We start from the raw sequence: 144,179 nt of genomic DNA on the forward strand, positions 1-144,179 counted from the left end.
CCAACACAACCTAAATCATCGTTTTCAGACACAACACACCAACGAAAGACTCAGAAATCTGGTTATGAAAAGTCGGAAATAGCAAATTACATATCCCAAATCATAGGTTTCAGACAACACTCACCTATGAACGGCTAAGAAACCTAGCTCAGAAAAGTCAAAAATAGCAAACTAGTCATCCCAAACTATAGCTTTCAGACAACAAACTCCTATGAAAGGCTAAGAAATCAAGCTCAGAAAAGTCAAAATTAGCAATCCACACCTCCCAAATCATAGGTTTCAGACAACACACACCTATGAAAGACTAAGAAATCCAGCTCAGAAAAGTCAAAAATAGCAAACGACATATCCCAAATCATCGGTTTCAGTCAACATACACCAACGAAAGACTAAGAAACCTAGCTCAGAAAAGTCAAAAATAGCAAACTACACATCCCAAACTATTGGTTTCAGACAACATTAACCTAGAATATACTATGAAACCTTAGCTCAGAAAAGCCTGAAGTAGCAAACTACACATCCCAAATCATAGGTTTCAGACAACACACATCAACGAAAGACGGGTGCCCGGGGGGGGGGGCACCGGGAGGGCCGTTGGGGGTCCGGAGGGACCGTTAGGGCCCGGGGGGCCTTTGGGGCACAGGGAGGGCCTTTGGGGGGCCGGAGGGACATTTGGGGGCGGGGGGATGGCCTTGGGGGGTCGGTTGGTCCTTTGGGAGCTCGATGGGCCTTTGGGGGGCCCGGGGGGGCCCTGGGGGGGCCGGGGGGGGCCTTTGGGGGCGCCGGTGGCCCTTTGGGAGCTGGGGGGGCGTTTGTGGCACAGGGAGGGCCTTTGGGTGCCTGGAGGACATTTGGGGACCGGTGGAGGGCCTTTGGGACCCGTTGGTCCTTTGGGAGCTCGATGGGCCTTTGGGGGGGGGCCCGGGGATGTCGTTTGAGGGTCTGAGGAAGGCGTTTGGGGGGCTGGGGCTCTATGGGACCTTTGGGAGACCATTGGGGCCGGTGTAGGGCCTTTGGGACCCCGTTGGTCCTTTGGGAGCTCGATGGTCCTTTGGGGGGCCCGGGGATGGCCTTTGGGGGTCTGGGTGGGCCTTTGGGGGCGCCGGTGGCTCTTTGGGAGCCCGGGGGACCATTGAGGACCGGGGGAGGGCCTCTGTGGTCCGGGGGCCCTTTGGGGGTCCGGGGGCCCTTTGAGGACCAGAGGAGGGCCTTTGAGGGTCTGAGAAGGGCGTTTGGGGGGCTGGGGCTCTTTGGGAGCTTGGGGGACCTTTGAGTACCGGGGGGCTTCCTTCGGGGTTGGGGTGGGGGATTGGAACCCTTTGGGGTTGGGGTAGGGGACCTCACAACACTGTTCAAATGGAACTTGTGTATTATAACGACCACAGAGTTTCACCCTCAAATTCTCTTCTAAAACCTTTCTTAAAATCTTCTTTCAAATGGCTCAAACTGTTTTGCCAAAATAATCCCATAAAATGGATAAAACGGTTTTACCCAAATAATCCATAAACATAATTTCAGCGTGTTCCTTTTGTTTGGCATCTCTATGCTAACGCATTTCAAATTTCTAGGAAACCCTTTCCTACGTTAATCTCTTCATCTCATAAATTTTCCTAGCTAAACTATTAGGGTTTCGTTAGAATATCAATTTATCTCTCCGACTTAAAGCTCCGTGAAGCCGTATTTAAAAATAGAATTTCTATCTCTTTAGACTCCCGCATAATTCCAAGATAACATGTGATGTCAACTATAATTCCTGACACTAAAGATCAATGAAGCTCTATTTAAAAATAGAATATTAATTTTTCTCTCTGTACTAAAGAATGTTTATCCCTCAGACCTAAGATTAAAGAAGCCTTAATGTTTCTTAATTCTCCCCTTCGTGAATCAATAATTTCCCCTAGCGATTATGTAAATCAAGTTCACAGGTGCTATTTCTCAGTTTAAGCTAACCAAACAACAATGAAGCCATGTTTGTTTCTTAATTCCCCCTTCCTCAGACCTAAGATTAAAGAAGCCTTAATGTTTCCTAATTCTCCCCTTCGTGAATCAATAATTTCCCCTAGCGATTATGTAAATCAAGTTCACAGGTGCTATGCTTGTGAATCAATAATTCCCCCATCGTTTATGTAAATCACCCCTCATGACATTCGCACGTGACCAAACAACAACAACAACAGATCGATTGACCTTGACACACCCACCTTAGACTCGATCGATAATCCTTGAATAAATTATGTACCGTCATCCCCATGCTCGTGAATCAATAAGACCCCCATCGATTATGTAAATCATCCCTCATGTCATTCGCACGTGGCCAAACAACAACAGATAGATTGACCTTGACACACCCACATTAGACTCGATCGATAATTCTTGAATAAATTATGTCCCGTCAGCATTAAACTAAATTGTAGATGGCAGCAGGGGTGGGTGACACGAGTAGCACCTCCCCCTCTACTGTGGTGCATAATTTTTCAACATTGGCGGATTTTTTTTAGGACATATAACCTTTTCTGTATCCCTTATATATTTAGTTTCTTCCTTGTTTAGTGACTCCATTTTAATTATCTTTTCTACTACCCCCGCCCTTTTGAGGATATTTTTGAGTAGGTCATTGACTTTACCCAATAGTCATGGATTCATTGGGTAATTAAGGAAAACAAAAAAAAAAACTTTTTCAACTGAAAGTAAGGATTAACACTAAAACTTAAAACGAACAGAAACTATTACGTATATGAGGGGCGTATTTCCTCGTCCTCAGTACCTCGCTCTTTGTGCTAAAGTTGGACTTTTTGTTCCAATTATTTAAGAAAGACTCCTGATACACAAGGATCGTTTAATTAGAATAATAAGTTTTTTTTTAATTAAAAAAATACTTTAGCGTAAATATCGAGGTACTGAGTAGGAGGTAATCCCCTCACATACTCAATAATTTCTGTTCTTTTTAAGTTTTAACGTTGCTCCTTACTTTCAGATGAAAAAACTTCTTTTTTTCATTAATTTTTATGGTTTTTTAATTAATCTCTGGAAATCAAGCTCCACCTCCTTGGAAAATTCCCTTCCCCCAGGAAATATACTCAATCAACAGATCATCCTACGTAAGCACCCCCGCCAGAAAAACCCCCCTCGAAAATATTCCTTATATTTCCCAATAGCCAATACTATATGAAAGCAATGGGCAAAGTTCACAAGTTGCAGCCCTTCCCCCGGGGGCTGGGGGGGGGTCAAGTCACCTCAAAGACATAGTTATTAAATTTTTTGACCATGCTGAAAAAATGGCTATCTCAAAATTTTGATCGAACAGTTTTGGATAAAATAGAGGGGTTGGAGCTGCCCTAGCTGCCCTTTAATATTTTTGGTAACTTGAAAAGAACACTAGAACTTTTGATTTCCAATCAAATAAGCCCTCTCTCGATTTTCTAGGGTTATTGGTTCGATACGATCACCCCATGGGAAAATAAACAAATAAACACACATACATGATCTTGCTTCTGGCAAAAAATTCAAAATTCCACATTTTTGTTTATAGGAAATTAAAACTTCTACTCTAGGGTTATCTGATATGCTGAATCTCATGGTGTGATTTTCGTAAGGTCACTTGATTTTGTAGGGGTCTTTCCCCGTTTTTCAAAAATTAGGCAAATTTTCTCAGGCTCGTAACTTTGTATGGGTAGCATTAAACTTGATGAATTTTATATATTTTTAATAAGCATCAAGATTCGATTCCTTTAATGTATCTATTATTATCAAGACTCTTTTTCTTACAGATTCGGTTACTATTGAGCCGCATCGCTCCTTGCTTACTGTCCGTTACCAAGAATTGTTTGATGATTGTCATTGAGTTTAGCGAAAAGTTAAATGAGTGTGAAGCATTACCATATCTCAAAATGCATATTCATCCTATGAAGATATTTAATCCTTCAATAATAGTTAAGAATAGAGCAAAAAAATTATAAATTAAAGTTGGCTCTCGCTGCACATGTTGTAGCCAATATACTCCTTTGCTACAAAAAATATGATGTTGACTTACAACAATTGCTACCAATAGTTTCCGCTAACATATGATTAACATCATAACCTTGGATGTGACACAAAATTTAACATTACAACATCTGAATAGAAAAAGGAAAACAATATAACCAACGTTAAAACCAGAATTTATTCTTTTAATGCATAAAATTGCAAGTTTAATTGTCTTGTCTCAAGTTTTGAATGTAACGCTTAGAGTCCACCAACATTTTTCTGCAGCTATGTTTGCTTTGTTCAAGTATTTTGCTTAGATTAAAGTTCTTTGTTAGGGATTGGAAACATGTTTAGCATGTTCCCAATCTCGAACAAAAGAAATATATTAGTTTATTCTGAATTCCACAAAACAGCATCTTTGGGAGATTCCACAAAAAAGAAACGGATTGTATGAAAAATACAAAAATCAAAATTTTCAGCACACCATCTCATTACATTGATTGATATAAAAATATGTAAGAAGATGTTTGTAAATTATAAATAAAACGCGGATAAGCAATTCTTATTGAAAATGTTACTAACAATTTTGAACTAGGACGTGGATACTGTGTCTTGGCAGAAACATTGTTCGAGAATTCACAGTCTCGAACAATAGATTATGCTACTTTATTTTGAATTCCACAAAACAACATCTCTGGGAAATTCCACAAAAACAAAGAAACAGACAGATTATACGAAAAAAATACAAGAATCAAAATATAAATGGATACAAGATGTTTTTAAATTATAACTCAAAAGGCGGATAAACAATTCTTAGCGAAAATGTTACTAACAGTATTGAATTAGGACGGAGAAACTAGTTGTTAGCATGGTCAAAACTCAAACAATAAACTATATTTAATTGTTTTTTATATATTTCTTTGTGCCTCAAACTATAAACTATATATATAATTTATTTGGGATAGTTGGCTATTCTGATAGGGTGGGATGAGGAATTCTGAAACAGGAGTAACAGTTAAATTATACGAAAAATAAAATAGACAGAACTTTCCCAACTCCATCTTACCACATATAGCTAATATAGCATACGTAAAAGTTTAAAAATATAATTTATTTCAGTTGATTCCTGATTTTTTATTAAGGCTTTATTGATAACTTATAACCTCATTTCAGGCTATGATATTGTAGATTCGTAATAACCCAAAATTCTGCTTGTCATTTGAACAAAATTTCAATAAATGTCAATTATGAATCCAAAATAGTCAAACAGTTCGTGGTAACGAACTGTAAGTAAGGAGCAACTCGGCTCAATGGTAACCGAAATTCTAAAAATCGGAATTTTGGTACCAATAGATACATCAAAAGAATCAGATTTTAATTTTGATTTCAAATATATAAGTTTGGTCAAGTTTAATCTTACCCATCAAAAGTTACGTGGCTGAGAAAATTTGGCTGATTTTTGAAAAAAGGGAGAAAGACCCCCTTTAAAGTGTTATAGAACCTGAATGAAATTCACACCATCATATTCAGCCTATCAGAGAACTCTACTGTAGAGGTTTCAAGCTCCTATCTACAAAAATGTGGAATTTTGCATTTTTTGCCAGAAGAGAGATCACGGGTGCGTGTTAATTTGTTTGTTTGTTTGTTTTTTTTTTGTTTTTTTTTTCCAGGGGTAATTGTATTGACCCAGTGGTCCTAGAATATCGTAAGAGGGCTCATTGGAACGGAAATTAAAAGTTCTAGTGCCCTTTTTAAGTGACCAAAAAAAATGGAGGGCAACTAGGCCCCCTCCCACGCTCATTTTTTTCTCAAAGTCATCCAATTAAAATTTTGAGATAGCAATTTTGTTTAGCATAGTTGAAAATCTGATAAATATGTCTTTTACGATGACTTAATCCCCCACAGTTCCCAGGGAAAGGGCTGCAAGTTATGAACTTTGCCCATTGCTTGCATATTGTATTGGTTATTGGGAAGTATACATACATTTTCAGGAAGAATTTTTTTTGGTGAGGGGGGGGGGAGGGGGGCTTTAGGAGGGGGTTACTTGGAATAATCTTTCCGTAGAGGATGTTTCTTTGGGGTAAGGGACATTTCTATGAAGGGGGCGCCGGATTCCCAAGCATTATTTAAAAAACGATCAGAAATTATATAAGAAAAACAAGTTTTTTCAACTGAAAGTAAGAAGCAACATTAGAACTTAAAACGAACAGAAATTATTACGTATATGAGGGGGTTCTCTCCCAAGTCAATACCTCGCTCTTTACGCTACAGTTTTTTTAGTGCTTTCAAAAAAGTTATCTATTCTAATTAAACGGCCTTTGTGATTCAGGGGTGTGTGAATTAAATTTTTTTTTAACTTTTAGCGTAAAGAGCGTGTTATTGACTAAGGGGAGAACCCCATCATATACTTAATAACATAAACGTAATAAAAAAAACAATAAAAAAAACAAGCGATACGGCTCAATAGTAAGCGAAACTTTTAAAAACGGAACTTTGATGTCAATAAATGTATCAAAAGAATTGGTTTTGTAATGCTGATTCTAAATATATAAATTTTGTTAAGTTTAGTATAACTCGTCAAAGGCTACGAGCTTGAAATAAATTACCTGATTTTTTTAATAGGAGGAGAACATCCCCCAAGATTGAATAATTTTTAATGAAAATCACATTGTCAGATTAAGTGTATCAGACAGACGTATAAAATATCTTTCAAGCTCATATCAGAAAAAATGTACAACTTTGTATTTTTTTTCCAGAAGAAAAATATACGACTATAGAAGTTCGTTACGTAAGTTAATTTGTAAATTACGTCAGAACCAAATTTAGAGACAGCCATTTAGCAAAAGAAAAGTAAAATTTTTATGCAAATTTTGTTTACTTATTCAATGACGGCGAGCTAAAATAAAAGCTGCATTAACTAAAAAACAATCAGAAATTAAATAAAAAAAACAAGTTTTTTAAACTGAAAGTAAGGAGCGACATTAAAACTTAAAACAAACAGAAATTATTCCGTATATGAAAGGGGCTGTCCCCTCCTCAACGTCTCGCTCTTTAAGCTAAAGTTTGTATCTGTCTCAAATCTTTATTTTTTAAAACAATAAAAAAATTTATCGTAAAGAGTGAGGTGTTGAGGAGGGGACAGTCCCTTTCATTTACGGAATAATTTCTGTTCGTTTTAAGTTTTCATGTCGCTCCTTACTTTCAGTTTAAAAAACTTGTTTTTTTTTATTTAATAAATATAAAATTCAATGTACCATGAAATCGATTGAGATCGCAAGATGACTTATATATCCAATTCCTATCAGTTTATCTTTTATGTATGTCCTATATTACCTTGAACATAACCAGGATTGCCAAAAGAATATTTAAAAGGAGCTTAAAGTTTAAAATATAAACGTATATTAAACTGAGTGCCCTCTGTAATTAAGTTTGTTTGCAGTGATTCAAAATCTTTGTATCTAATGATTTATACATCAACTAAAGTTATGCTTGAAGATATTTCAATTTAATCTAATTTACGATAAAAATAAGCTTGACATGAAGTTTGCCTAACATTGAATTAGCCAAAAATCCTATGCAGGTGGAAACCCTGAACATGACAATGAAAATGTTAAACAAATAATTTCATTTTAAATTTTCAGAAGTATACACTATATTTTCACCTGAAGATACTGCTTTTGACCAGGCAACGATCGATTCTCTGCTTGCTGATGCAGATCTTCTTACCAGATTTCTAAACTATCACATGACTTCTGGGAATGTCACTCTCGCCTTGTTTGAAAATGATGCAACATTGACAACACTGGAAGGCACAACTGTACGCACTAATATCTATGAATCAGTAAGTTCATTTGCGTTGTACAAATCAAAAGTACTAATCATAAATAACTTAAAAATAAAGGGGTCCTGTGAATATTGGTGTAAATTCCGAAATAATCTTTGAGGGGCAAACTTATATATAAGGATAAGGAGATACATAATATAACAATTACATAATTATAATACTAAGGATAATTATATAGGAACTTTGCTATGGTTAAAACTGTTGGGGAGGAAAAATGAAAATCTGAGGTGAAACTGGGCCAAGATACGTTAGATAAAGATTTGGCGTAAGGAAATCCCCCCTCCCCCGTCCTGTAGTAATTTATGCCTTTGCCTGTAAGGCCTACATGATCAATTGAAATTTTTAAACAATAATACTTAAAAAAAAGTGACGACTATCAATTATTTTTGTCAATCGAAGGGGGGGGGGCAATTGGCCCTTAGATTTTGTATTCATCTCCCCTCCTCTTTATATGAAATACATTCTATATATATTTTCATTCAAAATAATCGATAAGCAACACAATTGCTTCCCCACTCCTAGAACTTGACTGTATATTTGATCCCTCTCCTTACCCCTACAATTTTGTGAATTGAAGCCATTCCAGGCAAATGGTCACACATAATCAATTAAATTTCATGAGATGTATAATATTTTTTTTTCAATTATCTAGCATTTTCATGATGTGTAATATACTGAAAGAAGTAATTACGAAACATTTTTATCCTCAAGTCTTTAACCACTTTTAGATTCTAAACCAATTGTCAGGATATTTCACCCTCTAAGTTTAAAGGGAGTTTAGTGAATAAACAAACAAAATAATTTACAATAAAAGAAATTAAAATATAAGTTCAAAGAAAGGAAAACGAGCAAGCAGTCGAATATTATAAATTAGGCTTCATGAAAGAAAAATATTTTATTTTATTATCCAAGTGCTATAAGGATGTTTAACACGCATAAAAATAACTTGAACTTGAAAATGTAGATAATTCTAGGTGCCCTCCCTTGCATAATTGATGTGTTGACTGTGCTATTTAGTGGAAACTAAATAACAACAACATTTTTCATTAGCTTTTTCATTACTATAATTAAATACAAACTAAGGCTTGTATTTATGGACACCATATTTTAAACAGAGAAATTTCCATTTCAGGTTAACCTTTACACTTCTGGTGTCCAATATGGTGTCATAGATTTGGTTGAATTTACTGATATGTAGTGGTAAAACTTTGGCCCTGTCTTTGATTTTTGCTGAACTGGTGAATTTTGACTTCCCATTTTTTAATTTATTGCTGAATTGCGGCTTACAATTTCTGATGTGCTATTTGTGGTTTTCATCGCACTATTTGTTGCTAATTAAATTTCTTGATATGCGTAAAAAATTAGAAATGGAAAATAAGTAAAATCGTAAGCGTTACAATAGGTTTTTATTTGTTTTAAGAAGCTGAATTACAGAAGCTTAATTCTAAATGATTTATTCTAATTAATCTAAACCTTACCCAAGATCAAAGTCTACTCGACGGACAACGGTAGGCAACTGGGTTAAAAATCTTAAGACAGTTTAACCGTATCATCGTATCATTATCGTCACCATATTTGTGCAGGGATAAATTGAACAGTACCTTAATTGCTCTCAATTTCTTGTATCTGAGTTATATCGATTTATTTTATGTCTGCAGAGTAATTGCGCTTAATTTTTATGCTACTCTATTGACTTTTTTCTAACTTTCCTGCAGGCCTATACTGTCAATGGGGCAGCTGTTACAATGCCAGATGAATGGGCAGATAATGGTATGGTACAAGTTATCAACAAAGTTCTCTACCCTATTCCAGTTGGAGTAATTCCGACTGTACTTGCTGCTGATTCAGAAGGTCGATTTACAACTCTTTCAATGTGTATCGAATTGTCTGGTCTTTCAGGAGTCCTAACTGGTAAGATTTTGCTATTTTTAAAATATGTTTACACTAATACTACTACTACTACTACTACTAACAACAACTCATCGCACCACCAAGTCCCCTGAGGCCGACACAGCCACGCAAGGTCCTTCTTCAGCACAATCTGTTCAACGCTTTCCTCTTTACACCCTACCAGGAAGTTTCCATTTCCCTTAAATCCTTCTTTATGACATCCTCCCACCCCAACCAAGGACGACCTACTTTCTCTTTAGCCCTAGGTGGTTGGTCGAAAAGGACGATCTTTGACAACCTGTCATTCTTCATCCGAAAAACATGCCCTAGTCATCTCAACCCAACTCTCATCATAACCCTAGAAATCGGGATTGAACCAAACGTAACCTATTGTTTGAAATATGGTCAGCAAGTATGGCACCCAAAAGAATCCGTAGATAATTTCTCTGGAAAACATCTACCAAATTTTTATCTGTTCCTCGGAGTGCCCAAGGTTCAGAACCATATTGACCACTCTTATTACTGTAGCTTCCAGTATTCTGATCTTGGCTTGCAGACTTAACTTCCTATTTTCCGAAACTTTATATAACTGTGAAAAAAAACCTGGGCCTTGGCTATTCTACTTTTAACATCTTCACTGTCCCCACCGTCTTTACAAATAATTAATTAAAAAAAAAATTTTTCGACAAAATGAGTTTTTCAACGAAAAGTAAAGAAGTCCATTAAAAAAAAATGAGCAAAAATAAAATCAAATAATCTACCAAGCTCGAAACTATCACAAATCAGCATTGATAAATAAATGAAACCCACAACGAAAAGAAATTACAATAAATAACCGAGTCAAACTCAAAACGAGCAGAAATTAACATAAGTTGGGTGCAAAACCCCTATGCCTTCCCAAGGCCAGAACAAATTTTGTACTTTACTGAAAAAACATAAGTGTTTACTTTTTTAACTTTAATAAATCAAATAATTTTAACATTTTGATTACAAATATCAGTATATGTGTATTAAACTGACAATGCACATTCATTTGTATTTTTTCTGTAAAGTTCAAATTTTGTTCTGGCCTTGGGAAGGCATAGGGGTTTTGCGCCCAAATTATGTTAATTTCTGCTCGTTTTGACTCGGTTATTTATTGTAATTTCTGTTCGTTTTGGGTTTCATTTATTTATCGATGCTGATTTGTGGTAGTTTCGAGCTTGGTAGATCATTTGATTTTATTTTTGCTCATTTTTGTTTGATGGAGTTCTTTACATTTCTTTGAAAAAATTATTTTGTGGAAAAAGTTTTCTTAATTCATTTCTATTTGTTTTATATTGACACAGTCTTTTCAAGGGAAAAAATAACACTTTAAATATTTTCGTTTTTTAAGAATTTGTAGTTTGGCCTTCTATTTGTATGCCGGAGGAAAATTTTCAGCAATTTTTAATAATATGAACCCTTTTAAAAATCTGGACACAAATAGTACTGTTTAATTTAGTGTCATACCTCCTCTAGTTGACCTGAAATGGAAAACTTGATACCATTCCAAAAAAAAATCTGTTTAGTTTCTTTGATAGCTTGGATACACTTGCACTATTTTGATTTGGTTAAATTTTAAGAGCAGAAGTAGCCTCGAAAGCTGGAACATAATACCCTCAGTCGTTCTTGGGATACTGCTTAGATGTCTTACTGGAATTTAGCATTATCAAAATGCATTTTGATTTAATCTTAAGGCAACATTTCGTTTTTAAACATAATGTGCCAATGGGAGGGTGGGAGTGGAAGGGGGATTAGTTGCCCTCCAATCACTTTCGACTATTAAAAAGGGCATCAACCCTTTCTATTTTCAATCGAATGATCCCCTTTCGAAGTTCCCACGACAACTCCTTCGATACGAAGTGCCCTGGTCTAAACAACAACAACAACAAAAATATTACTAATCACTTTCGACTGTTAAAAAGGGCACTAGCCTTTGATTTTTCAATCGAACTAGCCTTTTTTGAAGTTTCTACGACAACGCCTACTATAAAAACATTATATGCCCTCTGGGCATAACTTAAAACCCTTGCCCTGAGAGCTGTGGGGGAGTTTCCTACTCAAAAACATATTTTCTATCTGGAAATCAACTAGCCTACGCTAAACAAAATGGCTATCTGAAAATTTTGATGGGATGTGTTTGGGTGAATGATGGACGTGGGGGGGGGGGCTCGTTGACCTCCAATATCATACGATGATTAAAAAGGGTAGGAGCCCTTTGAATTTACAATCGAATGAGGCTTTTTTTAAGTTTCTACGACAACCCTTTCAATAAAAACCTTATATGCCCCCAGGGCATAACTTAAAACTCTTGCCCCGAGGGTTGTGGGGGAGTATCCTACTCAAAAATATATTTTCTATCTGGATATCAACTACGCTGACCGAAATGGCTATCTCAAGATTGTGATTGGATGTGTTGGGGGAATGATGGGCGTGGGGGGGCTAGTTGCCCTCCAATCACTTTTGACTATTAAATAGGGTACTATCCCTTTGGATTTCCAGTCGAATGAGCCTGTTTTGAAGTTTCTACGACAACACCTTCTATAAAAACCTTATATGCCCCCAGGGCATAACTTAAAACCCTTGCCCTGAGAGTTGTGGGGGATTATCCTCCTCAAAAATATATTTTATATCTAGAAATCAACTACGCTGAACAAAATGGCTATCTCAAAATTTTGAGTGGATGTGTTTGGGGAAATGATGGGCGTGGGGGGGGCTAGTAGCCCTCCAATCACTTTCGACTATTAAAAGGGTACTAGCCCGTTGAATTTCCAACTGAATGAGCCCTTTTGAAGTTTCTACGACAGCGCTTTCAATAAAAACTTTATATGCCCCCAGGGCATAACTTAGAACCCTTGCCCTGATGGTCGTGGGGGAGTGTCCTCCTCAAAAACATATTTTATATCTGAAAATCAAGTACGCTGAACAAAATGGCTATCTCAAGAGTTTGATTGAATGTGTTTGGGGGAATGATGGGCTTGGGGGGGGGGGAGGGGGCTAGTTGCCCTCCAATCACTTTCGACTATTAAAAAAGGCACTAACTCTTTGAATTTCCAATCGAATGAGCCTGTTTTGAAGTTTCTATGACAACACCTTCTATAAAAACCTTATATGCCTCCAGGGCATAACTTAAAACCCTTGCTCTGAGGGTTGTGGGGGAGTGTCCTCCTCGAAAACATATTTTCTATCTGGAAATCAACTCCGCTGATCAAACTGGCTGTCTCAAAATTTTGATTGGAGGTGTTTGGGGAACTGATGGGCGTGGGGGGGGGCTAGGTGCCCTCCAATCACTTTCTACGATTAAAAAGCGTACTAGCCCTTTGAATTTCCAATCGAATGAGCCTTTTTTTAAATTGCTACGACACCACTTTCTATAAAAACCAGATATACCCCCAGGGCGGAACTTAAAACCTTTGCCCTATGGTTTGTGGGGGAGTTTCCTCCTCAAAAACATATTCTCTATCTGGAAATCAACTACGCTGAATAAAATGGGTATCTCAAAATTTTGATTGGATATATTTGGGGGAATGATGGGCGTAAGGGGTGGGGCTAGATGCCCTCCAATCACTTTCGACTATTAAAAAGGGTACTAGCCCTTTGAATTTCCAATCGAATGAGCCTGTTTTGAAGTTTCTACGACAACACCTTCTATAAAAACCTTATATGCCCCCAGGGCATAACTTAAAACCCCTGCCCTGAGGGTTGTGGCGGAGTGCCCTCCTCAAAAACATATTTTCTATTCGGAAATCAACTACGCTGAACAAAATGGCTATCTCAAAATTTTGATTGGATGTGTTTAGGGGAATGATGGGCATGGGGGGGGCTAGTTGCCCTCCAATCATTTTCGAATATTAAATAGGGCACTAGCCACTCCAATTTCCAATCGAATGAGCCCTTTTCGAAGTTTCTTCGACAACTCCTTGGATACGAAGTGCCTGGGTATAAATAACCAAAAAACAACACATTGTGCCCACATCGTTCTTTACTTAGGCAGCGCTAGCACGCCTAAGTAATTTTTTTGTAATCTAACTAATCAAACTAATCTTTTTGTTTTTCGTACATAAGAACCTCAGTTTAAGCAGAGATACTGAGACGTTTAAAAAACCCTGTTTAGGAGAACTTAAGAAAAAGAGTTTCAACTGATATTCGTTTTTTTTTAATCTCGTTCTCGCCCTTCAGCCACTCCAAAGCTCTAACCCTATCCAAGGCATTTGCCAAATATTTTTCTAGCCATTTGGTTTCTTCTTTCATGGACAAAAATGTTTTAGGGGACACTTTATATAATCAGGGAAAGTTCTCCCTTCTAACCACAGTGCCTTTTTGTCTCTTCATTTGATGTTCCTGAACGAGAATGGTTAACATTGGAGATACATTAGAGACAGCGGTGGTCAAATACTTTCAAAATTAGGCTTTTAAGTGTCATCTTTCATAAACATTTTGTCATAACGCTGATTTTTAGTCAACGTAAGAAAGTAAGAAAGACCACCCAAGCATTTTAAATACGTGAATGTACTTCTCTCTTCAACCCTCCGTCATTCGGTATTTAGACCCTAAACATTTAACCTCCTACATACGACCTTACCAGCTCTCCTTCAATAGCGACCGGATCTTATTTTCTAAGGGCAAACACCGGGTCTTGTGACTTACCTACATAAACTGCATCGGAAATTTTGAAGCTTGAAATGCTTTTTCGTCAAATATTGTAAGTCAGCTGCCTTAGGAAATCCAGGCCTACAGCCTCTTTTGGGATCTCCATATTTCACAGCATTAAGATTTAATGAATTGTAACCAGGAGAGTGTGATCTTTCCTGGTAGTTTTTATTTCTCTCCATAGTTACCTTGTATTTTCCATCCTGGTAAATCTAGGATAGACTTGAACTTGGAAATTAAAATCCATAAAAAAAATGTAATTTTTTTCCCGTTGAAGGTGGCCCATTGACCCTCTTTGCTCCAACTAATGCAGCATTTGATGCTCTGCCAGAAGGTGTGCTTGATGCTCTTCTTTCACAACCTGAAGGAGCATTAAAAAAAGTTCTTCTTGGCCACCTGGCTCCTACTTCTATTTTTGCCACTGGGGTGACAAGTGGGGAAGTTCCATCTGCCTCAGATGATAACCTAGTTCTCAACGTTGGACCTGGTGAGTCTTGAGCTTTTATATAATTTGTGAAGTGTCTTGTCATAACTGGAAAACGACTTAAATAAGGATTCTTAATTTTTGAACATGATGTTTTTGGAATTTTGGTCATAATGTTGTGGATGACAACATTTTGGGCATTTTTTTCCAAACACTTCCGTGAGCTAATCACATTATACCTTATTTCTGGAGGTAGAATTAACAGTTACTTTTAAATCGTGTTGGTTTTATAACTTTCTGTGCGCTACTTTAAGCCAGTAAACATAATTAAAAGCTAAATTCTACCTATTTAGTGGGAAAATTTAAATCCGTTAAATAAAAATGAGAAGTTCTGAGTCACAAAGTAGCTCATTTCTTTTTGTTTAAATTTACAATTAGAAACTCTTATTGACACTGGAAATATATTACCTCTTTGTCGTTAAAAATCTTCTGCACATCATACTTACTAATTTTCATCATTATTTTAAAGCAGGACTAGGTAGGCCTACTTACATTGTTCTTACATTGATTTGAATAAACTATTGGACAAGCCCTTGCAAATGAAAGTTCGTTGAAGTGACAGAAGGGAACTGGCTTGTTCCCCCCCCCCTCCCACCCCATAGACTATAATTGGTACTACTACTTTGCTAATCAGGCTTACCATGGGAACCAAGTTTTTTAGACTACCCAGGATCATCCGAAAACACTGGTTTAAAAGATTGAAAGCCAAACTTGCCTATGATGACAAAATCAAAGAAGTAAATCCTGAAAATAACTTTTTTTGGAAGATGGAAGAAAAAGAAGCAGAACAACAATCAAACGAACATATACTATGCACTTTTTACATAAGGGTGGGGTGGAGTGTTTAGTTGATTTTTGGGCAAGAGGGGGGGGGCGGCAAGAAGGGTAGTTACATAGAAGGTCTTTCAAAATCTCTTTGCTTTGTCGGCCCTACTGTATTTTGCAAAATTGTCAATTAGTTTCAGTTTTTTTCCTATTTGTACGAATTTACGACTTGCCCCAGAAAATACCAGGAAATTAAATCAATTTTAATCGTTGTATTTTTGGTAGAATTCATGTTTTTCCTTTTTCTTCGTTCATTCAGCATATTGAAAGTATCTTCTAAAATATCAGCAGCAAATAAATGATCACATAAAAAAAAAAATTTAAACCTTGATATTTTCTTTATATATCCCGTAGGATTTTGATTATCCTCCACTTAAATAGCCTTAAATCCCTGATCTATCACTTAGAATAGACCAAGATATACAACAAAATGTGTTTAGAATTGATAAAAAGAAAGAATTTACAGCATTGAACTTTAATGGTTTAAACTTATTCAGCTTTACATATTTTAAATTAGGATCAAAATTCGATTCTATTGATGCATCTATTATTATCAAAATTTCTGCTTTTTAGAGTTTAACCCTGCTATTCCTTACTTAGAGTTTGTTACCACAAAATGTTTGATAAGGTCTATTAGGTTGCTGTGAAAGAAAATGGGAAGTGGGTATAACAGGAACAGGTTTTTTTTTTCGGGATCTACATATTTTAGAGCAATTGAGCCTTGTACATTTGTAATGGAACTGAGAAATTAAAAATAAAGAAGGACTAGGATTATATATTAAGCTTGTTTTTTATTAACAGCATGAACTAACTGTGGTATGGCTCTACCACAACAGGATTATCATTGACTATGTATTATAAGATATATTTCATTTAGCTTCTTTTTTTATATTTTTGCGACAAAAAAGCCTTTTGAGTACAAATGCATAAGCCTATTTTTAAGGGAAGGAGGAAATTTCAGGTGGGCCAAATTTGAAAGAAACGTACCACCAGGTGAATTATGTGAAAAACCAGCAACTAAACGTACAATCTCTCTGAGATTTTGCCGCACAGGTTCTTCAAAACGATTCAAATGATGGTGCCAATACAAAATAGCTTTAAAATAAAGCTTAAGCATGTTAAAAATCTAAATTAGTTACACCCTATATACCATAATATGAACCTACTCAATTGCTCTAAAATATGTAGATCCCGAAAAAAAAAACCTGTTCCTGTTATACCCACTTCCCATTTTCTTTCACAGCAACCTAATAGACCTTATCAAACATTTTGTGGTAACAAACTCTAAGTAAGGAATAGCAGGGTTAAACTCTAAAAAGCAGAAATTTTGATAATAATAGATGCATCAATAGAATCGAATTTTGATCCTAATTTAAAATATGTAAAGCTGAATAAGTTTAAACCATTAAAGTTCAATGCTGTAAATTCTTTCTTTTTATCAATTCTAAACACATTTTGTTGTATATCTTGGTCTATTCTAAGTGATAGATCAGGGATTTAAGGCTATTTAAGTGGAGGACAAACAAAATCCTACGGGATATATAAATAAAATATCAAGGTTTAAATTTTTTTTTTTATGTGATCATTTATTTGCTGCTGATATTTTAGAAGATACTTTCAATATGCTGAATGAACGAAGAAAAAGGAAAAACATGAATTCTACCAAAAATACAACGATTAAAATTGATTTAATTTCCTGGTATTTTCTGGGGCAAGTCGTAAATTCGTACAAATAGGAAAAAAACTGAAATTAATTGACAATTTTGCAAAATACAGTAGGGCCGACAAAGCAAAGAGATTTTGAAAGACCTTATATGTAACTACCCTTCTTGCCACCCCCCCCCTCTTGCCCAAAAATCAACTAAACACTCCACCCCACCCTTATGTAAAAAGTGCATAGTATATGTTCGTTTGATTGTTGTTCTGCTTCTTTTTCTTCCATCTTCCAAAAAAGTTATTTTCAGGATTTACTTCTTTGATTTTGTCATCATAGGCAAGTTTGGCTTTCAATCTTTTAAACCAGTGTTTTCGGATGATCCTGGGTAGTCTAAAAAACTTGGTTCCCATGGTAAGCCTGATTAGCAAAGTAGTAGTACCAATTGTAGTCTATGGGGTGGGAGGGGGGGGGGGGGAACAAGCCATTTCCCTTCTGTCACTTCAACGAACTTTCATTTGCAAGGGCTTGTCCAATAGTTTATTCAAATCAATGTAAGAACAATGTAAGTAGGCCTACCTAGTCCTGCTTTAAAATAATGATGAAAATTAGTAAGTATGATGTGCAGAAGATTTTTAACGACAAAGAGGTAATATATTTCCAGTGTCAATAAGAGTTTCTAATTGTAAATTTAAACAAAAAGAAATGAGCTACTTTGTGACTCAGAACTTCTCATTTTTATTTAACGGATTTAAATTTTCCCACTAATTAGGTAGAATTTAGCTTTTAATTATGTTTACTGGCTTAAAGTAGCGCACAGAAAGTTATAAAACCAACACGATTTAAAAGTAACTGTTAATTCTACCTCCAGAAATAAGGTATAATGTGATTAGCTCACGGAAGTGTTTGGAAAAAAATGCCCAAAATGTTGTCATCCACAACATTATGACCAAAATTCCAAAAACATCATGTTCAAAAATTAAGAATCCTTATTTAAGTCGTTTTCCAGTTATGACAAGACACTTCACAAATTATATAAAAGCTCAAAACTCACCAGGTCCAACGTTGAGAACTAGGTTATCATCTGAGGCAGATGGAACTTCCCCACTTGTCACCCCAGTGGCAAAAATAGAAGTAGGAGCCAGGTGGCCAAGAAGAACTTTTTTTAATGCTCCTTCAGGTTGTGAAAGAAGAGCATCAAGCACACCTTCTGGCAGAGCATCAAATGCTGCATTAGTTGGAGCAAAGAGGGTCAATGGGCCACCTTCAACGGGAAAAAAATTACATTTTTTTTATCGATTTTAATTTCCAAGTTCAAGTCTATCCTAGATTTACCAGGATGGAAAATACAAGGTAACTATGGAGAGAAATAAAAACTACCAGGAAAGATCACACTCTCCTGGTTACAATTCATTAAATCTTAATGCTGTGAAATATGGAGATCCCAAAAGAGGCTGTAGGCCTGGATTTCCTAAGGCAGCTGACTTACAATATTTGACGAAAAAGCATTTCAAGCTTCAAAATTTCCGATGCAGTTTATGTAGGTAAGTCACAAGACCCGGTGTTTGCCCTTAGAAAATAAGATCCGGTCGCTATTGAAGGAGAGCTGGTAAGGTCGTATGTAGGAGGTTAAATGTTTAGGGTCTAAATACCGAATGACGGAGGGTTGAAGAGAGAAGTACATTCACGTATTTAAAATGCTTGGGTGGTCTTTCTTACTTTCTTACGTTGACTAGAAATCAGCGTTATGACAAAATGTTTATGAAAGATGACACTTAAAAGCCTAATTTTGAAAGTATTTGACCACCGCTGTCTCTAATGTATCTCCAATGTTAACCATTCTCGTTCAGGAACATCAAATGAAGAGACAAAAAGGCACTGTGGTTAGAAGGGAGAACTTTCCCTGATTATATAAAGTGTCCCCTAAAACATTTTTGTCCATGAAAGAAGAAACCAAATGGCTAGAAAAATATTTGGCAAATGCCTTGGATAGGGTTAGAGCTTTGGAGTGGCTGAAGGGCGAGAACGAGATTAAAAAAAACGAATATCAGTTGAAACTCTTTTTCTTAAGTTCTCCTAAACAGGGTTTTTTAAACGTCTCAGTATCTCTGCTTAAACTGAGGTTCTTATGTACGAAAAACAAAAAGATTAGTTTGATTAGTTAGATTACAAAAAAATTACTTAGGCGTGCTAGCGCTGCCTAAGTAAAGAACGATGTGGGCACAATGTGTTGTTTTTTGGTTATTTATACCCAGGCACTTCGTATCGAAGGAGTTGTCGAAGAAACTTCGAAAAGGGCTCATTCGATTGGAAATTGGAGTGGCTAGTGCCCTTTTTAATAGTCAAAAGTGATTGGAGGGCAACTAGCCCGCCCCCCATGCCCATCATTCCCCCAAACACATCCAATCAAAATTTTGAGATAGCCATTTTGTTCAGCGTAGTTGATTTCCGAATAGAAAATATGTTTTTGAGGAGGGCACTCCGCCACAACCCTCAGGGCAGGGGTTTTAAGTTATGCCCTGGGGGCTCATAAGGTTTTTATAGAAGGCGTTGTCGTAGAAACTTCAAAACAGGCTCATTCGATTGGAAATTCAAAGGTCTAGTACCCTTTTTAATAGTCGAAAGTGATTGGAGGGCAACTAGCCCCCCCCCCTTACGCCCATCATTCCCCCAAATACATCCAATCAAAATTTTGAGATACCTATTTTGTTCAGCGTAGTTGATTTCCAGATAGAAAATATGTTCTTGAGGAGGACACTCCCCCATAACCCTCAGGGCAAGGGTTTTGAGTTATGCCCTGGGGGCATATAAGGTTTTTATAGAAGGTGTTGTTGTAGAAACTTCAAAAACGGCTTATTCGATTGGAAATTCAAAGGGCGAGTTCCCTTTTTAATAGTCGAATGTGATTGGATGTCAACTAGCCCCCCCCCCACACGCCCGTCAGTCTTCCAAATACATACAATAAAAATTTTGAGATAGCCTTTCTGTTCAACATATTTTATTTCAAGATAGAAAACATGTTTTTGAGGGGACACTCCCCCACAACCCTCAGAGCAAGGGTTTTAAGTTATGCCCTGGGGGCATATAGGGTTTTTATAGAAGGCGTTGTCGTAGAAAATTCGAACAAGGCTCGTTTCATTGAAAATTCAAAGGCTTAGTGCCCTTATTAATAATCAAAAGTGATTCGAGGGCAACTAGCCCCCTCCCCCCCCACGCCCATCCTTCCCCCAAACACATCCAATCAAACTCTTGAGATAGCCATTTTGTTCAGCGTACTTGATTTTCAGATATAAAATATGTTTTTGAGGAGGACACTCCCCCACGACCATCAGGGCAAGGGTTCTAAGTTATGCCCTGGGGGCATATAAAGTTTTTATTGAAAGCGCTGTCGTAGAAACTTCAAAAGGGCTCATTCAGTTGGAAATTCAACGGGCTAGTACCCTTTTAATAGTCGAAAGTGATTGGAGGGCTACTAGCCCCCCCCCCCACCCCCATCATTCCCCCCAACACATCCAATCAAAATTTTGAGGTAGCCATTTTGTTCAGCGTAGTTGATTTCCAGATAGAAAATATATTGTTGAGGAGGATACTCCCCCACAACCCTCAGGGCAAGGGTTTTAAGTTATGCCCTGGGGGCATATAAGGTTTTTATAGAAGGTGCTGTCATAGAAACTTCAAAACAGGCTCATTCGATTGGAAATTCAAAGGGCTTGTATCATTTTTAATAGTCAAAAGTGATTGGAGGGCAACTAGCCCCCCCCACGCCCATCAGTCCCCCAACACATCCAATCACAATCTTAAGATAGACATTTCGGTCAGCATACTTGATTTCCAGATAGAAAATATATTTTTGAGTAGGACACTCACCCACAACCCTCGGGGCAAGAGTTTTAAGTTATGCCCTGGGGGCATATACGGTTTTTATAGAAAGCGTTGTCGTAGAAACTTCAAAACAGGCTCATTCGATTGGAAATTCAAAGGGCTAGTACCCTTTTTGATAGTCGAAAGTAATTGGAGGAAAACTAGCCCCCACCCCACGTCCATCATTTTCCCAAACACATCCAATCAAAATTTTTAGATAGCCATTTTGTTTAGCGTAAGCTAGTGGATTTCCAGATAGAAAATATGTTTTTGAGAAGGACACTCCCCCACAGCTCTCAGGGCAAGGGTTTTAAGTTATGTCCTGGGCGCATATAAGGTTTTTATAGTAGGCGTTGTCGTAGAAACTTCAAAAAAGGCTAGTTCGATTGAAAAATCAAAGGCTAGTGCCCTTTTTAACAGTCGAAAGTGATTAGTAATATTTTTGTTGTTGTTGTTGTTTAGACCAGGGCACTTCGTATCGAAGGAGTTGTCGTGGGAACTTTGAAAGGGGCTCATTCGATTGAAAATAGAAAGGGTTGATGCCCTTTTTAATAGTCGAAAGTGATTGGAGGGCAACGAATCCCCCTTCCACTCCCACCCTCCCATTGGCCCATTATGTTTAAAAACGAAATGTTGCCTTAAGATTAAATCAAAATGCATTTTGATAATGCTAAATTCCAGTAAGACATCTAAGCAGTATCCCAAGAACGACTGAGGGTATTATGTTCTAACTTTCGAGGCTACTTCTGCTCTTAAAATTTAACCAAATCAAAATAGCGTAAGTGTATCCAATCTATCAAACAAAGTAAACAGGTTTTTTTTGGAGTGGTACCAAGTTTTCTATTTCAGGTCAACTTGAGGAGGTTTGAAAATTAATCAAACAGTACTATTTGTGTCGAGACTTTTAAAATGGTGAATGTTGTTAAAAATTGCTGAAAATTTTATCCAGCATAAAAATAGCAGGCCAAACTATAAAGTCTTAAAAAACGAAAAGATTTAAAGTGCTATTTTCTTTTTTCCTGAAAAGACTATGTCAATATAAAACGAATAGAAATTAATTAAGAAAACTTTTTCCACAAAATAATTTTTTCAAAGAAATGTAAAGAACTCCATCAAACAAAAATGAGCAAAAATAAAATCAAATGATCTACCAAGCTCGAAACTACCACAAATCAGCATCGATAAATAAATGAAACCCAAAACGAACAGAAATTACAATAAATAACCGAGTCAAAACGAGCAGAAATTAACATAAGTTGGGCGCAAAACCCCTATGCCTTCCCAAGGCCAGAACAAAAATTGAACTTTACAGAAAAAATACAAATGAATGTGCATTGTCAGTTTAATACACATATACTGATATTTGTAATCAAAATGTTAAAATTATTTTATTTATTAAAGTTAAAAAAGTAAACACTTATGTTTTTTCAGAAAAGTACAAAATTTGTTCTGGCCTTGGGAAGGCATAGGGGTTTTGCACCCAACTTATGTTAATTTCTGCTCGTTTTGAGTTTGACTCGGTTATTTATTTTAATTTCTGTTCGTTTTGGGTTTCATTTATTTATCAATGCTGATTTGTGATAGTTTCGAGCTTGGTAGATTATTTGATTTTATTTTTGCTCATTTTTTTTTAATGGACTTCTTTACTTTTCGTTGAAAAACTCATTTTGTCGAAAAAGTTTTTTTTTAATTAATTATTTGTAAAGACGGTGGGGACAGTGAAGATGTTAAAAGTAGAATAGCCAAGGCCCAGGTTTTTTTTCACAGTTATATAAAGTTTCGGAAAATAGGAAGTTAAGTCTGCAAGCCAAGATCAGAATACTGGAAGCTACAGTAATAAGAGTGGTCAATATGGTTCTGAACCTTGGGCACTCCGAGGAACAGATAAAAATTTGGTAGATGTTTTCCAGAGAAATTATCTACGGATTCTTTTGGGTGCCATACTTGCTGACCATATTTCAAACAATAGGTTACGTTTGGTTCAATCCCGATTTCTAGGGTTATGATGAGAGTTGGGTTGAGATGACTAGGGCATGTTTTTCGGATGAAGAATGACAGGTTGTCAAAGATCGTCCTTTTCGACCAACCACCTAGGGCTAAAGAGAAAGTAGGTCGTCCTTGGTTGGGGTGGGAGGATGTCGTAAAGAAGGATTTAAGGGAAATGGAAACTTCCTGGGAGGGTGTAAAGAGGAAAGCGTTGAACAGATTGTGCTGAAGAAGGACCTTGCGTGGCTGTGTCGGCCTCAGGGGACTTGGTGGTGCGATGAGTTGTTGTTAGTAGTAGTAGTAGTAGTAGTATTAGTGTAAACATATTTTAAAAATAGCAAAATCTTACCAGTTAGGACTCCTGAAAGACCAGACAATTCGATACACATTGAAAGAGTTGTAAATCGACCTTCTGAATCAGCAGCAAGTACAGTCGGAATTACTCCAACTGGAATAGGGTAGAGAACTTTGTTGATAACTTGTACCATACCATTATCTGCCCATTCATCTGGCATTGTAACGGCTGCCCCATTGACAGTATAGGCCTGCAGGAAAGTTAGAAAAAAGTCAATAGAGTAGCATAAAAATTAAGCGCAATTACTCTGCAGACATAAAATAAATCGATATAACTCAGATACAAGAAATTGAGAGCAATTAAGGTACTGTTCAATTTATCCCTGCGCAAATATGGTGACGATAATGATACGATGATACGGTTAAACTGTCTTAAGATTTTTAACCCAGTTGCCTACCGTTGTCCGTCGAGTAGACTTTGATCTTGGGTAAGGTTTAGATTAATTAGAATAAATCATTTAGAATTAAGCTTCTGTAATTCAGCTTCTTAAAACAAATAAAAACCTATTGTAACACTTACGATTTTACTTATTTTCCATTTCTAATTTTTTACGCATATCAAGAAATTTAATTAGCAACAAATAGTGCGATGAAAACCACAAATAGCACATCAGAAATTGTAAGCCGCAATTCAGCAATAAATTAAAAAATGGGAAGTCAAAATTCACCAGTTCAGCAAAAATCAAAGACAGGGTCAAAGTTTTACCACTACATATCAGTAAATTCAACCAAATCTATGACACCATATTGGACACTAGAAGTGTAAAGGTTAACCTGAAATGGAAATTTCTCTGTTTAAAATATGGTGTCCATAAATACAAGCCTTAGTTTGTATTTAATTATAGTAATGAAAAAGCTAATGAAAAATGTTGTTGTTATTTAGTTTCCACTAAATAGCACAGTCAACACATCAATTATGCAAGGGAGGGCACCTAGAATTATCTACATTTTCAAGTTCAAGTTATTTTTATGCGTGTTAAACATCCTTATAGCACTTGGATAATAAAATAAAATATTTTTCTTTCATGAAGCCTAATTTATAATATTCGACTGCTTGCTCGTTTTCCTTTCTTTGAACTTATATTTTAATTTCTTTTATTGTAAATTATTTTGTTTGTTTATTCACTAAACTCCCTTTAAACTTAGAGGGTGAAATATCCTGACAATTGGTTTAGAATCTAAAAGTGGTTAAAGACTTGAGGATAAAAATGTTTCGTAATTACTTCTTTCAGTATATTACACATCATGAAAATGCTAGATAATTGAAAAAAAAATATTATACATCTCATGAAATTTAATTGATTATGTGTGACCATTTGCCTGGAATGGCTTCAATTCACAAAATTGTAGGGGTAAGGAGAGGGATCAAATATACAGTCAAGTTCTAGGAGTGGGGAAGCAATTGTGTTGCTTATCGATTATTTTGAATTAAAATATATAGAGAATGTATTTCATATAAAGAGGAGGGGATATTAATAAAAAATCTAAGGGCCAATTGCCCCCCCCCTTCGATTGACAAAAATAATTGATAGTCGTCACTTTTTTTTAAGTATTATTGTTTAAAAATTGCAATTGATCATGTAGGCCTTACAGGCAAAGGCATAAATTACTACAGGACGGGGGAGGGGGGATTTCCTTACGCCAAATCTTTATCTAACGTATCTTGGCCCAGTTTCACCTCAGATTTTCATTTTTCCTCCCCAACAGTTTTAACCATAGCAAAGTTCCTATATAATTATCCTTAGTATTATAATTATGTAATTGTTATATTATGTATCTCCTTATCCTTATATATAAGTTTGCCCCTCAAAGATTATTTCGGAATTTACACCAATATTCACAGGACCCCTTTATTTTTAAGTTATTTATGATTAGTACTTTTGATTTGTACAACGCAAATGAACTTACTGATTCATAGATATTAGTGCGTACAGTTGTGCCTTCCAGTGTTGTCAATGTTGCATCATTTTCAAACAAGGCGAGAGTGACATTCCCAGAAGTCATGTGATAGTTTAGAAATCTGGTAAGAAGATCTGCATCAGCAAGCAGAGAATCGATCGTTGCCTGGTCAAAAGCAGTATCTTCAGGTGAAAATATAGTGTATACTTCTGAAAATTTAAAATGAAATTATTTGTTTAACATTTTCATTGTCATGTTCAGGGTTTCCACCTGGATAGGATTTTTGGCTAATTCAATGTTAGGCAAACTTCATGTCAAGCTTATTTTTATCGTAAATTAGATTAAATTGAAATATCTTCAAGCATAACTTTAGTTGATGTATAAATCATTAGATACAAAGATTTTGAATCACTGCAAACAAACTTAATTACAGAGGGCACTCAGTTTAATATACGTTTATATTTTAAACTTTAAGCTCCTTTTAAATATTCTTTGGCAATCCTGGTTATGTTCAAGGTAATATAGGACATACATAAAAGATAAACTGATAGGAATTGGATATATAAGTCATCTTGCGATCTCAATCGATTTCATGGTACATTGAATTTTATATTTATTAAATAAAAAAAAACAAGTTTTTTAAACTGAAAGTAAGGAGCGACATTAAAACTTAAAACGAACAGAAATCATTCCGTATATGAAAGGGGCTGTCCCCTCCTCAACGCCTCGCTCTTTACGCTAAAGTTTTTTATTGTTTTAAGAAATAAAGTTGTGAGACAGAGTCAAACTTTAGCGTAAAGAGCGAGGCGTTGAGGAGGGGAAAGCCCCTTTCACATACGGAATAATTTCTGTTTGTCTTAAGTTTTAATGTTGCTCCTTACTTTCAGTTTAAAAAACTTGTTTTTTTTATTTACTTTCTGATTGTTTTTTAGTTAATGCAGCTTTTATTTTGGCTCACCGTCATTGAATAAGTAAACAAAATTTGCATAAAAATTTTACTTTTCTTTTGCTAAATGGCTGTCTCTAAATTTGGTTCTGACGTAATTTACAAATTAACTTACGTAACGAACTTCTATAGTCGTATAATTTTCTTCTGGAAAAAAATACTAAGTTGCAGATTTTTTCAGTTATGAGCTTGAAACATATGTTATAGGTTTTTCTGATACACCTAATCTGACAGTGATTTTCATTAACAATCTTTCACTCTTGGGGGAAGTTTTCTCCCTATTTAAAAAACCAGGTCATTTTTCTCAAGCTTGTAGCCTTTGATGAGTAATACTAAACTTAACAAAATTTATATATTTAGAATCAGCATTACAAAACCAATTCTTTTGATACATTTATTGACATCAAAGTTCCGTTTTTAAAAGTTTCGCTTACTATTGAGCCGTTTCGCTTGTTTTTTTTATTGTTTTTTTTATTACGTTTATGTTATTACGTATATGATGGGGTTCTCCCCTTATTCAATACCACGCTCCTTACGTTAAAAGTTAAAAAAAAATTTAATTAACACACCCCTGAATCACAAAGGCCGTTTAATTAGAATAGATAACTTTTTTGAAAGCACTAAAAAAACTGTAGCGTAAAGAGCGAGGTATTGACTTGGGAGAGAAACCCCTCATATACGTAATAATTTCTGTTCATTTTAAGTTCTAATGTTGCTTCTTACTTTCAGTTGAAAAAACTTGTTTTTTTTAATTTAATTTCTGATCGTTTTTTAAATAATGCTTGGGAATCCGGCGCCCCCTTCATAGAAATGTCCCTTACCCCAAAGAAACATCCTCTACGGAAAGATTATTCCAAGTAACCCCCTCCTAAAGCCCCCCTCCCCCCCCCCTCACCAAAAAAAATTCTTCCTGAAAATGTATGTATACTTCCCAATAACCAATACAATATGCAAGCAATGGGCAAAGTTCATAAATTGCAGCCCTTCCCCTGGGAACTGTGGGGGATTAAGTCATTGTAAAAGACATATTTATCAGATTTTCGACTATGCTAAACAAAATGGCTATCTAAAAATTTTAATTGGGTGACTTTGAAAAAAAAATGAGCGTGGGAGGGGGCCTAGTTGCCCTCCATTTTTTTTGGTCACTTAAAAAGGGCACTAGAACTTTTAATTTCCGTTCAAATGAGCCCTCTTACGATATTCTAGGACCACTGGGTCAATACGATTACCCCTGGGAAAAAAGAACCAACAAAAAACAAACAAACAAACAAATAAACACGCATCCGTGATCTTTCTTCTGGCAAAAAATGCAAAATTCCAAATTTTTGTAGATAGAAGCTTGAAACCTCTACAGTAGGGTTTTCTCTGATACGCTGAATATGATGGTGTGAATTTCACTAAGGTTCTATAACTTTTAGGGGGTCTTTCCCCCCTTTTTCAAAAATCAGCCAAATTTTCTCAGGCGCGTAACTTTTGATGGGTAAAATTAAACTTGATGAAACTTATATATTTGAAATCAAAATTAAAATCCGATTCTTTTGAGGTATCTATTGGTACCAAAATTCAGGTTTTTAGAATTTCGGTTACCATTGAGCCGGGTCGCTCCTTACTTACAGTTCGTTACCACGAACTGTTTGACTATTTTGGATTCATAATTGACATTTATTGAAATTTTGTTCAAATGACAAGCAGAATTTTGGGTTATTACGAATCTACAATATCATAGCCTGAAATGAGGTTATAAGTTATCAATAAAGCCTTAATAAAAAATCAGGAATCAACTGAAATAAATTATATTTTTAAACTTTTACGTATGCTATATTAGCTATATGTGGTAAGATGGAGTTGGTAAAGTTCTGTCTATTTTATTTTTCGTATAATTTAACTGTTATTCTGTTTCAGAATTCCTCATCCCACCCTATCAGAATAGCCAACTATCCCAAATAAATTATATATATAGTTTATAGTTTGAGGCACAAAGAAATATATAAAAAACAATTAAATATAGTTTATTGTTTGAGTTTTGACCATGCTAACAACTAGTTTCTCCGTCCTAATTCAATACTGTTAGTAACATTTTCGCTAAGAATTGTTTATCCGCCTTTTGAGTTATAATTTAAAAACATCTTGTATCCATTTATATTTTGATTCTTGTATTTTTTTCGTATAATCTGTCTGTTTCTTTGTTTTTGTGGAATTTCCCAGAGATGTTGTTTTGTGGAATTCAAAATAAAGTAGCATAATCTATTGTTCGAGACTGTGAATTCTCGAACAATGTTTCTGCCAAGACACAGTATCCACGTCCTAGTTCAAAATTGTTAGTAACATTTTCAATAAGAATTGCTTATCCGCGTTTTATTTATAATTTACAAACATCTTCTTACATATTTTTATATCAATCAATGTAATGAGATGGTGTGCTGAAAATTTTGATTTTTGTATTTTTCATATAATCCGTTTCTTTTTTGTGGAATCTCCCAAAGATGCTGTTTTGTGGAATTCAGAATAAACTAATATATTTCTTTTGTTCGAGATTGGGAACATGCTAAACATGTTTCCAATCCCTAACAAAGAACTTTAATCTAAGCAAAATACTTGAACAAAACAAACATAGCTGCAGAAAAATGTTGGTGGACTCTAAGCGTTACATTCAAAACTTGAGACAAGACAATTAAACTTGCAATTTTATGCATTAAAAGAATAAATTCTGGTTTTAACGTTGGTTATATTGTTTTCCTTTTTCTATTCAGATGTTGTAATGTTAAATTTTGTGTCACATCCAAGGTTATGATGTTAATCATATGTTAGCGGAAACTATTGGTAGCAATTGTTGTAAGTCAACATCATATTTTTTGTAGCAAAGGAGTATATTGGCTACAACATGTGCAGCGAGAGCCAACTTTAATTTATAATTTTTTTGCTCTATTCTTAACTATTATTGAAGGATTAAATATCTTCATAGGATGAATATGCATTTTGAGATATGGTAATGCTTCACACTCATTTAACTTTTCGCTAAACTCAATGACAATCATCAAACAATTCTTGGTAACGGACAGTAAGCAAGGAGCGATGCGGCTCAATAGTAACCGAAACGGTAAGAAACAGAGTCTTGATAATAATAGATATATCAAAAGAATCGAATTTTGATGCTTGTTCAATATATATATAATTCATGAAATTTAATGTTACCCCTACAAAGTTACGAGCCTGAGAAAATTTGCCTCATTTTTGAAAAACGGGGAAAGACCCCTACAAAATCAAGTGACCTTACGAAAATCACACCATGAGATTCAGCATATCAGATAACCCTAGAGTAGAAGTTTTAATTTCCTATAAACAAAAATGTGGAATTTTGAATTTTTTGCCAGAAGCAAGATCATGAATGTGTGTTTATTTGTTTATTTTCCCATGGGGTGATCGTATCGAACCAATAACCCTTGAAAATCGAGAGAGGGCTTATTTGATTGGAAATCAAAAGTTCTAGTGTTCTTTTCAAGTTACCAAAAATATTAAAGGGCAGCTAGGGCAGCTCCAACCCCTCTATTTTATCCAAAACTGTTCGATCAAAATTTTGAGATAGCCATTTTTTCAGCATGGTCAAAAAATTTAATAACTATGTCTTTGAGGTGACTTGACCCCCCCCAGCCCCCGGGGGAAGGGCTGCAACTTGTGAACTTTGCCCATTGCTTTCATATAGTATTGGCTATTGGGAAATATAAGGAATATTTTCGAGGGGGGTTTTTCTGGCGGGGGTGCTTACGTAGGATGATCTGTTGATTGAGTATTGTTCCTGGGGGAAGGGAATTTTCCAAGGAGGTGGAGCTTGATTTCCAGAGATTAATTAAAAAACCATAAAAATTAATGAAAAAAAGAAGTTTTTTCATCTGAAAGTAAGGAGCAACGTTAAAACTTAAAAAGAACAGAAATTATTGAGTATGTGAGGGGATTACCTCCTACTCAGTACCTCGATATTTACGCTAAAGTATTTTTTGAATTAAAAAAAACTTATTATTCTAATTAAACGATCCTTGTGTATCAGGAGTCTTTCTTAAATAATTGGAACAAAAAGTCCAACTTTAGCACAAAGAGCGAGGTACTGAGGACGAGGAAATACGCCCCTCATATACGTAATAGTTTCTGTTCGTTTTAAGTTTTAATGTTAATCTTTACTTTCAGTTGAAAAAGTTTTTTTTTTTGTTTTCCTTAATTACCCAATGAATCCATGACTATTGGGTAAAGTCAATGACCTACTCAAAAATATCCTCAAAAGGGTGGGGGTAGTAGAAAAGATAATTAAAATGGAGTCACTAAACAAGGGAGAAACTAAATATATAAGGGATACAGAAAAGGTTATATGTCCTAAAAAAAATCCGCCAATGTTGAAAAATTATGCACCACCCAATTAAGCTATGCCATCTTTTGAAAATACCGGTATGTTTTATAAGTAGGACAGATAATCCTAGGATTTTAGTCTCATGCTAGTCTCATGAAGTAACTGGTGATTCCATATATACTGTAAAGGTAGGGAGTTGAATCCTTAATTAAATATTGGTACTATCTGGTGTTTTGGAGTGCAAATAACGATAAATAATTAGTCGTAATTAGTGTCCGTCTTATGGCACAGCTGCTCATTTTACAGTTGTCAATAATAATGTTGCATTATGAAGTAACTGGTGGTACCATGTATATTATTAATAATAATAGTATTTTGTTTTTTCTCTCTTTAGATACATTAAAAACGCACTATAGGAGTACAAACAGAGAAAGAAAAGAAACAGAAATAGTTAACAAATACAGTACCAACATGTCTAACGAGAAAAAAAAAGACAAACAAGTGGAAACTTAAATCAAATGCGGGAACTTAAATCTACACTAAAATACTGGACCTAACGGTCAACCCATCCATATATCATAAAGGTTAAACAGAAAGTCTAATAAATTCCTACATCGGTCATCAAATGAAAAATAAATCGCCTGCCTCACAGAATAAATCCTATGGCTTATAAAACATACATAAAAAAACAACGAGATAAGACATAAGAGGTTTATTTTTTGTTATTGATCACTAGTAATGTCACGTTGACGTTGACAACTCGGCAATCTTGGGGCATACTTCTCCTTACTATATACATACATACATACACATACAGACACACATATACATACATACATACATATACATATAATTATACATATACATACACATACATACATAAATATATACCCACACATACACACAAAAACATACACATTTGTTACGCTTTTTCGCTACATTAAAACAATAATGCACTAGAGGAGTAATAAAGAGAAAAGAACAAAACGCAAAAAATCATCAGCTATACAACAAAGCGACAACCACCACTGACGTGAAAAACAACCAAAACATAAAAGACTGCTCGGACCGGGGACTAAATTTCTATTCTACCCTATATAAAAGATGCTTAAGCGGAAAATCTGATATTTTCTTGTAACGGTTTTCAAATCGAGCCGATAATTCTTCCATCCTCTCAGATATATCAAAGACATGGTATTTCTTACAAATGTATGAGTTACGGAACCATAGAGAAATACCAATAAAGAATTTAGCAAACCGGTAAAATTGAACCCTAATTTGTTTTTTTTTTTGTGTTGACGAAAAAAGTTTCCAAAATGGAGTTAGAAAAAACACGTGCGGTGCAAACATAGAGTTGTAGAGCTTTCCTAATGTATATTGTCAAATTGCCCTTAAATTGCGGTGCAAACCATATGTTTTGCGAAGGTTCTTTTTCAACTCATTAATAACCAGAGTGCGTGTCGCTCTTATCGATGACCCAAAATGAGCACCTAAATACTTGACTGAATCAGACTTAGGAAGAGTGATCGAGCCTTCTTTAGGGGACTCTGAATGTGTCTTTTCATTCTGGTTACTCTCGTAAGCTTAGTGTTCGATGATTCAATAGCAAAGCCAATTTTAGACAATCTAGGCTGAAGAGCCTCAAAAGCCCTTTCCAGTGATGGAAGGTTATCAGCATGAATAAGTATGTCATATGCATACAACAGGTGCCTAATATCGATCTAATCATCAATAATATAGGGTGGGATGTTTCTCGTTGGAGTTTTAAGTGCATTGTTGAATATTAATGGACTCAAAACTGACCCCTGCTTTACCCCACGCTTTACAGGAATGGGACATGTCAAACCGTCATTAGAACGGGCCCGGACTATTGAATTCTGGTACCAATTCCAAAGGCACGCGCAAATAAAGCCGCTAGTTCCTTTATTCAACTGAGCAACTAAAGATTGTGAACGCAAAATTGAATCAAAAGCCTTAGCTATATCAACCGCGCATACATATAGACTCTTCTTCATCATCTTGTGACGTTCCATTATAGACAAGAACACAGAATGGGCATTTTGGACTCCTAAACCTGGCCTGAAACCAAATTGATGATCCGCAAAATCGCATTTTTCACGCAGAAATGGGCGAATTATTTTTTCAAGTAACTTGCTAAGCACAGAGCATATGGTTATAGGTCTATATGAATTGCATAGCGAGGGGCCCTTATTCTTTTTAGACATACGTGTAACTAGCCATTCACATAAAGTCATAGGGACATACAGTTGGGACAAAATTATTTGAAATAACAGAGCTAAGTGTTCGAACAGCACATGTGTGCCCTATTTCAAATGCTCTACTTGCAGACCATCCAAACCAGGGGCTTTGATTATTTGAAGAAGACGAATGTGAGTTAATAGCATAGAAGGTGTAATAATGATGTAATTTTTTGGGGATTCAGCTTTGACAATTGTTTCTGCAATATTCTATTGAAATCTGTGTCAATTTGTTGATGGTCGCAAGCATATATTGATGAGAAATGAGTTTGCCATTCAGTGTTGGTAATTTGATTTGTCAGGGTTGAAGTGGAACTTGTAAGTTTAGTAACCTCTTTCCACAAAATCTTTGGATTATCCTGTATTGACTGTGATAAATTTTCAAATTGGCATTTTTTTCCAATTTTTCACAACATTCTGAAAATTCTGCTTCGTCCATTTAACTAAACCGAAAACTATACCTGAACGACGTCTATCGCAATCCTTCCATATTCCATACCAAAAACGATAACAGAGTTTAGCTTCCTTTTACTTAGGAAAATCAAACCATCCCATTTTACGCGTGTTATTTTTTACTGATTCAATAGGGACGGCAGCACATGCAATAACCAATAGAAAATGTGATACTTCTGCAAGGTAAAAAAATCAACATCAAGGGGGTCCCTGAGACGCGAAGAACAAAGAAAGTGATATGGTATCTTAATTTTACGGAACATAGAATTTAAATTTTCATGATACAACTCTATATCTATTTTATCCCTCGACCTCTTTGTGAACCATTTTCTCCCCCATGATCCGCCACTTAAAGACGCTGGAAGAGAGCAGGACAGTTCTAGATGTGAATGGCCACTATTTAAAAAATCTTGTGATAGATGTACATTAAGGCTCGCCGATTCTTGAAGATGTGTTATAATAAAATCCAAATCTGAGGTACTACCGGAATTGTGCAGATACGTGTAAGTCTAATCTTTATGTAAAATGTGTAGGTGAGATGGAAAAGAGGTTTTTAACATCTGAGAAAGGGAAGCATTATCATTCTTTAAATCTGTGTTAAAGTCTCCGCAAAGCAGAATTCTTTTTCCTGATGCCCTAATTTTATGCGTGAATTTTGATAATCTGGCACATGCTAACGCGAATTTATGATTTGAAGTAGTATTGCGATAATTAGTTTGCATATATACACACAATACAGTTACACTTCCTAAATCAACAGCAATAGATGAATCATTAGCATCAATAAATTTACTCTGAAAGTTATTAAGTGTAGCAACTTCGAGACCAGCTGAGGGTCAGCCCAGCAATGTTTTAGCAGGACGAATAAAAAATCATGGTCATCTGACAGCTCAAGCCGCATAGCATTATCCGAATTTAGTAGGTGTTCGACGATGCACACTATATCAAACAGACCAACAGTGAAAGCTAATACATCTAGCTTTTCTCAGTCACCATTAATGTTATGGAACAGAAGCTTAACACTAGTTGGGTCATTACTTTTCATTGTCTCTTACCGGATGGAACTTGGTTTTATGACTGGGGACCCGGATTATCACTACGAGCTCAATGCCTCTTAGTCTTGGGCCAGATAAAACTGCTTTCGACGTGATTACTGGAACAGTTTGCGCATTTCACGGTAGTTGCTATAAATGCTCTCTCACGAGTGCTATTGTGACCACTTTCGCCACATCTACTCCACTTTGATTCGTTTGCACAATCGCGAGCTATAGGGCCATAGCTTTGGCACTTAAAACACTGTTTGGGCCTAGTCAAGGGCTTCAAAACACGAAACAAGCAATATTCAATTTTGATGCCGAGTCTTAGGGCGTGTTCAAGATCCGCTATGCTACTAAAGGTGAGCTGCGCCAAAGAATATTAACCAAAGTACCTGGCATTTTTTACACTAGTGACCAAACCGGATATATTAGACGCGTCAAAATCCTAGTTGATTCAAATTTTTCCTAAATGCTAATTTTTATCACTTTCGAATGAATGTTTAGGCCTGGGGGAATAACTGCTGGTACACTTAGGGCAGTGGCTTCATCGGACATATGTAAGATAAGACAATTACGCTTCAGCTGAACATGCTTTACCTTCTCGGCACAGTTGATTCTCTGTATAAATTCACGCTGCTGTGCCGGGCTTCTTGATTTTAGCTCTTCAGGTAAGTTTGTAAGCACCACCGGGACTGTGGTAGGCATAATTGGGGGAGCGGAAGGCCACTGAATTGGGACAGGAGGGATAGTGCATGAGGTTTCTTGCTTTTCCCCAAGAAAGTTCAGCATTCTTACAGTATTGTTCAGACGAGATGCTATAATAGTATTTGGCTCGTTAGGTATTAACGGCATATCCGATGGATCAAAAATGACAAATTTAGGCAAGGTTTCATTGGCTCTCATTCGGTTATCAAGCAAATCAAAAATATCATTGAAAAAGGCAATTGCTGGGTGGGTTCCTTTACGTTTCTCTGCGATATATGTCCGAAAAACAATTTTGTAAAATTCCATCGTTTCCCTGAGGAAATTTTTACTAAAAAACTTTGATGCATGCTTCATAATCGTATCTTTATCAAGTTTGTTCATTAACTGTCTTTGAACAAAATTCAATAAGGGTGATATAAAAATATTATCCTCCATCACTATCCGGCTAAAGCGAGTTTGCAATCATAATCCAAAATTCAGTTCAAGGTCAATAATATTGTTTCTGACAGGCAAAACAATGAGTAAGTCAATAATTATATGTAGGGATTATACGTCACTATAATCCCTATTGCGAAATTTTTTGTTTCTTCAGCTAAAACTTACTGAATTAATAATGTTCATGTAATATCCAATTTTGATGTTGGCAGTTTGAAACTCTAAGTCTGGTAGGAAATGAAAATACAAAGAATTTGGTAAATACTAAATTAAGAAGATTGTTTATTTTTAGATTAGGTGTCTAGACTGCTTGAAATTTAGAAGAAAAGAAGAAGGTAAATATAAAAATAAATCAGTTTTGCCGCTACTGTGTTGCCAACATTCCTTGTTAGCTCATAAAATTTATTGTTAGCTAACAAACAATTGTTACCAACACATGACGTAAATATATAATTTATGTTTTACTTGCTGTCTTATGATTTATCATTAGTCAAAGAGATTTATCAATATAAACGAACTCATGGCTGCTATTTCGTTGACTCAGTAGCTACTCAATGAATTACTCAAAAAATATCTTAGAAAAAGGAGAGGATAACCATCCAAAATATCTAGAGTTGTTGTTTCGGCCTATCTATCCCACGTAAGCTCTTTAGACCAGGCAACCGACCTTTGTATACATGACCAATTCCCATTCTCGATACATTCATTCTTCCTAAATACAAGTTTGTCTTATTAAATGGAGATTTAATCATCAAAGCAGCTTATAAAATCAACATGAGGTAAAGAGCAACCCACGTCAAAAGAAATCAAAACCCTAAAAAGGCAAATACTGAAAGCACTTTGGACATCAAAGGAATCTATTTTTAAGTAGATTCTATATGTGTCGATTCCATTAAGCTTAAACATATATACCGAAAGTTTTATTTGGGAAAAATCTGCATAATAGAAGCTGCCCTCTAAAAAAAAAAGTAAGAGCTTGATGAATATTGTACTATCCTAAAATGTCTTAAATATTCTAATTCAAAATGTTAAGACATCTCCAGGTATGATTGTATCGAACTAGTATTACATAGAATTGGAAGAAGTAATATTCCAATTAAAATCGAGGGATCCCAAGAGTCTCTATTAAGAAAGATAACATCATGATTAGTATCTCTCATACCTCTACTTTTAAAATTAATCCGTCAACGTCCCGATGATAGGACAGTTATGAACTACTGAAAAATCTGGCATTATTTACCGGTAGGCTATTTAGAAGGAATTCCCAATTGAATTTATGAAAATATACTTTTTAAATTGTACCTTCTCCAGTTAAGAGGCCAGTAAATCCAGCCTGAATCATCAAATCGGCCATTGTAAAGCACCCAATATCTTCAAGTTCCTGTAGAAGATTGCCATGTCTTCCTTGACCGTTGGCTCTTTGCCTCTAAAAAAGGGAGATCTTCAATGGCAGAGATCTTCAAAAAAAATCTCATTCTTTCAATGACCTTTGAAAGAATGAGAATTATTCAAGGGTCAGGAGGAATGGATTTTTTTTTTCAAGAGAGTAGTAGATATGCCACATCTTTCACGGGTTTATTTATCTCCTAGACAGATGTTAAGAAGTTTTAAGCATAGTTTTGATTTGGTCACGATTCATTCAAGATTTATGATCTTCAAGAGCTTGCGGAAGGAAACGTAATACTATGCACCAACCAAAATGAAATAATTGCATCCTGCCATATAGGCTGCGGTATAGGCTGATGCCCAAGATGGATTTCTACCATACCGTTTACCACATTTTTTTTTTTTTTCAATGGCACTAAACCTTTTTATTTATTAAACATACATGGACTATATGCCAGGAAACATTGTTCGATGGGTCATTTAATGCAGTACACAAGTCATATCAACGAGTAACTGTTCGTTGATTTTTATTTCGTACTGGATGGAGTAAGCTTTTATTTGATGTGTTGAGAGACAAATTCAGTGACGAAATATTTAAAACAAAATCCAGAATAAAAGAAAAGGGTTTAGATAATATCGAAAACTTATTAAATTGATGCTGTTATGAGTTTTGTACGTGTCGTACTTTGTTGTGGTATAGTGGTAAAGAGAGTATTTAAAGTGGTAAGGAGAGTGAAAACGAAATTTGATTGTTGGAACTGATTAACTGGAAACTAATAGCTACACATACATCTTAAATCATTAGTAAAAATAGAAAATTTAATTTCTAATGAAAATCTGTGCATATTTTCTATAGTTTCATTTCTAAAATATACAGATATGTAGTTTTTGGTAGCAGTGGGTACAAAATTATACGAGTTATGCAAATATAGAAGAATTATACGAATATAGAAGAAAAATTCTCTAGAAATGAGCTATAAACATATCGCACCGAACAGCTTAAGAAGGGTAACATGCTTGCAGATTTATAAAGAAACCTTTATCTCTAAAAGTAAGTATTTTCATGTACTTGTTTCTTAATTACATTGATTTACTTTTCACTATTGTACATTGCAGTTATATCTTTGAAGTAAATAAATAGCATAGTATTTCAAATTCATAACCTACAACTGAATGAATAAATTTAATAAATAATGGTTATATATTGTACCTTTGACCCAATTGAATTTTAAAAAACAAGTTTTTTCAACTGAAAGTATGGACTTAAAACGAACAGAAATTATTACGTATATTAGAGGGGTTGCCTCGTCCTTAACACCTCGCTCTTAACACTAAAGTTTCTTAGCACTTAAAAAAAAACTATTTATTGTTCTTATTAAACGAACCTTGTGTTTCAGCAGTCGCTCGGAAAGATTTGGAGAATTGAAACCTTAGCGTAAAGAGCGAGGTGTTAAGGAGGAGACAACCCCCCTAATATACGTAATAATTTCTGTTTGTCTTAATATTTAATGTTGCTCCTTACTTTCAGTTGAAAAAACTTGTTTTTTAAATTAAATTTCTGATCTTTAAAAAAAACACCAAGATGTCTGGCTCCACTCCTACGGAAAAATCCCCCTCCCCATGGAATTATCCTCTGGACAATTCAATCCCGGTGATATCGTACCCCGGACAATTACCCTTAACAACTCTACAAGTAATATTGAATCGGTAAAGAAAAAGCAAGACATATAAAGCAATTTTGTATAGGAATTATGGCAAATACCCCAAGTGTAAATTTTCCCCTGAAAATTTCACCCCCTGGAAACTTCCCTCTCCATGAAATTTTTCCCCTGTGCCCCAGCAGAAAATTCGTCCTCCCCTACCCGCCCTAAATATGTATTCATAGCTCCCAATAGCAAATACTATACGTAAACAATGGACAAATGTTATAATTCAAAGACCTATCCCCCCGGGGCTGTGCGGGGGGGGGGGGGCATATGATCTCCAAAGACATAGTTATTGGGCCTTTCAACTATGCCAAACAAAATAGGTATCTCAAAATTTTGGTCGGATGATTTTATAAAAAAGTCGCGTGGGAGGGGGCCTAGTTGCCCTCCAATTTTTTAGTCACTTAAATAAGGCACTAGAACTTTCTATTTTCTTTAGAATCAGCCCTCTCCCAATGTTCTAGGCCCACTGGGTTGAAACGATCACCCCTGGGAAAAAAAAAAAAAAAAAAACGCAACAGTGATCTTTCTTCTGGCAAAAATTCCACATTTTTGTAGATAGGAGCTTGAAACCTCTACAGTAGGGTTCTTAGATACACTGAATCTGATGGTATAATTTTCATTAAAATTGTAAGAATTTTAGGGGGACTTTTTCCTTTTTTGCAAAAATTAGATAAATTTCCTCAGGCTCGTAGCTTTTGACGGGTAAAACTAAACTTAATAAGACTTATATGTTTGGAATTAGCATAATAAGCCAATTTTCTTTATATATCTATTGGTATTAAAATTCCCCTTTTTAGAGATTCGGTTACTATTGAGCCGGGTCGCTCCTTACATCAAACAGTTCGTTACCACGAACTGTTTGATAAATATTGTACCTTTCACCGGTCAATGGTAGAGCATATTATTATGTGATGAAAAATCATTAGTAAGTAAAAAAAACTGGTCGATTATTTAGAATCATATACATGATTTATATTCACTTAGACCTAAATGAGAAACGTGCATGTTTTTTTTTGCCCTTCTTCGAATTTTTCTTATCCTAGGCTATTAATCTATCAGCAAGTCTGTTTGCAATGTTTCTTTTTGAAGGTGAATTTTTCACCAACAATTTTCATATTAGTTATAAATTTATGAAAAAAGTATAAATTAATGGTGATAATTTTATAACAATTTGCTGAAACAGGATTAATGGTTCAATTTGCAGTAATTTTTTATTGGATTTCAAAAACACGCTTTTATTACTGTTTTAAGTCTTCTAAATAATTTTGGATTGGCTTGTTTTAGGCTTAGAATGCATCCCTCTCTCTCATTTTCTTTGTCTGAGCAGTCTAGATGATCTTGAAACAAATCAGTAAGGATATTTAGCTCAGACGTAAAAAAATCTTTGAAAAAAAATGCCAGAAGGGGTAAGTTAAAATCTCTTGAACCGAAAGAGTTTAGTTATTTTAATACCAATCTATTACTTTTACTCACTGAAATGTCTTTGCATGATAATTTAGACTATTTATTTCAGGGAATATGCCGAGGAGTGAAACAGAGAAAACATGACCTTCCGTCAACAAGAAAGGTATGGCGAGAGTAGAAGTGACCCTATAACTCCCGTACGTACACCAAATATGGGCATAGAGTCATTAGGGAGAACACGTGGTTAATGGGGTCAATGACCTAAATTTCTAAGGTCGATGTTGTTGTTGTTGTAAGTGCACGCTCGAGGCGAATGTCAAACACCTGTGCTGTCGACCTCAATTCACCTATCGTGAATCAATAATTCCCCTTAGAAACAACAAATTAATTTCCCCTTTCTTGACAGATCAATCAACCTATGACATCATCTGTCAGACTTTAAAAATTTTCGCATAGAAACGATTCTCCAGGAATAGATCCAAGTCATTAATGTCTTTGCCTCGGAAACAACTCTTTTGGTCGAACTCCAAAGGATATTAATAGCCAAAGGCCATGGAAATAATTCTCCAAGAAACAGCTTAGCGATGAATTGTTTTAGCGCGGGAATCAGGTTTCTTATTAATTTGAAATGTATTAGCGCAGAGATGCCAAAAACAAAAGGAACACGCTGAATTACGTTTAGGGATTATTTGGGCGAAAGTGTTTTAGACAGGTTATGGAACTATTTCGGCGAAACAGTTAGAGACATTTTAAAAGATGATTTTTGAAGAGATTTTAGAAGAGAATTTAATGGTGAAACTCTGTGGTCGTTATAATACACAAGTTTCATTTGAACAGTGTTGTGAGGTCCTCTAACCCAACCCCAAAGGGTTCCAATCCTTCTACCCCAACCCCGAAGGAAGCCCCCGGTCCTCAAAGGCCCCCAAGCTCCCAAAGGGCCACCGGCGCCCCCAAAGGCCCACCCAGACCCCCAAAGGCCATCCCCGGGCCCTCCAAAGGCCCATGGAGCTCCCAAAGGACCACCGGCGCCCCCCAAAGGCCGACCCCAGACCCCCAAAGGCCCTCCCCGGGCCCCCCAAAGGCCCATCGAGCTCTCAAAAGACCAACGGGGTCCCAAAGGCCCTCCACCGGTCCCCAAATGTCCCCCAGGCTCCCAACTGCCCCCCCCGGATCCCCAAACGCCCTCCCAGGGCCCCAAAGGCCCACCCCAGACCCCCCAAGGCCCTCCCCGGGCCCCCCAAAGGCCCATCGAGCTCCCAAAAGACCAACGGGGTCCCAAAGGCCCTCCACCGGTCCCCAAACGTCCCCCAGGCTCCCAACCGCCCCCCCCGCCCCCCAACCGCCCACCCTGTGCCCCAAAAGCCCACCCCGTGCCCCAAACGCCCCCCCCTGGCCCCCCAAGGTCCCCCGGACCAGAGACGCGCTGCCGGGATGCACCGTGGGCCAGGAAAGCGCCGCAGGATGTGCCGCAGGGATGCGCCGCGGGTCAGGAAAGCGCCGCAGGGGATGCACCACAGGGAGGCACCGCAGGAAAGCGCCGCAGGATGTGCCGCAGAGATGCGCCGCAAAAAAAAAGTAAACTAAAAAGTAAAAATTTCAAAATGTTATCCCCCAAACGCCCTCCTCAGACCCCCAAAGGCCCTCCCCTGGTCCTCAAAGGTCCCCCCGGCTCCCAAAGGGCCAACTAGCCCCAAAGGGGCCCCCGGGCCCCCAAAGGGCCACCCCCGGTCCCCAAGGGTCCCCCGGGCCCCCAAAGGCCCTCCCCCGGTCCCCAAGGGTCCACTGGGCTCCCAAAAGACCACCCAATCCTCAAGGGCCCCCGGATCCCCAAACACCCTCCCTGGGCCCCAAAGGCACTCCCCCGGTCCCCATACATGCACACAAAAACTTACACACACACAAAAACTTACACACACACACAAAAAATCACACACACACACAAAAAATTACACACACGCACAAAAACTTACATACACACGCCAAAACTTACACACACACACACAAAAAATTAAACACACACACACACAAAAAAAAAAAAACACGCACAGAAAAACTAACATGCACAAAAAAACTTACAAGCACAAAAAAACTTACACATACACACACACAAAACTTAGACACACACACACACACGAAAACTCACACACACACGCCAACACTTACACACACACACACAAAAAATAACAAATGAACACAAAAAAAACACACACACACACGAACAAAAAATAAAACACACACACACACACACACAAAAAAAAAACAACCACACCAAAAAAAAAATACACACACACCACAAAAAAAACACACACACAAAAAAAAACACACACACACACACACACACACACAAAAATAAACACACACACACACAAAAAACTTACACACACAAAAACTTACACACACACACAAACTTACACACACACACAAAAAACTTACATCCACACACAAAATCTTAGACACAAAAACTTAACCAAACACAAACAAAAACTTAGACCAACACTCAAAAACTTACACTCACACAAAAACTTACATGCAAACAAAAAATTACACACACGAAAAAAATAAAACACACTCAAAAAAACTTACACACACACACAAAAACTTACACACACACACACATGAAAACTTACACACACACGCCAAAACTTACACACACACGCCAAAACTTACACACACACATACACACACAAAAACTTACACATGCACACGAAAACTTACATGCACACAAGACTTACATGCACACAAAAACTTACACACACACACACACACAAAACTTACACACACACACACACACAAACTTACACATGACACACACACACAAAAACTTACACACACACACACAAAAACTTACACACACACACACACACACTCACAAAACTTACACACACACACACACACAAAACTTACACACACACGCCAAAACTTACACACACAAAAACTTACACACACACACACGAAAACTTACACACACACGCCAAAACTTACACACACACACACACACAACTTACACACACACACACACAAAAACTTACACATGCACACGAAAACTTACATGCACACAAAAACTTACATTCACACAAAAACTTACACACACAAACACACACAAAAATCAAACAAACACACACACACACGAACACACAAACTCACACGAAAAAAATAACACACAAACAAAAAAAAACACACACACACACACACACACACACACACACACAAAAACTTACACATGAACACAAAAAAAACAAACACACACACACACAAAAAATAAAACACACACACACACACAAAACTTACACACACACACACAATAAAAAAAACAAACACACGAAAAAAATTACACACACAAAAACTTACACACACACACACACAAACTTAAACACAAAAGCAAACAAAACTTACACACACAAAAACTTACACACACACACACACACACACACACAAAAACAAACACAAAAAAAAAAAAAAAAAAACCAAACGAACTAGATAAGACACACAAAAAATTACACACACACACACAAAAAATTACACACACACGCAAAAACTTACATGCACACAAAAACTTACATGCACACAAAAATTTACACACACACACAAACATACACACACACACAAAAACTTACACACACACACACAAAAATTACATACACACACACACTAAAACTAACACACACACGCCAAAACTTACACACACACGCAAAAACTTACACACACACACACACACACACACAAACTTACACATGCACAAGAAAACTAACATGCACACAAAAACTAAGACACACACACACTAAAACTAACACACACACACGTCAAAACTAACAGACACAAGATCTTAGACACAACAAAACTTACACAAACACACACACACACACTTACACACCCACGCAAAAACTTACACACACACACACAAAAAATTATACAAACAAACACAAAAACTTACACACACACACACACACAAACTTACACCCACACGCAACAACTTACACACACACACAAAAACTTACACACACACACGAAAACAAACGCACACACAAAAACTAACACACACACACAAACACAAAACTTACACACACACACACACGAAAAATCACACACACACGCAAAAACTTACACACAAACAAAAACTAACACACACACACACACAAAAACTTACACATGAACACAAAAACTTACAAAATCCCACAAAAAAAATGACAAACACCCACACTCACAAAACTTACACACACACACACGAAAAAATACACACACACACCCAAACATACACACACAAAAACAAACACACACACACACGAAAACTTACACACACACGCCAAAACTTACACACACACACACACAAACATACACACACACACACACAAAAACTTACACATGCAAACGAAAACTTACATGCACACAAAAACTTACATGCACACTAAAACTTACACACACACACACACACACACACACACACAAAACTTACACAAACACACACGAAAACTTACACACACACGCCAAAACTTACACACACAAAAACTTACACACACACACAAGCACACACACACAAACCTACACACACACACAAAAAAAAAACTTACACACACACAAAACTTACACACACACACAAACACACACACACACACAAACTCACACACACACACAAAAACTTACACACACACACGCAAAAGCTTACGCACACACACAAAAACTTACACACACACACAAAACTTACACACACACACAAAAACTTACATGCACACACAAAACTTACATGCACACAAAAACTTACACACACACACAAAACTTACACACACGCACACAAAACTTACACACACACACAAAAACTTACACACACACACACACGAAAACTTACACACACACGCACAAAACTTACACACACACACAACACACACACACACACACAAAACTTACACACACACACACGAAAACTTACACACACACACTTCAAAACTTACACACAAAAAAGCTTACACACACAAAAACTTAAACACAAACACACAAAAACTTACACACACACACAAAAACTTACATGCACACAAAAACTTACACACACACACAAAACTTACACACACACACAAAACTTACACGCACACACAAAACTTACACACACACACGAAAACTTACACACACACACAAAACTTACACACACACAAAAACTTACACACACACACACACAAAACTTACACACACACGAAAACTTACACACACACAAAAACTACACACATGCACACAAAAACTTACACACGCACACAAAAACTTACACACACAAAACTTACACACACACGAAAACTTACACACACACACACACACAACACTACACACACACACAAAACTTACACACACACGAAAACTTACACACACACGCACACACAACTTACACACACACAAAAACTTACACACACACACACACACAAACACACACACACACACACACAAAACTTACACACACACACACGCACAAAACTTACACACACACACACAAAACTTACACACACACACACACGTACACACAAAACTTACACATGCACACACGAAAACTTACACACACACACAAAACTTACACACACACACAAACTTACACACACACACACACAAAAACTTACACACACACACAAAAACTTACACACACACACACACACACAAAAACTTACACACACACACAAAAACTTACACACACACACACAAAAACTTACACACACACACACACACACAAACTTACACACACACACAAAAACTTACACGCACACACAAAAACTTACATGCACACAAAAACTTACACACACACACAAAACTTACACACACACACACACAAAAAATAAAACAGACTCACCCACAAATACACACACACACACACAAACACTAAAACAAACACACAAACTTACACACACACACACACACAAACACAAAAACATACACATGCACACGAAAACTAACATGCACACAAAACTTACATGCACACAAAAACTTACACACACACACAAAAACATACACACACACACTAAAACTAACACACACACACCCGAAAACTTACAAACACACACGAAAACAAACACACACACACACAAAAACTTAAACAAACACATGAAAACTTACACACACACACTAAAACTTACATACAAACTCAAAAACTTACACACACACAAAAACTAACACACACACACACACACAAAAACTTACACATGCACACGAAAAATAACATGAACACAAAAACTTACATGCACACAAAAACTTACACACACACACACACACACACACACAAAACTAACACACACAAACACAAAAACTAACACAGAAAAAAACAACCCAAAAAAGAAACACCCAAAAACACTTACACACACACAAACACACAAAAAGTTACACATGCACACCAAAACTTACATGCACACAAAAAATTACATGCACACAAAAACTTACACACACACACACACACACACACAAACACAAAACTCACACACACACACACACACGAAAACTTACATACACACGCCAAAACTTACACACACACAAAAACTTACACACACACACACACACACACACACAAAAAAAAAACTTACACATGAACACAACAAAAACTCACACAGACACTCACAAAAATTTACAAACACACACACACACACAAAAAAAGGACATACACGCTCTAAATCTCAAACAAAATCGAAAAAAATAAAAAACAAAAAAAATTACACACACACAAACACACACACAAAAAAAAAAAAAAATAAACAAAAAAAATACACACACACACAACAACACTAAAAAATACACAAAAACACACAAACGAACACACACAAAAAAAATCCTATACAAAAACAAACTTAAACTAAAACAAACAAAATACCAAACACAATCAAAAACATAAAAGCAAACAAAAACGAACATTAACACAAAAACTTACACACACACACAAAAACTTACACACACGCACAAAAACTTACATACACACAAAAACTTACACACACACAAAAACTTACACACACACACACACACACAACAAAAACTTACACATGCACACGAAAACTTACATTCACACAAAAACTTACACACACACACACACACTAAAACTTACACACACACACGTCAAAACTTACACACACAAAATCTTAGACACACAAACACTTACACACACACACACACAAAAAAACTTACACACACACGCAAAAACTAACACCCACACACAAAAACTAAGAAGAACAAAAAAACTTACAATAAATCATAAACTTACACACACACAAAAACTTACACACACACACAAAAAATTACACACACACACAAAAACTAACACACACACACGAAAACTTACGCCACACACACACACACACACACAAACATACACACAAAACTTACACATGCACACGAAAACTTACATGCACATAAAAACATACATGCACACAAAAACTTACACACACGCACAAAATCTTACACGCACACACAAAACTTACACACACACACACTAAAACTTACACAAACGCGCTAAAACTTACACACACACACACAAAAACTTACACACACACACACAAAAACTTACACACACACACACAAAAACTTACACACACACGCACACACACAAAAACTTACACACACACACACACACAAAAACTTACACACACACACACACACACACATGCACACAAAAACTTACATGCACACAAAAACTTACACACACACACACACACACATACAACTCACACACACACACACACACACGAAAACTTACACACACACGCCAAAACTTACACACACACACAAAAACTTACACACACACAAACTAACACAATGATTAGAAAACTTAAATTCACACAGAAAATTACATTCACACAAAAACTTACACACACATACACACAAAAAAAACACACACACAAAATCACACGAAACAATAAACATTCCCGCAAAAAAATACACACACACAAACAAATACACACACACACACACACACACACACAAAAAAAACTAACAAAAAAACAAAACAAAAACACACACACACACGCACAAACACTTACAAACACACACACACACACACAAAAATTACACACACACACACACGAAATATTACACACACACTCCAAAACTTACAAACAAACAAAATTACACACACACACACACACACACACACAAAAACTTACACACACACACACAAAAAACTCACACAGACACACACAAAAAAAAAAACTTACAAACAAACACAAAAAATTACACACACACACAAACGCTTAGACACACAAAAACTGACACACAAACACAAAAACTTACACACACATCCAAAAACTTACATGCACACAAAAACTTACATGCACACAAAAACTGACACACACACAAAACTTACACACACGCACAAAAACTTACACACACACACACAAAAACTCACACACACACAAACACTTACACACACACACACACACAAACACGCACACACACACACTAACACATTCACATTAAAACTAAAATGCACAAAAAAAATAAATCACACAAACAAACAATAAAACTATCACAAAAACAAGAAATTAATAACAAACAAAAAATAAAAGACACAAAAAAAATTACACACACACACAAAAAAACATACAAAACCAATAAAAAAAGAAACATCCCTAAAAAACTTACATTCAAAAAAAAACTTACACACACAAACACTTACACACACTCACACAAACTTACACACACACACAAAAACTTACACACACACACACGAAAATTTACGCACACACACAAAAACTTACACACACACACGCCAAAACTTACACACACACAAAAACTTACACACTTACCATATCACAGTTACATTGTCTTAATTTTTCAAATTTCATTTTGAATTTCTGTCGTGAAATGCAAGAGTTGGAATATTTCCAACCAACGTATATTCTACGTACGCGCGCGTACTTAGGCTAACCGAGCATAACCTAACTTAACCTAACCTAATCTAACCTAACCTCACCTAATCATACACCTAACTTTTTGCCTGTCTCTCACCTAACCTAAGCTAACCTAAGTGAAGCGTACGTGGGCTAACCTAACCTAACTTAACCTTACCTAACTTAATGTAGACTAACCTAAACATACTCTACGGTAACGGTTAGGATAACATCACATCCTCTCACTATTTATTCTAACCTAACCTAACTTAAACAGTGAATTTCCATCATTCAGACTGGTAAGCTTAGACCCCAATATTGAGCTAGTGGATTTCCACCGTTCAGGCTGGTAGACTAAGACCCCAATTCTGAGCTAGTGAATTTCCACCGTTCAGGCTGGTGGACTGGGACCCCAATACTGAGCTATTGGATTTCCACCATTCGATTTGGTGGACTAAGACCCCCATTTTCCAACTCTTGCATTTCATGACAGAAATTCAAAATGAACTTCGAAAAATCAAGAGAATTTAACTGTGAGAAGGCAAAGCACAACAAGTCACTACTGAAATATTCCAACTCTTGCATTTCACGACAGAAATTCAAAATAAAATTTGAAAAATTAAGACAATGTAACTGTGATATTGATAAGTGTGTAAGTTTGTGTGTGTCTGTAAGTTTTGGCGTGTGTAGTGTGTAAGTTTTCGTGTGTGTGTGTGTAAGTTTTTGTGTGTGTGTGTAATTTTTTGTGAGTGTGTGTAAGTTTTTGTGTGTGTAATTTTTTGAGTGAATGTAAGTTTTTGTGTGAATGTAAGTTTTTTAGTGTGTGTGTAAGTTTTTGTGTGTGTGTGTGTAAGTTTTTGTGTGTCTTAGATTTTGTGTGCTTTAGTTTTTACGTGTGTGTGTGTAAGTTTTAGCGTGTGTGAGTGTGTGTGTCAGTTTTTGTGTGATTGTCAGTTTTAGTGAGAATGTGTTAGTGTGTGTGTGTGTGTGTGTGTGTGTGTGTGTGTGTGTGTGTAAGTTTTGTGTGTGTGTGTGTAAGTTTTTGTGCGTGTGTGTTAGTTTTTGTGTGTGTGTAAGTTTTTGTGTGCATGTTAGTTTTTGTGTGCATGTAAGTTTTTGCATGTGGGTGTAAGTTTTTGTGTGTGTGTGTGTAAGTTTTTGTGTGTCTAAGACTTTGTGTATGTGTGTAAGTTTTTGTGTGTGTTTGTTAGTTTGTGTGTGTTTTTGTGTGTGTGTGTGTTTTTTGTGTGTGTGTGTGTGTTAGTTTTTGTGTGTGTGTGTGTGTGTAAGTTTGTGTGTGTGTGTAAGTTTTGGTGTGTGTGTGTGAGTTTCGTGTGTGTGTGTGTGTGTGTGTGTGTGTGTGTGTGTAAGTTTTTGTGCGTGTGTGTGTGAGTTTTGTTGTGTTCATGTGTAAGTTTTTGTGTGTGTGTGTGTGTGTGTGTGTGTGTGTTTGTGTGTGTGTAAGTTTTTGTGTGTGTGTGTGTTTTGGTGTGTGTGTGTGTGTGTGTTGTGTGTGTGTGTGTGTTTTTTTGTGTGTGCTTTTAATCTTTTGTGTGCATGTTTGTTTTCGTGTGGTTGTTTAAGTTTTTGTGTGTGTGTGTGTGTGTGTGTGTAAGTTTTTGTGTGTGTGTAAGTTTTTGCGTGTGTGTGTAATTTTTGTTGTGTGTGTGTGATTGTTTGTGTGTGTGTGTGTATGTGTGTGTGTGTGTGCGTGTAAGTTTTTGTGTGCATGTATGTTTTCGTGTGCATGTGTGTGTGTGTGTGTGTAAGTTTTGTGTGTGTGTGTGTGTGTTTTAGTTTTTGTGTGTGTGTATGTTTTGGCGTGTGTGTGTAAGTTTTCGTGTGTGTGTGTGTAAGTTTTTGTGTGTGTGTGTGTGTGTAAGTTTTTATGTGTGTGTGTGTAAGTTTTGGAGTGTGTGTGTAAGTTTTCGTGTGAGTGTGTGTAAGTTTTTGTGTGTGCGTGTAAGATTTTGTGCGTGTGTGTAAGTTTTTGTGTGCATGTAAGTTCTTATGTGCATGTAAGTTTTCGTGTGTATGTGTTAGTTTTTTTTTTGTTTGTGTTTGTTTTTGTTTGTGTGTGTTATTTTTAGTGTTTGTGTGTAATTTTTTTTGTGTGGGTGTTATATTTTGTGAGTGTGTGTAAGTTTTAGTGTGTGTGTAAGTTTATGAGTACATGTAAGTTTTTGTGTGCATGTAAGTTTTTGTGTGTGGGTGTAAGTTTTTGCGTGTGGGTGTAAGTTTTTGTGTGTGTAAGTTTTTGTGTGTCTAATTTTTTGTGTTTGTCAGTTTTTTCGTGTGTGAGTGTAAGATTTCGTGTGTGTGTGTGTGTGTAATTTTTTCTTTTAATGTCATATGTAGTGTGCATGTTTAAGTTTTTTTGTTTGTGTGTGTGTGTGTAATTTTTTTTGTGTGTGTAAGTTTTTGTGTGTGTGTGTAATTTTTTGTGGGTGTGTGTAAGTTTTTGTGTGTGTGTGTAAGTTTTTGTGTGCATGTAAGTTTTTGTGTGCATGTAAGTTTTTGCGTGTGGGTGTAAGTTTTTGTGTGTGTAAGTTTTTGTGTGTCTAAGCTTTTGTGTGTGGGTGTAAGTTTTTTGTGTGTGTGTAAGTGTGTGTGTGTTTGTGTGTTTGTTTAAGTTTTTTTTGTGTGTGTGTGTAAGTTTGTGTGTGTGTGTGTGTGTGTGTGTGTGTAAGTTTGTGTGTGTGTAATTTTTTTCGATTGTGTGTGAGTTTTGTGTGTGTGTGTGTGTTTGATAGTTTTTGTGCGTGTGTGTGTGAGTTTTTTTTTTGTTGATTTTTTTGTTTTTGTGTGTGTGTGTGTGTGTGTGTGTGTAAGTTTTTGTGTGTGTATAAGTTTTGGAGTGTGTGTGTAAGTTTTCGTGTGTGTGTGTGTGTGAGTTTGTGTGTGTGTGTGTATGTGTGTGTGTATAAGTTTTTGTATGCATGTAAGTTTTTGTGTGCATGTAAGTTTTCGTGTGCATGTGTAAGTTTTTGTGTGTGTGTGTGTGTAAGTTTTTGTGTGTGTGTAATTTATTTGGTGTGTGTGTCTGATTTATTGTTTGTGTGTGTGTGTTAGTTTGTGTTTGTGTTTGTCTGTGTGTGTGTGTGTGTTTGTGTGTGCTTGTAAGTTTTTGTGTGCTTGTAAGTTTTCGTGTGCTTTTGTAAGTTTTTGTGTGTGTGTGTGTGTGTAAGTTTGTGTGTGTGTGTAAGTTTTGGCGTGTGTGTGTGTAAGTTTTCGTGTGTGTGTGTAAGTTTTAATGTGTGTGTGTAAGTTTGTGTGTGTGTGTGTGTAAGTTTTGGTGTGTGTGTGTTAGTTTTCGTGTGTGTGTGTGTAAGTTTCTGTGTGTGCGTGTAAGATTTTGTGCGTGTGTGTAAGTTTTTGTGTGCATGTAAGTTTTTATGTGCATGTAAGTTTTCGTGTGTGTGTGTAAGTTTTTTTGTGTGTGTAAGTTTTTGTGCGTGTGTGTAAGTTTTAGTGTGTGTGTAAGTTTTTGTGTGCTTGTTAGTTTTTGTGTGCTTGTTAGTTTTTGCGCGTGTGTGTTTGTTTGTGTGTTTGTTTAAGTTTTGGCGTGTGTGTGTAAGTTTTAGAGTTAATGTGTATGTTTTCGTGTGTGTGTGTGTGTATTTTTTTTTGTGTGAGTGTAATTGTTTGCGCGTGATTTTAATTGTTTGTGTGAATGTAAGTTTTTATGTGATTTTAAGTGTTAGTGTTCTTTTGTTAGTTTTTGTTTGTGTGTGTGTGTGTAAGTGTTGGTGTGTGTGTAATTGTTTGCGTTTGTGTGTGCAATTTTTCGTGTGTGGGCGTTTGTTTTAGTGTGTGTGTGTTTGTTATTGTGTGTGTGTGTTGGTTAGTTTTTTTGCGTGTTTTTAAGTTTTGTGTGTTCGGATGTTTTCGTGTGTGTGTGTAAGTTTTTTTGTGTGTGTATGTCAGTTTTTGAGTTTGTGTGTTAGTTTTTGTGTGTGTGTGTGTAAGTTTTTGTGTGTGTGTGTAAGTTTTTTTGTGTGTGTGTGTAAGTTTTTGCGTGTGGGTGTAAGTTTTTGTGTGCGTGTGTGTGTAAGTTTTTGTGTGTCTAAGCTTTTGTGTGTGTAAGTTTTGACGTGTGTGTGTGTAAGTTTTCGTGTGTGTGTGTATAAGTTTTTGTGTGCATGTAAGTTTCTTGTGCATGTGTAAGTTTTTGTGTGTGTGTGTGTGTGTGTGTGTTAGTTTTTGTGTGTGTGTGTTAGTTTTTGAGTGTGTTTGTAAGTTTTGGTGTTTGTGTGTGTAAGTTTTTGTGTGTGTGTGTAAGTTTTTGTGCGTGTGTTTAAGTTTTAGTGTGTGTGTAAGTTTTTGTGTGCATGTAAGTTTTTGTGTGCATGTAAGTTTTTGCGTGTGGGTGTAAGTTTTTGTGTGTGTGTGTGTGTGTGTGTGTGTAAGTTTTTGTGTGTCTTAGATATTGCGTGTGGTTATTAGTTTTTTGTGTGTGTGTGTGTGTGTTTGTGTGTGTGTGTGTGTGTGTTAGTTTTTGTGTGTGTTAGTTTTTTGTGTGTGTGTGTGTGTGTTATTTTTTGTGAGTGTGTGTGTGTGTAAGTTTTTTTGTGTGTAATTTTTTGCGTGTGTGTTTTATTTTTAGTGTGTGTGTGTGTAAGTTTTTGTGTGTGTGTGTGTGTGCGTGTAAGTTTTTGTGCGTGTGTGTGTGTGTTTTTTTGTGTTCATGTGTAAGTTTTTGTGTGTGTGTGTGTGTAAGTTTTTGTGTGTGTGTAAGTTTTGGCGTGTGTGTGTGAGTTTTTCGTGTGTGTGTGTGTGTGTGTGTGAGTTTTGTGCGTGTGTGTGTGTAAGTTTTTGTGTGCATGTAAGTTTTTGTGTGCATATAAGTTTTCGTGTGCATGTGTAAGTTTTTGTGTGTGTGTGTGTGTGTGTGTGTGTGTGTGTAAGTTTTGGCGTGTGTGTGTATGTTTTCGTGTGTGTGTGTGTAAGTTTTTGTGTGTGTAAGTTTTGGCGTGTGTGTGTAAGTTTTCGTGTGTGCGTGTGTGGAAGTTTTGTGTGTGTGTGTGTGTGTGTGTGTGTAAGTTTTTGTGCGTGTGTGTGTGAGTTTTTTGTGTTCATGTGTAAGTTTTTGTGTGTGTGTGTGTGTGTGTGTAAGTTTTTGTGTGTGTGTTAGTTTTGGCGTGTGTGTGTTAGTTTTCGTGTGTTTGTGTGTGTAAGTTTTGTGTTTTTTTTTGTGTTTTTTTAATTTTTTTTTAGCTTGTTATTTTTTTTGTGCTTGTTATTTTTCGTGTGCAAGTGTATGTTTTTGTTTGTGTGTTTGTGTGTAAGTTTGTGTGTGTGTGTGTGTAAGTTTTGGCGTGTTTGTGTAAGTTTTCATGTGTGTGTGTGTGTTTGTTTTTGTGTGTGTGTGTAAGTTTTTGTGCGTGTGTGTAAGTTTTTGTGTGTGTGTAATTTTTTGTGTGCATGTTAGTTTTTGTGTGCATGTAAGTTTTTGCGTGTGGGTCTAAGTTTTTGTGTGTGTGTGTGTGTAAGTTTTTGTGTCTAAGCATGTGTGGATGTAAGTTTTTTGTGTGTGTGTGTGAGTTTGTGTGTGTGTGTGTGTGTGTGTAAGTTTTTGTGTGTGTAAGTTTTGTATGTGTGTGTGTGTGTAAGTTTGTGTGTGTGTGTGTGTGTGTGTGTAAGTTTTTGTGTGTGTAAGTTTTTGCTTGTGTGTGTAAGTTTTAGTGTGTGTGTTTGTATGTTTTTTGAGTGTTTGTTTGTGTGAGTTTTTGTGAGTGTGTGTGTGAGTTTTTTTTGTGTTCATGTGTAAGTTTTTGTGTGTTTGTTTGTGTGTAAGTTTTTGTGTGTGTAAGTTTTTTGTGTGTGTGTGTGTGTATGTTTGTGTGTGTGTGTGTGTGTAAGTTTTTGTGTGTGTAAGTTTTGGCGTGTGTGTGTGAGTTTTCGTGTGTGTGTGTGTGTCTAAGTTTTGTGTGTGTGTGTGTGTGTAATTTTTTTTGTTAATTTTATTTTTATTTTGCTTGTTATAGTTTTTTTTTGTGTGTGTTGTTGTTTAAGTTTTTGTGTGTGTGTGTGTATTTTTTTGCGTGTGTGTTTTAGTCTTAGTGTGTGTGTGTTATTTTTCGTGTGTGTGTGTAAGGTTTTGTATGTGTGTGTAAGTTTTTGTGTGTGTGTAAGTTTTTGTGTGCATGTATGGGGACCGGGGGAGTGCCTTTGGGGCCCAGGGAGGGTGTTTGGGGATCCAGGGGCCCTTGAGGATTGGGTGGTCTTTTGGGAGCCCAGTGGACATTTGGGGACCGGGGGAGGGCCTTTGGGGGCCCGGGGACCCTTGGGGACCGGGGGAGGACCTTTGGGGGTCCGGGGGACCCTTGGGGGCCGGTTGGCCCTTTGGGAGCCCAGGGGACCTTTGAGGACCAGGGGAGGGCCTTTGGGGGTCTGAGGAGGGCGTTTGGGGGATAACATTTCGAAATTTTTACTTTTTAGTTTACTTTTTTTGCGGCGCATCCCTGTGCCGCATCCTGCGGTGCTTTCCTGCGGTGCCTCCCTGCGGCGCATCCCCTTCGGCGCTTTCCTGACCCGCGCCGCATCCCTGCGGCACATCCTGCGGCGCTTTCCTGGCCCACGGCGCATCCCGGCGGCGCTTCTCTGGTCCGGGGGACCTTTGAGGGCTGGGGGAGGGCCTTTTGGGCACAGGGAGGGCCTTTGGGGCACAGGGAGGGCCTTTGGGGGTCCGGGGGGCGGTTGGGAGCCTGGGGGACATTTGGGGACCGGTGGGGGTCCTTTGGGACCCCGTTGGTCTTTTGGGAGCTCGATGGACCTTTGGGGGGCCCGGGGAGGGCCTTTGGGGGTCTGGGGTGGGCCTTTGGGGCCCAGGGAGGGCGTTTGGGGATCCGGGGGGGGCAGTTGGGAGCCTGGGGGACATTTGGGGACCGGTGGAGGGCCTTAGGGACCCCGTTGGTCTTTTGGGAGCTCGATGGGCCTTTGGGGGGCCCGGGGAGGGCCTTTGGGGGTCTGGGGTGGGCCTTTGGGGGGCGCCGGTGGCCCTTTGGGAGCTCGATGGGCCTTTAGGGGGGCCTGGGGATGGCCTTTGGGGGTCTGGGTGGGCCTTTTGGGGCGACGGTGGCCCTTTGGGAGCTTGGGGGGCCTTTGAGGACCGGGGGCTTCCTTCGGGGTTGGGGTAGGAGGATTGGAACCCTTTGGGGTTGGGTTAGAGGACCTCACAACACTGTTCAAATGAAACTTGTGTATTATAACGACCACAGAGTTTCACCATTAAATTCTCTTCTAAAATCTCTTCAAAAATCATCTTTTAAAATGTCTCTAACTGTTTCGCCGAAATAGTTACATAACCTGTCTAAAACAGTTTCGCCCAAATAATCCCTAAACGTAATTCAGCGTGTTCCTTTTGTTTTTGGCATCTCTGCGCTAATGCATTTCAAATAAATAAGAAACCTGATTCCCGCGCTAAAACAATTCATCGCTAAGCTGTTTCTTGGAGAATTGTTTCCATGGCCTTTGGCTATTAATATCCTTTGGAGTTCGACCAAAAGAGTTATTTCCGAGGCAAAGACATTAATGACTTGGATCTATTCCTGAAGAATCGTTTCTATGCGAAAATTTTTAAAGTCTGACAGATGATGTCATTGGTTGATTGATCTGTCAAGAAAGGGGAAATTAATTTGTTGTTTCTAAGGGGAATTATTGATTCACGATAGGTGAATTGAGGTCGACAGCACAGGTGTTTGACATTCGCCTCGAGCGTGCACTTACAACAACAACAACATCGACCTTGGAAATTTAGGTCATTGACCCCATTAACCACGTGTTCTCCCTAATGACTCTATGCCCATATATGGTGTACGTACGGGAGCTTTAGGGTCACTTCTACTGGCGAGAGCTTTCCAACAAATTTTGGAGGAAAAATTAGCATTGGTTAAGCTGCGAGACATTTCAACTTGAAAAAGCCCACAATAATATTTTATTTCAAAACACTTTAAACAGCTGGTGAGAAAAAATTTACTTATTGACAAAACTTTAATGTAAAATAGGTTTTCAGTCATGAAGAAGAAAGGTTACTTTTGAATTATGTCAAAGCAGCCATGATTCAGCATGAGTAGTGGGGCCTTACTACTTTCAAAGTCAGCCCCATCAAAATTTCAACGACAGCCCTATCCCTTTTCCATTGAGTTTCAAAGGCAGTCCTCGGACGTCACGCGACCCACCAGTTTCTAGCTGGAAGGAGTTCAATGTCCTTGGCAAGAGTTCAAAGGTTAAGTGTTTATTCTATGACACACCCCTGGCAAGATTCCAACCGCATATCCTATTTCTAGGTGAAATTCCCAGGTGTTTCATTTACTTGGAATGTGGTCCGTATAGTACACAAGCTTTAACGATAAGCACCTATCCCCTCACCTATGTTTCTTGCGCATGCCTTTTCACCTCATGGTGCACATCCCCGTTTCAAGAGCATGTTACACCACGCGCCACACCCTCACCTTTAAAGGGTCAGATAAGTGGAGCTACGAACCCCTCACACCTGCACAGTGCAGTCACCTGTTCTATTAAAGGAAACACACATGACAAGACTCCATCACACTCCCCTCTGGACTCCAATGACGTCATAAAACTTACCCCATTTCAAACAGGTAGGTCTAATATGCTTAACACAATTTTGCGTAACCCTACCACAGGAACCCACGGGGGAATACCCGCTTGTAGCTCACACCTTAAGTAATGATTGTGCAACAGTGTTACGTAATACTTTTTTTCATTAACTTAATTAAGGTACACACTTTACGTAATGATTGCGCATTCATTACTGCCAGATAATACCATTTTGAGATTTTTTCGCCAAAAAGCCTTTCTGTTTCGGCGTGTCATTTTTCACTCGAAACACTATTCATTTTTTTTCTAGAGTTCTTGACCTCACCAGGACTCGAAAGGTCATTCCCTTCCAATGGAACATGCTCTAACCTAGAGAACTAAGAGGACATTTCCAATATTATGTATCTTGAACCATATCTGAAAATAAACTATTACACGACACCTGAGATTCCCCATTTTTTGGCAGTCATTAGAACGGCATGTTTACTACCAAATTTGATACACTCCGGGGGTTATTTGCTTTCAAGATATTAATAAAGGGGAAATGCGTATCTTACTCACCCAAAAGAATAAATCTTAAAAACACAGACAATGAAAATGAAAACAAATTGACGAGCAACAAAAAAGACAACTAAAAAACACAACGACAAATAAAAGATGAAAATGTCATAGTATAATGTAAGCAAAAGAAACACCTATTATATAAAACGGGGGAAATCTAGCCTGCAAGCCCAGAGGGTAGGGGAGGGGAGTGATATTAGATGCAATTTAAGACATATTAAGAACTGCTTCATGTTAGATTTTCATCTCTTCCATGGGAAAATTCTTTAATTTTCACACCTTAACTTTTAAGCTGTAGTTCAAGCCACAATGACATTACATGACCCCCCCACCCTACCCCACCACAAACGTAACTTTCCTCAGGCATTTCCTAATAAAAATTAGGGTTCTGAACCCTGCAATTCAACCCAAGCCAATCCTAATGCCCCACAAAATACTCCAGACTGGTAGAGCATTTCACCCATTTGCAACCGCCCCCTCTTCCATCTCCTGAGTGACCTAATATTAGTGAGATTACATACAATTTAAACCATATTAAGAGCTTTTAAGGAAATGCCCCTTGTTCATTAGGATAAATGTATTGATATTTCACATTATCCTAACAATAGGTTCCAGCTCCGACCTAGTAGCCCTCATTTTCAGAAGACGCATTGATAATAGATATAGTTTTTAGACGTTATTGCACCTTTAAAATGATAAAGAATAACATGCCAAATTTAAGGAAAGACGAAGGGAGAGGACTCCATGGGAGAAGAACCGTTTTCTGCGTCACCAGCTCAACACTGTTTTATTTTTTATCGTTAAGCCAAGCGGTAATTTTCAAGCGTAAATTTATGGTTATCCTGCATCAGTAGAGAGTGGCATTTCTAAACGACCGGGAGTGACATCATAGCCACAAGCTCATTGAATACGACCGGTACAAGATTACACCCCTCTTTCTAAGCCAATCACGGAGCTAGAAATACTGGGCTAAGTGACATCAGACCCGATTTCTGCGAATTTCAGCATTGAATTTTACGTAACTTCTTTATCTGCTGTGACGCAATTTCACCTCCTGAACATTCTTATCAGGAAGTTAGAAATACTGACGGGACAAGATATCTATTTGTCACAATTTCTCCATGGGACATGTTTATAAATTTGGAATAACATCATTGTTGTCAATCTACGCAAAAGATTATTTTAATTGGATTGTATGAAAGTAGTAAAAAAGGTTAAACTGCTTACCAGTTAAGGTAAGCCCGAAGGGGGTGGTAACTCTTGGGTAACTTATTTTAAATTTGGAATAATATCTTTGGCATCAGTCTATGGAAATGGTTAACGATGACAAGGTGATCATGGGACTTGACTTAGCTTTACTTCTTGGCTGTGTTCTGTATAATACACAAGTACCATTTAAGCAGTGTTGTCAATATAAATATGCTTTAGCATCTATTACCCTAAAAAGTTGATACTAGTAAAGATGTAGATGTCAAGAAAAGAATTGTAATAAAGAAATTCAGAACAATCCTTAGAAATCAACTAGTAAGATGATTATGGGTATGAACCATCAAGGACCGCAAGCACCAATGACCATAGCCACCAAGGACCTCAACCTCCAAAGGTCCCCTCTCCCCAACATCCAAGGGGCCCCCTCCCTCCAACTTTTTGGGTCCATCCCCTCCATTTTTTTTATACTTTTTTTGAAGTTTATTTTTTTGAACTTTTTTTTTTACAGGATAAGTTTATTTCAACTTTTTTTACATGTCTTAAAGTGACATAAAACATACTTAAAGCCTAAAAGTAGGGTGTTCTTAGGAATTATATGTCTATATAATACAAGTGGTAAGAGACAAACTTTATTTTTAAATCATTCTTTTTGTATTATGAAAAAAATATTAGTATATTTAACCCTTTATTATTTCCTTTCAGTTATACATGGAAAGATAGGGTGTCCTTAGGAATTATCTGTTTATAGACTACAAGTGGTAAAAGAAAAACTTTATTTTTAATTTATTCTTTTTTTATTATGGAAAAAATATTAGCATATTTAACCCTTTATTATTTCCTTTCAGATAGACAAGGAAAGGTAGGGTGTTCTTAGGAATTATCTGTCTCTAGACTACAAGTGGTAAAAGACAAACTTTATTTTTAAATTATTCTTTTTCCATTTTGAAAAAAATATTAGTACATTTAACCCTATGTTATTTCCTTTCAGTTAGACAAGGAGAGGTAGGGTGTTCTTTGGAATTATCTGACTATAGACTACAACTGGTAAAAGATAAACTTTATTTTTAAATTATTCTTTTTGTATTTGGGAAAAAATATTAGCATATTTAACCCTATATTAGTTCCTTTCAGTTAGACAAGGAAATGTAGGGTGTTCTTAGGAATTATCTATCTATAGACTACAAGTTGTAAAAGACATACTTTATTTTTAAATTATTCTTTTTGTATTATGTAAAAAATATTAGCATATTTAATCCTTTATTATTTCCTTTCAGTTAGACAAGAAAAGGTAGGGTGTTCTTGGGAATTATCAATCAATCAATCAATCATTTATTACCCACAACTAAAAGACAACAAGTAGTACAAGTGGAGTATAAACATAATAATAAAAAAGAAAAACAAAAAAGAACTCAAAAAACACTAGCAATTAAATTAAACTAAGAAAAGAACTGTAAAAGACCGTGGTCAGGGCCAATATTACAACACACATCTGCAGAAGGATTTTTGTGTAGGTCACCGAGCTTTTGAGTTACATCCGTAACATAGAAATGTTTAACTAGATACCGATTTCTAGTCCATGGCGGCAGAGAAAGATGAAATTTGCAAAATTTGAAAAATGTAACTTCAATCTTTTTCAAATCCTTTAGCTTAAGAACAGAATGAACCCCAGAAAAATAAAGTACAGAATGATCAGAAAAAGTCGAGAATAATCGCACAAGAGCTCTTCTGTTATATTTTCCACGGTTTGCTCCAATTTTTGAATAACTGAACTGAATTTTTCTTACTGAATCAGCAACAATCTGTTTACGAAAGAGAGCTAGAGAATTAGAAACAGTAATACCAAGCCACCGAAGAAAGAGACAGAAAGTACAGAAACTTTATTACATACCAGAGGAGTAGTCGAAGACAGATTATAAGATAAGAATTCGCACTTGTCAAGATTCAGGGATAAACCAATATTTAGGAAAGACTGAGAAACTAAGGAAACCATCGCAGAAAGAGCAGACTTAGTACGACTAATCAACAGGATGTCATAAGCATAGGCAATGTAAGAAATATCAGTAGAACCAGAAAAATAAGTGCCTGAGATCTTTTCCAAAACAGTATAAATACAAATTTTGAAAAGGGTTGGTGATAAAACACCTCCCTGCCTAACACCACGAAGCACTTTAATGGTTGTTTCTGGAGAAGATTTCAGGCGGAGGTAAGAATTAGAATACCAAAACCGTAGAAGGTAAATAACCAAAAAATTAACACCAGAAAAAGCCAAAGAAAAGAAAACCTGGTTATGAACAACAGAATCAAAGCCTTTGAAAGATCAAGTGTACAGAGATATACGCCTTTACCCTTAGAAGAATTAGAAAGTAGAATAGAAGAAAGGACACGATGAGCATGTTGGTACCCCATGCCAGGTCTGAAACCAAGTTGATTTTCACCAAAGAAAGAAATATTTCGAGTTAAATTAGGTAAAAGAATATACTCGAAGACCTTGCTAATATTGCAAGAAACAGAAACTGAACGGTAAGAAGAGCAATCTGTAGGCGGTTTACCTCTTTTTAAAATTGAAGTCACGCTGCCACACAAAAAGCTTTCCGGGACGACAGAAAATGCCAAACACATTTGAAACAAAAGCGCAAGATGTGACACAAGTTCAGCACATTGGGGAGTTGGATGTATTTTAGAGATACCATCAGCATCAACAGATTTCGACTTAAGATGATTCAAAGCATTCAAAACTACACAACGTGATATAGGCAAAACAAAGCGCTGACTTAGAAATCTAGGGACAATTTTAACAAACGCTTCACCAAACTTTCTATGAACAGAATAATTCAAAACGGAGAAAATCTTCGATTTATATGCATGCCAATAACTTGGTGGAATAGCAATACTACTTACATCAGAATCGTCTGTTTTACTTGAATTAATTACTTTCCTCCAATCTTTAGGCGAAGATGTAAAATCAAGCCCTCGGTATTGGACACTTTTTAGATACTTCTTAAATTCTAATTTAGTTTTCTGTTTAACAAGAAAAATATTACCAGACCTAGGCCGACCACAATTTGTCCAAATTTGTAGCCAAAATTTAGCTTTATTTTTACAGGCCTTAAGGTTAGGGTCGAGTGACCAAAGAGGCTTTTGAGTATTCTTTCGGATTCGTTTTACTGGGACAGAAATTTTTTCAGCTTCTTTCATAGCAGAGAAGATAGAATGATAATATCGGTCTATTTCATATTTAGCATAAATAAAATTCTGACTACACTACAAAAGCTGATAAGGAACATAAATCGTACTTAGAAGTGAAGCCAATGCTATAAGATAAACAGAAAATTCGCATCATTCCAATAAGGCTTATAAAACCATTTAGAACGTACATCACGACTCTTAGACATACTCCCAGAACAAAGAACAGACTTTGATAAACAAAAAGACAGCAGAAGGTGATCAAGATCATTCTCGTCAAAATGAACCGTAACTGGCGAGCAGACAAGAGCTGCAGAACAAATAACATGATCAATGTCTGATTTACGACCTGAATGGTGAATATACTTATAATCATGGGACTTCCGGACAATTTTATAAGCCGGGAGAGAATCAAAAAGCTGACCATTCCTTACATTATCAGAAACCAGATCGGTATTAAAATCACCAGCAATAACAAAATGCAACCCGCTATCCGATATCTTTTGAATTAAAGTTTTAAGACCATTACAAGCACAAGAAAAATTCTGAAGTGAATGAATGGAACAATCATTATATGGCATATACACATTAATTAATACAATATTACCAAGACGAACCGCAAGAAAAGTGTCATCTGATTGGAAAAGCACAGGACTAGCACCAGAAATATTTTCTTAAAGACACATGGTAAGCCGCCAGAAGGGCGGCCACGCGTAATTTTAGCTGGACGCATAAAAACAACGTGATCACTGCTTCGTCTCAGAAAATTTTCGCTAAAGGCGGTCAGTATATGTTCTTGGAGACAAACAACGTCGTAATTAACATTCAGATCATCAATAAAAAAGTCCTTGCATCTCGCTCCATTAATATTAAATGAGATTATACTTATGTCCGGTTTCATTTCTGAGAATAGACCTTATCAGTGATCTTCTTAATCACAGGGCATCGTGAGCTGTAAGAAGGATGAGATCCTCCACAATTGGCACATTTCGGAGATTCCGTACAACGATCACTGTTCGTAGATAAATGCGGTCCAGCACAACAAAAGCACTTGGGAGTGTTACCAGTACATGCACTTTCCAAGTGCCCAGGGGAACGACACTTGAAGCAACACTTCGGCGATTGCTTGAACTAATAAACACGGAAGTTTTCATACCCAATCTTCACACCGTTTCGCAGAGATGATCCTTTAGTAATCGCGTCTGCAAATTCAAGCTCAATCGATTTGCTCGTTCCAAATCGACTAGACCTGAGTATATCAAACTGGTTCCGTAGCATTTCAAGGTCAACATCAAATGGGACTTCTCGAATAACAAGAGCGTGTTTTTTAGATAAAACTTCCACACTAGAACCAAGTAGAGCTTCCTTTGCTGATTTGCAAAAATCTTCAGCTGCAGATTTCTCAATATTCACCGTCCACCGCTTTTTAGTCGCTCGCACTCTGGACACCAGCTGATGACTAGAAATTGAGTCTATTACTGATATATGCTTTAGCGGGTCACCATGCTCAGGCGGGGAATCGGAGATCAAAATTGTAGCATGCGTATCACACGCAGCAAGTTGGCTAATCACAGGTATTTGAGGAAAGTTCAGATTGTACGAATCAATCTTGGCAGAAACTAGCGAAATCGCTTGCTCAAGGCTCGTAAGCTTGGATGTGACGTGTGTAAACGCTGTAGCAGAGATAACAGGGACTTCTGTTGGCCTTTTGATGACAAAACAAGGGAGCTGTTTTCCATCGGCATCACATTTCTGTACTGTGAGCAAAATGCGATATATTTAAAATACCAAAATAAAGTTCCTTCCTTCTTAAGATAATTCCGACTTCCTATAATTAAGCTAAATCTAGTTTCAAAAATGAAAAGTTATTAATCAGCAAAGAGAAAAAGTGCAGTCACTTTCGCAGGAAGTTTAAACGATAAGAACCGTGTGAAGGTTTGAATCATCAAAAATATTTAAGACGTATTATTGGACGAAGGGTTCGCATCCTTGGGCCACTTGAGCCAATTGCGAGCCAGTCCTTACAGCGCAGGACGAAAGAACTGCGTTTGATAGTGGGGTAAAAGTGCTTTTTGAAGAGATTTCATAATTCAGAATCAGGACCACTTAGATAGAATTATTTTGGCGTACGATCTTTGCAATTCTTTGATTGTTGTATCTCAGTCACCGTTATTGTCATTTGAAGTGGCTCGTTGCTGCTTACCTAAATATGTAAGTCTCAATAAATCCATTGCTTTTTACCTGTGTTTATTTCATTTTATATGTCCGTATCTAGCCTAATGATAGCTAATTAGTTCGTATGTCTCCAAAGGCACGTTCCCAGGGAATCTGATCTTCAGATCGCTCGAAGAAAAGAGGTCACATTTATATGGCTACACATGTTATTTTTTCTCAATAGTTTGAGGGTGGCGTGGTTATAAATTTACTTCACTCCCCATCGTTGTGGCGCAGGGCTCGATGGCACAATCTTTGGCGCTATAAGTGGCGCTATCAGAGAACTTATAAGGTGTAAGTTCACAGTTTTAAAGTACGATATTAGATTTGACGATGTCAATATTTGTTACCAATCAAGCCCAGCCCTTTTCTTTACAGCCATATTTATATAGCCAGGCACAATAAATTCGATCGCTACAAATGGCGCGGTCGGTATGATAAAAAAAAGAGTTGTTACCCAGCTGTGACTGGAACTCTGCATAAGGCGAGAAATTCGGCGAAAGGAACCGTTAATGACAGAAAATGGAGGCATGGGGATAGGTCTTAAAAGGGTCTCCTTTACCTACACAGATGACCTTCATCTGAATAATGGTGTTAGAAAAAATTCAAATTCTGAATTAGCTCCGCAAAATGAGTCACAAGAAAGTTCAAATTTGAATTTTATACCATGGGTGCTTTAGAGCCATGTAGATGTAAAACAAGCCAGTGTTCATGCTTGTTTACAAAGAATATAAGCCCACATTAGGACAAACAGAGAAGACAATGCATCCTTTTGGGAAAGCTAATATCGTTAATTCTGGTCCGCTCTTACGGTTACTTAATGACGAATCATCCTCAAGTCTAGTCTGATTATAAATCAGTAGAGTTTAGTCGAATATAAGATAGATTTTATATCAAATAAATACTATCTGATAGTAGAAATCAAATAGAGTGAAGCCAATAGTTTCTTATATCCCAATTAGTCGACAAATAGATTGTGCCTAAAAAACCAACAGAAGGCTTATCACAGGAACAATTACACAGGGCGTTAATAGGTGACATGCAACTTTTAATTAGTGCAGTGAAACTAATTAAATTACACATATTTAGAATACGCATTAAAAGGCGATTCTTTTGATATGTATATTGAAAAAAATATAATTCGGGGGAATAAGTTAAAAAAAAATAGGATAACAGTATAATTATGTGCTGCTAGCTTACTTATTTATGTGCTACTTACTCGAAAAATACAATGCAAAATTAGATTGTATAGCGATTATTAGCTATACTTTAAAGGTATATCTCAACCGGTCCTAAAGGCATATAACAACCAAAATAAAGCTTGGAAGTCCCAACTTTACTTCTATAACCTATCTAATCCTAATATATCTATTCTGTTTTACGCCTAAAAACCAGTTTTCTTTGGCCAATGCCACAAAACGGTTATATATATAAAAAAAAAAAAATAATAATACGAGTCATGTCAAAACACTGGTGATCAGAGAGAAAGGTTGGAACAGAAAATAACCAAAGATAGGAAGCTCATGGTCGACTGAGACCGACAAGTGGTGTTGGACCGCGTCTTGTTGGAAGCTAGGGGAGTAACTCCTGGCCCACTTGGCATTTAAATTTCTGGTTGTTGGGGGCTCCCTCGGTTTGTCTATAAAAAATCGACCCAGGTCATAACAAAGACTGACGTCAAAAAAAAAAAAAGAAACTACCAGTACAGAAGCGTCTAATTATGAGCTGATCCTGTTCGTAATTATGAACACTATCATGATTTCTGTTCCAAGAGAAACTGTTGGAACTTTGTCTTGTTACAATAATACAGAAAGAATAGACCCAAGTTACAAAACAGAATTACTATTACAAAATGTGGGTACGATAACCATAAAACAAGGGTGTTGACTCGTAACTAAAGAGTCAACCGTCCGAACGCCATTAATTACCACGAGCACAAAGATAATAAGTCCCAAAATAACTAACTTCAAGGCGATCAACCTGTCGTACACTATTTCCAATCTAGAAAACGAGGAAATGAAAACCTCGATATGGTCAAAAATAGAAAAGAATAAATGGACAATAAGGCTCACAAAAATAAGAGAAGCATTAGATTCGCAGATTCCCCTATTTACAAATGAAGACCAGAGATTAACGTATGTGGATAATAAATACGGATTGTTCTCAACTAATTTCTGGTGGAACATACTATTGGCCGTATGGTTCGTATTCGCAACTTCCCTGACCATAAGAACCCTATTGACTTTTAATTACTGAAAAATCCTAAGACTAAGAAGACGAAAACAAAGAGAAGAACACGGGGAAACAGCTGAAATGCAGAGGTTAAACCCGGAGCCCCATAAGAACGTCTAAGCCAAGAAATAGGGAAGACATTAGAAAACGAATGGGTATAGAGGTTTCCACTCGTCCTTGTTATGTCTTGTTCCCTCATTGTAGTATCGTTTACATAAAACCGTGTGGTTATGACGCTGCAACATGCGTTTCTTAAACAGCACGGACGTGCGTGAACAATGAAGGCATGAAATATGTTATAAAATTAGACCTCAAAATTAATCATGTAGTATAAACTCTGATTAAATGATTATTTTAAATCTAATTTAAAATTAGCTAAGTGTTGAAAGTATTTAAAATAAGGTGTATGTAGTAGTGTATATTAGAAAGCATAATACGAGACCACACTTAAAGTTAAAGAATTAATCTTTTATATCGTCCTTAGGCTATATCAACTTAAAAGAAACTTCTATGTATTGAATTTCCCAATGGTAATTATGTCTTTTTTTTTATAACCAACGCGATAAAAATTTCGTTTTGTGTACTAATATTAGTGTATTTATTTAACCCTGTCTTGTAGCGTAAAAATCCATGTACCCAGTCGATACATGACCTATTTGTATTATGACTACTCGTTTTAAAGAACGTGTGATTCTGCCGAGTTATTTTATTTCAGGAATTGGAACGGCATACCAGACACTAATCAGGACAATGCATACACCAGTGCAAGTATAGCCCAGTAGCACCTATTTTCATCACATCTCGACCTGTGTGTGTGTGTGTGTGTGTGTGTGTGTGTGTGTGTGTGTGTGTGTGTGTGTGTGTGTGTGTGTGTGTGTGTGTGTGTGTGTGTGTGTGTGTGTGTGTGTGTGTGTGTGTGTGTGTGTGTGTGTGTGTGTGTGTGTGTGTGTGTGTGTGTGTGTGTGTGTGTGTGTGTGTGTGTGTGTGTGTGTGTGTGTGTGTGTGTGTGTGTGTGTGTGTGCTGTGTGTGTGTGTGTTATCCCGGCGGCGCTTCTCTGGTCGGGGGACCTTTGGGGGCCGGGGGTGGGCCTTTGGGGGCACAGGGAGGGCCTTTGGGGCACAGGGAGGGCCTTTGGGGGCCTGGGGGACATTTGGGGACCGGTGGAGGGCCTTTGGGACCCCGTTGGTCCTTTGGGAGCTCGATGGGCCTTTGGGGGTCTGGGGGGCACTTGAGGACCGATTGGTCCTTTGGGAGCCCGGTGGACCTTTGGGGGGCGGGGGAGGGCCTTTGGGGGTCCGAGGGGGCCAGGTGGGAGCCTGGGGGACATTTGGGGACCGGTGGAGGGCCTTTGGGACCCCGTTTGTCTTTTGGGAGCTCGATGGGCCTTTGGGGGGCCCGGGGAGGTTCTTTGGGGGTCTGGGGTGGGCCTTTGGCGGCGCCGGTGGCCCTTTGGGAGCTTGGGGGACCTTTGAGGACAGGGGGCTTCCTTTGGGGTTGGGGTAGGGGGATCGGAACCCTTTGGGGTTGGGGTAGAGGACCTCACAACACTGTTCAAATGAAACTTGTATATTATAACGACCACAGAGTTTCACCCTCAAATCCTCTTCCAAAATCTCTTCAAAAATCTTTCGCCGAAATAATTCCATAACCTGTCTAAAAAAGTTTCGCCAAAATTATCCCTAAACGTAATTCAGCGTGTTCCTTTTGTTTTTGGCATCTCTGCGCTAATGTATTTCAAATTAATAAGAAACCTGATTCCCGCGCTAAAACAATTCATCGTTAAGATGTTTCATGGAGAATTGTTTTCATGGCGTTTGGTTATTAATATCCTTTGGAGTTCGACCAAAAGAGTTGTTTCCGAGGCAAAGACATTAATGACTTGGATCTATTCCTGGAGCAGTAGCTGTCAGACATTACTAAACTTTGCCCGGAAACAATTTGATTAATGACTGACAGCAAAGTGAGAAAAATACTGTTTTTCCATTCTCACTGACAAAAACCATGAAACATACATAAATTGCTGTTGACATCCATGAAAGTGAGAAAGTTCCTGTTTTTTCATTCTCACTGACAAAAACCATAAAACAGACAAAATTCCTGGTTTTTCAAGTGAGAAAATTCCTGTTTTTTCATTCTCAGTGAGAAAACCATAAACCACGTGGTTCTATGCCAATATATGGTGTTAAAAAAAGTTATAGGTGGCAGCAGGGGTGGGTAATGGGGCTGGTACCTCCTCCTCTACTATCGTGGTACTTATTCAATTTGGGCTGAGCATTTCGAGCTCGATTCTACGTTTTATGGACACCTGACTATACAATTTCAAATGAATTTTGCTCTGGCATAGGCCATTTTTATGATGGCTCATAGGTACGGTGTATTTGTCGTTTGTATTTTGCATGATATGCATAAAAAGCGTAATGTAAAAGTCAAGTTTGCTGCTTCGCATCTTATGATTGAGTTTAGCGCGCTTATTGCAGTCAACAAAAGCAAAAGACACGGGGCGGCTACTTCCTCTCCTTTGTTTAATAACCCCGTTTCCAAGCCACAACCCATGTCTCTCTGGCAAATTTTTCGGATGATATCTTTCGTATTAGTAGAACAGTGTCAAGAACTGTGAAAATTACACAATTTGGGGTAACAGACTGTAAGGAGCGACACGGCTAAATAGTAACCGAAACTCTAACAGACGGAATTTTGATAACAATAAATATATCAAAATAATCTGCTTATTATTTTGATTTCAAATATATAAAATTCTTTATTGTTAGTGTTACCCATAAAAGGCTACAAGCCTGAGAGACTTTGACTGATTTTTGAAATAGGAGAGAAACAGCCCCTAAACGTCAAAGAATCATAATGAAAATCACACCATTAGGTTCAGCGTATCAGAGAACCTTACTGTAGAGGTTTCAAGGTCCTATCTGCAAAATATGGAATTTTGTACTTTTTGCCAGAAGAAAGGTTACGAATGCTTGTTTATTTGTTTTTAACATTTTTTTTCCAGAAGTGATCGTATCAAACTAATGGTTTTAGAATGTCAGAATAGTGTTCATTTGAACGGAAATTAAAATTTCTGCTGCTCTTTTATAGTTAACAAAAATATTGGAGGGCAACTAGCTCCCCCCCCCCCTCACCCGTCTCCTTTCCCCAAAATCGTCCGATCAAAACTTTGAGAAAGCGCTTTTGTTCAACATAGATGAAAATTCTCAAAACTATACTTTTGGAGATAGACTGACCCCCTGCTTCTGAGGATATGCCTTTAAAATATAAATTGCCCATTCTTTTCGTACAATGTAAAAAAAAAATTATTTCCAGCAAAATGTTTTGCTCGAATTCAAACAAGTCAAAAAACAAAATCAAGTTTTTCTGTTGGAATTGTCACGTGCTTCTTGAATTCAAACAAGTAAAAAATAATCCGATTTTTGTGTTGGAATTATGACTTGCTTATTGAATTACGAAAATAGCAACGAAGACCACACTGCCTTTCCATAACAAACAACAAAAGCGCAGAGAACAATAGGGAAATCTTTTTGCAAGACAGTGAATACATTTTGAATGAATATTTCGGCCCTATGTCCATGGGCCATCCTCAGCAAGAAAAAAATATATAAAAGAAAAAAGACTCAGAATAACATGTGACCAATAAAACCAAAAAGTAATTTTTTTTTTCAAAGCAGTCCCATCATCCTTACTTCAGCGAAGTTCAACCATGACTGATAAAAAGTAAGTTGAAACAAGGCAATTCAATGAGGTGAAAGAAAAATAATTTAAAAACACGTTTTTATTGCTAATCCAGCCTTTTTGGCAGCTAACCTCAAAGGTCTTTTTGTGACCGGTTCAGTGTTATGTTTATTGGTTTTTTAAATATATTGTAAGATCATTTTTAATTAAGTTCGTGTATAGAACATTTAGTGAATATTCCCCCAAGTCCCTATTTAAGGAAATATTATTATTAATCTAAAATCTGATTTCAAGTGATTCTCGTACTGCCTGCTTTGTGCCTAGTTCATTGCTAATAAGGGCGGATTCATCAAAAAATAAAGTGTGGATAGGATTCCTAAAAATATCGCTGTCTAATGCAGAGCCAGATGAAACAGTGGAAATATTAGAATTTAGAGCTTTGACTATATCATCTTTATGCTGATGTATGTGCTTTTCTAAATTCTGGTTTGTTCTACCTACATAATATTTGCCAAAATCGTATGGTATTTGATAGACCGCTCTTTGGCGAGTAACTGGGGTTTTATCTCTACCAGAATTTAGAAAATTTATGATTCTAAAATTATTTTTGAATACTACATACAGAATATTTTTTGTGCAAACTTTTTTAAGATTTGTAGTGATTTTTGGGATGTAGGGGAGGTAAATTTTGTTTAAGGGCTTGTCAGAAATCTCACTTGGTAAACTATCATTAATTTTACGGGAATGTCTTTTCAGTCTACAGCTAATTACACTATTAATAAATAAAATAGGATACCCATTTCTAAAAAGAATGTCTTTGATAAAGTTTAATTCTGCTGTGATTTGGAAATCAGAACAAATGTTTAGGGAACGATCAACGAGGGATATTACGACTGCTCTTTTAACTTATGGGGGGTGTTTTGATTTAAAATGCAAATATATATTATTTTATGTTGGTTTTCTATAAAAGGTAAAATTGAGTTTATCGAAGCTACGAATAACTAACACATCTAGGAATGGGATTTTATTTGCGATTTTGATTTCTAAAGTAAACTGTAAATTTCTATCGTATGCATTAAGGTGATCTAAAAAACACTTAAGCTCATTTTCCCCATAGTTCCAGAGTGATATTTCGTCATCCATGTAGCGTCCCCAAAAGATATGTTTCAAAAAATACGAATCTAATGCCCAATTTTCAATATGTTCCACATAAATATTCGCCAGTAACCTGGAGAGGGGCGCGCCCATCGCTAAGCCATTAATTTGCTGGTAAAAAGAATTACGGAATTGGAAATACATTGAATATTTGTTGCAGAATTTAACCAAGGTCATTAAGACATCACAATCTATTCCTGCTGCTGAAGCTTCAATTAAGCGATAATTTTCTTTGATTTTATTTTTTAATAACTGTTCAGATACTGCGACATCAATTTTTGTATACATTGAAATAATGTCAAAGCTACTTATTGTATTTTCGGAGATATTTACGCTTTTGTGTTTTTCAACTAAATCTACCGAATTACATATATATGATTTTTGGGAGAAAAGCAACGGTTTAAAGGCTGTACATAACCATTTCCCAATATTGGATGTGGGGGCTTTCGTACAAGCTACTATAGGCCTTAAAGGAATGCCTTGCTTGCGTGATTTTGGTAGACCATAAAACTTTGGGCAAAAGCTACCACGGGGAAAAATTTATTGTATAGCTGTGGAGTTATTTTTCCATTTTGTTTTAAACTTTTTAATTCATTTATAATTTTGTTTGCAAATTGATCAGTATGATCGTGGGTTGTAGTTCTATATGTTGTTGTAGTTTTATAAATTTATTCTCATCTAAATGACGAGACAACATACAGAACTACAACCCACGATCATACTGATCAATTTGCAAACAAAATTATAAATGAATTAAAAAGTTTAAAACAAAATGGTAAAATTACTCCACAGCTATACAATAAACTTTTCCCCCGCGGTAGCTTTTGCCCAAAGTTTTATGGTCTACCAAAATTATGGTCTACCACAATATACTTTTTGATGAATCCGCCCTTATTAGCAATGACCTAGGCATAAAGCAGGTAGTCCGAGAATCAATTGAAAATCAGACTTAAGATTAATAATAATATTTCCTTGAATAGGGACCTGGGGGAATATACACTAAATGCTCTATACACAGATTTAATTAAAAACGATCTTAAAAAATATTTTAAAAAACCGATTGACATTAACACAGAACTGGTCACAAAAAGACCTTTGAGGTTAGCAGCCAAAAAGGCTGGATTGGCAATAAGAACATGTTTTTAATTTATTTTTCTTTAATCTCATTGAATCGCCTTGTTTTACCTTACTTTTTATCAGTCCTGGTTGAACTTCGCCGAAGTAAGGATGCTAGGACTGCTTTGAAAAAAATTTTTTACTTTTTGGTTTTATTGTTCGCTTGTTGTTGTGAGTCTTTTTTCTTTCATATATTTTTGTCTTGCTGAGGACGGCCCTTGGACATAGGGCCGAAACATTCATTCAAATTATCTCCACTGTCTTGTAAAAAAATTTCCCTATTGTTCTTCGTACTTTTGTTGTTTGCTTATTGAATTCCAACAAATAATTGAAATTATTAAGATTTGTGCACTTTTCAGTAGAAAAATGTAATTTTCGACGCAAATAGCTTATATTAATCAAAATGGTTTGGACCTCAACGGCAGATTGAAATTTCTTGAACATCATATTGAATTTGAGTATGGTGCCATTTAAAGTAATTTATGTACAAATACTTTTATGAACATACATAAATTTATGTAAAAAAATTCTTAGCATATAATTAATATTTTGGAGCAAAGGAATAATATCATAGAAGTTTTTAATCACTTATTCCTAATGGAATAGTTATAGTGTATTAATAAAAAAGAAACAATCTTTTTCGGCCTTTGCTATATAAAATAGGACTGAACTTATTAAATATTAATGTCATACTTAACGGGATTATTTTCCTAGTATGATTACTTAGGTTTTGCTGGAAACCGACGATTCCAATAAACTTCATGTTGAATGGAAAAGTCTGAGTAGGAGAAGGACCGATTTGGGCTTATATTGGAAATTGGTTATGGAGGACCATTCGTGACTGCTGTTAGAACACCCAACTAGTTTAATGTTCAACAAGTTGAAAATTCAGTTTGGGTATGGAAATCCAACATTTTTGTTTCTCAACAGATTGAATATCCAATAATAATAATGGAATTACAATATGGTCTCTAATAATCAGTTTAAGCTGTTGAAATTCCATTTTAGCTGTTTCCATTTGGTGAATCTCAAATAATTTTTTTAGAGTGTACAGTATAGTATATGCTATTGGGAAGCATACAGACATTTTTCGAGGGGGGGGGGGATTTGTGCTTTGGGTGGGTTTCTATATAGATCATTTCCTTGTGGAGGGTAATATCCGGGGGGTGAACTTTCCAGAGGATATTTTACACTGGGGAAATTTGAAAAAACTCCTAAAAGAAATTATTTTTATATGTCTTACTTTCTCTTTTTCTACTCAATTTTGCATTCAGAGATGTTCCAGGGGATTTATCCGGGGGAAATTTTCAGTGTGTTTGGATTTCCAAGAAATAATTTCCACAAAGGAGGGTTGGTATTTCTGGACTGAACGGGAAAACAGTTAGAACTTAAATTCTTTTTCAAATAAAAGTATGGTAAAGAAAACTTTTGAAGCTAATTCTTTTGCAAGAGATTTTACAGGGAGGGGGAAATTTTCAGTAAGGATGGAACTATTCGGATGGAATTTTACAGGGGGAGGGGTTGGGGCTACGTGGGAAGAACTTTCCACGGAAGGAGTTTCCCGTTAGGGGGGGGGGGGTTCTTGGAGGGGGAGCCAGAATTACCGGTATTATTTGAAAAACGATCAGAAATTAAATAAAAAAAACAATTTTTTTCAAATGAGAATAGGGAGCAAAATTAGGCAAAATATAAAAATGAACAATAATTAGTCCGTATATGAAGGCGTTGCCCCCTCCTCAATACCTTGCTCTTTACGCTAAGGTTTGATAGTTTTTCCTAATTTTTTAAGAACAACACCTGAAACATAAGAGCTGTTTAATTAAAATAGTAAGCTTTTTTTAAATGCTAAGAAATTTATCGTGCAGAGCAAGGAATTGAGAAGTGGGGCAACCCCTTCACATACATAATAATTTCTGTTCGTTTTGAGTTTTAAGGCTGCTCCTTACTTTCAGTTTTCAAAAACTAAAAAAAAAATTAATCTTAGGAAGAGAATCACTGTTTCTCTTGACAATGAGAAACAGTAAATTGATCATCTGTTCAATAAGAGCAAGGTTGAGTCTTTGATTTTTATAGCCACTCTGATTGTTTGTTAAATATACAAATATGTGAGCATGTGATCCAAACGCAAGACCTATTGACCTATATGGCGTCCCAACTTGGTCAAATCGTTGTGCTCCGTGGTAAGGTCTATTTGTTGCACTAAAGTTTAAGTGTACTCGTCATGTCTGAGCTATGGCGTATACTGCATTTGTTGGCCCACATTTACTCACCTCTGCACTTTTTTGATCTCTTTTTTCAACTTTTTAGTTCAAAGACATTGGAAGTTGCTTTTATAAGTTTGCGAAATTTTTGTCTCGGCTGCCTCTTGGGTCTCGTAATAATTATTTCTCACAGTCATATGGAGTTACTAATTCTATGACCCCGGTGAAAAAATACATGAAAAGCAGCAATATAATTTTTATTATACTGAAATTTTTCCGATATTTCCAAAATACTTATAATTAAATATTTCCAGTATTTCCGGAATATCTAGAATAAGCTATTTCTAATCATTTCTAAACCTTCCAATATGTTCAAAATATTTAGAATAAATATATCAGACTTACAGCACGTAGTGTGAAAAATATCGACTTTTCCTTAAAGAATGATCGATTAATTTGTTTTTCTAACGATTAATTCGTAATTGGATGCATAAATAATTATATGTAACGCATAGTGATGGTAGGGGAAAAGGGAGGGTTGACTAATATAAACTGACAGTTTAAGAAACAGATCGGTCAAAAAACAAAACTTACTGTAAGCGGTGTTGCTGCTGCAAGCGCTACGAAGAACAACAGAACTAGGTGATTCTTCATCGTGTTGTAGAGAATTTCTTTGTTTGCTGATAATGGCTATCCAATTTATATAGCACCTTTTACAGATAAGAGCAATCCAAATTCCTTAATGGCACCATGATAAAAGTTTAATGCCCTTTAATCTATTAGTAAGATAATCCGATCCTCTATAATTTTAATACTTCAGACGATTTTTCAGAGGAAACCTATTCTGTGGAAAGATGTAAATCTGTGAGCTTTACGTAATAATGCTCGCATACAGATACAAAAAAGTTTGAGAACTTCAAGGCGGTAAGGCAGTCGTTTTTTGTCAAAATTACATAGAAAGGAGCCAAAAATCCATGAATTTTACCAAGATGGCTGCTCCTACCCCCTGACTTTTCTGTAGACCTAAGATTTGACCTTTTGAATCTAAAAATGACAACCTTAAAGCCTAGATTTTTATTGTCAATGCAATATTTCTGCCTAAATAAAGAGCAAAGTGGACACAATGAATGCTTCCAATTAAAACTTTGAGATATCCATTTTGTTCAAGATAGTCCGGACGTAAAATAACTATAGTTTAGGGCTTGATACCCCCCCCCCTCGTTTTCCCAGCCCCCGGAGTAAGGGTTTAAAGTTAGGCTAGTCGTCCATTGCTAACATATAAGGTTTTTATAGAAGGGGTGGTCGTATAAACTTTGGAGGGGCTGCATTCAATTGGAAATCGAAAGTTCGATTCATTAAGAGTCAAAAGTTATCGGAGGGTACCTTTGCCCCTCCTCATGCCGTTTTTTCTCAAACACATCCGACTGAAATTTTGGGATAACCATTCTGTTCAAAATAGTCGGAAAGTCCTTTACCTATAGCTCAGGGGTTGGTCAACCCCGACAGACCACAAGACAATGACTATAACTTATGCAAGTAGCTTATTGTTAACACGTAAGATTTTTGTGGAAAGGTGGTCCTATAAAATTTAGAGGGGACTCATTCGATGGGAATTCATGAGTTCTAGTTCCTTTTTTAAGAATACAAAGTGATCGAAGGGTAACTAGACCCCTTCACATTTTTTTTTCCCAAAACATCACATAGAAATTTTGAGATAGTCATTTTATTCAAAATAGCTCAAAGGTAACTATGCCTCCAGGGATGAAATACCTTCCCCATCCTCTGGACAAGGGCTATGAGTTATGCAGTTTGACCATTCATAATATATAATGACATTAATTGGAAAAAATAGGATTTTGAATTCTGGGTCTCCATAAAGACTCAGGGTATTGAGGTGACTTGAAGAAAATTTTTGAGGAATGTCAAACCACTCTATGTGCTTACTTGTTGTGAAAAAGGATTATCAGCAATATGTAGAGAAGACTGAGGGTGTTAAATTAAAAATTATGAGCAAAATCTAGAGAATACTGAGGGTGTTAAATTGAAAATTTCAAGGTATGTTAAGGAGATGTTAAGGAGGCTATTAGTTATGCAGTTTGACCATTGATAACATATAATGACATTTATTAGAAAAAATTGCATGTTGAATTCTGGGTCTCCAAAAAGATTCAGCGTATTAAGGGAATCTTGAAGAAAATTTTGAGAGGGATGTCAAAACACTCTATGTGCTTACCTGTTGTGAAAAAGGAGTATCAGCAATATCTAGAGAAGACTGAGGGTGTTAAATTGAAAATTTCAAGGTATGTTTAGGACGCTATTAGTTATGAAGTTTGACCAATGATAACATAATAAACATTTATTAGAAAAAATTGAATGTTGAATTCTGGGTCTCCAAAAAGGCTCAGCGTATTAAGGGAATCTTGAAGAAAATTTTTAGAGGGATGTCAAAAGACTCTATGTGCTTACCTGTTGTGAAAAAGGAGTATCAGCAATATCTAGAGAAGACTGAGGGTGTTAAATTGAAAATTTCAAGGTATATTAAGGAGATGTTGAAATATTTTTACAGCAACAGTAGTATCCCCTCCATGGTTTCTGCAACATAACCTCCCAGGATTTTTACAATATACCCTGTTTCTACCGGTCCCTGGATTCCATGACGTCACCCGAAACACCCATGTTTCTGTGACCAATGACGCAATCGTATGTGACATGTTATATCATAAGGAATTTTAACCAAAGTAATTTGAGCTGGGACACAGGCGTGACATAGGGGAGATATTGGAAATAACTTAAAGAGAGCGCAAACTTGGGTGTTGCGTAATGACATTAAACATGTTGCGTAATGACGGTACATAGCGGCATGGCGTTTTATGCAATGTACCGTTACATGGCGGTACATGGCGTCTTATGCAAGGACGGCGCATATCTTGCGTAATGATGGCGCACACGTGAGTCTTATGTAATGACGTGAACATGTTTCATTTTCGTATACTCCTGCAGTAACATATTTATTAAAACGCTTTATATTATTGAAAGCGCATAATTGCGTTTTGTGGAGAAAAAATAAGACTAAAATTTATATTATGTACACGAATCGGCTGTTTCTATTCTTGGTCTGTAAAAACGTCAGGAATTGTGATTTTTTTGGAACGCCTCCATTTATTAGCATTAATATTTCTTGGCGATAAGACATAGTCACGTTTTGTGGAGGTAAAGGAAGACTGAAACTTATATTCGGTACACTAATTTTATTAATTGAGAACAATTGTTCTTTCATTAACATTCTTTTTTATATTTTCGTATACTCCTGCAACAACATATTGATAAGAACACTTCATCTAATTGATAATGCATAATCGCGTTTTTTGGAGCTAGAAGAAGATTACAACTTATATTTGTCTACACGAATCGTCTTTGTCTCTTCTTTCTTTGTAAAACGTCAGGAATTACGATCTTTCTTGGAATGCCTGCCTTTCTTGGCTTTAATATTTCTTGGCAATATGGCGTGATCGGGTTTTTGTGGGGGTAAGGGAAGACTGAAACTTGTATTCTGTCCACGAGTCGCCTTCGTCTCTTCTTACTTTGTAAAAACGTCAGGGATTAGGATATTTCTTGGAACGTCTGGCCTTCTTGGCTTTAATATTTCTTGAAGATAAGGCATAATCGCGTTTTTGTGGACATAAAAGAAGACTAGAACTTATATTCACTACACAAATCGGCTTTGTCTCTTCTTGCATTGTAAAAAAGTCCGGAATTATGATTTTTCTTGGAACGCCAGCCTTTCTTGGCTTTATAATATTTCTTGGCGATAAGGCATAATCGCGTTTTATGGAGTTAAGGGAAGACCAAAAACTATATTCTGTACACGAGTTGCATTCGTCTCTTCTTACTTTGTAAAAACGTCAGGGATTAGGATTTTTCCTGGAACGTTAGTAGAGATCTAGGACTATATTCCATCCTGTGCTATTTGGGATTGCGTAATATGTTATGAAGGACAGGTTTCCAAGGTAGATTACCAGACCGGTTATTTGGCAAGGTATAATGTGGTCAAACATGTTTTGAGAGTATGTAGTTTGTTATTAAAAAATTGGACACTACAATCAGATTTGTTTGATTGACATTTAAAAAGGGGAAATGAGATTTGCGAATTGGAGTGTAGGATTTTGCAAATTTGATCCTATTAAGGATTGACTTGAAATAAAAATTTTTAACAAGAAATGGCTGAAACGTTTTTTGGGGGAGATGGGGATGATTGTGTACTGTATAATACACAATTGATGTTTGGACAGTGTTGTCAATTTAAAAACAATCGGAATTCATTGATTGACATTTGCAAAAAAGGGGTAATTAGTGATTGGATAATTTTTTAACATGAAATCTCTAAATAAAATAATTTTGGAGCATGTACTTGACGATGGAGAAAAAAGGTTAAAGTGATTAGCAATTACGAGCGAGGATTCCCCCCACTGGTTCCCGGCAGTAGGCTACGCATATCAAGTTGAAAATTTGACAGAATGAGGTATTTGAGGTGGAACTTGAACTAAATCAAAATACACTATGTGCACGCGGATTTTCAAAATGGCATATCTCAAAAACGGATTTGTGTATTAAGTTGGAACTTTCAGAGAGTGCTTAAAGGGAAAGTAAATTCACCAAAAGGAAATATGTGCACGCTCAGGCCTGGATGAAAGGGTTAAAGCTATTAGCAATTACGAGCGAGGATTCCCCCATTGGTTCCTGGCACTAGGCTATGCATATCAAGTTGAAAATTTGACAGAATGAGGTATTTGAGGTGGAACTTGAACTAAATCAAAATACACCATATGCACCCAGATTTTCAAAATGGTATATCTCAAAAAGGGATTTGTGTATTAAGTTGGAACTTTCAGAGATTGCTTAAAGGGAAAGTCAATTCACCAAAAGGAAATATGTGCACGCTCAAGCCTGGATAAAGGGGTTAAAGCTATTAGCAATTACGAGCGAGGATTCCCCCATTGGTTCCTGGCAGTAGGCTACGCATATCAAGTTGAAAATTTGACAGAATGAGGTATTTGAGGTGGAACTTGAACTAAATCAAAATACACTATGTGCACGCAGATTTTCAAAATGGCATATCTCAAAAAGGGATTTGTGTATTAAGTTGGAACTTTCAGAGAGTGCTTAAAGGGAAAGTCAATTCACCAAAAGGAAATATGTGCACGCTCAGGCCTGGATAAAAGGGTTAAAGCTATTAGCAATTACGAGAGAGGATTCCCCCATTGGTTCCTGGCACTATGCTATGCATATCAAGTTGAAAATTTGACAGAATGAGGTATTTGAGGTGGAACTTGAACTAAATCAAAATACACTATGTGCACGCAGATTTTCAAAATGGCATATCTCAAAAAAGGATTTGTGTATTAAGTTGGAACTTTCAGTGAGTGCTTAAAGGGAAAGTCAATTCACCAAAAGGAAGTATGTGCACGCTCAGGCCTGGATAAAAGGGATAAGGTGATTAGCAATTACGAGCGAGGATTCCAACTTCTACAGTAGGGTTCTCTGATACGCTGAATCTGATAGTGTGATTTTTATTAAAGTTTTACTACTTTTAGAGGGTATTTTCCACTTTTTTCGAAAATGTGGCAAATTTTCTCAGGCGCCTAACTTTTGACGGGTATAACTAAACATGGTGCAACTTATATATTTGAAATCAACACACAAATATAATTCATTTGCTGTATCTTTTGGTATCAAAATTCCGTTTTTTATAGTTTCCGTTACTATTGAGTTGGGTCGCTCCTTACTCTCTTTTGATAGTACTAAAGAACTTTCAACAGAGAACTTTCAAAACTTTAGATATCTATTTTGAAAGTACTAAAGAACTTTAGCGTAAAGAGTCGGAATTTTCCTTCATGGACAATCCCCTTCTTCCATACAAAATCCCTCCATGGAAAGATGTTCCAATGTAAATTCCTCCCCCGACCCCCTCCCCCATCAGAAAAAGTCCGCCCTGAAAACTTCTGTATACGTCCCAATATCCAATACTATATGTAAACATTGGACAAAGTTCATAACTTGCAGACCTTTCCCTGGGGACTGTGGGAGGATTAAGCCATCCTCAAAGACATAGTTATTGTATTTTCGACCGTGTTGAAGAATATAGCTATCTCAAAATTTTAATCGGGTGACTTCGGAATAAAATGAGCGTGGGAGGGGGCCTAGTTGATCTTCCTTTTTTGGTCCTTTAAAAAGCACACTAGAACTTTCAATTTCCATTTGAATGAGCCCTCCCACGATATTCTTGGACCACTGGCTCGATACGATCACCCCTAGGAAAAAAAAAATAAACACGCATCAGTGATCTTTCTTCTGGCAAAAAAATACAAAATTCCACATTTTTGCAGATAGGAACTTAAAACTCCTGCAGTAGGGTTCTCTGATATGCTGAATCTGATAGTGTGATTTTTATTAAAGTTTTACGACTTTTAGAGGGATATTTCCCACTTTTTTCGAAAATGTGGCAAATTTTCTCAGGCGCCTAACTTTTGACGGGTATAACTAAACTTGGTACAACTTATATATTTGAAATCAACACACAAATCTAATTCTTTTGCTGTATCTTTTGGTATCAAAATTCCGTTTTTTAGAGATTCGATTACTATTCAGCTGGGCCGCTCCTTACTTTCTTTTGATAGTACTAAAGAACTTTCAACAGAGAACTTTAAATTTAGATATCTCTCTTGAAAGTTCGAAAAAACTTTATCGCAAAGAATGGGGATTTTCCTTCATGGACAATCCCCTTCTTCCATAAAAAATCCCTCCATGGAAAGATATTCCCACGTAAATTCCTCCCCCGACCCCCTCTCCCATCAGAAATAGTCCGCCCTGAAAACATCTGTATACTTCCCAATAACGAAAACTATATGTAACCAATGGGCAAAGTTCATAACTTGCAGCCCATCCCCTGGAGCCTTTGGGGGATTAAGTCATCCTTAATGACAAAGTTATTAGATATTTCGACTATGCTGAACAAAATGGCTTTCTAAAAATTTGGATCGTGTAACTTTGGGAAAATTGAGCATTGAATGGGGCATAGTTGCCCCGTCAGTTTTTTGGTCACTTAAACAGGGCACTAGAACTTTTAATTGTCGTTCAAATGAGCCCTACAGTAGGGTGTCCGCTACAATCCTATGCTTCTGCTGAAGCTAGCTTCGAATATTGAACCTAAAAGATTCATATTTCCATGGTTACGAAGTGTTTATAGAATTGGTGGTCTTTAAAAAGACCGTTGGGTAGACATGGGTGTGGTGACTATTGTAAAAATACATCATTGTTTGTCATCCACTCAGTGTGATTCCAATCTATATCACGGATTTGTTTGTTCTTCTTCTTCCTAGGATATCTCACACACATATTCCGAGAAGGAATATCTATTGGTACCCATTTGCTAAAAAATCGAACCTCGTCCTCTGGGTTGTGTATTTTACTCGGAAATACCTCACAATTAAAATCTTCCAAGTTGAATATTGGTATATCTGATTTGCATTTGTCGATTAAAAGTTTATCAGTGGGCACACTTCCCTTTGTTATAGGATGGGAGTATCTTTCTATTATATAAACCTATTTTGTTTATAACGTATAGTGTATTGCGCCACCTGTCTCCATTGTAGTCATACATATTGTAGTTTATATACCAGTGGTAACAAGAGACTTCTTGATGATCTGTAGTCAACAGTAGAAACGCACATTCAAAAATCACTCCACATGCCGATTTCTTCAAGCCAATGTATTCGCAATCGAAAACACCATACATCCTTGAAGTTATATCGATAGAATGGATATTCAAACTGTATAAAGTTCCAAATTGAAACTATATTTTATACTAAAGAAACTGAATATATTAACACATACCCAAGACGCCCTGGTTTATATTTAATAAAAACTATTTTTATTATTAAGGCCTCAGAATATTTATCTTCGCAAATGACAAGTAACGATTTTCCTTAAATTAGAATATTAGATAGATATCACATGTAAAAAAGAAACTGCCGGTGTTTTAAACGTAAATTTCTCACACCTAGAAGAGACTCGCATGTCATTAGCCCAAATATACATGCTAATATTATCACTCTACTTGGTCAAAGCTACTTCTTTGCTTGCACATTTGCGACTTCGAAATAATTTTTTGCACTTTGATGAAAGACTATTTAACCACTTTTTATTGATTTAACAATTTAGTGATGTCAACTCGCCAAAATTTATTGAGGGCAAAATGTATTTTTTTCAAAATCTAAGGCAACGGGATTTTGTCACTTTTTTTTATTTTTAACGAAAATATCTGGAATAGGTATTTTTCAAGGAAAATGCCTCAAAATAGATTTTCAAAATCTAGGGGTTAAAAAGATCTTAGTGGGCAACTTTCTACCCTGACACCACAATTGACGTCACTGTATAAATTAACAATAAAGTTTGCTGGGTAAAGCAAGTCTGCTGTTTTTCTTCAAGCAATCTGATAATTTAAAAAGCTTGTCTTGCTTGTAAGTAAAGTTAGACACTTTGGTGGTATGGCTTACATATCCCAAATAAATAAGGGCGGTATTCACAAAAAAAATTTAAAATTAGATTTTGGAGATATTTTTCAGGAGTTTTAGCAGAAGAGCGATAATGGCGGCTGCTTAATCGCAGAAGAAATCAGCAGACTTAGACACATTTAATAGTAGATTTTTGCATGGCTTAAATATCCTTCTATGGAATTTCTGGAATCTAATAGTCTCCAGAAATCAGCATCGTAATTGATAATACAGAAAAATCGCAACAGGAGTGGTTCAGGTAACACATCTGCACAATGGTGGAAATAAAACGAGTATTTCTTTTGCCTGGAGTTAAAATGAGCTCACCCACAACTTAAGTTCATATTTTTGCTCACCCACATCTTTGCATAAAAACGTCCATAATAAAATGAGTTGTGTGTATTAGACTCGAACCTGTATTTGTTGTGTTTTTTTTAGCACTTTTTTCGTATATTTTGATTCGATTATCATAAAAAAAGACTATACAGCAATAATAGGCCTTTCTACAAATTCTCGATTTGGCCTTCTTTTTCATGAAGAAGTACATACCTTTGTGAAATTGAGTTGGGAAACATGAACAATTTTAACTAATATTGGATTTTGACGAAATTGAACCCTATTTAAAGATATGTGATATGTTTTAAGGGAGCCAGCAGGAATTTTTCCAGGGGGGAGGGGGGGGGCAAACTCCAAAATATCAGTGGTGGTTGGGTGAAAGGAAATATATTTCATGAAATATTTTGGTAGTAATATGTTTTTTTTAAAATAAACAAAGAATGAAAAAAAAAAAAAAAAATTAAAACGATTTTATCTAGTCAAACTTAAAACATTTGTCTAGATAAATTAATAAGAAACTACTAATTCTCCTTCTCTCACTGGAAAAGTCTAAGACCTACTGCGTCATTGGTGCTTTACTGAAAACTATATGCGTCTTGAACAGTCTTGGAAAGTATAATCAGCATCAAATTCAATATTTAATATACAATGATATTAGATGTTGGAATATCCTCCAGTTCAAGAATTTATTTCACTCTAATTTTATTTTTATTTTCAATGCTGTAAGAACTGTAAAAGAAGATATTTGTAATGAAATTTATTTTCAGTGAAGCGCCAATGACGCAGTAGGCTTTTGGTTTTTATTTACAGTTAAGGAAGGGGGCAGTATCCAAACTCTTGTTTGTAGTGAAACTATATCCGGCTTGAACAACTTTAGAAAGAACTAATAAATTAAACTGAATATTTTATTTATTAATTAAAAAACTTTCCTAAAAATAATTTTTTAAAATAAAATTAAAGGCCATGTTAAACTTAAGCTCAGAATATAAAAATACAATTTAAAAGTCAAACTCAAAACGACCAGAAATTACGATTAAAGAATAAATGAAACCCAAAACGAACAGAAATTAAATAAACAATCAATGTAAACAAACTTACGATAGATATTAATGTAAATTAATAAATAAATCTTAAACCCAGTGAAACTTAAATTGAATATGCAAATCAAGCTTGAAATGAACAAAAATCACCACAAACAAGAGTTTGGGTATGACCTCCTTTCCTCACTGTAAAAGTCTAAAACCTACTGCGTCATTGGTGCTTTACTGAAAACAAATTTTATGACAAATATTTTCTTTTGTACTTAATATTGAAAATAAACATTAAAATTATACTAACATTTTGAACTGATGAGCTTTTAGCAATTAATATCATTATACATCAAATATTCAGTTTAATTTATTAGCTCTTTTTAAAGTTGTTCAAGACGAATATAGTTTCACAACAAACAAGTGTTTGGATACTGCCTCTATTCCTAACTGTAAATAAAAATCAAAAGCCTACTGCGTCATTGGCGCTTAACTGAAAACGGATTATATTATAAATATTTTCTTCTCCAGTTCTTACAGTATTGAAAATAAAAATAAAATTACAGTGAAATAAATTCTTGAACTGATAGATCTTTCAACAATTAACATCATTATTCATCAAATATTCAATTTGATGTTTTTTATACTTTCCAAGACTTTCCAAGACGCACAGAGTTTTCAGTCACGCGCCAATGACGCAGTAGGTTTTAGACTTTTACAGTGAGAGAAGGAGGTCATACCCAAACTCTTGTTTGTGGTAATTTTTGTTCGTTTCAAGCTTGATTTGCATATTCAATTTGAGTTTCACTGGTTTAAAAATTTATTTATTAATTTACATTAATATCTATTGTATGTTTGTTTGCATTGATTGTTTATTTAGTTTCTGTTCGTTTTAAGTTTCATTTATACTTCAAGAGGAATATATTTTTTTTCGTTTTAAGCTTGGTATTCATATTCAATCCAAGCATTACTCGCTTTAAGATCTATTTATTTATTTATATTATTACTTATTGTATGTTTTTGCTATGGTTTAATATTTAATTTCTGTTCGTTTTGGGTTTCATTTATTCCTTAATAGTAATTTCTGGTCGTTTTGAGTTTGAATTTTAAAAGGTATTTGTATCTGCTCGGAGTGTAGGTTTTACATCACCAAGCACGTGCGAGGGAATTTTTTTTGTTTGTGGGGGGCTTAAAAAGGCAAAAACGGGTTAACTACATGAGTTTATAAGACGGTTCATGAAAATCCCAAGGTTTTTTCTGATTTTTTGGACAATTACCTTAAATTGAGAGTAGTTTGTTAGAAATGCGTCGTTGATAATTATAAAATAGGATGCTAAACTCAGACAACAAAAGGATTGTAACACCTGATTGGCTCGTATATTTTGCAGGATATTTCTAAAGTCAATTAAGATGAAGAAATGTCGGAGTGTAGGTTTTACATCACCAGGCACGTTCGAGGGAATTTTTTTGTTGGTGGGGGGCTTAAAAAGGCAAAAATGGGTGAACTACATGAGTTTATAAGACGATTCATGAACATCCCAAGGTTTTTTCTGATTTTTCGGACAATTGCCTTAACTTGAGAGTAGTTTGTTAGAAATACGTCGTTGATAATTAAAAAATCGAATGCTAAACTCAGACAAACTAAAGGATTGTAACACCTGATTGGCTCGTATATTTTGCATGATATTTCTAATGTCAATTAAGATGAAGAAATGCCGGAGTGTAGGTTTGACATCACCAGGCACGTGCGAGGAAAATTTTTTGTTGATGGGGGGGTGAGGGGGGGCTTAAAAGGCAAAAATGGGTGAAGACACACACATTGAGACGACACACGCACATACAGCATACACAATACAGAAATTTAATTCAGGAAATTATGAAAAAAAAATTTAGACGGGGTTACGTGCGCGCACGTAACCCCGTCTAATTTTTTTTTCATAATTTCCTGAATTAAATTTCTGTATTTTGTATCCTGTCTGTGCGTGTGTCGTCTCAATGTTTGTGTCTTCACCCATTTTTGCCTTTTTAAGCCCCCCCCCCCCCCCCCCCCCCATAGACAAAAAATTTCCCTCGCACGTGCCTGGTGATGTCAAACCTACACTCCGACATTTCTTCATCTTAATTGACTTTAGAAATATTATGCAAAATATACGAGCCAATCAGGTGTTACAATCCTTTTGTTTGTCTTTCGGCTTTTTCCTTTTTATTTACAGTTAGGAATGGAGGCAGTATCCAATCACTTGTTTGTAGGGAAACTATATTTGTCTTCAACAACTTTAAAAAGAACTAATAAATAAAAATGAATATTTGATGTATAATGATATTAATTGCTGAAAGCTCATCAGTTCAAAATATTAGTATAATTTTAATGTTTATTTTCAATATTAAGTAGAAAAGAAAATATTTGTCATAAAATTTGTTTTCAGTAAAGCGTTAATGACGCAGTAGGTTTTGGACTTTTACAGTGAGAGAAGGAGGTCATACCCAAACTCTTGTTTTTGGTTATTTTTGTTCGTTTCAAGCTTGATTTGCATATTCCATCTAAGTTTCACTGGGTTTAAGATTTATTTATTAATTTACATTAATATCTATCGTAAGTTTGTTTACATTGATTGTTTATTTAATTTCTGTTCGTTTTGGGTTTCATTTATTCTTTAATCGTAATTTCTGGTCGTTTTGAGTTTGAATTTTAAAAGGTATTTGTATCTGCTGAGCTTAAGTTTAAAATGGCCTTTACTTTTCTTTGAAAAACTTATTTTTCGGAACGTTTATTAATTAATACATAAAATATTCAGTTTAATTTATGAGTTCTTTCTAAAGTTGTTCAAGCCGGATATAGTTTCATACCAAACAAGAGTTTGGAAACTGCCCCCTTCCTTAACTGTAAATAAAAACCAAAAGCCTACTGCGTCATTGGCACTTCACTGAAAATAAATTTCATTACAAATATCTTCTTTTCCAGTTCTTACAGCATTGAAAATAAAAATAAAATTAGAGTGTAATAAATTCTTGAATTGGAGGATAGTTCAACAACTAATATTATTGTATATTAAATATTCAATTTGATGTTGATTATACTTTCCAAGACTGTTCAAGACGCATATAGTTTTCAGTAAAGCACCAATGACGCAGTAGGTTTTAGACTTTTCCAGTGAGAGAAGGAGAATTATTAGTTCTTTATTAATTTATCTAGACAATTGTTTTAAGTTTGACTAGATAAAATCGTTTTAATTTTTGTTTTTTTTTGGCTTTCCTTGTTTATTTTAAAACAAACATATTCCTACGAAAATATTTCATGAAATATATTTCCTGTCACCCCACCCCCACTGATAGTTTGGAGTTTGCCCCCCCCCCTCCCCCCCTGGAAAAATTCCTGCTGGCGCCCTTAAAACATATCACATTTCTTTAAATAGGGTTCAATTTCGTCAAAATCCAATATTAGTTAAAATTGTTCATGTTTCCCAACTCAATTTCACAAAGGTATGTACTTCTTCATGAAAAAGAAGGCCAAATCGAGAATTTGTAGAAAGGTCTTTTATTGCTGTATAGTCTTTTTTCATGATAATCGAATCAAAATATACGAAAAAGGTGCTAAAAAAAACACTACAAATACAGGTTCGAGTCTAATACACACAACTCAGTATATTATGGACGTTTTTATGCAAAGAAGGATTTCTTTGTGACCGAGTCTATGCGTGTGTATTTAAATTCTCATTTAGTGGTTGAAAAACAAAAATATGAACTTAAGATGTGGGTGAGCTCATTTTAACTCCAGGCAAAAGAAATACTCGATTTATTTCCGCCATTGTGCAGATGTGTTACCTGAACCACTCCTGTTGCGATTTTTCTGTATTATCAATTACGATGCTGATTTCTGGAGACTGTTAGACTCCAGATATTCCATAAAAGGATATTTAAGCCATGCAAAAATCTACTATTCAATGTGTCTAAGTCTGCCGATTTCTTCTGCGATTAAGCAGCCGCCATTACCGCTCTTCTGCTAATACTCCTGAGAAATATCTCCAAAATCCGATTTTAAATTATTTTTTTTGAATACCGCCCTTATTTATTTGGGATATGTAAGCCATACCACCAAAGTGTCTAACTTTATTTACAAGCAAGACAAGCTTTTTAAATTATCAGATTGCCTGAAGGAAAACAGCCGACTTGCTTTACCCAGCAAACTTTATTGTTAATTTATACAGTGACGTCAATTGTAGGGTCAGGGTAGAAAGTTGCCCACTAAGATCTTTTTACCCCCTAGATTTGGAAAATCTATTTTGAGGCATTTTCCTCGAAAAATGCCTATTCCAGGTATTTTCGTTGAAAATAAAAAAAAGTGACAAAATCCCGTCGCCTTAGATTTTGAAAAAAATACGTTTTGCCCTCAATAAATTTTGGCGAGTTCACATCACTGAATTGTTACATCAATAAAAAGTGGTTAAATAGTCTTTCATCAAAGTGTAAAAAATTATTTCGAAGGCGCAAATGTGCAAGCAAAGAACTAGCTTTGACCAAGTAGAGTGATAATATTAGCATGTATATTTGGGCTAATGAGATGCGAGTCTCTTCTAGGTGTGAGAAATTTACGTCTAAAACACCGGCAGTTTCTTGTTTACATGTGATATCTATCTAATATTCTAATTTAAGGAAAATCGTTACTTGTCATTCGCGAAGATAAATATTCTGAGGTCTTAATAATAAAAATAGTTTTTATTAAATATAAACCAGGGCGTCTCGGGTATGTGTTAATATATTCAGTTTCTTTAGTATAAAATCTAGTTTTAATTTGCAACTTTATACAGTTTGAATATCCATTCAATCGGTCTAACTTCAAGGATGTATGGTGTTTTCGATTGTGAATACATTGGCTTGAAGAAATTGGCATGTGGAGTGATTTTTGAATGTGCTTTTCTACTGTTGACTACAGATCATCAAGAAGTGTCTCTTTACCACTGGTATATAAACTACAATATGTATGACTACAATGAAGACAGGTGGCGCAATACACTATACGTTATAAACAAAGGGAAGGATTTATCCTATGTACAAGAGGAAGTTAGAGAGATATGCTGTTTTTTTGGCGTAACAGCACTGTACACAAAAGGGAATGTGCCCACTGATAAACTTTTAATCGACAAATGCAAATCAGATATACCAATATTCAACTTGGAAGATTTTAATTGTGAGGTATTTCCGAGTAAAATACACAACCCAGAGGACGAGGTTTGATTTTTTAGCAAATGGGTACCAATAGATATTCCTTCTCGGAATATATGTGTGAGATATCCTAGGAAGAAGAAGAAAAAAACAAATCCGTGATATAGATTGGAATCACACTGAGTGGATGACAAACAATGATGAATTTTTACAATAGTCATCACACCCATGACTACCCAACGGTCTTTTTAAAGACCACCAATTCTATAAACACTTCGTAACCATGGTAATATGAATCTTTTAGGTTCAATATTCGAAGCTAGCTTCAGCAGAAGCTTAGGATAGTAGCGGACACCCTACTGTAGGGCTCATTTGAACGACAATTAAAATTTCTAGTGCCCTGTTTAAGTGACCATAAAACTGAAGGGGCAACTATGCCCCATTCAATGCTCAATGTTCCCAAAGTTACACGATCCAAATTTTTAGAAAGCCTTTTGTTCAGCATAGTTGAAATATCTAATAACTATGTCACTGAGGATGACTTAATCCCCCACAGTCTCCAGGGAAGGGCTGCAAGTCATGAACTTTGCCCATTGTTTACACATAGTTTTCGTTATTGGGAAGTATACAGATATTTTCAGGGCGGACTATTTCTGATGGGAGAGGGGGTCGGGGGAGGAATTTACGTGGGAACATCTGTCCATGGAGGGATGTTGTATGGAAGAAGGGGATTGTCCATGAAGGAAAATCCCCACTCTTTACGCTAAAGTTCTTTAGAACTTTCAAAAGAGATATCTAAAGTTTTGAAAGTTCTCTGTTGAAAGTTCTTTAGTACTATCAAAAGAGAGTAAGGAGCGACCCAGCTCAATAGTAACCGAAACTCTAAAAAACGGAATTTTGATACCAAAAGATACAGCAAAAGAATTAGATTTGTGTGTTGATTTCAAATATATAAGTTGCACCAAGTTTAGTTATACCCGTCAAAAGTTAGGCGCCTGAGAAAATTTGCCACATTTTCGAAAAAAGGGGGAAATACCCTCTAAAAGTCGTAAAACTTTAATGAAAATCACACTATCAGATTCAGCATATCAGAGAACCCTACTGCAGAGGTTTCAATTTCCTATATACAAAAATGTGGAATTTTGTATTCTTTTGCCAGAAGAAAGATCACTGATGCGTGTTTATTTTATTTTTTTCCCAGGGGTGATCGTATCGAACAAGTGGTCCAAGAATATCGTGGGAGGGCTCATTCAAATGGAAATTGAAAGTTCTAGTGTGCTTTTTAAAGGACCAAAAGAGGGAGGTCAAATAGGCCCCCTCCCACGCTCATTTTATTCCGAAGTCACTCGATTAAAATTTTGAGATAGCCATATTCTTCAGCATGATCGAAAATACAATAAGTATGTCTTTGAGGATGACTTAATCCCCCCACAGTCCCCAGGGAAAGGTCTGCAAGTTATGAACTTTGTCCAATGTTTACATATAGTATTGGTTATTGGGAAGTATACAGAAGTTTTCAGGGTGGACTTTTTCTGATGAGGGAGGGGGTCGGGGGAGGAATTTACGTGGGAACATCTTTCCATGGAGGGATTTTGTATGGAAGAAGGGGATTTTCCATGAAGGAAAATCCCCACTCTTTACGCTAAAGTTCTTTAGTACTTTCAAAAGAGATATCTAAAGTTTTGAAAGTTCTCTGTTGAAAGTTCTTTAGTACTATCAAAAGAGAGTAAGGAGCGACCCAGCTCAATAGTAACCGAAACTCTAAAAAACAGAATTTTGATACCAAAAGATACAGCAAAAGAATTATATTTGTGTGTTGATTTCAAATATATAAGTTGCACCAAGTTTAGTTATACCCGTCAAAAGTTAGGCGCCTGAGAAAATTTGCCACAATTTCGAAAAAAGTGGAAAATACCCTCTAAAAGTCGTAAAACTTTAATAAAAATCACACTATCAGGTTCAGCGTATCAGAGAACCCTACTGCAGAAGTTAGAATCCTCGCTCGTAATTACTAATCACTTTAACCCTTTTATCCAGGCCTGAGCGTGCACATGTTTCCTTTTGGTGAATTGACTTTCCCTTTAAGCACTCTCCTAAAGTTCCAACTTAATACACAAATCCTTTTTTGAGATATGCCATTTTGAAAATCTGCGTTCACATAGTGTATTTTGATTTAGTTCAAGTTCCACCTCAAATACCTCATTCTGTCAAATTTTCAACTTGATATGCATAGCCTAGTGCCAGGAACCAATGGGGGAATCCTCGCTCGTAATTGCTGATCGCTTTAACCCTTTTATCCAGGCCTGAGCGTGCACATATTTCCTTTTGGTGAATTGACTTTCCCTTTAAGCACTCTCTGGAAGTTCCAACTTAATACACAAATTCCTTTTTGAGATATGCCATTTTGAAAATCTGGGTGCATATGGTGTATTCTGATTTAGTTCAAGTTCCACCTCAAATACCTCATTCTGTAAAATTTTCAATTTGATATGCATAGCCTAGTGCCAGGAACCAATGGGGGAATCCTCGCTCGTAATTGCTAATCGCTTTAACACTTTTATCCAGGCCTGAGCGTGCACATATTTCCTTTTGGTGAATTGACTTTCCCTTTAAGCACCCTCTGAAAGTTCCAACTTAATACACAAATCCATTTTTGAGATATGCCATTTTGAAAATCTGCGTTCACATAGTGTATTTTGATTTAGTTCAAGTTCCACCTCAAATACCTCATTCTGTCAAATTTTCAACTTGATATGCGTAGCCTACTGCCAGGTTCCAGTGGGGGGAATCCTTGCTCTTAATTGCTAATCACTTTAACCTTTTTTCTCCATTGTCAAGTACATGCTCCAAAAATATTTTATTTAGAGATTTCATGTTAAAAAATTATCCAATCACTAATTACCCCTTTTTTGCAAATGTCAATCAATGAATTCCGATTGTTTTTAATTTGACAACACTGTCCAAACATCACTTGTGTATTATACAGTACACAATCATCCCCATCTCCCCCAAAACACTTTTCAGCCATTTCTTGTTAAAAATTTTTATTTCAAGTCAATCCTTAATAGGATCAAATTTGCAAAATCCTACACTCCAATTCGCAAATCTCACTACCCCTTTTTAAATGTCAATCAAACAATTCTGATTGTAGTGTCCAATTTTTTAATAACAAACTGTATACTCTCAAAACATGTTTGACCACATTTTACCTTGCCAAATAACTGGTCTGGTAATCTACCTTGGAAACCTGTCCTTCATAACATATTACGCAATCCCAAATAGCACAGGATGGAACATAGTCCCAGCAAATGGCATGCAGATTCCTATATGTCCCGCCAATATGGAACCTAGATCTCTACTAACGTTCTTTCTTGGCTTTAATATTTCTAGGTAATGTGGCATAATTGCGTTTTGTGGTGGTAAGGGAAGACTAAAACTTAAATTCTATGCATGAGTCGGCTTTTTCTCTTCTTTTTCTGTAAAATCGTCAGGAACTATGATTTTTCCTGGAACGCCTGCCTTTCTTGGCTTTAATATTTCTTGGCGATAAGGCGTAATCACGTTTTTTGTTGAGGTAAGGAAAGACTAAAACTTATATTCTGTACACGAGTCACCTTTCATTCTTCCTGCATTGAAAACGTCAAGGATTGCGATTTTTCTTGGAAACCCTTCCTTTCTTGGCTTTAATATATCTTGGCGATAAGGCATAATCGCGTTTTTATGGAAGTAAAAGAAGACTACGACTTAAATTCACTATACGAGTCGTCTTTATCTCTTCTTGCTTTGTAAAAACGTCTGAGATTATGATTTTTTTTTCTGGGACGCGTGCCTTATTTAACTTTAGTGTTTCTTGGCGATAAGGTATAATCGTGCTTTGTGGAGGTAAAAGAAGACTAAAACTTATTTTATGTACACGAGTCGGCTTTCTCTCTTCTTATTTTCTACAAACGTCAGGAAATATGACTTTTCATGTAACGCCTGCCTTTCTTGGCTTTAATATTAGTAGTGAGGGCATTTCCGGTTCTAGGAACCCAATAGGAAATTAGCATTGAGTTTCTAGGACGTCCATAGGGGGTGTATAAGTAAAGCTCCTAGCCCCTCGCACCTGTTACCGGCTGGCAAGATTCCCGTGAGAGCCCTGTTTCTAGCCGGCAACATTCTCGTCCTTGCAAGATTCGGCATGGGCAAGAGTCCTGGGTATTTTAATTACTTGGAATGTGTTCGGGATAATAGAAATTTACTAATAACAATGGGAGCTCCTAGCCACTCGCATGTGTTTCTAGATGGCAAAATTCCACCCCTTGTTTCTAGGCAAAATTCTTCTAGTCTAGACGCTTATACATGTCTAAAAATGCCTCCTCGTGTGTTTTTCCTCCTATACATGTCCAAACATGCCTCCCCTGGTGATAAAAGCCATATTTGTTTTTCCCCATTTACATGTCTTATACAAAATCACGTCCAAAATGCGTCCCATCAACACTCCCCCATGTTGCTTTTCTATTAAAAGCCATAGAGGACTTTCCCCTCAAAGATCCCCGTTAGTGCTGGGAAAGCTATAAATATCGCGGGTAAGGACATTTTCTCATCAGTCTCATACAACCAGTTGAAGACACAACAAATATTTTAAATAATGCACAATTCCTACAATGAAATAAGTGCCTTTTTCTAGTATCCCCCCTCCCCCACGAAAAAATCCTTCCACTACACTTTATTTATGCTTGTATTAACGCATAAAAATACCCTGTTTTCACTGGGTAAAAACCAATCCCCATCCATTTATTACCAATGTATCCTTTCAAAGAAATGATTCTTTTCGTTAATACCTGTCGTTTTACGGAAAAAGGTGAGTTTTTCACCCTCGTGCCTTAAAAGCAGGAATCTGTCAAATTTGACTCGTGTCTCTTATGGCTCAAACTAAAAACATGTGTGAGAGGCTTTGCGTTGTAAACATTTTATCTCGCGCAGGGAGGGACAGGCTTGCTGTCAACTATACCTGACGGGGGTGATCCATTTTCAATCAACCTAGTTATTATTTCTCGCAAATTCTAGTGTTTTTTTTTTCTTGCTAAAGGTCCTAGGACACTATTTATTCTATAAAATTGTCACATTATAGATTTTATTGGAGCGAATAGCGAATCAGCCTACGCTAGCTCTTGCCCCCTTAAGCTGCTGTGCACCCTACCCAGGCTTCTGACCATCAAGCTGCAAGCCCATATTTGCAAGAGCGAGACATCGCTGGCCCAGGGATCAGAAAGATAAAAAGACAATGGAAGGCCACTTATATGAAGGTGAGCCCTGGCTTCCCACCTACGCAAGCCTGTGACGTCCCAGGGCCATTTACACAGCACTCTGATATAACCTTCACTCAGGTCACACCCAACCTGTGCCGCTTATCCAAGACTAAAGCTCTGGCCTGTTGGCACAATTCGGATATGTGAGAAATAAGCCTGCTCTTCAACCTAATAAAGCCTATTTTTCACTATTTTCTTATCACCTTATATTTTCTGCCTACTAAAGGCATTTCCCGCCTCTTTCAAGGTTTGAATGGAGCTTTCTATTCTTGTAAGTGTCCAATTTTGATTTTTCAGATTCCATGCCCCCCCTCCCCCGACTCCTTAATATTAAGGACCATCATCGCACCAACAGATAATGCGTTCTTTTCAACTTTTTTGTCTACTAAAGGCATTTTTTCCAAACTAATAATGCCACTTTTTACTATTTTTCCAACCTATTCAAAGCTAATTTTTATATGTAAGAGAGCTTTTCAACCTTTTCGATAATTTCGATTCACTGGAATATTAAGGCTCCATGCCATCTAGTTTTAAGAGACTATTCCCCTCAGAAATAACTAAAATAGGGCTGTTTTTCAGATTTTCAAGTGCATACACGTTAGTTTCTGGGGGGAATCACCTGTGACCCCCCCCCCCTGTTAGCTTCATTTATACCTGAAAAAAATTTCAGGCTCAGATAGAAAGGCTCATGGCTCAATTCATTGGTGATGGAGTTGGATTAGTGGAGGAAACCTCCGACGAATTATTAGATTGGGCCGAGAATCTGTTCGATATAATCCCTCCTTTGGTAAATTGTACCATGACCCTTTAAAACATTAGTTTCAAAATTCTTAACTTCTTTTAAGGAGGTCCAAACTTATAATAAAACCAAAAGCGGTCCTTTAGAGCCTTGTAACATTTATTATCAGTACTGTTGGCATAGGGGATACCTTTCAATGCTTCATAATACAATGATACATTACAACGAGTAGTAAGTGTCTACAGCTCCAAGGGTTCATGGTACCCATAATAGAATGATACTTTCCAATGAGTAGTGGTCTGTCAGTTCAAGGGGACCATGGTACCCTTCTTTGCTAATTCTATACTCATTCTCTCTTTTTCATAGGGTCAACGTGTTCTAATGAGCTAATGTGCTCTTATTTTTCTAGGTTCAGACACCACCACCACCTCAGTTCCGCAACAGTGTCCATCAAAGTAAACACGAGGGGGGTTTAAGTGCGGGGGCGAGTCTTGCTAGTGTAGAGTTCCCTGATATTGAATTGGACAGTTTAGCGCATGATCTCGTCCTCGATGCAGAATTTTTGTAAAGTGTTTTAGATGAAGTGCCAGTAAGCGGGGTCGAGACAACGCCTGCCATTGACAGTGGATTAAGGGATAAAAGTGGTGCTAGCTCGCCCCCTGTATTGCCACAGTTGTATTTATCAGATACCGCTGTGAGCAACATTCACGTGTATAAGGCCTAATTTAGTGATCCGTTCAATTCCCTATCAAGTGCTAGTATTTATATGGATCCTATATACCTCGCACACTCCAATGTCAGCATGATTCGGGCACTTCTCAAAAACCATATGCAGGAGGTGGGAGGATGGGACTCAATAAAAGAATCCATCACGTTTAAAATAATTTTTTAAATGCAAATTCGGGTGTTTTGAGCGAGCATCATATACAGACATGATTGCAGACGCTGCATCCGGACCTGTATAATTTTGAGGGTGGGTTTTTGGATTGGGTGGGTGAAATTTTTAATAGGATGGAGGAGTACAATGAAAACGGGAGTCGGCTAGTTCTTTTGATTATAGAAAAACTTGAGCTTAATATAACTAAATTTAAAAAGGAATTTGTTTTAAGAGGTGGAAGGGAGACTGGGGTGCAATATATAATACAACTTTAAAAGGTACTAAAGGTGTACGATTCTTTCGTTTCGAAACAGGCTTGGAGTTTTTCAAATATTCAGTCCTTGTCGCTAGTCATAAAACCGAGAGAGATGCTGTTATTAAGGCAATGTTGGATGATTGGGCAGTAAATGGCGGTGGAGAGGGAGCAGAATTTCCTAAAGCAGATTTTAGGTGTTTAATGGGCACTCTCCTATTGCACTTAAGGGGATTGGTATTTATGAAAGGACAAATGAACACTTAAAAGTTGGGGCTACAGTTTTACAATTTGATGAACAATATGAAGATGGGGAGCTAAGGGATAAAAAGGGGGAATTCATTCCGTAAGGGCACCGTCCATTGAATCAGTGAAACACTGGGTATGGCTTCTCTACGAGCCTGCCAAAAATCCTTAATTAGTTTGACATTTCTTTCCAATTCCACGTATTAGCAGGGTTTTAAGTCAGGGTAAGAATCAAACAACGCGCTATTACTAGCCAATGTGTCTTTCAACTTTTCTTACCGAACTAAAATTAAATAACCATTTTAGACATCGCAAGCGTCAAGGGTACCAGTCTGTGGAAACGATTTCAGGAGAAAATGCCACCTTGTGGTGCAAAAGCCTTCAGAACACGCTGTTGCAGAGTAACAAGGTGTCAATGAACATTTACGCTACGCTCATGGATAAGTCGGATCCGTCAAATTTGAATCATCTGAAAAAGCATGAGGCCATTTTAATCTCTTTGCGCATGCTTGAAGAGATTCAAGTAATACCATGCAATTGGTAGATTTTATTGAGATGGTGGGTGGATAATATTTTTTTGGCACAGCTATGATTGCTCTTATTAAAACAACAAATAAGTCAATTTCACGGCTGCACAATAAAAATTGTCCAATGAAACTATCACCAGAAGACGGGTTGGCTATTAAATATAAGAAAATTTGTTGGGTTTGTAAGAAAAAATAAATGAGGAGGGTGCGAAAGCCCGGAACCACGATCATTTATGGCAGGAATTTCATCAAGGGGCAGTAACTTTCAGAGGGTTGTGTGTCAATCGTAGAATTTAAATGTTAGACAGCAATACTTCTTACCGGTTTACAAGCACAATTCCAACTACGATTTGAAATTCATATTACAAGCGTTGGAACCATTGCAAAAAGGTGAATTTGTAGATGGCGCAGGGTAGATGGTTCTTTTTCATATAACATCATACCGAAATCATCTGAAAAGTTGCTAGTCTTAGAATTTAAATGGCAAGCTATTGATAATGGTAAAGTGTTCTTGAATAAAATTCATTTCCTTGATTCGTTTAGTTTTTCCCTAAATCTTTAAGTCAACTCATTCAAGTACAGAAAAGCGATGATTTTAATAGTTTTCCCCTCCTTAAACAGCACTTTCCAGATGAGGAACTGTATGATGTATTAACATGTAAGGGCATATACCCATACGAGTATTACAGCTCCGCCTTGGAGCTAAGTAAGGAAAAATTGCCTCCAATCGCAGAGTTTTATGATTCACTTTGCGATCGTCAATGCCCCACTGCCCATTATGAATTTGCCAAGAGGATATAGGCAAGAGGTTTTTGCCAAGAGGGTGTTTGATATTGTCTGTAAAATCACGGAAAAAATTCATGAACAATTTGGGTTGAATCTGGGGTATTATTTTTCCACTCCTCATCTGGTGATGGATTTATTCTTAAAATCAGTGAAGCAAAAATAGGTCTGATCGCCGACTTGGATCAGCACCTCTTTGTGGTAAGATCCGCGAGGGGAAGGTATATTTTCCACGCAGATCATATCCTTCAAACCGACCCGACTGGACAAAGCACCGTTGAAAAATCGGATGCTGTTTTCTTGTATATGAATTCCCTTTTTCCGTCAGAAATGTCTCACTTTTATTTGCCGTGCGGGAATTACCAATGGTATAGTGCCGTGTGGGAGCTACAGATTTCCCTTACATTCACACTGCTGAGGAAAATGGACCACAAGGATGGTTTTTCGAAATTGACGGTGAAATACCTCTGGAAATTCACACCTTAAAGGACCTTGTTTTCCCCTGCATAAATAAACCGGTGCCTAAAGAGTCCCTACAATTTATCTTTGGTAGAGAATAAAGGTATGCATTGGACACCTTCAAAACAGAAGCTTATTGCCAACCTTGAGCCGAAACAGAATATTGTTGCACACCACATTCTTTTGCGGAGGATGCTAGCCAACTGTTTCAATGTCACAAGAATTCATGTGGCCGTCAAATTTGGTCAAAAACCTTATATGTAGGCGTTTGTTTACACCTTTGTCAGGAAACGGTCTCAAGCGAAAACAAAGATCTAAAAGGAGATCTTTAAACTCATTTTAAATTCGGCCTTTGGTAAGATATGTAAGAGTGTGCGTAACAAGAGTCGTTTTGACGTTGTGACTGACCCAAAAGAATGTGCCTGAATCATTGCGGATCCAAACTTCACATCATACATGATCATAAACTCCAATATGGTCCTTTTACCTAGAAAGAAGTGAAATGTAGTACTAAATAAAAACTTTGCCGCTGGCAGTGCCATTCTAAAAATTTCGAAAAAACTCATGTTGGAGTTATATTACAATGTATGTAAGCGCTAATGGCCGAGGATGGGACAAGCTCAGGTGTATTATGGAGACACCAATTAACTTCTGTTGAAAGTTAAAACAGATAATCTGCTACACGATTTGAAAAATGGAGAGTACATTAGCTCTTTGATGGATTAAACAAACTGGGATGAGTCTCGCTATCCGGATTTGGTGAAACGCCAGGCCCCAAATCAGTTGTTGAAATTAAAATCAGAGACAGGGAGCGACTTGGTATCGCATGGTGTATTTCTGGTCCGAAGGTGTACTGCGTGGAAACGCACAATGAGACTACCAAAAAAGTCTGCAAGGGGGTGCCATCATACTATGTAAAATAAAGTTTCAACATGAGTTTTTATGAGAACTGTATAGAAAATAATTTAGTTCCAAGAGCGAGTGGCATGGCCATTCGCCTTTTAAAACATCAAAACTTTACGGTTCGGGTCAAAAAATATGCCATGTCCCACCATATTGGACAAAGTCTATGTATTCGAGGGTGGTTTTAAAGTACTGCTACATGACTACTATCTTACTTCATATCGGGTTGAATGTGTAAATTATAGAAAACAACTCGGTCTAGAGAAAGCCCTATAGTTGTGATAGGGGGGAGGGCCGTTTTTAGGGGGGAGGAAGAGGGCCGTTTTCCATCACCAGCTCAGCACTGCCTTTTTTTTATCTAGTCATGTTTCCAGTTTTTTATATTTATAAGAAATTTTTCATTGCGCAAAGTGGTAATTTTCAAGTGTTTATTTTTAAGTGTTTTTTTATTGCTACCCCCGCCCCGGTACCGACCGCTGGTTTCTGTGGGTCCCGAAAACCTTTCCACCCTTCAGGGGGGGGGGTGCTGTTTTATTGCCCATGTTCTACTGCTTATTTTTATTTCTTTTTCCAGTTCCATTGTATACGTATATTTGTGAATTAAAGAGACCATGTATTCTATTTCCTTTGAGTATTTATTCAACAGATTGAGGTTAGGTTAGGATAGTTGTATTTTGATATTGGGGAGTATGTATCAATTTAAAACACCATTCCGATCATTTCTTTGTAGACGGTCAATGTCTGGCAAAACGACACTTTTAACGAAAATAATTCAAAATTGTGATAAAATGTTTTTATAGAATCCGAAAAATATTTATTATTGCTATAGTATATGGCAAGAATCTTATTGCAAAAAAGCGAAGATTGATCCAAGCATAAAATTCGTAAAGGAACTTGACGTGTTTACTAGTATTGCCCCAAACTCGTGGCTGATTATTGAAGATTTGGCTAAATCTATCGAAGAATGGTCGCAGGAAATGTTTCAATTATTTCCGGTCCAATCCCACCACGAAAAAAATTCTTTAACTATTTTGCTCCATAATCTTTTTCATCAGAGTAAATTTATGAGAACACTCGCTTTGCATTGTTCTTACTATATCATCCATAGAGTTGTTCACGATTCAAGTTCTCTTATAACTGTAAACAAACAAATCTACCCTCGCGAGCCCAAATTCTACTTTCCGCGTACAATCACGCTACTAATAAACCCTATGGTTACATATTATTGGACCTGAATCAAAACACGCCCAAAGAGTTGCGCGTAGTCGTTGATATTTTCGATAAAAAAAATTACTATATATCTACTGGTGTATAGTTAAAAAGGTAATTAGTCGTTATAGTGATGATGAAGAAGCTACATTAACACCAGCATTTATATTACGTACTAATCATTTCAAAACTGTGGCTTAGGAAAGCAATACTCAAGCCTGGTATTGACAAGAAATTTATTAATCTCTTATTGGAACTTCGTTTAAATTTAACAGAAGGTAATGTTCAACTGTCAGATGGTGTTAGACAACAGACAAAGCAAATTGGTCACTTGTAAGTGCTCTACCTTGCAAAAAGAAAGCTAATCGTAAAAGAAAATGTCTTGTTCAAGCGGGTGGTAATTTCTTTTTATTTTTACCACCGATAATCGCTGGACTTGTAAACACTATATTCTAGTAATGGTTAAACCCTATAAATTGGCGCCAATTGACGCCTCTTTCATCGAAAGAGCACTTTCAAGATAATCTTGATGCATTTATTAACAAAGAAAAAATTCCCGATGATGAAAAATTAATTTTGTTTCAAAATGCCCTTCTTCATATCAACAAACGTAAACCTTATTGTGAAAAACCACTCAAAGTCAATGTCATTGACCAACCTTCTGAAAGTTTTGAAACACCGAAAAAAGGAAGATTTATTAACTAGTGTTGTTGTAGACTTTTTGCCTCCATCCTATCGTGACCAAGGTAAAAGACTCATGACGTATCTCGCTGAAAATGAACAAATTGATGAGAAAAAGAATGAAGTTATAATCCAGGTCAAGCCTTATAATGTAATTGATTTGTTATTTGACCCAATTGCAATTTATGAAAGATTCCATTCCATTGACAGTCATTTATATAATTTTTAAAAGGCGAGAAATTTTCCCAAAAGTCTTATTAGCAATAGGCAAATTTTAAATAAAATCAAAAAATAATATAGTCCATCAACCACATTAAAGCTAGAAGACGATTATTTTAAATCTTCCTTGGAAAATACTAGTACACCTAGTGAAAATTTGACAACGGTAGTTGAACAAAAATGAAGACGTACTGACTCAACCGGTAGTATGCAAAAGATTAGCGGTTGGTCCACATCACGTTTACGTTCAAAGTGGATCAAGTCTTGAAAGTTTTTTATGAGTTATGAATGCTCTCCCCCTTCACTTGCTAATGCTACTGGAATTAAAAAGAAGCTAACAAAGGAGTATTTACAAAAGTAACCCAGTTATACTTTTCATATAAATCAAATGGTTTATGGTAATCACTATCGAAAAACTAAAGCCTGTTACCTTCTGCATATATTACAAGCAGATCTTTTGACTCTAGACGTAATAGACCCTAAAATTATATTTTACTTGCAATCAGTGTTTTTAGTCACTATGCATAAGAAAGTTCCATTGAAGTCAAAGAGAGGCAATGAAGTTGCTAAAGCCCTTGAATCCATCTTTGAACAAGATTCATACAAAAAATTCAAACCGACGGTGGAAGTGAATTTGTTAATTCACATGTAAAAAAGGGCTTTATTCAAATATAATACAATAGTCTACCATGGTCATAGTCATATAAAGGTGGCATTGGCTGAACGTTTAACACGAACAATTCGACTTTTAATTTCAAGGTATTGTACATTGAAAAATACAGCTGCATATACTCAAGATTTATATGAAATTATATTGATTTATAATCAAAGTCCTCATCGATCCTTGTTCAATGTTAACCCTCACAAAGTTCATCATATTGACAATAAACATTTCCTTAAACAATATTTTAATCAAAGGCCGGGAAGAAAAAAGTTAATGTTGGTGATAATGTTCGAATCAATCGTACAAGAACTTTTCCAGATGGTCAACTGAACTTTTTAAAGTATCTAAAGTCTTGGACACTAAACCCTTAACAAATCATCTTCGTGATATAAAAGTTGAAGAGATTTTTGGTTGTTTTTATGACTATGAATTGCAAAATTTGGAAATAGTGATATCTATCAATTTAAAAAGGTATTAAAGACTCGTAATCGCAAGGGTAAGCAGCAGTTGCTTGTTCACTGGCTAGGATAAAATTCTGATTCTGATTCGTAGATACCCGCTAAAGACGTTCATAATGTCTGAAGGTTTTTATGTGACATTCTTGTCAAATGTTTCCGATCCTCTCTATGATGATAGGAATAAAACGAGCGATTTTTAGACAAAGCTCTCCCCTGCCATTAAATTTGAGGGAAGGTATGAAGTTGCTCTTATAAATCATATTCTTAAAAATGCATATGATATCCTAAGAAAGGATCGTACATATAATATAGAAATTACACCACTCGATTGGCCAATCGTTAACGATCAATGTGTAATTGAAAATATGAATTCGTTTGAATACCCCTTTGTCAAATTATCCTATAAGGAGTTTGGGACTTTGGACGAATTATGTCGTGCAATCAACAAAAAAATTCATATCGTAAAAATGGTGCCTTTTAATTCAGTTATTCAAAAGAATTGGGCACGATCTACATTAGTTCACCCATTGACAATTAAAAGGTTATTATCAGTAATAATCTAAGAGAAGTTCTTGGTTTTAAACATAATGTAATCAACGGTAAAAGTGCAGGAATCGCTATTGGCATGAATCTTATCATTTTCGCAGAGTACCCACCCGCCTTCTCCTCGGACTGTTGTATATTTCTTTACGCTTCCTTTTTCAAGCGATCAAGAGTCGGTAATACCAATGTCCCCCTCCTACGTGTTCTTGAACGAAACACATCTAATGACCATATTCATCAATACAATATAAAATACCTTCAATACGTTCCAGTCAACAGTTTGTATTTGGAGCTCTGTCAGTTAACATTAAAAAGTGAATTGGTTGATCCTATAGCAATAACAAAAGGCTTGGCTATAATTACATGTGATTTTCGACCCATTCAGTGAAATGACTAATGGAACTCAGTTTGCATGTCCTGATATTGATTACTATGTTGCTACTCTTGGACCACGCCAGCTTGGGCATGGACTGGACTATTATAGGGGTCGTTCATCATTTTCTGGGTACGGTCTCGGAAGTTGGTTTGCTAAGTTTTTTCGCTCTGCACTACCCTTGGCTAGAAAAAATACTGCACCAGTTGCAACGAATTTTGCGTCCTCTTCATTACATGATTGGGGCTCTGGGAAAGATATTCAAGAAAGTATTTTGTAAAATATCAGGTCGAGCGCGCGATCCCTTGGCGAATGATTGAAACAACGCGGAAAAGGTTTAAAAAGGGTGCGAAAGACCTCATCGCTCGTCAATCTCAAGTCAGCCCGGAAGCATAAAGCATCAAATAAAATAAAAAGATTAAAAATAGATTTCTTTTCCTAGAAAAATGGCACATCTACCACATAAATATTCTCACCCTTCAGTCACTTCATCTCTAAATCTTTTCAATGCAAAAAATATAGATGTCAGTGTAAAACCAGAATACTATTAACAATTTTATCCGCAACAAACGCTCTCTGAAAATGTTCATTTTCAAATTTATTGCAATGAAGATTACATCATTGATTTGAATTTGACATTTATAGATTTAAATGTCATTGTTAAGAATCTAACAATGAAAAACCAGTTCCCGCCGAGGGGCTATTCTATGAAACTTTTGTACTATACAATTTATTTAGACAAATAAGTGTCTACGTAAATGGAACATTGGTGAACACGAGGAATAATCTTTCAAATTATGCAAGTTATATACAATTCATGTTTATGACTCCAATGTCTTATGAGCAATTGAGAGAACAAGCACTGGGTTATGAATATAAAGCAGATACTGACACTACCAATATTCTTAGAGAGGTGACAACTAAAGATTTACATTTTGCTGGGAAACTAAATAATGATGTATTTTATATAACTCAGTGGCTTTCTCCCAACGTAAGTATTTATATAAAACTGCAACTCCCACCGTTCAATTATATTATGCGAAGAGTACTGGACGCTGACCGCGTTGTAACAGTCTCTCTGACATCGGCATACTTTATATACGAAAACAATAAGTTATGAGTTCTGTTACTTTGGCAATTGAAAAATTAAGAGCTGCCGTAAATAATATCAAACTGTTCATGCCTCATAAATCACGAATCAACGTCATATTGCTACAGGTACGCGTACCAATACCAATTATTCCTTTATCAATGGTGAAATTTCTTCAAAATTGGCATTGGCTTTTTTAAAAAGTGCTAGCGCTGTTGGATCATGGAAAAATTCCCCATATAAATTTGAATTGTTTAGACTTTCATTGCTTGTGCGTAAAATAAATGGAATCCCACTCTACAATCTATCTTTTGATAAAAGCTAAAAGACCCTCTATAAATTGAAAATGCAATCCCTAGATCGAGATTCTCAATTATTCGACAATAGTATAAGTGGAAAAATGTTTGCAAAAACCCATGGCCTTATTGAATTGGATTTGTCCGGTACTCAAGATACCAGTATTGTCCGAACGGGGAATGTTGGGTTAGAGTGTACCTTTGCCAAACCATTGGTCGAAAGTATTGCATTAATCTCACTAAATCAATTTGAAACCTATTGGAAAATTAACCCTGACAGCAGTGTTTTATTAGACTTGGCACCACGAACACGAATCAAATAATCAGCATTTTTAATGTGGACCCGTAAATGTCAATATATAAATCCTATTGGATACCTCCAGATTTCCTGGAGCCTATTCAATATTTTGACCATGCCATTATTATTTTTAATAGCAGTCCATCAATGGTAAAGACGGGGCATTGGCTATGCATCTTTAAAACAAGAAGCAATATAGAATTTTTTGATCCGCTTTGCCTACTGTCTACATTCTACACACCTCATTAAAATTTTTCTTCAGCAGAGTGTAAAATCTATTATTCAAAATCGGATGCGGGTACAAGATCTATAAACGAAAAGCTGTAGTTTTCATTCCCTATTATATTTTATTTTTCGAAGTCGTGGGCATACTTACTTAGAATTCCTCAAGATTTATGGCGAAAATCTTCAATTGAACGACTTTCTAGTTGAAACACTCTTTCTTATCTCTATTATATAAATTTCGGTGCCCTAAAAGTGAAATGCTTTTTAAAAATATGTAAATATTTTTATTAATACAATTTGTATACATACAAAACACTGTGTCCCTTAGATTTCTTCTTGTATATAAAAGTAATCATCATAAGCGATAAATGGTTAAAGTTGCATAGGGATTCAACTTGCATTCATCTTGATGTGCAAATTCAGCGTCCCATTTTCTATAATATAGTGTAACTTCATTTTTATTATTGACTTTGTAAAGTCATTAATACTACTTTGATTCATATTATAAAATTCACGTGTTTCAATTTGTTTATTTGAGGCAATGTCAGTCAAAAAACTCTCACATGCAGAATCACTTTTTATAACAACTAAATGAAAATCTGTGTACATACAACCATAGTAGCCGGTATCATTCCAGCAATGTCGTGAACGCGAGTCTTTCTTCACGCTACAACAGTTGAAGCGTGGACCAGACCCTTTGTTTCAAAACAATTTAAAACTACAAAAATGTCAGTCTCTTAAAAGTAAACTGAAATTACCTTTAGGGCTTTTCGCAATCATGCCAGGGTAAGTGTTTACCCATTGATCATATTTGTCATAGTGACAATTGGAACATAAGAATCCTCTATTATGAAAGTCATAAATCTCTTCAACACATGAATTACAGTCTTTAATTTGCACTGCACATCCTCTATGCAATTTAAATGGATTGCATAATTTACACTTTTCATTATATTCATTAGCAAAGGTACAATTCTCAAAGGACTACCAGCTGCCCAAAGTATACAAGTATAATGGGCATATGTAAAACATTTTTTCAATCTTGACTGTCTCACTTCCCAAAAGAAACTGACTCTCAAATAATAAAAATGTCTCCTAAGAGCGTCATATAAAGGCCGTCTAAGAAGTGGTTAAGAGCAGGACCACAATATCATTTTGTTCTGTCTAAATTAATATATCTATAAATTGAGTAAAAGCTTGGGAACAATGACGAAAAATTTTCATACAATAGTCTAAAGATGGGGAATCGGTTCCAATTATATCGTTAATCGTTTCTCGAGAAGCTTTCTTTGAAACGATAATTCCGGAAAGTCATCATCTACAACTAATCATTTTTCCAATTTTATTAGATTAAGTAAAATTTTCTGGTTCTCAAATCTATCCATTTTAACACTCTCTATCAAATACAGACAAACCGTTTTCTATAAATTGTTCTCTTCAATATATTTCGCTAGGGCATTTAATCCATCTTTTAGTCTCTGTATATGCACTATATTCACCTTAGCCGCAAAGAATAATTTTTTTTTGGACTTTAATCTACTAAATGTTATAACATATCCATTATACATCTTGTCCAATTCTATGGTTAGCTGGGAACCTCTTTTAATTTCCACTGCCACCCTAGGCACTCGAAGTCCCGTTTCGTCAAAACTTTCAATTTTCAATAATGTGTAAGCATCCATTTTCATGTTGACTGTCCCACTTCCAGAAAAAAACTGACTCGGGATCAATAAATTTGGCTTCTACCACCTGGGGAGGCATGTTTGGACATGTATAGGAGGAAAAACCCCTGGGGAGGCATGTTTAGACATTTATTAGCGTCTAGACTAGAAGAATTTTGCCTAGAAACAAGGGGTGGCATTTTGCCAGCTAGAAACACATGTGAGGGGATAAGAGCTCCCCTTGGTATTACTACTTTTCAATTATCCCCACCACATTCCAAATAATTGAAGCACCCAGGTCTCTTGCCTGAACACGCCAAATCTTGCAAGGGCGGGAATCTTGCCAGCCAAAAACAGGGCTCTCATGGGAATCTTGCCTGCCAGTAAGAGGTGTGATGGACTAGGAGCTTCACTTATACACCCCTTTTGAGCATCCTAGAAACTCAATACTAATTTCCTATGGGCTTCTAAGAACCTGTAATGCCCTCCCTACTAATATTTCTTGGCGATAAGGCATAATCGTGTTTTTTGTGGAAGGAAAAGCAGACTAAAACTTATATTTCGTACACGTTTCACCTTTCACTTTTCTTACACTGTAAAAACGTCAGGGATTACGATTTTTCTTGGAACGCCTGCCTTTTCTAGGCTTCAATATTTCCTGGCGACAAGGCACAATCGCTTTTTTTAGAGGTAAAGGAAGATTAAAATTTATATTCTTTATACGAATCGATTTTCTTAGAAGTTGCAAGTTTTTCGCATCACTAAGACTTATTTTTCTTAGAAGTAACGAGTTTTTCTTCCCAAAAGTTTTAGTTAATACTAACAAATTTTTCATTGAAGTAACATTTTTTTCTTAATAGTAATAATTTTTCCTGGAAGTAACAAGTTTTTCTTAATACTAAGAAATTTTTTACTAATAGTAGCAAGTTTTCAGTCAAAGGTAACAAAAGAGAAATTTGTTCTGTAGAAGTAAGAAGTAACAAAGACTGTAAGAAGTAACAAGTTTTCTGTTAATGCTAACAAGTTTTTCTTAGAAGTTTTTCTTAAGTTTTCAAGTTTTTCTTAACATGTTTTTCTTAATAGTAATATAATTTATCTTGGAAGTAACAGGTTTTTCTTCATAGTAAGAAATTTTTTTAATAGAAGCAAGTTTTCTGTCAATGGTAGGAACGCATTGCATGCTCATTATTGTTCATGAACGTTGTAGCCTCTTCATTTTTCTCATCGTTAAACTTGTACATTGATTTTCTTTTCTCTTCACGAAACAGGTTTTGTTTATGGAACCAGTTGCATGATGATTTTAGCTAGTGGAACTTGCTGAGGGCTGATTTTTATTCGCGAAACTTGTTTATTTTTTCTGTCCTCATAAAACTTGTAGAATGATTTTTCTTATTGCAAATCTAATTTTGCTCAAGGAGCTAATTGCGTGCCGATTTTAATTCGTGGAACGTGCCACACCTTGATTTTATCTTCGTGAAACTTGTACATTGATTTTTCTTCAAATGAAACATGTTACAAGTTGATTTCTGTCTCCTTGAAAACGTACAGTAATTTTTTTTTCATTTCAAAATTTGTCTTGCTCGTGAAACTCAATACCTGCTTATTTTTTTTCACAAAACTTGCTGCATGCTGTTCTTTTTCCTCATGAAAATCGTACATTGATTTTTTTTTTCTCCTCACGATAGAAGTTTTTCTAATCTTTGAGAAAATTTTATACTTAAATGGAACTTTCTTTTTCTTTAGGGAAACTCACAATTAAAGTGTAACTTTTTCTCTTCTCTGGAAAAAAAATCAGAATCGAAGTGCAACTTTTGTCTTCCATAGAAAAATTCAAAAGAGAACGTGAACTCTTCATCACTTATTTGAGAAAACTCACAATTAAAGTGGAAATTTCTTTCTTCTTTTGAAAATATTCAGAATCGACATAAAAAATTTTCTATGTTCAAGGGGAAAATTCAGAACGAATCTTTAGATTTTTTCTCTTTTTCGAGAAATTTCAGAACTTTAGTAGGTTTTTTCTTCTTCAGGAAAACTCTGAACTGATGTGTAACCTTTTTCTCTTCTTTGGAGAAATTCAGAAGCGAATTTGAACTTTTTTCTCTTGTTTGATGAATCTCAGAACCTGAGTATACCTTTATAAGAATTCAGAATTGAAGTGTAACTTTCTTTTCTTCTATGGAAAAATTCAGAAGAGAACTCGAATTGTTTTCTCTTCATCGAAAAAATTCAAAATCGAGTGGGACTTCTTATCTTTTATGGAGGGACTCAGAATTGAAGGATAACTTTTTCTCTTCTTTGAGAAAATACAGAACTTAAACGGAACTTTTTCTTCTTTGGGTATACTCTGAAATGTAGTTTAACTTTTTTTTTCTCTTCTATTTAAATAATTCAGAAGATAACTAGAACTGTTTTTTTCTTCATTGATAAAATTCAGACCTGAATATCTTCTATGGAGGAAATCAGAACTGAAGTGTAACTTGTTCTCTTCTTTGAGAAAATTCAGAACTTAAACAGAACTTTTTCTTCTTTTGTGATATTTAGAAATAAAGGTTAACTTTCTTTCTTCTTTGAGAAAATTCAGAACTTAAGAGGACCATTTTATATTCTTCGGGAAAATTCAAAACTGAAGAAGAACTTTTTCTGTTCTATAGAGAACCACAGAACTGAAAAGCAACTTTTTTCTCTTCTTTGGAAAAAATTCAGAATCGAACTTTAAATTAGCTCGCTTAGAAGAGCTTGCAATAAGAGAAAAGTTCCACTTGAGTTACATTACGATTCTGAATTTTTTCCCAAGGAAGAGAAAAAGCACCGAAAAACTTCGGTTCTGTGATTTATTTGAGAGAAAAAGCACCACTTCAGTTCTGAATTTTTTCAAAGAAAGGAAGAAAAGTTCGAGTTCTTTTCTGAATTTGCCAAAGATGTGAAAAATGTTAAACTTCAATTCTGAATTTCTTCCGAAGAAGAGAAAAAGTCAAACTTCAGTTCTGAGCTTCCCCAAGGAAGAAAGAAGTTCTACTTAAGTTCGGAATTTTCTCAAAGAAAAGAGAAAAGTAACACTTATATAAGGAAAGAAGAAAGAGAAAGAATTTAAGTTGCGATTCTGAATTAACTCTTAAAAATTTAACTCTAAATTTTAATTTCCAATCAAATGAGCCCTCTTTGAAAATTTTAAAAACATTCCTTTCATCAAAACCATATATTCCCCCAGGACATAACTTACAACGCCTGCCCTTGGCCTTGTAGGGCTGTGTCGACCCCAGAATTTTCATTACATGATCTTTGAACTGCTGTAAAAAATGGCTATCTCATTGTTCTTATTGGATAGTTTTGAGGAAAAAAGAATGTAGAGTGAGGGGGGGTCTAGTTGCACTCCGATATATTTTTAATCTTAAAAAATGAACTAGAACTTTCAATTTACAATCAAATGAGCCATCTCTGAAGTTTATACGATCATCCCTATCGTAAGATTCATATACACCCCCAGGAACACCTACAACCCCTCCTTCAGGAACAGGGGTTTTTGTCGACACCAGAGTTTTGTTATCTTATTTTTGAACTATTTAAAAAAAATGGTTATTTCAAAATTTGTAACGGACTGGTTTGTGGAAAAAAGGGCATGGAGGGGCTAGTTACCCTCCGATCTCTTGACTATTAAAAATTAAACTGGAACTTTCAATTTCTGATCAAATGAGCCCTCTATGAAGTTTATACGAATATCCCTTAAATAAGAGTCATAATTGCCCTCAGGGCATAACTTAGAACGCCTGCCCTCGGGCCTCGGGGGGCTGTATTGACACCGGAGTTTTTCTTATCTGAACTTTGAACTGTTTATAACAAAATGGCCTTCTCAGAATTTTCATCGGATGGTTCCGGATAAAAAGGCGTTGGGGATTGAATTTACCGCAAGTAATATGTGATATATTTAAAATATAAAAAATTAAATTGTTTCTTTCTAAGGATACTTCCGATATAAATGCTTCGCAGCATTCGAGACGTTTTGTTTTACAGACTGACAGATGTGAAGTGTGGAAAAGCTACTGGTCGAATTACGGTATTAATCAAGGAAGACGGTTTTGAATTTCGTGAAAATACTTGGCAATAAAAAATCACGAGACAATGTCTTATACAAAGTTTCACAGGAAGTTTCAAGTTATCATAGGAATATGAATGTCCAATCATCAAAATATTGAAAATAAATTATTGGACGGTCAGGTAGCATAATGATTTTAGTTTGTAAACATAATGCCAAAGTAGCGGGCCCTCCACAGGAGTTGGGCCAATCTTGAAATAGCTCTTAGGGCGCAGAATCAAGACTCATGTTATATAGTGATTAAAAGTGTTTTTCAAGGTATTATTATTATTATTACGGAGACATTATGTTCCTACCATTCTGCGATACACTCTGAAAATTATCATTCTGACTGTATATATGTTTGAACCGAAGCATTACTTATATATGTACGTTGCTGTATACCTGAAAATGTAAGTCTCAATAAACCAATTACTTTTCTATTTCTGTTTGTTCTTATTATATGCCGGTATCTCACTGCAAAGTAGATAACTAGTTCAAATGTCTCCATTGGAAACGCTCCCGAGGAATCTGATAACCCTACGAAGTTTGTTTACGCTCCTGGATTGATGGCTCCCCAGCCCAATTAATCACCCACCAAGACAATTCTAACTTATTATTTAATCTATTTTATTTTCTCCCATAAGGAGTGGCGCAGCTATTTTCTACCCCTTCAATATACTCATCCCTTTCCCCCATTACAAGTGGTGCAGTCCTTAGTGGCACAAGCTTATATCAACTTAGCGGCTTAAGGTAAAACCTAAGCGCTACAAGTGGAGCAATTCCATAACGACACAATTTAAAAACTTAATGGCACAAGTGGTGTGGTCGGAAAACTTGGAGGAAAACATGTGAACTATTTATGCTACAAACTTCTTAATTTAAATTTAAATCATTGGATAGATACAGACTTATAAGAATAAGTATCTAGGCATAGACACTTTTAGGCCTATAACCGCTAAGCTATAAAAGGAAAACCCTTTTAGAACATTTCATAGGAGATGGTAGTCTCCCCCAAATGGATTAAGTGAAAAAGTAAATTTATTTTGAGTGTATAATTTTGCGAGGTTAGTATAAATATTTCAAACGCAAAAATGTCAGAAGAATTAAGCGAACTATTAATTATGCAAAAGTTGGTCGCGAAAAATGTAGAAATAACAAAATCTATTCTGCAATATGATGGACAATCAGATGTCGACGAATTTAATATACCATTAGCCCAATTTGTAGAATTAACAAAAACAAAGCTAAAAACTTTAGTAATTATGCTCTTCCTAAGATTAAGAGGGCAGGCTTTAACCTTCCTAAAGCAAATTGAAAGTACCATAGGCGATGAAGACAATTTTCCAATAAATAAAATAGACAAATTGTTAACGGCATTCAGATAGATTTATCAAAACTAGTTCAACAAATAAATTAAAATACGGAACGGTATGTATTGACCATACACAGAATGTGAGAGAATATTTACACAATATACAAATTTCAGTAGAAGCAAAATTTGGAAGAGATTCAGGAGAATTGTATGAAAAAATCATACTACACGCGTTTTTGCAAGGGCTTCCCCCAAAATTATATAGAATGGTAATATCCAAAAATATTCAAACGTTGGATCTTGCAGTTCAGGAGGTGGAACGAATGATCGAAATTGACAAGATTGTGGCAAACCACAGTAAAACAAAATAAATAGTCTAGGCGAATCAACCACAAGGCTTACCTCCCTTGAAGGTCAGGCTTCTCCAAATTTCTTTTCAAGGAATAACTCCCCAGTGCCACAAAGAAATAAAATGAAAAAACCCAATAGGCAAAATAGCGCCAGTTTTCAGCCAACTCACCCAATCACTCAGGGAAATAGTTCATGGAAATAGTTTCACCACTGTATGATGTTATAACTCTACTCGATTTGTGAATATTGCGAGAGAATGACGTTGCTGGATTAGAGACATAACGGTACCAGAGAATGCCGTCTGTAATACACACAAATATGGCAACCATTTGATTGGGAGAACAAATTTTAGCGCCAGTGGTGCACAAGGCTATAGCCATTGAAGATTGCGCTCACCAATACCTCACAATGCGTACCCACAGAATTTGTATAACCCTCCCCCCAATAGACAAAATAACCATCGATTCGAAAACCCAAATACTCGTCAAAACCAATATAGTGTAAGAAGAATATATAAAAAATTCCAAAAATTGGCCGAAGGGAAACTCAAATTTCAAGCCGACGGCATTTGCAGTCAGCGCCAGCACCTGGAACTGTCGCAAGAAATCCAAACTACCATAATAATAAATGGCATAATTGGCAAACAAATGTAAATCCTTTGGCTAGAGATTAATTGAGCATATCTGAGTCCCTATTGCAGACACCGAAGTATGAAATAGATCCGCAGGGAAACGTCTCAGGCCCCTCAGAAGAATAAATTGGACCCAGAATATTTTATAGGTCCAAATCAATAGTAGTACCGTCTTTTAGTGATAGTAATAATATGTTACCTATATTTAATGATTTTTGTGTGGCAAATGATTACTTTAAGTCACGAATTGACTCTTCTGCAACAGTTAATATCATAAACTCGTTCGTATTTAATATGTTTCCTCCGCGTGTTAGGCGATGGAAAAAGGTTAATAATCCCTATTTAACTAGCGTAACGGGGCATACACTGGATGCAAAAGGTTCAATTCACCTAAATGTGGAATGGGATAATAGGTTTTTCCTGACAATCCTTATAATATGCAAAAATTTTCCGTATGAAGTTATCATCGGTGCAAATTTTTAAGGTCTAATAAAGTAATACAAGACGTAATGAAAGAAAGACTGGTACACCTGACAAACACCCCTTCTCCTACTCTAAGAGATTGTAACAAGGGTTATAAAGAGTATGTAACGGTAATGAAAATTTCTGGCGGTATAATTTCACAATCTTTTGAACCTCATGTGTTGGTACAAAGATGAAGTGGCAGAAACAGACATTCGCTTTTTTATTCTGATAGATCTTGGAGAAGTGAAGCAAATTTAATAAATGAATGGGATGAATATGCAAAAATTTGAATAGAAGATATGCGACAGTATAGGTCGAACGAAATCAAGAAAATAGTGGAGTTATGGAAAAAAGTAGTGAACCCCAATGCGGTTCATGCGCAGCCAATGTTATTGGCGGATAGCGCCAGCCTAAATTTAATAGACAATGAAAATAAAGAGAAATATTACGGGTTCGCGATACGGAAAATAAAAATCCCTCCCAAAACGATGCAAAGAATACAAATATCACAGATAATTGAACCAGTGGATAGCAAATCCGACACATGGCTTGCGATCCCGTCGAATGAAATTCCTGAAAATCTGTTATAAAAAGAACAGATTATATCATACGACAAAGGAGAAGGTTTTATTTGGGTAATTAATAACCATGAGAATGATAAAATTACAATAAAAAAGGGAACATGTATAATTCAAATCCAACTCATATCGGAGAATGATTCCGAGATATAGAACGCAAGAGCCTAAAAAATTCCAAAAGAAACCTAGTTAACGGTATTAAAACTTCAAATAACAAATACCCCCTAACCAAATCCCAATTTTTAAACAAATTTAATATGGATCATATTACGGACTTAGAACTTAAGAAAAAATTATGCAAATTATTATGGAATTTCAGAGATGTGTTTTCCGCATCTGAAGATGACATCGAACTGATACCGTTTTATGAACATTCAATTCTAACGACAGGTAATCTTGTCGTGAAACAGCCATATCGTGTACCGTATAAGCACAAAGAGTGGTTAAAAAATAAAATTCATGAATTAGAAAAAAATGAGATTATACGCCCCAGTATAAGTCCGTATTCAACACCACTGATCTTGGTCCCAAAAAAGGAATGGTGACCTAAGACTCGTAGTAGATTATAGAGCCCTTAACAAACAAGTAGTTAGTAATAAATATCCTTTACCAAGAATAGAAAAAATCCTTGACTCTATCTCAAGCCAAAACAAAATTTTTACTTCTTCATATCTTACCCAAGGCTACACCAAGTGAAAATAGCCGAAAAAGATCTCTATAAAACTGTATTTTCTACAACTGAATGCGGTTCCTATGAATACTTAAGAGTATCTTTTGGACTTAAGACAAGTTCAAGCGCGCTATTTAGACCCTTTTTGCATCTATTAAGAGGATTAAAGAATACCATTCATTTTGTTGATGATGTCATATGTGTAGGAGAAAACGCTGAACAATACTTAACAACACCAGCTAAAGTGTTCGAGAAATTCAGAGAGGGCAATTTAAAACGCAGGTCCGAAACAGTAAATTTATTTCATCCTAAGATTATATATTTGGGAGTAGTGGTGACGCAAGGAGAGATATCCCAAGACCCAGACAAAATAAAATGTGTTGAAAACCTCAAACCCCCTAGAACCATGAAAGAATTAAGAGGAATTCTAGGTCTTACTGGCTACATTAGAAAATTCGTGCGCAATTACGCCCAAATTGCGAAACCCCTCACGGAGTTAACTAAAGGGAACTCCCAAAATGTTACCTTGTTCCAAGAAGCTCAAACTTCCCTAGACCGTCACAGAAAGGCCCTCACATCAGAACCAATTTTATCGCTGCCTCATTTGTAAAACAGATGATTCAGGGTCCCACCCAATGCCAGTTTGAAACGCACCAGTAATATTCTTTTGCAAAAAATTCCCATAAGAAAAACTGATCCTTTACTTGGACCGTCTAATCAAAAAAAAATAGAAAAAGTTATATGCTATTCGAGCAGAGCTATATCAAAAGGTAAAAGTAATTATTCCGCCACAAACCTAGAATTATTATCTATAATCCACCATCTGGATAGATTAAGACATTCACTGATAGGCAAAAAATTTAAGCTACGTTCAGACCACAAATGCCTGCAATACTTGTACACTTTTAAAAACCCCACGGGAATTCTAGCCAGATGGATTATGAATATCCAAGATCTAGATTATTAATTTGAATATTTAAAAGGCAAACAAAATGAAGCTTGTGACTTCTTGAGTAGATTCCCAGAAAACATCTCCGACGGAGTATTTTTTGAAACCGAGAAACCGAGGACGTCGTTAGAAACCAAGGAGAACAAAATTAACGCTATCAATTCTAAAATTAAATATAATAGAAGGAAAAAAAACTCAAACACACAGTAAGAGAAAATAAAGACAACTATTGTCCCTTGTCTTTAGAAAATATAAAAAGAAATAAAAAAAAGGACGAAATATGTTTAGCACTTATTAATTATTTTGAGAATGATGATTCGTTGTCAGATAAATTAAAAACTATTTGAAAACATAAAAATAATTTTTACTATGATTTTGATTAAGAAATATCGTGCGTAATTGTGACTGTTGAGGCAAATAGAAACGAAAGTACAATAATAAGTGCAACACCGCAAAGCTTAACTACACCTGCTTTTGCAAACTTTGACACAAACAGAGGTGGGAATTTAAGAATTATGAAAACCCTCCATAAATTAAAATAATATTTTTATGTGGCGTCGGCATTAACAAAACTTAAAGACTTTGTAGGTACATGCGAAGCATGTAACTTAAGAAAAAAAACCCCAAGCTTATCCTAACCCCCCAATCAGAAGAGTTCCGGTAGCGAGGTTCCCCTTCGATATTGTCTCATTTGATTTATATGGAACCAGTGTAGGCTTACCTGTTTCCAACAGAGGTCATACTTATATTCTTTCAGTTATAGATCACTTTTCCGGATTTACATTTGCAAAAGCATTAAAGAATCAAGGCGCGTACGCCACGAGTAAGGCGTTAGCGAAAATATTTTTAAAGTTTGGCATTCCAAAAAAGGCTATAAGCGATAATGGAAGTAATTTTGTTTCAAAAGTAACAAAAAACTTAATGAATTTTCTTAACATAGAGAAATTGGTGACATCCCCATATCACCCACAAGCTAATGGTAAAATAGAAAATAGGCATAAAATATTTTCGAATGTATTAAGTATTTATACAAAAGACAACAGAAATGCATGGGATCAATTCTTACCTTATTTAACCAACATAATCAATACTGCTTATTCAGAAACAGCCAAAGAAAACCCTTTTTATTAATTATTTGGTCGCAACTTCAGAATACCGTATCATGATAATTTTGAATCCCGACAATATTATAATAACACAGAGGATTACAAACAAGAGTTCATAAATAGGATGAGAAAGACTTATAAAATAGTTAGGCAAGAGTTGGAAAAATGTAAAATAAGTCAAGAGCTAAGAAAACTACCCAGAATCAAAGAGAACATAGATTTTAAGATAGGAGATTGCGTCTACCTGAGGAATGAGGTAAAGGCAGAAGGCAAGAATCTTTCCAATATATATTCTGGACCGTACAGAATAATCAAAAGGTACGATAATGATTTTACTTTTAAAATAGCAAACCCCGATAATGGAAGAAGGCACATACTAGCCGAGTAAAAAGAGCCAAATTCCCGAAAAGATGGGTGTCGCGTCCTTCTTATACCAAATCGTCAGACGCAGAAGACGAGCCCCCTAAATAAATGTTGACAGATCTAAAACCCTTTAATTTCAAGCAAGATTATTTCAAAAATTATAGTCATCAGGAAAACTTTGAAGAATTTTTAGCTATGAAAAATCTAGTCATTCCCAAAAGAAAATCCCTAGTACAAGCGAGAATAAAACCACCACAAAGTCCAAAAAGTTCATCATTAGAGAGTGCAGGAGAATTAGATTATACGATATCTCTAAGAACCCAATATTTTCCTAATAGAATTTTGTCACCTTGTCACCCCAACAGATTTCCAGATGATATGGTTTCCCCAGCAACCCCAATAGAGACCTCTGTCGTTACAGGAAGAATTGAACAGAGCTGTAGAAACTCCGGGTATTATCATAAAAAAAACTCCTCCCAAAGATTCAATTAAAACAAATATGCGAGAAGCTATGGATTTAATAAATTTCCCCATAAAAACGAGGCAAAGTACATTGCCTTGTAATTAAACTCCCAAGGATGACCAGCAAGGACAATATCATGATATAACTGTGTCCAAGGTCAAGTCTAAACAATGGACTTCATGGAGGGAAACACTAGTGCAAATAATGCCCCATCCCCCTGAGGACGTGGCATTTAAACAGTGGTGGAACCCCGCAAAATCTTTTGATTCCTCTCAAAGCTCTCAAGAATCTGTCAAGTCTCCCGAGTTGAAAACTCAAGGCGAAGACTTAGAGAATAAACCTTCTACTTCCAGAGGAGTAGAAATTTACGAAGGAAGAGCAGGTGATACCTCAAAAACGCAAAGGGTCACTTCTAAGAGCTCTAATGTGGAATCATCGGAAACCAGTTCCAAAGAGTCTGACGGCGAATCAGACCAGATGGTAGTTAAAGAAACAGGGAAATCAAAACCAACCTCAGCGGCCGCGCACGCAAAAGAAACAAAATTAAAAGGGCAAGAATTTTTGAAAAAACAATGCAAAAGGTTTGATCTTATATCGCTAGCAAAACCTAAAAAGAAAAACCACAAGAAACAGAAGAAGAAATAATGACACAGTCAGGTAGAACGGTTAAAAAACCAGACAGATGGAAATATCCCTAGTCAACATAAAACTAAAAATTTCAATGGTTAGGTATCATGAGGGAATGATAATCTAAAAATTCACCTTACGAATAAAAATTACATAAATATAAAGATGTCATTGCTACATACCCGCGTATGCTATCTAATGGAGCTGTGTCCGCAACCTTCCACTAGCAAATTTTCTCTGTCGTGGAAGAGGGCGGATTTCAAATCTTTTATGAAAAAATCAACTTGCAACCCACAAGAATAAATTAACCAAATCAATATCAGTGAATATATAGTGATACAAGTGATGTCAAGACATTAGTGATCAATAAGAAATGCCCAAAGTAGGAAGCTCGTGGTCGGCCGATAATGATAAGTAGTGTTTTAGGTCCTATTTGGCACATTCTGCCTACTGGGTAGCTACCTTACGAGAACCAACTGTACCTCTACAATAGTGAACTAATCAATTGAACAACCAAGATCAACCCAATTATCGAAATTAAATGACGGATTTTATATGGTGGGAAGTTTGCGTTCCGTCTCCCCTACTAACGGTGTTTTGTTCAGTTGGTGGGAGAGACAGTTCCTAGACTCCTCTATGAAAGTCAACCTATATTTCTATAAGGGGATCCTAGAAACCCATTTCCCCCTTCCGTATCATATGATGTTATCAAAAATCAAAGTGATGAACCACGTATTGTAGGGAGTCTTGGGTGGAGCTTGCCCTCAGGCAGCGTTTGGTTTGTTGAGGTCTAGCTCTACCTTGGATTTTCTATAAAAAATCTACCCACGTTCCAACAAAAACTGATATTATCAAAAATGAAAATTACATGTACAAAAGCGTCTAATTATGAATTACGGTATTAATCAAGGAAGACGGTTTTGAATTTTTCGAAAATACTTGGCAATAAAAAATCACGAGACAATATCGTATACAAAGTTTCACAGGAAGTTTCAAGTTATCATAAAAATGTGAATGTCCAATCATCAAAATATTGACAATAAGTTATTGGACGGTCAGTTAGCATAATGATTTTAGTTTGTAAACACAATGACAAAGTAGTGGGCCCTCCAAAGGAGTTGGGCCAATCGTGAAATAGCTCTTAGGGCGCAGAATCAAGACTCGTGTTATATAGTGATGAAAAGTGATGTCAAGACATTAGTGATCAATGAGAAAGGCCCAAAGTAGGAAGCTCGTGGTCGGCAGATAATGAAAAGTAGTGTTTTAGGTCCTATTTGGCATATTCTGCCTATTGGGTAGCTACCTTACGAGAACCAACTGTACCTCTACAAAAGTAAAATAATCAATTGAACAACCAGGATCAACCCAATGTTCGAAATTAAATAGTGAAATTAATGTTCGAAATGTTCGAAATTAAAGTAGTGGGCCCTCCAAAGGCCCACTTACAGAACATCAACTCAATGTTCGAATTAAATAGTGAAATTAATGTTAAATGTTCGAAATTAAAGTAGTGGGCCCTCCAAAGGAGTTGGGCCAATCGTGAAATAGCTCTTAGGGCGCAGAATCAAGACTCGTGTTATATAGTGATGAAAAGTGATGTCAAGACATTAGTGATCAATGAGAAAGGCCCAAAGTAGGAAGCTCGTGGTCGGCAGATAATGAAAAGTAGTGTTTTAGGTCCTATTTGGCATATTCTGCCTATTGGGTAGCTACCTTACGAGAACCAACTGTACCTCTACAAAAGTAAAATAATCAATTGAACAACCAAGATCAACCCAATGTTCGAAATTAAATGACAGATTTTATATGGTGGGAAGTTTGTGTTCCGTTTCCCCTACTAACGGTGTTTTGCTCAGTTGGTTGGAGAGACAGTTCCTAGACTCCTCTATGAAAGTCAACCTATATTTCTATAAGGGGATCCTAGAAACCCATTTCCCCCTTCCGTATTGTATGATGCTATCAAAAATCAAAGTGATGAACCAGGTATTGTAGGGAGTCTGGGGTAGAGCTCGTCCTTAGGCAGCGTTTGGTTTGTTGAGGTCTAGCTCTACCTTGGATTTTCTATACAAAATCAACCCAAGTTCCAACAAAGACTGATATTATCAAAAACGAAAATTACCAGTACAAAAGCGTCTAATTATGAACTGATCATTTTCAGATCATGCCAATAGAATTAAATCTTACCCGTAAGACAATAATCGATACTGAATTTATCACAATAACGAATGCGAAGGAAAACATTATATATTCGACAGCTATGTTGGTGGTTGACGAAAAAGGAAATCAGATATATACAAAAGAATGGGATTTAACCTACAATCTTAAAGGGTATGCACCCAACACTTATAAGTATGGATTAGCACTCGCGAATACCCCGAAATATCGTCGGGCTAGAGGGAAAGTCAAAACAAAATATAGAAAAAGAAGCGCGAAACAACTTGGTTGTTTACAAGTGTTAATAAGACGTCTACAGAAGAACCTCAATATCAAATATTTCTACTCTAAAGGACCCGCTCAAACAGACCTTTTACTCCTTGATAAATGCAGAGCCCCCAAAATTTGCTATAATCTAGATAAAAATCCCCAATGTGTCAAATATGAAGGCATACATCATCCTTTATCAGAAATTCAATATTATAAACAATTTTTATTCGACCCTAAATCTAAGGAATACAAATCCCTTGGTAGTAAATTATTTCTGAAACGCATGAAAACACACCAAAAAAAAGAGACGCCTATAAAAATAATAACAAGAAAATTAAAAGAAGATTCTAAACTTTAAACCTAACAAAACAAAAAAAACTAAGACCCGATAATTATAATCCCCATAGGAACCTCGATAGTAACAAGTTATCTTAGTTTCAACCATAATGTATCATTCGTTAAAATTAAAATCACACAAATATATATATATATATATATAAATTACATATAAATTATCTATAAATTATAAATAATTTTGTCTTAGCGCAGATTCTAATAATTCTAGTTGTAATAACAAAAATTATCTTATTAAAAGACATATAATGAAAATAGGTTAACAGCGTATTTATATGTTGCTTGCTTACTTATTTATGTGTTGCTTACTCGAAAAATATTATATAAGATTAAGTCATATAGTCATTATTAACTATGCCTTTAAGTTTTATCTCAACCAGTCATAAAGACATTTCACAACCAAGGTAAAAGTAAGTCTTCCGTAACCATTCTAATCTCAAGATATATTTTATTAAAATAACTTTTGTTTTGCGTTCGCAATTTAGTTTTGTTCGAGCAATGCCATAAGGCAATTTAAAAAATGAATTGATATAATTTTATATAATAAAATAACCAAAGTTGAAAGTCAAAATGACTAAACTAATTTGAAAAAAAAATAATAATAACAATGAAATAGTAAATAAATGAATTTTTCAAAAATAGGTAAAATTAATAATAAATTAATTCTAGAAACAAACAAAAAGATGAGGCTTAAGAATTTCATCATAATCCTCATTGTTCACGCAGCCGCCCAAGATACTGTAAAGCATGGAGTAATATTCAAGCATAAAAATTCATTGCTATTCAGCCATAATTCATGGACCATTATTAATAAATTGGACATCAATCCTTTCAAAACCTTGTTTCAACAATTTACTAGACTAAAGGAAAACCCAAATAATCTCAAAGAGTCGATATTTCAATTCATAAGGCTGGATTAAGGATTACGAACCACTAAAATAATGCATAGTAAAGATAATAAAAAGTTCCCAATTCCAGTTATCCCCAAACAAAAATCGAAATTCGTAATAGATAACTTTGATAAGAAATTGGCGGAAGTTGATATGGCAGTTGGAATAAGCACCTAGAAAGATAAAAGGAAAAGATCAGCGAATATTATTGAATACTTGTCGAGAGACTTTACTGCAATTAAATCTATAGAAAACCCTAAGTTACTGACTACAAGGAAAGGAAAACCTTATGATGGAAATTACGCAATGATAAAGGAACTACCAAGCCTATTGACTTTTCTCAAAGAATTATGGCAAAGTCATGCTGAGAAAAACGTCACAAAACGGATATCATCCAAACTAAGAAAGGAAAATGACAACATACAAGATGTTACCCTAAAGAAATTAGACAAATCAAGGAAAAAGTTCTCAAGTACCCTACAGGATAATGAATATACAAATCTCATAGAAGTAAATAAAAAGTATATCACAACAACCACACCTACGTATGAGACCCCAACCAAAGAGATAAGATTTTCAATATTGGAAACCACGGCAAACACAGTGCCAGAATTGATCGCACTTAGCAAAGAATCACCTAGGAATTCAACTATATTAACTTATCTAAAACCCACGAAATTCACAAAATGGACTTGGTCAACAGAAGCCACGTTTACGCATACCCATTCTATGGGCAAATTCCTTATAAACGCAAGGGCGGGACTCACGGTAAGACATACCGAAATACAAACGATAAAAGTACAAGGGCTGAAGCCAGAAGAAAAGAAAAATAATTATAAAAAAGAGGAGGAAGATAATTACGTACACAAGAAATGTTGGGCAATAGACGGTAAACGTACTGGTGCTAGACTAGCCATGGCCGACGAACCGACAAAAGAAGGTATTGAACCATTACCTGATCTAAATGAGAAAAACGCCCAGAAAGTATCAACTCATTAAGCCTTCTTAATATTATGCAGACAAAGATAACAAGTCTTATTTGAATTATTTAATACGAAAATACAAAAATTAAAACAAAGCACCATGAGAATTTTTGAAGTGTTCTTTCGGAGAAGAATATACCAAAGGTCCACAACCCTAATTCTCATAATCTGAGAAATCGCCTTCCGCTTCTTTGGGCTAACAACAGAAGAAAACTTGAATGTCCTGAGGGAAAAGGAAAAGAAGTTGAATAACGTCATGAAGGTAACATTACGCGTTCAGAAAATACAAGCAAGCATAGCTAACTACCAAAGAGACAAAGTCGAAAAGATATCTCAGAAAATCTCAAAAAGTGTAAACGTAATGAATTATTTAAGGAATGAAGTGGATCGCGTGGTGACAGACGCGAGCCTTACCATGGTATCACTCGATACAGTTACCATGTCACTACTAAATCTGGTGATAGATGTTAGTTAGTTTGAATTCGCATTATTTGCCCTCACGGGAGGAACTTTGTCATACGATGTAGTAGATCCTTCTAACCTAAAAAGTATTTTAGATGAAATAAAAACGCACCTAACGTTTTGTTTACATTTACCCATAGAGTCGGAAGTATCAAATTCATTTCTCTATTTTACCAAATTAAAAGTCCACATCACGGAAATAAATAAACAATTATTAGCAGTAGTAACGATTCCATTGATAAACCAACAGTCCATATACGACTTGTACAAAATTTTGACCTTCTCTGCTAATATAAAGAAGACAAATTCATTTATTACTATCACACCGGAAGCATAGTATTTACTTGTTGATCAAGATAGACGAAAAAACACCCTAGCTAATCTACAAGACTTAAAAGAGTGCGTATCATTCAAAAACCTAGTATGCCAGCTTGCGTTACCTATTTGTAACGTCAAATCTGGATCTTGTATGTTAGATATATTTTTAAAAGACACACAACAGGATGAAATCCCTGATTCGTGCGAAGCCTTGATAGGAAGTACTAAACGAGAAATATTCATACACCTTAGAAATGATCTTTGGTTATTTTCTGTTCCAAAAGAAACTGTTGGAACTTTGTCTTGTTATAATAATACTGAAAGAATCGATCCAAGTTACAGGACAGAATTACTATAACAAGATGTGGGAACGATAACTATAAAACAAGGATGTCGAATTGTAACTAAAGAGTCAGCAATTCAAACGCTGTTAATTACAACGAGCACAAACAAAATGAGTCCTAAAATAGTCAGCTTTAAGGCAATCAACCTATCATAAGCCATCCATAAAATAGAAAGCAAGGAATAGAAAGCATCGGTATTATCCAAAATAGAAAAGATCAAAGAAACATTAATACTTACAAAAATAAGAGAAGCATTAGACTCACAGATCCCCCTATTTAATAATGAGGACCAGAGATTAACGTACGTGGATAATAGATACGGATTATTCTCAACCAATTTCTGGTGGAACATACTACTGACCGTATGTTTCGTATTCGCGATTTCCCTGACTATGAGAACCTTAATAACTATTAATTATGGAAGAATCCTGAGACTAAGGAGGCAAAACACAAGGGAAGAACACGGGGAAACGGCTGAAAATCAGCATTTAAACCTGGAACCACACGAAAACGTCTAAGCCAAGAAAAAGGGAAGACATTAGAAAACGAGTGGGTATAGAGGTCTCCAATCGTCCTTGCTATGTCTAGTTCCCTCATTGTAAGTGTCATTTACGCAAAAACGTGCGGTTACGACGCTGCAACATGCGTTTCTTAAACAGCACGGACGTGCGTGAACAATGAAGGCATGAAATATGTTGTAAACTGAGACCTCAAACTTAATGATGTAGTGTAACTTATGTTTAAATGGTTATTTTAAATCTAATGTAGAATTAAATAAGTGTTGAAGGAAATTAAAATAAAGTGTGTGTAATAGCGTATACTAAGGAGCATACTAAGAGACCTTACTTAAAGTTAAAGGATTTAATCTCTTATATCTTCGTTATTCTATAACAACTTAGAAGAAATTCCTATGTTTTAGGTTTCCCAATGGAAATTCTATACATTTGAAACCAACATGATAATAATGTCGTTTTGATAAAATCAATATATGTGTAATAATATTAGTGTATTTGTTTACTATTATATTGTAGCGGAAAACTTGCCATTAACGTACTCAACCGTGTTATCTATTTAGTATTATGACAGCACGTTTTGAAGAACATATGATCTTGCCTCGTTTTTTTTATTACGGGCATGAGAATGACCTATTGGACATCATTCATTACAATACATAGTCCAGTGCAGATAAAAGCTAGTAGCATCTATTTTTCGTCATCATCCGTCAACCAACGAAGAGTACTCACCATAAATTACAAGCAACGAAGCTAGGACAAAATTACGGTTACCTTTTTGATCATTGTTCCTCGATAAAAAACAAATTTATGAATTAAGTAAAACTATGTAATAAATCTTAGCATCAATTGTATTTTCAAACTATATAGATATGTAAATCCTGAGAACTCCATCGACCGGCAAAATATATATTTACAAAAATATCACTCTTGATAATCCTTATGGACCCATGTACTCCATAACTACTTAGTTATGATATTTCACTAACCAAAATTATTTATATGTGTCATATTCGCGCTCTGAATCCCTTTGGACCATGTAGCGGGACCGCACCTATCACCTCAAACAAATGCGAAAAGTTCCCATCTACGCTATCCCATTAATGTTACGAGATAATTTCTGAAAAATATACCCAAAAACCAACCACTGAATTACAGAAACCAAAATTAACCCCAGTGACTAAACCCTCGTTGTAAGTATACTCCTTCCACAAGTTATAGAAAATGCGTTGAAGGCGTCACTAAAGTTTGATGTTAATCTATTCTAATTCTAAACATCACCTACACCGTGATTTACCAAGGAATCACCGCAAAAGCTAATAGATGCAAGCCATGCACGAACAATTTTAGAAGAGAACTATAATCTCTAAGTGCACGAACGAACAATTTTATACCAAAAATACACTCTCTATGTCCTTTAAAAGAACGCAAGAATGAAATGCTATGAAGATAGTCAACCCATCTACTAACGGAGCGATCCCAGTGTTCAACCCCTTAATGATAATAAACTACCCAAAGATAGCAGGTGAGAAAGAACTCTACTATCAAAATCTTCAAACCTGTACCTGAAATTATCATTTTCCGTTTGACAATTAGAGAAAGAGTTACGTCAAATATGAAAACAACCATGCTAAAATTATTCTGTGAAGAAACTATATTGTAAGTGTTTTAAAATTTTTTGGCACAAGACGATAATAGTGAAGGATCATAATTTACAACAGAAGGAGTGAGTACACTAAGAGACACGTCAGGTGGTGAAGTATGTGTGAATTTTCATATGCCACATTTTAATAGTTTGGATGAATTAACAATTTCAATATCTTATTTTTACTATTATATAACGAACATACCTAATGGAAGTGTTTTGAGATTTACCAGTGAAAGTGGTGAAATAGTATTTATATTTTAAATAATTCATATATATACATTGCTAATTGCTTAGATAGAGTTATGTGTAGTATTGCATTATTACTCCATTAATTAACCATAAATAAAAAGAACAATAATCCCACAAATAGCAATAGATGAAGACTGGCACATTTCAATTAATATGATTATTACCACATTATAAATATTTTAAAATAGTAGTAGTATAGCCCCAACCACATAAAACATTTCCCATGATGATGTTTAAAAGGTTGAAGGAGTAGAATCAATATCTGTTAGAAGTAGAAAAAAAATCTTTAGCGTAGTCGCTAGGCTGTAACCACATGTAATCTTATTCTAATGGAAGAACTACAGAAAAGAATATATAATAAAATAATAAAAGTAGTACAAAATTTTTTTTTATGCATTCCTGACTAAGCTTAAAAAAAGTATAAAATAATACAATGTCAATTAAAATTACGTAGGACAAATAGTAAGTCGATCACGAATATTTCACAAACCCAAGGGCGAGCAAATCCTAATGATGGGACGTCAACTAATAAGAGGAAGGGTGATGTGTGTCGTTAGTAATAAGCGATATTTTTAAAATTTCCAAAGCAAAATTGTTTCTTTCTGAGCATGCATCTGATAAATGCCTCGCAGCATTCCAGACGTTTTGTTTTACACACTGACAGATGTGAAGTGTGGAAAAGCTACTGGTCGAGTTACGGCATTAATCAGGGAAGGCAGTTTAAAATTTCGCGAAAATACTAGGCAAAAAAAAATTACGAGACAATGTCTTATACAATGCTTCATAGAAAGTTTCAAGTTGTCATAGGAGTTTGAATGTCCAATGATCAACATATTGAAAATAAATTATCAGACAGTCTGTTAGCATAATGATTTTAGTTTTTAAACATAATGACAAAGTAGCGGTCCCTCCACAGGAGTTGGGCCAATCGTGAAATAGCTCTTAGGTCTCCACTCCCTTTTTTTCTAAGAACTCAACCAATAGAAACTTTGAGATAGCAATTTTTTAAATAGTTCAAAGATCATATAACGAAAACGGGGGGTCGACACAACCCCCAGAGACCAAGAAGAGGCGTTATAAGTTATGCCCTGGGGGAATATGTGGTTCTTATGGAAAGAATGTTTTTCAAAACTTTACAGAGAGCTCATTTGACTGTAAATTGAAAGTTCTAGTTCATATTTTGATAGTCAAATGAGATTTGAGGGCAACTGGGTTACGCCCTGGGCATATATGGATTCTATTAAAGTGATGCTCGTATAAACTTCAGAGAGGGCTCATTGGATTGGAAACTGAAAGTTAGAGTTCAATTTTTAAGACTTAAAAGAGATCCAAAGGCAATTAGCCCCCACCCCAACGCGTTTTTTCCAAACCCATCTGATGAAAATTTTGATGTAGAAATTTTGTTAAAAATAGTTCAAAGGTTGGATAAGAAAACCTTTATTGTCAATACAACCCCCCAGGAACCGAGGGCAGGTGTTCTAAGTTATTCCCTGAGGGCAAGTATGTTTTTTATAAGGGGATACTCGTATAAACTTCAGAGAGGGCTCACTTGATTGGAAATTGAAAATTCCAATTCACTTTTTAAGAGTCAAAAGATATCTGATGGCAACTAGCCCCCCCCCCCCACATCCTTTTTTCACTAAACCCAACCGATAAATATTTTGAGATAGCCATTTTGTTAAAAATAGTCAGAAAATGTCCTGGGACGTATATGGCTCTTATGAAAGGGATGCTTGTATAAACTTCAGAGAGGGCTCATTTGACTGCAAATTGAAAGTTCTAGTTGATTTTTTAAAAGTCAAAACATATCCGGTGGCAACTAGCAACCCCCTTTCTCACACCCTTTTTTCCCCAAACCCATACAACAAAAATTTTGAGATAGCTATTTCGTTAAAAATAGTTCAATGGTCAGATAAGAAAAACTCCTGTGTCAACGCCAACCCAAGGGCCTGGGGGCAGAAGCCGTAATGCTCGTGGGACATATATGGTTCTTATGGAAGGGATGCTCGTATAAACTTCGGAGAGGGCTAATTTGATTGGAAATTGCAAGTTCTTGTTCACTTTTTAAGAGTCATAAGAGATCGGAGGGCAAACCCCCCCCCCTCCACGCCCTATTTTTCTTAAACCCATCCGATCAAAACTTTGAGAGAGACATGTTTTCAAAATGGTTCGAAGATCATATATCAGTTCTCATTCATCTCCCGTGCTGTGAACATCTAAGCAAATAAATAGCATTCGTAATCGGATTATATTTGAAGTGAAAAAAAAAGGATAATTTATTGCGTAAGTATATTTCATAAGGAATCTAGCAACTAGCATTCAACCAAGCAAGTTCGAAAATTTATCTGTGGTGTATTCCGTGTCAAGCACACTGTGACGTAATCTATTGAATAAACCAACTAACTATTGGATAAGCTAACTAACCGCTGGCGGACGTGGTTTATTGCAAGGAATTTTTGGAAAAAGGGGGGACTTTATTGCCCCCCCCTGCCATATTCATTCAGCATTCAAAGGGTGAACCTCAATTTGATGCTAAGTGAGAGCGTTGCGATAGTGAAATAATACGAACGATTCAGATAAAGGACTGTGTGGAGTACGGACAGGAGATTGGATTTTTTTGACTGGATTGTTATTGCTCGATGACGTCACTGATTAGTTATTGTTACAATGCAAGCGGATAGAGGTGATTCGACAATGAACAGTCAGTTTCTACAAGAGATAAATTTTAAGCTGGATTTGCTGCCGGAATTGACATCAAAAATGGACGCTCTCCCGAAACTTGTGGAAAGTGTAACTTTTGTCGAGGCACAGTTACCACAAGTGAATGTTCAGCTAAAATCGAACGCAGAAGCTAACGAGAAACTGCAAAGTGAATTGATACTGGTTCGCCAAAATTTACAGTAAGCCACGCTTAGAGCTGACCGTTTAGTGAAGAGATTATGAAGGTTTTGAACGACGTAATTCCCAATTTGCGCCTCACCCGCAGTGATGTAAGAGACTCTTTCCGATTGAAGGCGGGTCCTATTGAGCTAAAGCTGAATTCAATGGATGTAAGAAATATGCTTTTAAGGGGAAATCAACTTCTACGAGAATATGGACTTTCTGCTGCACCCGATTATAGCCCCGCCCAGCATGAAGCTAAAAAGCACCTCAGAGTAGAAATGAATAAAGGTCTCTCTGAAGGTCATTCTGCCTATATCAGGGGTGTCAAACTCTATGTGAACGATGTTATGTTTAAATATGATGAGCTATCGAATAAGGTTATAAAGGAGACTCCGCGCACCACGCAAAAAGTACAAAAGGCAAGAGCAACTAATGCAGACGTCATTAATAAGGGCAGCGGAGTTGTTATTCGAGGAAATGCGGAAGAAAATTCGGGTAGCGATGCAACAATGTCTGATAGCGATGCGGAAACAGTAGTTGAAGTTTATGTGAATAACCCCACACCTACTGGCAGTAAAACCTACCATAAAGACACTATTTTAGCAGGTCTCCATTAAAGGGTAATGGTAAGAAGACGCGAAAATTTTCGGAAGTTATTAGTCCTGAAGAACAGTCAAGGGGAAAGAGTAGGAATGTTTCCAGGCGAGTGTTGCCCACGGGTGGTTGGCCAAATAGAGCTGGTTGGTATGTGTCGAGGGGCCCCCTTGGTGGTACCCTTAATAGTAACAGATATCTTGACTATTAACGCATTACTCCGGAAGATTCAGATTTTGATGCAGCTAGTACCGAAGAGCGACAGGTATGCAGTGAATAGGAAAAACTCGGCAATATACATCAAATAAGTTTAGTAATCGAGAACGCATAAGGTGTTTACAATAAATGGAAACAGGTTTGTGAAGATTTAAAGTCATTCGATAATATACGGTTAGTTAAAGTATGGCATCGCACAAGTGACCCTCTGATATTTGACGGTTTTATTGTTGAGCTTGTTGCATGAAAGCCAGCTGGAAACATGCGCTGCTATGGAGGGATAACCGTGTTACGAAGTAAAGCTTGTTTCCGAATATATACTAGAATTGCTAGTAATTCAGAGAAAATTCTTTGGGTACGATTGGAGTTAGTAAGAAACAAATTGATGATTTTAGAATCCTTATATATAATACCTCAGAATAGTTCCTATAATAGAGAGGAAACATAGGATGTGTTAGCTGAAGAGTTACGTAGACTAAAGAGGGATTTTACAGAGGATTTTTTTGTTGTTATGGGGGATTTTACGCTTATACGGGTGCTGTATTGGAAATGGAGAGTGTCTCGTTCCAAGAAGTGCCAAACTTGGTTCCTTCTGAGTATGGAATGCCTAGAAGTAGCAAAGATATGGATAGGAGGGTGAATTGTTGGGGGAGAAGGCTCTTGGAGATCTGCTTGGAGAATGGTATAATAATTGGGAATGGGAGACTCGGAACTGATGGGGGAGTAGGGGAGTTTACCTGTATGTCGGGAGCTCGTCCGAGTCTGATAGATTATGTGTTGGTTGACAGTGGGCTTGCAGCTCAATCAGTTGACGTTGAGGTACTTCAGTCAGTTGGTTCAGACCACTGACCAGTTAAGCTAGAGTTGGGTATAGAGGTTGAAGGTAAGAGGAGTGGTATTGTAAAGAGGTGTGAGACAGTCGGTCAAGAGAAGGTTAGAGTTCGAAAACCGTTAAAAAGAGATTGGAATAATAAAGAAATTGATAATATTAATGGGATAATAGCGAGACCGGAAGTAATGGATAGATTAGAGGATATTAGAAATATAGATTGCGGTGCTGAGGAAGTCCTTGCCGAGTTATGTGAGTATGTGCACCAGCGGTCTAGTAAAGCGGTAGAAAGGAAAGTTAAATCAGGAGATAGTTTTTTTTTTAATTATTCCAATAAAAAGCTGATTCGTTTGATGTATATATTGTTATCAAGACTTTTTCTATTCGAGTATTAGTCCAGGTCCCTCCTTACGTACATTTCGTTACCCAAAACTGTTTTATTGGTCCCAAATTGTACTCAAAATCCCTTGCCCCTCCCAGTCCGCTTGGGTTAGCTATCATTTATTTGTTCCTATCATGAAAAGTCGGACTATACCAGGGTACAAACAGACGATGCTTTGACAAAAGTTTAATTTGAAGGCTCCTCAACTCATTTTAGTGGTTTGGATGGAGTTTTCCAAGTATTAATTTAAAAAAAAAATGTACAAAACAAGTTTTTGAAAGAAAAGAAAAGAGCTCTGTTAATCCGAAAATGAGCAGAAATAAAGTCAAACAATCTTACAAGCGTAAAAAACTATCACAAATCACGATAAATAAATAAATGAAACCCCCAAACAAACAGAAATTACAAAAAATGACCGATTAAAATTCAAAACAAGCAGAAATTAAGATGCGTTGGGCTTACAACCCACATGCCGTCTCAAGACCAGAACATAATCTGCACTTCATTTAAAAAAAAATGAACGTGGATTGTCAGTTTAATATATATTTACTGATATTTATTCCTTAAGGTCTTAATAATTTTTTATTTATTAAAGTTAAGAAAGAGAAAATACTTAAAATGTATTTTGTTTTTAGTTAAGTGCAAATTATGGTCTGGTCTTGAGAAGGCACAGGGGTTGTCAACCCTATACACACATGGATGGGTCTTGATTGGATATTTTTTTGAAAAAAATGGGCTTGGGGGGGGGGCGGGTTGCCCTCCATTCAATTTTGACTCTTAGAAAGAGCACTAGAGTTTCCAATTTCCAATCGAATGAGCCCCATTCAATTATAGCCTTTACCCCTATGCTCTGGGCTTTGTGTCAACCCTGGAGGCATTGTTACGTGTTGTTTGGACTATCTAACAATTTCAATCAGATTCGTTTGGAGAAAAGAAGGCGTCGCGGGGGGGGGGCTATTTGTCCTACATCACTTTTGGCTCTCAAAAGGTAAATAGATATTTCAATTTCCAATCAAATGAACCTCATCAAAAGATAATATGACCTGATAAAACCTTTTAGTCTCCATAAAAACCATATATTCTATCGGGGCATAACCTACAATCCTTGGCTCAAGCTCTGGAGGGTTGTTTCAAATCCGAATGCCGGGTTATATGATCTTTATACTATTTTGAACAAAAAGGCTCTCTAAAAATTTCTTTCAGATGCATTTGGGGAAAAGAAGACCTTGGGGGGGGGCTATGTACCTTGCAATCACTTTTGACTCTTTGAACTTTGACTTTTGAACTTTGGTTTCCAATTGAATGAACCCTCCTTCGAAGTTTTTACGATCACTCCTTCCATAAAAACTTATATGTTAATAATCGACAAATAGCGTAACTTATAGTCCTTTCCTTGAGGACTGTGAGGGGTTGCCATTCCCAAAGATATTATTCCTGGAACTTCAAAATATTCTAAGCAAATGGCTATGTAAAAAAATCTGTTCGGATATTTTTGGGGAAATTATGGGTGTGGAAAGACTGGTTACTCTCCAATTACTTTTGACTTTAACTTTCAATTTAACTTAATATAACTTTCAACTTCCAATCGAATCAGCCCCTTTCGAAGTTTTTATAACAACTTCTTCTATACGAATTGCCTTGGTTAGAAAAAAAGAAAGAAAATTGTGCCAACATCGATTTTTACTTAGGTATCGCTATTTCACTGCCTATGATACCCAACAGGGTCTATTTTAATAAAACTAATGGAGATTACACTAAACTAAAAAAAAAATGACTTGAATTTTGTTTAAAATTTTTGAAATTAAATCATCTCACTATAATAAATCTTTAATTTGTAATTAATGTGGTTTTTACGAAGCATTGAAAAAAGCATTCCCGCCTAGAGTAGTTTTGTCAAAAGAATTTTCCTGTCAAGCATTCAGATGCGTCTGTTTGAATTTGAAATGTTACTTTATTTTTATATAAAATACTATCCATGCGACTCGTATTTGAATTAGATGTAAAATGGAAACAAATTAAAGTCCTTCAAATGTGCTAATTGGTTGTTTACTTAAATACTTACTTGCTTGTATTTACTGCGGGACCAGTAGTGGACGCCCCAAACGGCACCTAGAAGACTCCTTATGGTCGATTCCCATTTATCGCGATCTCGTGCCAGCTCTTCAGCAAATCAGAGCCGGCAGCTCTCCCACTTTTTGCCAAATTTCTGAAATCCACCACTCGTATCAAGGTCATTTTTAACAGTTGCCCACCAATTTATCAATTGACCGCACGGGCGTCTGCACCATTCTGACAGAGGAGCAGCTAGAAGCACTTGTTTGATGATGCGGTCATTGGGTCTTCTCAGGCCAATGCCAAGCCAAAGCAGTCTTCTCTGTTTGACAATCGTGGCTGTGGACTGGATGTTACAGCAGCGGTGACGTACTTCAGCATTTGAGGTACTGTCGGAGTATCAAATCCTCAAGATTTTTTGTAAGCAGCGGTGGTCAAAAACATCCATATTGTGGTGATGTAAGAGCCATCAGTGGCCAGATCTCCACTACATAGAATAGAGCAGACTTAACAGCCGCTTTGTAGAAACAAATGGTTGTCTTCAAACTGATCTCCTGTCGGTTCCACAAATAGCGGCAAAGTTGAGAGAATATGGCCTGGGCTTTGTTGACTCTGTTCCTGTACGTCAAGTGCACAGCCTCCCCGAGAGTCTATTAGTGAGCCAACATAAGTGAAGCTTTTGACTTTTCCAGTTCCTGTCCGTAAAGCACAAGCTGATAAGCTGGCTGTATATTTAGGTCGATGACTTTAGTTTTGACCATATTGAACTTCATACCCCGTAGCTGATAGAAATATGCTATTCCATTTAACATTTCCTGGGCAGCTGCTGGATCAGCAGCAAGAGCAATGATGTCATCATTGTAGTCCAGGTCAGATACGTTTATGCCCAATCCCATAATGACACCATCAAAGCTCGAGAGTGCTCTTTCTAGAAACCCAATCTATACAGTAATTAAACAAAACGGGGGACAATATACATCCTTGTTTTACACCGCAGTCTACATTAAAGGCCTCAGTTTCTTCACCCATAGCTCTGACAGTTGCTTTGCAATGCTTATAGTAAGCCTTCAGCAGTTCTACAAATTCAACCGACTAACCATCTCCTACCATGATTCGCCAGAGGTTTTCACGGGTTACAGAATTTAAAGCAGTGACAAAATCCAGATAAATGTTAGTTATAGGGAGGTTGTAGTGTTCGCACTGTTGCAGAATACGACGAAGGGTGAATATCTGGTCAGTGCACCCTCTCTGTCCACAGAATCCACACTGATTATCACGCGTCCGCTCATCTCTTGCTTCCTCGAAACTTTTGAGCAAAATCATCACGAATACTTTGGTGGCCATGTTAATGAGTGATATCCTCTATTGTTACGGTTGTCACATTTGTTCCTTTTTGTAAACGCTGGGAATATTACTGACACTTTCCAATCAGACAGAAAGGTCTTCTTCTCCCATATCAGTCTGATGAGGGGTTCTAGTTGTTCTGCTACAACATGTGGTGACGCCTTGTAGACCTCAGGAGGAAGGCCATCTCTTCTAGGTGACTTATTAGTTCTTAGCCGTTTAATAGCATTTAGTATTTCTGAAGTTGAAGGTGAAACCAAGTCAATTTCACACGGTGGATTTTCAGCTGTTGGTGGCAGTATCATAGACGTAGCTTGCCCATCTTTGTTTGGGTTAATCAGGTTTTAAAGTTGTCTCTCCAGTGATCAAGTTTACCTTGCACGTCAGGAATTGTATTACCTTGATTGTCTTTTGAGGGACCAGCGATACAAGATTTTTTCCGGTTATTTCTTTGAGTGTTCTATTCAACCGTCTTGTGTCGTTATTTCTGGCTGGTTTTTCCATATCTAGGGCAAACTCATTCCAAAATTGCTGGTGGTCTTGACTTAAACTAGTTTTAAACTGTTTACGCAATGACTTTTTTTACTGCGGTTGATGCTTTCAATGCCTGTCGATGCCTCAATTAGTTGTGCAGTTTTCTCTGAGACCTAATTTTTTCTCAGCTTTGCAGGAACATAGCCGATAACTTCGGCAACTACCTTTTCAGTGGAGTCCCAGAATTGTTTCCAGAGGGTGGTGGAGTCTTCATCACAGTCTATCAGGCTTGCAAATTGGTTCTGTAACTTCAAGCAGAAGTCTTCTTTCACTGATTGAATTTTCAGTTTTTCCACGTTTTACTTCTTTTTTGGGGGTTGCCTCTTCCTCACACTCAACTTCAGGAGTATCTTTACATCTACAAACGTATGATCACTTCCAGATTTAGATCCCGTGTACACTTCTCTCTGAGCTCGAGAATCAATGACTGAGGAGCGCCAACGCTGACAGAATTTGGGCATCTGTGGAGCTATCGTTTGAGCGCAAATTTATCCTTTGAGAGGGTTTGTGTTGGAACATAGTAACGGTGATGGTAATGGTTATGGGATCTCGCAAACTGGAGTAGTCTATCCCCATAGGGGCAGCGCTATTCATAATTAAACTGACCAACAATATCGTGAACAAAGGGATCTGTTGGGCCAACATGGGAGATCCAATCACCTGCTGGAATCAAGAAGTGTCGTTTGGGGCGTTACTGCATCGTAATCTCCGGATCAGTGTCAGGAGTCTTTATCAGCATCTGTTGCCACTCTTGTTGGTGCGTAGACAGCAACGATAGAGAGGTTGGATAGTTTTTTTTCAGTCGTAGTCTGGCTATTCTGGCGTTCACATGATCCTATGCAAGAAGAGCTCTCTGCACACGGTGACCAACCATAAGGCCGACTCTATGGTTGCAGGATCTATTATAAGCACCAAAATTGAGGAATAAATAAGAGTTGTCGGAATCATGGACTGGTGAGGTACCTTCAGACACTCCATCCAATCTTGTCTCCGACAGACCAAATAACGTCTGCTTGGTAGCGATTTATTTCCAGAGCCATCACTAGCCTTGTAGATTCTCGGTCTACGGATCTTATCTTTCAGCTATAAGCTCGGAATTACTGCTTCTGTAGATTTATTTTACTGGGAATAGCTTTCTCACTTTTCGATCTCGCTGCTATTCCAGGGGGCAGGACCATGTCGCTTAAAACCGGGGACGCCATACCAGGCAAATCGTTTCTGGGAGCACTCATTTCTTCATAAATATTTCATGGGAATTTTCTTGACCAAGAACTCCCCTAACACTTGACGCCCCTACAGGGTCAAGGCAGACCTTTGCACAGGCTTTTGTTCATATAAAAATAGATCCTACGCTCTGCCGCAGTTGCCTTCTTATAGAAGATCTTCTCACGATGGTGTTCTGCTTCACCCTGCAATTTAACCCATCGCTGGATTGCTGGGAGAAGATTTGTTAAAATCACGGGACGTATCCACACGCCAAACGGTCCTCCTGAGTGTACATCAGAGGGCCCTTCTTCCACCTCTACCTGTATTAATGACCCCCAGGCAAGGTTGCCTCAGTTTCACTTATGGACCCACAGGGACTAGCACCCTTCTTGGTCCGCACCTCCTATTCAATGGAGGCACCCTACATATCTGTAGAAAATTACCCTATCCGCCACCTGGGGACGCACTGAGTAGCCTAGGGGAGGTCCGTGCTGAGAAAGAGTCTCAGTGCACAATATTTGTGTACCGAAAGTATTGACTTTTCATGACTATCAATACTCCGATATCATAGAGTTCGTTACTATTCCTAATCATGAGTAGTGGAAAAATTATTTGTCGACCATTATCAAATTGAAAACTGGTTTAATTTGTTTAATTTATTTTTTTCAATGAGATTTGATACCTTAAGGGATTACTCCATCTCATCCATTGTTAAACTTTTTGCGTTTGTGTGGCCAAACTATTGGGGATTTATTGGGTGGTCATACCATTCCTTGTACAGCTTGGATAAGAGATCCGAACAAACAACAGAAAACTAAAAGCCGACTACTATTTTCCCAGAAATCATAGAAAGACCATTTAACTTCTCGTGTTTTCAATTCGAGATAGAGATATTCAGTTTTAATGAAACTTACATCATTAAAAAGTGAGAATTTTGTTTTCGATTAAGCATTTCTGCTTGAAAAACTCCAAAATCAACTAAAAATGTCATTTGATCAATTTAGCAACTTTAGGAGTTCCTTGATGTGTAACCAGCTCTGATTTAAACTTTTTAAATACAATTTCACTGTCTGCTCAGTTAAATTTCAGTCAAATCACATATTTTCAATAGCTCTCGATGATAACCAGTTCTCAAAGAGAATTCGCTGATAGAGTTTTTTGTCTTTGAGTAATCTTCTGAATTTAAAAGTGGAAGGTGAACATTGAGCTAGAATTTGGCAAGTTTTTAGTTTCTTAGCCTACCTTGAGCTGCTGCATACCTATCTTTTTGGGGCTAGGCGTGTACTCCCCAGAACCTCCCCCCCCCCCCCGCTTCTGCCTTTTCAGTTTAATATTAATAAGCTGTACTTATTAGTGTAAACTAATAAGCTAATAAGTTGTTTTTATTAAAATAAAAACAACTTTTTTGTGTATTGGCCATAGGATAAAAGAGGCCAAAATACGCAGTGACTTATTTCTCAGGACTAGTTCACACTGCTACTAATGTTACTACTACTATTACTACTACTAGTAGTACTACCCCTATTACTACTACTAAAAATATTGCTATTACTGAAGCTAAGGGTATAAAGGTCAAATTTTCCGGAAATGTTTAGGGGGATAGTAAACTAAATAAAAATACGCTAAGAGAATGTAGATTGTCAAAAGGATGTGCCAGTATAATAATAATAATAATAAGGGTGTGCCAATAATTTTATGATAGCACAAGTTCTGCTACTACCACTACTATTACTACGGCAACTACTACTTAGACTAAGGCTATGGAGGTGAAACTTTCAAGGATTGCTTGGGGGGAGGGTGAATTAAATTGAAACACACTCTGTGCAAGCAGGTTGTCAAAAGGGTATATCAGCAATATCCCAGGAATAGTCTAGGGTATTAAGCAGAATCTTTCATGGCATTTTAAGGGGGATGTTAAATTAACCAAAAAGTTCTATGCATATACTACTACTATTATAACAACTAGCGCTAGTGCTATTGTAGCTAAGTGCAGTACAGTAAAGCTTTCAGGGAATGCTGAATAGGATGTTGAACAAAATCAAAGCACGCAATGGGGATAAAGGTCATTAAAAGGGTGAAATAGCTATATCCCAGAAACAACTTAGAGTATTAAGTTGAAACTTTCAGTGCATGCTGAAGGGTATGTTGAACCAACCAAAAGGTTCCATATGCATACTACTACCATTAATTTTACTGCTACCACTAATAGTACTGCACAGGCTAAAGGTATTGAAGAGAAATATTAGTAGGGTGCCTCGTCTGGATTTGCTTGCGTGTGTAGCAATCTCCATGTTATTTGCATGCCCCTATAGGAATTCCAAATTCCATGGCACCTTTCCATGGCAGATTACCAGACAGGTTTTTTTTTGTTCACGTGCACGTTTTTGATAAGAATTGCACAATGAAAAACTGGAGATTGTCAAATCGCGTATTTAGGAATGGTTTTTTAGGGAAAGCTGTCAATCACCCATGTGTTATCCATAGTTCCATTTTTGAAGTCTGTGGAAACAGTTTGACGTGTTCGGGGAGATTACGTTCCTTGGCGTTTGATTGACATTCACAAAAAAGGGGTAATTAGTGATTGGATAATTTTTTAACGTGAAATCTCTGAATAAAGGATATTATGATGAGGAATGTAAAGCGTTAAAGCAGAAGGTAGAAACAGAATTAGAAATTGTTAGGCAGTGCCAGGACGAAGAATTGCGGTTAGAAGCGTTGAATTTTATAGAGTTAAGAATAGGGAATATAAGAAATTGCTGAAGAGGAAAAGTCGGGAATGGGATAGTTTAAAAAGGAAAAATATGATGGAGGATTTTACACTTGGGAATGTTAAAGATTTATGGAGTAGAATGAGAAAGGAAAGAGCTAATATTTCAGGTCGAACTCCTTCACCGGAGTCGTGGCCTGGTTATTTTGAGAATTTAGAAGGAGATTGTGAAGGGCTAGAAGAGGATAGTCAGTCTTCATGTTCAGGTGAAAGTATTTTCCCGTTGCAGGAGCATGATTATGAATTAGTAGGGGAAGTAACAAGAGAGGAGGTTAGTGAAGTAGTTATTAGGATGAAAGGAGGTTCAGCACCAGGTTTGGACTGGATACCAGCTTGGGTGGTTAAGAAATTTTTGTCAGTGTTTTTGTCGATATTAGTTATAGCATTCAATAGTATTGTATCTACAGGTAAGTGGCCAGAATTGGAAGACTTCAGTTGTTATACCGCTTTTTAAGAAGGGGGACCCTAGCTCAAAGGATAACTATAGGCCCATAGCTCTAGCACCAGTTTTTAGTAAAGTGTTAGAGAAAATTTTAGATAGGAGGCAAGATTGGTGGTTAGATAAAAATAAGATTATAAATGAAGAGCAAGGAGGATTTAGGAAAGGTTATAGTACAGCAGATAGGGCATTTGTACTTAGAGCTTTAGTCGATAAGTATGGAACAGGGAATTGCCGTCTATATGCGGCTTTTTTAGACCTAAGAAAAGCTTTTGATAATGTTGAGAGGGTGCTTTTGGTAGATATTCTTAGAAGTATAGGATTACCTAGTATTTTTGTGAAGTAAGTTACTAGCATGTATTACGGAACTAAGGCGGTAGTAAAGGTAATAGATCAGGGTTTTTCCAGAGTATATAGAAACCGTAAAGGGGTAAAACAAGGTAGTGCTCTTTCCCCCCGTTTGTTTTCTATATTTATAAATGATTTAGTTCAGTTTTGGGAAAGAAGGTGGGCTCCGACTGTGGGTCTTGGCTCAAAATTATTTTCAGTTTTGCTTTTCGCTGATGATAGCGTACTTGTAGCTAAGTCTGCCCAGGAATTATAGATTTTGTTAGATCTTGCTGCAGATTACTTAGATCTGAAGAAGCTCCAACTTAATGTTAAGAAGACAGAAATAGTTATTTTTGGTAAATGAAATGATAATGAAAGTAATGGTAAGTTTATGTTTAAAGGAGATGAAATAAAGATAGTTGAAAATTCAAAATATTTAGGTTTTGTATTTCAAAATAATGGTAGTTGGTGTGCCCACATTAAAGAGTCAGTAAAAAGGGGGAAAGCGGCTATATTGACGGTTTTTAGGAATGGTACAGTTATGGGTATTAAAAGTCTAGCAATGCATAAGAGCATAATTTTATCGAAGATTATGCCAGTTATTCATTATGGTGGGGAATTATGGGGGATGTAAGCGGCAGAACAGCTGGAGACCCTTCAGATAAGTTATTACAAAAGGCTTTTTGGCCTCCATAGAGCTACGCATACCCAGTTTTTGAAAGGGGAGCTAGGGCTTTTTTTTCGCTCCGTAAACATAGGCTAGTTCAGGTAGTTAGATTTTGGATGAAGATAGTGCAGGTACCACGAGGTAAACTTATTAGAGAGGCCTATGAAGAGCTACTTGCTTCAGGGCGTAAGAGGTCGTGGCCGTTTAGGGTTAAATCCTTATTAGGCAGATTAGGATTGTCATATATATGGAATGATGGTAGAGGCCCCGCTAATAGTCAGATTGATATAATAGGAATAGTTAAACAAAGATTAGAAGGTCAGGAGATACAGAAATGGCGGAATGAAATTGAGAGATCTGAGACATTAAGTGTTTATAAGGAAGTGAAAAAGGTGTTTGGCCCGGATATTTACTTTAAATTTAATTTGCCAAGTAAGTATTTGTCAAATTGGTTGTAGCTGCGGGCCAACTGTTTGCCTTTAAGATGGAGGAGTAAAGTATTTGAGAGAGGTAAGGGGTTCCCGGCGTCTAGGTACACGTGTCTCATTTGTAATATTGAAGAGGAAAATCTGGACCATTTTCTGTGCCGGTGCCAGGGGCTTACTGATTTGAGGGAGGGTATTTTGGGGAATTGTAATTTTTCACTTCGGGGCATGTTATCTCTGACGGTACCTAGCCTCATGTGTAGATTATGTAAATTTGTGGATCAGGCACTAAAGATAAGAAAGGAATTATTGTGAAGAAGATTTGTTATGGTTTGGAAAAACAATGCTGAAGGGAGTTTTACTTTTGTTTTCCTGTTATATTTGATGTATAGTGTGTATGGCCTTGTAGAAAGGCTTTTGAATACAAGATTATTATTATTATTATGTGTGTGACATTGTGTGTAATTATGTGAGTTAGTTTTATAGTATTATGTGTGCTTTTGTGCTGCAATTGTTATGTTATTTTATTTTATTTGCTACGGGATATGTTTAGTTATTGTTATATATGCTATTAGCATGTGTTTTGACTATATATGCATTTGTGTTTGTTTTTGCCATGGCCCAAAGAGGCTTTTGTTTTGCAATAAATATCTATCTATCTATAACGAAAACTCTGGGATCGACACAATTCTTTAAGGCCTGGGGTAGGCCTTGTAAGTTATGCCCAGTGGGCATATCTATCTGTTATGGAAGGGATGCTCGTATAAACTTAATGCCCATTCGATAGGAAATTGAAATTTCTTGTTTACTTTTTAAGAGTCAAAAGAGATCAGAGGATAACCAGCCCCCCCCCCCACGCCCTTTTTTCCCAAAGGCAGCTAATATACATTTTCAGATAGCCATTTTGTTAAAAATAGTTCAAAGATCATATAACAAAATTACCGGTATCGACACAACCCTCCAGGGTCCGGGGACTGGCGTTGTAACCTTTGCCCTCGGGGCATATATGGTTCTTATGGAAGGTATGTTCGTATAACTTCAAAGAGGGCTCATTTGATTGGAAATTGAAGGTTCTAGTTCACTTTTTAAGAGTCAACAGATATCGGAGGGCAACTTGCCCCCCCCACCGTCAATTCCCTTTTTTCCTCAAACCAATTCGATAAGAACTTTGAGATAGCCATTTCTATAAAATAGTTCAAAGATCATATAACACTAAACTCCAGGGTTAACACAACCCGCCAGAGCCAAAGGGCAGGCGTTGTAAGTTATTACCTGGGGGAATATATGGTTCTTATGGAAGGGTTGTTCTTAAAAACTTCAGAGAGGGCTCATTTGACCGATAATTGAAAGTTCTAGTTCAGTTTTTGAGAGTCAAAAGAGATTGGACGGCAAATAGTCCTCCACCCTAAGCCCCTTTTTCCCCAGATGCATCCAATAACATTTTGAGATAGTCAATTTTTTAAGAATAGTTCAAAAGTCAGATAACAAAACTCAAGCGTCAACACAACCCCCCAAGGCCCGGAGGCAGGTGTTGTAAGCTAAGCCCTGGGGCATATATGTTTCTTATGAAAGATAAGCTCGTATAAACTTCAGTGGATCAGTGGGTAACTATCCCCTCCACACGCCCCTTTTTATCCAAATGCATTCGATAAAAATTTTGAGATAGCTATTTTGTTAAAAATAGTTCAAAGGTCAGATAACAAAAACTCCGTTTCGACACAAACCCCCAGGGCCTGGGGGCATGTGTTTTAAGTTTTTACTTGGGGGCATATATGGTTCTTACGGAAGGGATGGTCGTATAAACTTCAGAGAGGGCATATTTG

The 144,179-nt window shown here is 36.4% G+C and overlaps 1 protein-coding gene across 1 annotated transcript; it reads right to left on the bottom strand.

Annotated features, from left to right (window-relative positions):
* Positions 1–18,374: 18,374 nt before the first annotated feature.
* LOC148952697 (transforming growth factor-beta-induced protein ig-h3-like) lies at positions 18,375–75,695 on the bottom strand. Its single transcript, XM_089087344.1, has 5 exons — positions 75,644–75,695; positions 36,904–37,027; positions 25,441–25,640; positions 23,528–23,723; positions 18,375–18,595 (listed from the first exon to the last, which is right to left on the bottom strand). Exons 2-5 carry the CDS (start codon positions 36,953–36,955, stop codon positions 18,375–18,377), a joined length of 669 nt encoding a protein of 222 aa, XP_088943470.1. The 5' UTR covers positions 36,956–37,027; positions 75,644–75,695.
* Between the last annotated feature and the right edge of the window lie 68,484 nt (positions 75,696–144,179).

This window comes from Artemia sp. Qi Xiang Cuo, chromosome 4 (genome assembly GCF_049724085.1).
Source record: "Artemia sp. Qi Xiang Cuo chromosome 4, ASM4972408v1, whole genome shotgun sequence".
Classification (NCBI taxonomy): domain Eukaryota; kingdom Metazoa; phylum Arthropoda; class Branchiopoda; order Anostraca; family Artemiidae; genus Artemia; species Artemia sp. Qi Xiang Cuo.

Excerpts from the sequence above, each read along its gene's own strand:
- LOC148952697 (XM_089087344.1), bottom strand. The coding sequence starts at position 36,955 with ATGGCCGATTTGATGATTCAGGCTGGATTTACTGGCCTCTTAACTGGA. Across the intron at positions 23,724-25,440 it reads GCACTAATATCTATGAATCA|GCCTATACTGTCAATGGGGC; the intron begins GTAAGTTCATTT and ends ACTTTCCTGCAG. Across the intron at positions 18,596-23,527 it reads TCTTTCAGGAGTCCTAACTG|GTGGCCCATTGACCCTCTTT; the intron begins GTAAGATTTTGC and ends TTCCCGTTGAAG.